The 131,621-nt window shown below is 43.8% G+C and overlaps 2 protein-coding genes across 5 annotated transcripts; both read right to left on the reverse strand.

Annotated features, from left to right (window-relative positions):
* Positions 1–1,251: 1,251 nt before the first annotated feature.
* On the reverse strand, positions 1,252–52,537 carry jakmip2 (janus kinase and microtubule interacting protein 2). 4 transcript variants are annotated; one of them, XM_041893623.2, is made up of 22 exons: positions 52,198–52,537; positions 29,117–29,338; positions 27,818–28,315; positions 26,780–26,989; positions 24,054–24,152; positions 22,678–22,824; positions 22,112–22,258; positions 21,434–21,490; positions 21,198–21,320; positions 20,849–20,977; positions 19,574–19,657; positions 10,886–10,948; positions 10,530–10,628; positions 9,644–9,745; positions 9,295–9,348; positions 9,098–9,163; positions 8,899–8,967; positions 6,565–6,642; positions 6,119–6,322; positions 3,707–3,772; positions 2,569–2,645; positions 2,034–2,120 (listed from the first exon to the last, which is right to left on the reverse strand). In XM_041893623.2, exons 2-21 carry the CDS (start codon positions 29,243–29,245, stop codon positions 2,595–2,597), a joined length of 2,475 nt encoding a protein of 824 aa, XP_041749557.1. In that variant the 5' UTR covers positions 29,246–29,338; positions 52,198–52,537; the 3' UTR covers positions 2,034–2,120; positions 2,569–2,594. The 4 variants fall into 4 exon arrangements, with proteins under 4 accessions (XP_041749556.1, XP_041749554.1, XP_041749557.1 ...); XM_041893621.2 differs by having other exon boundaries at positions 26,744–26,989; positions 52,198–52,536; XM_041893622.2 differs by lacking the exon at positions 2,569–2,645 and having other exon boundaries at positions 1,252–2,120.
* Positions 52,538–60,451: 7,914 nt separating this feature from the next.
* On the reverse strand, positions 60,452–104,695 carry p4ha2 (procollagen-proline, 2-oxoglutarate 4-dioxygenase (proline 4-hydroxylase), alpha polypeptide 2). The gene is made up of 15 exons (XM_041893624.2): positions 104,613–104,695; positions 88,718–88,814; positions 86,828–86,924; positions 86,481–86,632; positions 84,587–84,724; positions 83,599–83,838; positions 79,671–79,870; positions 76,641–76,817; positions 76,388–76,458; positions 76,169–76,268; positions 75,479–75,532; positions 71,297–71,362; positions 67,769–67,837; positions 67,437–67,533; positions 60,452–61,297 (listed from the first exon to the last, which is right to left on the reverse strand). Exons 2-15 carry the CDS (start codon positions 88,794–88,796, stop codon positions 61,227–61,229), a joined length of 1,611 nt encoding a protein of 536 aa, XP_041749558.1. The 5' UTR covers positions 88,797–88,814; positions 104,613–104,695; the 3' UTR covers positions 60,452–61,226.
* Between the last annotated feature and the right edge of the window lie 26,926 nt (positions 104,696–131,621).

Raw genomic sequence — 131,621 nt, forward strand, 5'->3', positions numbered from 1 at the left:
CAATTGATCATCTTGAAAGAGTACAAAAGAGAGGGAATGTGAAAGGAAAAACGGTGGAGGAGAATATCGATATTCCAATTCCTTTAAGTTCAGTACAATTGAGGAAATAAAGTTAATGTGCAGCTGTCACCACAATAAACAGAGCATTTCATACGTTGGGGTATTTAAAAACCGCTGAGTAGTTCTACTGTTCAAGCTGCAAAGGAGAAAGAGGTCATATTCACAGAAAGAAGGAAAGAGACTACAGGAAATCATCAAGACACATGTACATATCAACAAATGTATATATTACACAGCCATATAGAGAGGGTCTTTTTTTTCTCTGTGGAAATCTTGGTACATGGGGATCGACTGGGACGTTTGGTTTATTAAAAAAGGAAAGAAAGTAGAACCAGAGACCTAATTCCATTCTGTCCGCTGGTTTAAAAAAATACAGTTAAAGTGAAGGTCTCCAAACAGAAACCTTGGTCTTCTGTTGAAAATGAGATCTGGTGGGTCAGTGTGTGAGCACATAGTCGATCCTCTCTCTCCCATCCTTCTCTCTCTCTCTCTGCCATCACCTGATCTGTTTCAGCTGGTCTGAGACCAGAGGAGACACATTATCCTGGGTGTCCCATGTCCTGTGTCTCCTGGTCACAGAACAGTCAGTCAGTCACCATCAGATCAGTCAGTCACCATCAGATCAGTCAGTCACCATCAGAACAGTCAGTCACCATCAGAACATTCAGTCAGTCACCATCAGATCAGTCAGTCACCATCAGAACAGTCAGTCAGTCACCATCAGAACAGTCAGTCAGTCACCATCAGATCAGTCAGTCACCATCAGAACAGTCAGTCAATCACCATCAGAACAGTCAGTCAGTCACCATCAGAACAGTCAGTCAGTCACCATCAGATCAGTCAGTCACCATCAGAACAGTCAGTCAATCACCATCAGAACAGTCAGTCAGTCACCATCAGAACAGTCAGTCAGTCACCATCAGAACAGTCAGTCAGTCACCATCAGATCAGTCAGTCAGTCACCATCAGAACAGTCAGTCAGTCACCATCAGAACAGTCAGTCAGTCACCATCAGATCAGTCAGTCAATCACCATCAGAACAGTCAGTCAATCACCATCAGAACAGTCAGTCACCATCAGAACAGTCAGTCAGTCACCATCAGATCAGTCATTCATCTTTTTTTCTTTGTCATTTTAGCAGACGCTCTTATCCAGAGCGACTTACAGTTAGTGAGTGCATACATTTTCATACTGGCCCCCCGTGGGAAACGAACCCACAACCCTGGCGTTGCAAGCGCCATGATCTACCAACTGAGCTACACGGGGCTTCAAAACAGTCAGTCACCATCAGATCAGTCAGTCAGTCACCATCAGATCAGTCAGTCACCATCAGATCAGTCAGTCACCACAGTCACAGGCCCTGATCATTTCTCGTCACTCCTGTGAAGGGGTGCATGCACACATAAGAGCGTCCGTTCAGGTTTATAAGAGAGAGAGGAGAGGGAGAGAGTGAGAAGGACTGTGGTCTGGTGAGGTCTATTGATGAAGCCTACACCAGCCTTTACTGTCATCTCCTGGGGGTAGTCTGGGGGTAGTCTGAGCTAGTCGGAGGGTAGTCGGGGGGTAGTCGGTATGTAGTCGGGGTGTAGTCTTGGAGTAGATGGATGGTGTAGCGTCCCCCTGCATGGCAGAGATAAGATCTCCCAGACTTTGGTTTCCTTTATGTCTTTAAAAGTGGGTTGGTGTGTGTGTGTGTGTGTGTGTGTGTGTGTGTGTGTGTGTGTGCATGTGTGTGTGTGTTTCCAGTATGTTTGTATCAGTGTGTACAGTGTATATGAGTGTTTACACGTGTGTGTGTGTGTTTTCTGACGGAGGGTTCCAGTTATCCCACTGAGTTGAGAAAAGTTCCATGGTCCAAGGATCCGTCCAGTGCAATGCAGCATACATCATGTATATCCCCAGAGTGAGGTCCCAAATCAAACAGGGGTGAATTCCCAGCCATGTCCGACACACAACAGTTCCATTTCCACTCACTGTTACAACATGAGCCACAAAGTCGACTTCTCCCCAAAATAAAAACCACTGCAGTCACAAACACAATCTCCAGGCTGCCAGTCTGTCTGCAAACAGAAAGAGAAAACGAAAGAAGAGTATAAGATCAATCTAACAATGGTTGTGTGTACATTATAGCGTTATCCATAGGGAGAACTAAGAAGCGGCCGAGCAGCCGGCAGACCAAACAAAGCTTGCATGCCAAGAACACAATGTCCCAGTCTGACAAAGGTTAGCACTAAATAATGCTGTTCTTTATAACTGTGAAGGAAAAATGGGTTGGCTACAATGGAAAGGAAAAGTATTAGTTACATATAGCATGATTCCCTAAACAATGGAACTTAATGAATCACAACTGTGGAAAGACACGTTGGCTACACTACAAAGACGACTTCACTCATGATTATCACAGGTCCTGATGGTCACTAGGGAGATGAAGAACAACAGGGGAAACAGATGAGTGCAGAGAGGAAGATGAGAAGATTCTCTTGAGTTTATTTACCAGGCCAGACTCACCTCTGCTGCAGGAGATGTCACAGACATCAAGGCCAAAGGATAAAGGCAAGAGAAAAGAACAAGAACAGAAACAAAAACTACAGAGAGAGAGAGAGAGGAGAGAGAGGAGAGAGAGAGAGGAGAGAGAGAGATAGAGGAGAGATATAGCGGAGAGAGAGAGAGGAGAGAGAGAGGAGAGAGAGAGACAGTGACAGACAGAGAGAGAGAGAGGAGAGAGAGAGAGAGAGAGGAGAGAGAGATAGAGGAGAGAGAGTGAAAGAGAGAGAGCGACAGAGAGAGAGACAGAGAGAGAGGAGAGAGAGAGAAAGAGAGAAAGAGAGAGAGAGAGAGAAAGAGAGAGAGAGGAGAGAGAGAAGAGACAGAGAGAGCGTGAGAGAGAGAGAGAGAGAGAAAGAGAGAGAGAGGAGAGTCAGAAAAACAGAAGACATGTTAGTTACAAGCAGAAACAGAGGACGCTTAAGAAAGTTACAAAGAAACTGTCCTAGCAGGTAGGGGAACTATCAATTAATCAATCAATTGAACTTTATTTAAATAGCAAATTTCTTACAGAGAAAACTAGTCCTGATATGGCTAGCCACTATGGTGTCAAACAGAGCATAGCCATAACAGAACTACAGTAAAATACATTCTGAGTCTCTGAGTCATGTACAACTTGGTTCATATACAACTTTAACTCTGACAGGGCCGAGGTCCTGACTATACGTGCTGACCTGACCAAACTGCACATTCCCCTCTGTATCGTGCAACAATGGAAGCAGAACTACTGGCCACGCCTTATTATGTTTGGTTCATGAACTAGTCAGTGATGTGGGGTTCAGCGGGACATAGGTCTGCCTGATGCTTGACTGTAAGGATACTATAAGGAGAAGGCAGACTGAATGTCAGTCAGGGGGAAAGCCTTAGGGATAACAACACATTATACAGGCCCCTTCAGGTCACAGAAGCATCACAGGGGCTGAGTTCCAAAAATCGTAAACTATTTCCTATATCGTGCACTACTTTTAACTAGGGTCCATAGGACTAGATAGGAAATAGGATGGCATTTGGGACACACTCAGTTATAGCCAGTTTATAGCCGACAGGGGAGAGGAGAGAGCAAAACCTGTGTGACAGTAAATAACTCTGACGGCCATCTTACCTTCTCCTCCAGATCCTTAATTTGTCTCCTCTGAATGTCTGTCTTATCCTCCAGGTCCCGGATTCTCTGAAAATATTGTAAAGTAAATATTGTTGTTCCCTTAGTGAGTATATTACATCTATTCAACAGTAACACTGCATGCTATAGCTGAAATAACTGTATGCCAAGCCAACACAAATATGCTCCATAAATGTATATTTTACATACACTTTTGAATCACTGCTGGAAATATAAATAAACGTTACAACAAACGTTAGGAAAACATATATGTATTGTCCAGTCAGGTACACATGTATTTTCAGTATTACAGTTTTGGTGTATCAGTGAAAATTATTTAGATACATTTGGGGTTTCATTGGAGCATCTGCCTGTGGCATGGTTTATTGAAACAATAAATGCTTTGTGTAAAACCATGAGTGAGACAGGTATGCTGATAGATCTGCCCTTGGAGTAGCCTGGTAAGGGGTTCACCAGCTGGGTGTGTGTGAGAGGCTGGCACATGATTCTGCTACCCCCTGGAGTGACTCAGCCAGTGTAAACTGTAAATCAATGGAACATCGCCCTCTACAGTAGCATTTAGGAACTGTAGCAGCTGCATCATCTTTCTTCCATGTTACAGTAAATTACAATTTAGGGTTGAACAACCTCGTGTTCATTCCAATAAACATATGCTGTATTCTGTTAAATGTTGTAACTGCTTAGAGTAACAATATCAAGTCAATGTCAGGTGTGAGTGTTGCATACTAAGTATTGAACAGATGTTAGGACTGAGGAGCTGTGAAAGTCCTGTCATCCTTCTGTTCTTTATGGACATACTGTACTTTATTGACCTTTCTTTCATCAAAGCGGGTGCAGGTGTGAATCCCTCAAGTTAAGTGTATGCCATATGTTGACTCCTATGCAGGTGCATCAGGGTTCTACTGGTGTGACTGTCTGCCTTGGCCTTGGTGTAACCACCATAGGATTAGGAATGAGAATACCTTGGTGTAACCACCATAGGATTAGGAATGAGAATACCTTGGTGTAACCACCATAGGATTAGGAATGAGAATACCTTGGTGTAACCACCATAGGATTAGGAATGAGAATACCTTGGTGTAACCACCATAGGATTAGGAATGAGAATACCTTGGTGTAACCACCATTGAATTAGAAATTAGAATAGCTTGGTGTAACCACCATAGAATTAGGAATGAGAATACCTTGGTGTAACCACCATAGGATTAGGAATGAGAATACCTTGGTGTAACCACCATAGGATTATGAATGAGAATACCTTGGTGTAACCACCATAGGATTAGGAATGAGAATACCTTGGTGTAACCACCATAGGATTAGGAATGAGAATACCTTGGTGTAACCACCATAGGATTAGGAATGAGAATACCTTGGTGTAACCACCATAGGATTAGAAATGAGAATACCTTGGTGTAACCACCATAGGATTAGGAATGAGAATACCTTGGTGTAACCACCATAGGATTAGGAATGAGAATACCTTGGTGTAACCACCATAGGATTAGGAATGAGAATACCTTGGTATAACCACCATAGGATTAGAAATGAGAATACCTTGGTGTAACCACCATAGGATTAGGAATGAGAATACCTTGGTGTAACCACCATAGGATTAGGAATGAGAATACCTTGGTGTAACCACCATAGGATTAGGAATGAGAATACCTTGGTGTAACCACCATAGGATTAGGAATGAGAATACCTTGGTGTAACCACCATAGGATTAGAAATGAGAATACCTTGGTGTAACCACCATAGGATTAGGAATGAGAATACCTTGGTGTAACCACCATAGGATTAGGAATGAGAATACCTTGGTGTAACCACCATAGGATTAGGAATGAGAATACCTTGGTGTAACCACCATAGGATTAGAAATTAGAATACCTTGGTGTAACCCCCATAGGATTAGGAATGAGAATACCTTGGTGTAACCACCATAGGATTAGGAATGAGAATACCTTGGTGTAACCACCATAGGATTAGGAATGAGAATACCTTGGTGTAACCACCATAGGATTAGGAATGAGAATACCTTGGTGTAACCAACAGGTATCGACCATGGGTTGCCTCTGTGACTAAGAAATGTGTGTCCACTAACACAAAGCTTCAGGTCTAAAGTCTCAGACAAGGCTACTCATAGAGAAAACATAGTTTCAGCTGCAAGTCCAACAGACTGTCCTCATCTGTTGAGTCATGTCTCATGTTGAGTCATCAAAGGGAGTTTACTCGTTGACGCATAATACATTTCTGGTAGTCTGAATGGATAGTGGGTTTGATTCCCACTGGCGCCACCCATATGAAAATGTAACGTTACATGTATGCATACACTATAAGTGGCTTTGGACAAAAACGTCAGCTGAATGGCATATATTGTGTGACTGTATATTGTACCTGATGGGCCTGGTGGAGCAGCTCCATCCTCTCAGCCAGGACCTGACAGTCAAACTCTCTGCTCTTCCTCAGCATCTGTCTGCGTAGCTTCTCCACGGACGTACGTAGCTCGTCCTTCTGCATGTCACTCAGAGGCTCGCCGTACCCGATCACCTTGTCCTGCTGCAGTGCGTTGTACAGAGTAGCCTCCAGCTCCTGGATTTGCTGTTAGGGGAGGTTGAGGGGGTAGTTAACCAAAGTGACGATAATATTATGTATGTAGATAGCCATCATCTACAAGTCGGTACTGGCTAGGGGAGAGGGGTTGTACTGCACACGCACAACAATCTATGTTACACTTACAGTATGTTCAAAGTTCATTTGAAATGTAACATGTTTGCAGCCAACAAAAAAGTAATCCTGTATTTAAAGGCAGGCGGTTGAATGAGGGGGAATGCAACAGTTACCGTGTAGGCCTGATCCAGGGCTGACTTCCTGTAGTCCAGCTCCTCCTCCAGATAGCCTTTCTGCTTGCAGAACATCTCCTGTGGGGGACAGTGCTCTCTGGTCAGTGCTCTGATCTCAATACTGTGACTGAAGAAGACAGTACCATCGTCACCAATCCCTAACATCACATCAACAGGTAGTGTTGTCTATACGCCTTATAGTTCTTTGAGCATCTCTTCCACACAAACATGAAACAATACAGTGGTGTGAAAAAGTGTTTGCCCCCTTCCTGATTTGTTATTTGTTTGCATGTTTGTCACACTTAAATGTTTCAGATCATCAAACAAATTTAAATATTAGTCAAAGATAACACAAGTAAACACAAAATGCAGTTTTGAAATGAAGGTTGTTATTATTAAGGGAAAACAAAATCCAAACCTACATGGCCCTGTGTGAAAAAGTGTTTGCCCCCCCCTGTTATAACACAACTCAACTGTGGTTTATCACACCTGAGTTCAATTCCTCTAGCCACACCCAGGCCTGGTTACTGCCACACCTGTTCTCAATCAAGGAATCACTTAAATAGGACCTGCCTGACAAAGTGAAGTAGACCAAAAGATCCTCAAAAGCTAGACATCATGCCGAGATCCAAAGAAATTCAGGAACAAATGAGAAAGAAAGTAATTGAGATCCATCAGTCTGGAAAAGGTTATAAAGCCATTTCTAAAGCTTTGGGACTCCAGCGAACCATAGTGAGAGCCATTATCCACAAATGGCGAAAACATGGAACAGTGGTGAACCTTCCCAGGAGTGGCCGGGCCGACCAAAATTACCCCAAGAGCGCAGCGACGACTCATCCAAGAGGTCACAAAAGACCCCACAACAACATCCAAAGAGCTGCAGGCCACACTTGCCTCAGTTAAGGTCAGTGTTCATGACTCCACCATAAGAAAGAGACTGGGCAAAAATGGCCTGCATGGCAGAGTTCCAAGACGAAAACCACTGCTGAGCAAAAATAACATTAAGGCTCATCTCATTTTTGCCAGAAAACATCTTGATGATCCCCAAGACCTTTGGGAAAATACTCTGTGGACTGACGAGACAAAAGTTGAACTTTTTGGAAGGTGTGTGTCCCATTACATCTGGCGTAAAAGTAACACCGCATTTCAGAAAAAGAACATCATACCAACAGTAAAATATGGTGGTGGTAGTGTGATGGTCTGGGTCTGTTTTGCTGCTTCAGGACCTGGAAGACTTGCTGTGATAAATGGAACCATGAATTCTGCTGTCTACCAAAAAATCCTGAAGGAGAATGTCCGGCCATCAGTTCGTGACCTCAAGCTGAAGTGAACTTGGGTTCTGCAGCAGGACAATTATCCAAAACACACCAGCAAGTCCACCTCTGAATGGCTGAAGAAAAACAAAATGAAGACTTTGGAGTGGCCTAGTCAAAGTCCTGACCTGAATCCTATTGAGATGCTGTGGCATGACCTTAAAAAGGCAGTTCATGCTCAAACCCTCCAATGTGGCTGAATTACAACAATTCTGCAAAGATGAGTGGGCCAAAATTCCTCCACAGCGCTGTAAAAGACTCATTGCAAGTTATCGCAAACGCTTGATTGCAGTTGTTGCTGCTAAGGGTGGCCCAACCAGTTATTAGGTTGTAGGGGGCAATCACTTGGATTTTGTTTTCCCTTAATAATAACAACCTTCATTTCAAAACTGCATTTTGTGTTTACTTGTGTTATCTTTGACTAATATTTAAATTTGTCTGATGATCTGAAACATTTAAGTGTGACAAACATGCAAACAAATAACAAATCAGGAAGGGGGCAAACACTTTTTCACACCACTGTATATACATATTACACAACATGTGCCAGACTGTATGCAATATTCAGAGACACACTTGTCTGGTTCTGCGAAATTACAACAAACATCCTGCTTGTGTCACAGTTACAAACCTGGAATAGTGGAAACATCTCAGCGATATTGACAAGACTGGGAGGGAACCAGGAACACAGGATAGTAAATATCTTGTGCACATACACTCTACATTTACGTCATTTAGCAGAGGCTCTTATCCAGAGCGACATACAGGAGCAATTAGTGTTAAGTGCCTTGCCCAAGGGCACATCGGCAGATTTTTCACCTAGTCGGCTCAGGGATTCAAACCAGCGACCTTTCAGTTACTGGCCCAACGCTCTTAACCGCTAGGCTACCTGCCGCCCATAAACCACATAAGCAGCAATATGACATTTTAATTTCATGAAACGCAGTAAAAACCTCTCAAGTCAAGCCGAGCTAGTGTGAAGTGACAGTGAGTGAGGGATGTGAATGTTGAAGAGACTCACCATCTCTAGCTCCAGGTCAATCATCTTCTGGTGCAGTGCTGCCTCTGTTCCCTCGATCTGTTGTATCCACTAGGGGGAGACAAAGACACCACAATGCACAACAACGACTTCGATAAGTAACAATGCTATATGAATGGCTATGATACTGCTTACAAGTTACTTTGAACTAAGCAACGATATTTGTTTTGTAATGGCATACCTTTTCAGCAAGAGAGAGGACAGTGCTAGCTTGAATAATGGCCACCTGCTCCTCATTTCGCAAGTTCTGAAAAAAATTAATAAAAATAAGGTTAAAGAATCTTGATTTTCAATCATTTGCGAAAAGGAGGAGTGATTGGAAAACATTAGCAAAACATCAGTAACAACATATTATAGAGCCCTTTCAAACAGACTTACCCCGTTATCACCCAGAATGTCTAGGAGCTTGATCAGGTCAGGTACACAGACATCCTGGGAAAGGATTGAAATAAACAATCAGCATCATATTTCACCTGACATTGTTTTGCAGGAAGACAAAATATCACGTTATAAGAAAAAGACACTTGTCTTTTCCTACAAGCACTGACTTTACTGATAAATACTTTGTTGAGAGAAAATGTACTTGATATGATTGTGATGTGTTGTTGTCTCACCTAGCTATCTTAAGATGAATGCACTAATTGTAAGTCGCTAATAAGAGCGTCTGCTAAATGACTAAAATGTAAAATGTTACAACGCTATTAGATATTATTGAGATGGGTTATACCTTCACTCCTTCCTTCATACAGTAGATCTGTAGGGCGCTGACACCCTCGGAGAACGGATGCATGCGGAGATGATTAAACGGAGGGGACTTCCGCTCACGCTCCTACAGGACGAAAAGGACATTTATTTAATCAGTTAAAAGCATCGGTTAAAAGGATGGAACCGACAAGGTGAAAGATCTGTGGATGTGCCCTTGAGCAAGGCACTTAACCCTAATTTGCTCCAGGGGTGCCTTACTACTATGGCTGACCTTGTAAAGCAACACATTTCACTGCACCTATCCGTTGTATGTGACAATAAAACATATATAATTATTTTTTAATGATTGGACAAAAAAGACTGGAGGGATTCAGTGCAGGGGTATTTTCTGCTGTTCTATTCTTCATCCAGTAGATGGAAGCACCATCCTTTTGGGAGCTTATTGCAGTATCTGCACTGCAGCACAGAATGTACAAAGCCCTGTGTCTGAGCCTGGCCATGAAAAAAACTGCAATTGATTAGCATTTTGGCAGAAGCAGCAAGCAGTGCTGGGCTGTAGGTCTCGGGGCAGGAATTATCATGCTCCACACGGCCAGGGCCTAGATGTGCTCGGGACAGAGAAAATAGCCTACACAGTGTGTGTGTGTGTGTGTGTGTGTGTGTGTGTGTGTCTGTTGGGGCTGAGAAACACTGAGCTGAGCAACTGTAACACTGAATACAGAGGTTCCCCAAACAAGCCTGAAGTAATGTGCATCATGTGTCTCTCTGTTCTATTGATGGGAATATTACAAACTCATTATATATTTACCTAGTCCACCACTGATCTTAAACATTTTTATTTATGTAAACAGCTGTGATTCCATTCAAATGTACAGTATGCTTCATTAACATGTCAAAACCATGCCCACCTCTAGTTCCAGTATTCTGAATTCCAGGAGCTCATTCTGGTCCTTGGAATCTTGCAGCTCCTGTTGCTGTCGACCACATTTTGCATCTAACTTCTCCACCTGCAGAAGACCAGAGGGATAGCATGAAGGTCAGAGCCTGCCAGTAGCATGGACTTCCATACCCTCTGCAATATCAAGTGGTGCATAGTGAATGTTCAGATCCAAAATGGCTACCATGCATCACCCTTCTCGGAAGTGGACGTTAGTGGAGGGCGAGGTGAGTTGACTTTACTGCAGAAAGTAAAGTGCTTCCATGTGATGATGAATGGTGCAATGCAATATTATTATAATATAAATGATATCATAGCAGGACAGACCTTTTCCAGCAGCTCCTGATTCCTCCTGAAGAACAGCTGTTTCTCCCCTACCCACTTGGAGTCCTGCGAGAGGGAACCCAGTTTCAATGAGGGAAACATTGTCTTTTGTTACTTATAACCATGGAATTAGAATGAGTGTACCAATGAGTTTACCAGTCTATTTCTCTGGTTGCACCATACTGATGAGGCTTGTCTTATGAAATATCTAACATCTATATATAATAACAATTTATTATAACATAATATAATATAATAATATATATGCTCCCGTAGATCGATATCATACACTGAGTGTACAAAACATTAGGAACACCTTCCTACTATTGAGTTGCACCCCGTTTTGCCCTCAGAACAGCCTCAATTTGTCGGGGCATGGACTCTACAAGGTGTTGAAAGCGTTCCACAGGGATGCTGGCCAATGTTGACTCCAATGCTTCCCACAGTTGTGTCCAGTTGTCTGGATGTCCTTTGGGTGGTGGACCATCCTTCATACACACAGGAAACTGTTGAGCGTGAAAAACCCAGCAGCGTTGCAGTTCTTGACACAAACCGGTGCGCCTGGGACCTACTACCATACCCCGTTCAAAGGCACTTAAAACTTTTGTCTTGCCCATTTACCCTCGGAATGGCACACACACACAATCCATGTCTCAATTGCCTCAAGGCTTAAAAATGTCTCCTCCCCGTCTCCTCCCCTTCATCTTAAGAGTTAACAAGTGACATCAATAAGGGATCATAGCCTTCACCTGGATTCACCTGGTCAGTCTATGTCATGGAAAAAGCAGGTGTTCTTAATGTTCTGTCCACTCAGTGTAGCTATTCCATTATGGATAGCATTTGAGTTTGTTAACTGATCTGACCCACAGTGTATGAAATACTAGCGTCAATCAGAACCCTATTCAAAATTGTTCTCTGTTGTGGGGCAACCGAATCAATACCATTAATTGACTTTTCCTCTTGGTCACCAAGACGAATCATTATTAACAGTCCAACACTCTTTGGAGTTATAATTACATTTTCACAGCCCTGTTTCATTTGGTACTCCTAGTACGTAAATAATTGCATAATAACTATGGTCACGTACAGTACAAGCCATCCATGCGACTGGGACATGTCGTAGGATCCATCTCAAATGGCACCCCATTCCCTTTATAGTGAACTACTTTCGCCAAACAGAGCCCTGGACCCTGGTCAAAAGTAGTACATTATATACAGTGAGGGAAAAAAGTATTTGATCCCCTGCTGATTTTGTACGTTTGCCCACTGACAAAGACATGATCAGTCTATAATTTTAATGGTAGGTTTATTTGAACAGTGAGAGACAGAATAACAACAAAAAAATCCAGAAAAGCGCATGTCAAAAATGTTATAAATTGATTTGCATTTTAATGAGGGAAATAAGTATTTGACCCCTCTGCAAAACATGACTTAGTACTTGGTGGCAAAACCCTTGTTGGCAATCACAGAGGTCAGACGTTTCTTGTAGTTGGCCACCAGGTTTGCACACATCTCAGGAGGGATTTTGTCCCACTCCTCTTTGCAGATCTTCTCCAAGTCATTAAGGTTTCGAGGCTGACGTTTGGCAACTCAAACCTTCAGCTCCCTCCACAGATTTTCTATGGGATTAAGTTCTGGAGACTGGCTAGGCCACTCCAGGGCCTTAATGTGCTTCTTCTTGAGCCACTCCTTTGTTGCCTTGGCCATGTGTTTTGGGTCATTGTCATGCTGGAATACCCATCCACGACCCATTTTCAATGCCCTGGCTGAGGGAAGGAGGTTCTCACCCAAGATTTGACGGTACATGGCCCTGTCCATCGTCCCTTTGATGCGGTGAAGTTGTCCTGTCCCCTTAGCAGAAAAACACCCCCAAAGCATAATGTTTCCACCTCCATGTTTGACGGTGGGGATGGTGTTCTTGGGGTCATAGGCAGCATTCCTCCTCCTCCAAACACGGCGAGTTGAGTTGATGCCAAAGAGCTCCATTTTGGTCTCATCTGACCACAACACTTTCACCCAGTTCTCCTCTGAATCATTCAGATGTTCATTGGCAAACTTCAGACGGGCCTGTATATGTGCTTTCTTGAGCAGGGGGACTTTGCGGGCGGTGCAGGATTTCAGTCCTTCACGGCGTAGTGTGTTACCAATTGTTTTCTTGGTGACTATGGTCCCAGCTGCCTTGAGATCATTGACAAGATCCTCCCGTGTAGTTCTGGGCTGATTCCTCACTGTTCTCATGATCATTGCAACTCCACGAGGTGAGATCTTGCATGGAGCCCCAGGCCGAGGGAGATTGACAGTTTTTTTGTGTTTCTTCCATTTGCGAATAATCGCACCAACTGTTGTCACCTTCTCACCAAGCTGCTTGGCGATGGTCTTGTAGCCCATTCCAGCCTTGTGTAGGTCTACAATCTTGTCCCTGACATCCTTGGAGAGCTCTTTGGTCTTGGCCATGGTGGAGAGTTTGGAATCTGATTGATTGATTGCTTCTGTGGACAGATGTCTTTTATACAGGTTACAGACTGAGATTAGGAGCACTCCCTTTAAGAGTGTGCTCCTAATCTCAGCTCGTTACCTGTCACGGTTCAGACAGACGACCAGAGGACCACAATTGCGTCACACCAGAAAGTTTATTAAACTTAAGGGAAAAGGGAAGTAGGGAGTGAATGAAGGCTCCAGGGGTAACAGGGATCCCGTCCAATGCGCTGGGTCTGTGCCCCCCCCAGTGGCAGCGATGCGTCCTATGAAGCCGGTGGTGGGTGGTCCAGAAGTCCTGGGGGAGACACAGACACAACAGGGGCGGAATGAAACCAGGCAGCAGTACAGTTCAAGGGAAATCCAAAATACGTAGTAGCAAGGCAGAAGGCTGGTCAGAGTTACCGGGATTGAAGAGTAGTCAGGAGTCGTAATGGCAGAAGCAGGTCTGGATCTCCTGAGGCAGAAGAGTATCCAAAAAACAGGCAGGTCCGGGGTCACAAAACCAGGGTGAGCCAGAAGCGCGAGCAAACAGGTTCCGGGTGTGAGCTTTGCAGACGATCTGACACCGGAGAGCTGAAAGACAGGGCCTTAAATACTGGGAGAGGTTAGTGGGTAATGCAGCGCAGCTGGCAGAGTAATTAGAGCCGAGCAGAGCAGGGACAGGTGGAGCTAGTTAGGCTGAGTAGAGAGAGGGAGGTGAGCAGAGTGGAAGCAAATTAAGGTGGTAACCCGGTGGAGTGAGAGGGCTCATGACAGAACCCCCCAAGGGGACGGCCCCAGAAGTCCCAAGAGCAACACCACGCCGGGCGGGAGGAGGGGAGCCGGAGGAGGGCTAGAACTCCTCCGAACGGTCCGAGTGAACGTCCTCATCCTCGGAGGAAGCCGGAGGGCCGTGGTCGGGAGATGGGACAGGTCCCGAGACAGGATCAGGCACAGGACAGGAAGCCGAGCGGGCCGGACGGTTAGGGACCCCTCTGGGGCGGCCCCTACGGATTGCAGGTTGATCAGGATGCCGTTGGTGGAAAGCGGTGATGAGAGTCCTATCCACAATCCGACTCGCTGGCACCCAGGTCCTTTCCTCAGGTCCATAGCCCTCCCAGTCAATGAGGTACTGGAGACCCCTACCCCTCCGTCTGGACCGAAGCAGGCGGCGGACGGTGTAAACCAGACCACCATCGACGAGCCGTGGAGGAGGAGGACCAGGCGCAGCAGGGACCAGCGGACTCTCATGGATGGGCTTAATCTTAGACACATGGAAAGTGGGGTGCACCCTCAGGGAATTAGGCAGTTGGAGCCGGACAGCAGTTGGGCTAATCACTCTTATGATAGGGAATGGGCCAATGAACCGAGGTGCCAGCTTCTGCGACTCCACCCTGAGTGGCAGGTTCTTCGATGACAACCACACCCTTTGACCAACATGGTAGGTGGGAGCAGGAATTCTCCGACGGTTGGCCCCGGTAGTGTAGCTGGCAACGGACCTGAGGAGTGTGGCTCGGGCTTGTGACCAGGTGCGGCGACATCGACGGGCAAAAGCAAGTGCAGATGGGCAAGTCAACCTCCTCCTCCTGGCTGGCAAATAGAGGAGGCTGGTATCCATAAACACATTGGAAAGGGGACATACCGATGGCAGAGCAGGTCAGAGAATTGTGTGCGTACTCCACCCATGTCAATTGCTGCGACCAGGAGTGGGGGGTTGCGTGAAGTCATGCATCGCAGTGCCTTCTCGAGCTCCTGATTAGCCCGCTCTGACTGCCCATTGGATTGGGGATGGAATCCGGAAGTCAGACTGACTGTGGCTCCCAGCAGGTGACAGAACTCCTTCCAAAAAGCGGAGGAGAATTGTGGACCACGGTCAGAAACAACATCCCTTGGCAGTCCGTGGATCCGGAAGACGTGTTCCAGGACCACCTGGGCGGTCTCCTTGGCGGTTGGGAGCTTGGGGAGGGAATGAAGTGTGCCATCTTGCTGAAACGGTCAACGATGGTGAGAATGACGGTCATGCCACTTGAAGGGGGCAGCCCCGTGACAAAGTCAAGGGCGATGTGAGACCAGGGACGTCTGGGCACAGGCAGGGGCTGCAGCAATCCGGCTGGGGGCTGGCAGGACGACTTGTGTTGGTTGCAGATGGGGCAGGCTTGGACGAATTCCCGTACATCCTTCCTCAGAGAGGGCCACCAGAACCTCTGGGCGAGCAGGTTGTAAGTGCGGGTGGAGCCAGGGTGACAAGCTAGGCGGGAGTCATGTCCCCACTGAATGACCTGGGACCTCAGGTCTTCGGGGGACAAAAAAGGCGGTCAGCTGGGCAAGTGCTGGGACCTGGCTGGTTACGGAGAGCCTCCAGCACCTGTTCCTCAACAGCCCAGGTCAGAGCTGCAACGATGCAGGGACTTGGCAGAATCGACACAGGGTCCTTGGAGGGGGTGTCATCCTTCTGGAATTGACGGGAGAGGGCGTCTGGCTTGGTGTTGCGTGATCCAGGCCGGTATGACAGAGTGAAATTAAACCTGGTGAAGAACAGGCCCAGCGGGACTGCTCTGGAGTTCAACCGTTTGGCCGTGCGGATGTACTCCAAGTTCTTATGATCGGTCCAAACGAGAAATGGAATGGTGGACCCCTCCAGCCAGTGACGCCACTCCTCCAAGGCAAGTTTCACAGCCAGCAGCTCACGGTTCCCTATGTCGTAATTGCACTCAGAGGGGGACAACCGACGTGAGAAAAAGGCACAGGGATGGAGCTTCCTATCCTCCGCAGCCCACTGAGAAATCACAGCACCAACTCCCACATCCGAGGCGTCCACCTCCACAATGAATTGCCGGTCCACATCAGGCATCTGGAGGATGGGAGCGGAGGTGAACCTCACCTTGAGGGTACTGAAGGCTTTGTCGGCTGCTGGGGTCCAGGTGAAGGGGTTGCTTGGTGCTGGTTAGAGCAGTGAGAGGGGCAGCAACGGTACTGTAGTTCCCGGATAAACTTCCTATAGAAGTTAGCAAACCCCAGAAACTGTTGCAGCTTCTTTCTGTTCTCCGGAACTGGCCATGAAGTGACTGCTGATACTTTGGCAGGATCCATTTGGATACTTCCTTCTGCCACTATGTACCCCAGGAAGGCCACTGTCTTGACGTGAAACTCACATTTCTCTGCCTTGGCGTAGAGGGGAATTCTCCAGAAGACGATGAAGGACTTGCTGGACATGGCGGGTGTGTTCAGACAGGTTTCTGGAGTAAATTAAGATGTCATCCAGGTAAACGAAGACAAACTTGTTTAACATGTCCCGCAGTACATCATTCACTAGAGCCTGGAACACAGCAGGAGCATTGGTGAGGCCAAAAGGCATAACCAGATACTCGTAGTGGCCTGTTGGTGTATTGAATGCGGTTTTCCATTCATCTCCCTCCCGGATCCGCACTAGGTGGTAAGCGTTTCTGAGATCCAACTTGGTAAAAACAGTGGCTCCCTGGAGCAACTCAAAAGCAGAGGTGAGCAGAGGCAGAGGGTAACGGTTTTTTCACTGTGATGTCGTTGAGTCCCCTGTAGTCGATGCAGGGGCGAAGAGATCCGTCCTTCTTCCCCACAAAGAAGAAGCCAGCACCAGCAGGAGATGAAGATGAACGGATTAATCCTGTGGACAGAGAGCCATTGATGTAGTCCTCCATGGACTTTCTTTCAGGAGCAGACAACGAATAAAGACGACCCCTTGGAGGAGCTGTTCCAGGGAGGAGGTCGATGGCACAGTCGTGACGGTCGGTGAGGGGGCAGAGATGTGGCTCTTGCTTTGTTAAACACCTCTCTGAGACCATGGTAGCATTCTGGGACATTGGAGAGGTCAGGAGCGGAGTTAGTAGGTACTGGCCGAGGGTAGTGCGGCAGCAAGCAGGCAGGTTCGGTGGCAGTCCTCTCCCCCACTCCCTGATCACCCCGGTCACCCAGTCGAGCTGAGGGTTGTGCCGGCGGAGCCATGGGTAACCCAGGATGAGGGGTTGGCCTGGAGAGGGGAGCAGGTGAAACTGGATAGTTTCTTGATGGTTTCCGGACAGACCCATCGAGACCGGGGCCGTGACATGAGTGACCGATCCGAGTAAGTGTCCGTCCAGTGCCCGGGCAGGAATAGGAGGTGTCAAACGGAGGTTCTCCAGTCCCAGTTGGCGTGCCAGCTTGATGTCCATTATGTTGGCTTCGGCGCCAGAATCCACCAGAGCAGCCAGGGTGTGAGTTGAGTCAGAGAGGCGGAGGTGAACTTGCAGCAGGGGTTTGCGGTCGGAGGACTGGATGGTCATTGAACTCAACCGGACTCCCCCTACGCCCGGTGAGCTTCGGCCCTTTAAAGGGCAGGTTACCACCACGATGTCCATCACCTCCACAATAGAGGCAGAGGTTTGAGGTGGAGCGGCGCTGGCGCTCTGCAGGAGTGAGGAGGCTCGCCCAATCTCCATAGGCTCAGACTGATCAAGCTGACCTGGGTGAGTGGCAGTAGATGACAGGAGCCCAGTCGGATCTCTCCGAATGCCGGTAGTAGGTGGACCTTGGCGCCCCCTCTCACGACGACGGGTCTGTATCCTTCTGTCGATCCTGACAGTCAGTGCGATGGCTTCATCAAGAGTGGAAGGCAGTTCATGGGAGACCAACTGTCGCCCTTGATATAGTCAGCCAAACTATGGAAGAACGCGTCCACCAACGATGGTGTGTTCCAAGAACTTCGTCTAGCCAGGGTTCGGAAGTCGATGGAATGGTCTGCGACTGTATCGTCTGCCTTGTCGAATACTGAACAGTTCACGAGACGCCTCTGCGGTGGGTGAATCCAGGTCAAACACCTTCAGCATCTCCCTCAGCAAACAGGTCGAAGGTTGCACATGCGGGGTTTGACGTTCGAACTCTGCTGTTCCCCAGAGTCGAGCTCGGCCCGTCAGGTGAGTGATGGCATACCCAACTTTAGCCCCCCTCCGTGGCGAAGGTCCTTGGCTGCAAGGAGAACTGAAGTCGGCAGCTAGTCAGGAATGGCCGGACCTGGGTTGAATCGCCGTTGAACCGCTCGGGGTTTCCAATCTTGGGTTCGGAGCAGCGGCTGCAATGACCGGGGCAGGTAACTCGGGGCTGGGCTGGTGGGCAGACTGGCTGGGGTAAGGGTTGGTGAGGAGTTGAATGATCATGGCGAGTTGTTGTTGCTGCTGCTGGAACTGCTGCTCATGCTCATCGGTTTCCATGTCGGGGAAAGTGTGCGCTGAGTCCATAATGGTCAGATCGTACTGTCACGGTTCAGACAGACGACCAGAGGACCACAATTGCGTCACACCAGAAAGTTTATTAAACTTAAGGGAAAAGGGAAGTAGGGAGTGAATGAAGGCTCCAGGGGTAACAGGGATCCCGTCCAATGCGCTGGGTCTGTGCCCCCCAGTGGCAGCGATGCGTCCTATGAAGCCGGTGGTGGGTGGTCCAGAAGTCCTGGGGGGAGACACAGACACAACAGGGCGGAATGAAACCAGGCAGCAGTACAGTTCAAGGGAAATCCAAAATACGTAGTAGCAAGGCAGAAGGCTGGTCAGAGTTACCGGGATTGAAGAGTAGTCAGGAGTCGTAATGGCAGAAGCAGGTCTGGATCTCCTGAGGCAGAAGAGTATCCAAAAAACAGGCAGGTCCGGGGTCACAAAACCAGGGTGCGCCAGAAGCGCGAGCAAACAGGTTCCGGGTGTGAGCTTTGCAGACGATCTGACACCGGAGAGCTGAAAGACAGGGCCTTAAATACTGGGAGAGGTTAGTGGGTAATGCAGCGCAGCTGGCAGAGTAATTAGAGCCGAGCAGAGCAGGGACAGGTGGAGCTAGTTAGGCTGAGTAGAGAGAGGGAGGTGAGCAGAGTGGAAGCAAATTAAGGTGGTAACCCGGTGGAGTGAGAGGGCTCATGACAGTTACCTGTATAAAAGACACTTGGGAGCCAGAAATCTTTCTGATTGAGAGGGGGTCAAATACTTATTTCCCTCATTAAAATGCAAATCAATTTATAACATTTTTTGACATGCGTTTTTCTGGATTTTTTTGTTTTTATTCTGTCTCTCACAGTTCAAATAAACCTACCATTAAAATTATAGACTGATCATTTCTTTGTCAGTGGGAAAACGTACAAAATCAGCAGGGGATCAACTCCTTTTTTCCCTCACGGTGTCATTTGGGATGCAGCCCATGTCTTAGTGTTGGTCTGTCTGTATTGGGGATAATGTCATTTACCTGTCCTTTGTGGGCGAGCTCCTTCTCCAGGTCTTCTATCTTGGCCTTGTACCTGAGAATGTCTGCATGTAGCTGCTCCTGAGCCTGGGACACACAACATTTTCCACATTAACATCAACCACTGGATACAGCTGAATGTGACGGGTGGTGTTGTTTTAGAACGCATGAGCAGTGTTGTAGTTGTAGTGGGGTATATGTACACTCAGTCTAGACTGCTTATGCAGTTGTATCAATATTTTACTGAATACAGAAACCAATCTGGTATGACCCCATCCCTATTGCCCCAGATGATGGCAAAAAACAATCTTATGTGGGTGATATTTCACTGAACATTAAAGCGTATATCAGCATGAGGTGAAACAGTGCCACTGTTTGCCCCAGCGCATGTTTTATTGTCTTTGTTGATGAAACGGAGGAGAGGAGCATCCGCTGTACATACTCTACTGTTCCGTCGCTCGTGCAATTATGTCTGAGGGAAAAAAACAGTGTTTGCTGTTTGAAGTAAATACTTTGTTGTTGTATTGCAAATGGATGAGGCAGTTTCACCAAGTACAGATTCCACCTTTAATGGCAGTGATATTTAACTGAACATTAATGGGAGTGATATTTAACTGAACATTAATGGCAGTGATATTTAACTGAACATTAATGGCAGTGATATTTAACTGAACATTAATGGCAGTGATATTTAAGTTAATATTAATGGCAGTGATATTTAACTGAACATTAATGGCAGTAATATGTAACTGAACATTAATGGCAGTGATATTTAACTGAACATTGATGGCAGTGATATTTAACTGAACATTAATGTCAGTGATATTTAAGTTAATATTAATGGCAGTGATTTTTAACTGAACATGAATGGCAGTAATATGTAACTGAACATTAATGGCAGTGATATTTAACTGAACATTAATGGCAGTGATATTTAACTGAACATTAATGGCAGTGATATTTAACTGAACATTAATGGCAGTGATATTTAACTGAACATTAATGTCAGTGATATTTAAGTTAATATTAATGGCAGTGATTTTTAACTGACAGTTACTGAACATTAATGGCAGTGATATTTAACTGAACATTAATGGCAGGGATATTTAACTGAACATTAATGGCAGTGATATTTAACTGAACATTAATGGCAGAGATATTTAACTGAACATTAATGGCAGTGATATTTACGGTAAGTTAACATTAATGGCAGTGATATTTAAGTTAACATTAATGGCAGTCATATTTAAGTTAACATTAATGGCAGTGGCACTGTACCTTAGCTTCAATCTCAGCGTCTAGAAGGCCCCCTTGATGTTCCTGTAGCAGGGCGTATGCCCTCTGTAAGGCCTGGTACTCTCTGGTCAGCTGCCTGAAGCGCAGCTCCGACTCCTCGTTGGCCAGTCCCTGTGACCATGAACGGACCCCAGGGTTAGAGAGAAGACATTGGGAGGAAAGCCAGGAAGAGGAATTATGGATAGAGAGATTAGAAACTCATTGGTTCAGTGAAAGTAGATGCTGATGTGCTGCTGTTGCTTGTGCAAAGGTTATTGATCACTTATTGTAAATAAAGTTCCTTCCCCACCCAGGGGCTGTGTCTATTTCCTGTGATGTGAACAGGTCTCACCTCATCCAGGTCTTCATCAGGGGTGGCTGGAGTGCGGTCCATGCGAAACGAAGCCACGGAGGATGTCTCTGAGTCCATGGATTCCTCATCGTATCCAAAGAAGGTGTCCACTACAATGTGCCTCTGTGTAGGGAGAGATCACAGGATTGTTGGGAAATCAGATATTTCTCAAGGCAGATACCTGTATTATTGTACAGATATTTTCTTTGTGTTGTCATGGGAAGAAAAAACTCTACCTTTATTGGTCTGTTGCTTCGTTTATGCCTCTTCTTCCGCAAGAGTTTTTCCCTATCCTGAAATATATAGAGCATGTCAGAACGGTTAGTGCTATCCGGCATCCTTGGGACGTTCCTACCATAAACCCTAACTTTAATCCCTACCCTAACCATAACCCTTAACTAACCTTAACCCTAACCTTAACCCTTACCTTAACCTTTTTAAATTTCAACTTCAATGGGGTGATGTCAGAGTTGGGACATCCCAAAGATACCGTTAAGACTTTTCCATTTAAGAACTACCAACAAACAAACATACAACTTCAGCAACCATGGATACATTTCATGAGATCAGCCAATTGTATCTGGCAAAGAGCAAAAGAGTCAGATACTGTGTCCACCAGTTCTCTTGTGTTAAGTTTAGTTAGTAAATCAATTGTCTCTTGTGACAGACTGTTAACATACAGTAAATGCTAGATGGTCAGTGTATGCAAGATTTGGTTGTGGGTTCCACAGAGATTAGTAAGTAAATCAACACCTTGATTCATTTTAGAAGTGAATGCCTATTTGTAAAATGTACTATTTGACAAAATGTATTTGTATGTTCTTTACATTGTAAATAATACCTTGAATATCCCAAAATAAACTTTGTTTAAAAAAAAGAAGTGGGGAATTCAAATTTGTAAAAGAAGAACTCACTCTTGTCAGCTCGTCGATCATGCTTTGTTGCTCCAGCACCTGCAGCTTGAGGAACTCAATCTCCTGGTCATCATGCGCCTGGTCCAGATCATTCAGAGACTTACAGTTGGCTTTCTTCAGCGGCGGGTGGGAGCTGATCTTCTCCTTCTACAGAAACAGAAAAGACGTTTGTGAGTGGAACGAGTTGTAGTGGAGTTAAACAACCCTCTATATCGCTCAGTATGGGCTCATCATTAATAAAGTAGATTTGTGGTGGTTGACAAAGCTGCAAGATCGTGGACTTCTAAATCCACAAGACTGATGCAGACTGTACTTTGATAAGGACTGATGCAGACTGTACTTTGATAAGGACTGTAATTGTAGCCAATGTGTTGCAGACAGTCTTCATAAACACTGAGCTATTGAGGCATGCTTGTATTATTATTATTGTTATTGTACTAAACTATTGGAGCCCTAATTGTGTTGAGATCTGTGCAATGATGCCACTCACCATAGAAATATAATTACTAGAATGGGAATTTTCCATTTAAATCAATGGTCTGTAGTTCTATTTCTATGCCACTCACCATCTCCAGGTTCTCCTTGGCCAGGCCTTTGAGTTTCTCTTCCATGCGCTGCAGGGTCTGGCTGAGGTCATCGTTCCTCTTATTCAGCACCTTGTTCTTTTCCAGCATGGGCTTGCACTGCTTCTCCGACTCCCGCACACGCTTCAGCTGAGAGGGTGAGAGAGAGAGAAAAGAGAGAGAGAAAGAGAGAGAGAGAGTGAAAAAGAGAGAGATAAAAGAGAGAGTGAGAGGGAGAGGGAGAGAGAGAGGAGACAGAGAGACAGACAGACAGACAGACAGAGAGAGAAAAGAGAGCGCGAGAGGGAGAGAGAGGAGAGGGAGAGAGAGGAGAGACATACAGAGAGAGAGACAGAGTGAGATAGCGACATGGAGCGATAGATGGCAATGAAGATAGAATAGAAGGGGGAAAAGGGAGATGGAGGGAGATGGTGAGATGGAGTGAGATGGAGGGAGATGGAGGGAGATGGAGTGAGATGGAGGGAGATGGAAGGAGATGGAGTGAGATGGAGGGAGATGGAGGGTTATGGAGGGAGATGGAGTGAGATGGAGTGAGATGGAGGGAGATGGAGGGATATGGAGGGAGATGGAGTGAGATGGAGGGAGATGGAGGGAGATGGAGTGAGATGGAGGGAGATGGAGGAAGATGGAGGGATATGGAGGGAGGTGGAGGGAGATGGAGTGAGATGGAGGGAGATGGAGTGAGATGGAGTGAGATGGAGGGATATGGAGGGATATGGAGTGAGATGGAGGGAGATGGAGGGAGATGGAGGGATATGGAGGGAGATGGAGGGATATGGAGGGAGATGGAGGGATATGGAGGGAAATGGAGGGATATGGAGGGATATGGAGGGAGATGGAGGGAGATGGAGTGAGATGGAGGGAGATGGAGGGATATGGAGGGAGATGGAGTGAGATGGAGGTAGATGGAGGGATATGGAGGGAGATGGAGGGATATGGAGGGAGATGGAGGGATATGGAGGGAGATGGAGTGAGATGGAGGGATATGGAGTGAGATGGAGGGAGATGGAGGGATATGGAGGGAGATGGAGGGATATGGAGGGAGATGGAGGGATATAGAGTTCAGCTCAGTCCAGTGTGTCAACTTGGCAGGTGTCTAGACTAGGTACTGTAATTGTAAATTGTTTGCAGGTGTTTTGCTGGGTGCATTCATTGGATGTTTAATGAATCCAGATTAAGGAGGATTGTTATCCTTCAGTGATAGAGGATCAAGGTTACATCCCAAATGGAACCCTATTGCCTACAACCTCTGGGCCCTGGTCAGAACTAAATAGGGAGCCATTTGGGACGCACTCAATATGTGATTCATTGGCAGGCTCTCTGCAAGGTAGGGAGAGTTCAGAGTGACCAGATCATACCAGTTCATTCCTCTCGTCCACCAGCAGTGAGTTTCGGTCCTCCAGCTTGCGGATGGTGGAGTTCAGGTCAGCCATGCGCCTCTGGTTCCTGCGCATGTCCTGGGTTGTTCAAACAGAACGCATGGTGTGTTACGACACACTACATTCACTACTATAAGACAAAAATGCATTAGGGTGAATTATATGGATTATTGTGAATTATATACAAATGCATTATGGTGAATAGTTGTATAATATCAATTATTTCAATGACATACATTATCCATACATACATACAAAATCCAGAAAATCACATTGTATGATTTTTAAGTAATTAATTTGCATTTTATTGCATGACATAAGTATTTGATACATCAGAATAGCAGAACTTAATATTTGGTACAGAAACCTTTGTTTGCAATTACAGAGATCATACGTTTCCTGTAGGTCTTGACCAGGTTTGCACACACTGCAGCAGGGATTTTGGCCCACTCCTCCATACAGACCTTCTCCAGATCCTTCAGGTTTTCGGGGGCTGTCGCTGGGCAATACGGACTTTCAGCTCCCTCCAAAGATTTTCTATTGGGTTCAGGTCTGGAGACTGGCTAGGCCACTCCAGGACCTTGAGATGCTTCTTACGGAGCCACTCCTTAGTTGCCCTGGCTGTGTATTTCGGGTCGTTGTCATGCTGGAAGACCCAGCCACGACCCATCTTCAATGCTCTTACTGAGGGAAGGAGGTTGTTGGCCAAGATCTCGCGATACATGGCCCCATCCATCCTCCCCTCAATACGGTGCAGTCATCCTGTCCCCTTTGTAGAAAAGCATCCCCTAAGAATGATGTTTCCACCTCCATGCTTCACGGTTGGGATGGTGTTCTTGGGGTTGTACTCATCCTCTTTCTTCCTCCAAACACGGCGAGTGGAGTTTAGACCAAAAAGCTCTATTTTTGTCAGACCACATGACCTTCTCCCATTCCTCCTCTGGATCATCCAGATGGTCATTGGCAAACTTCAGACGGGCCTGGACATGCGCTGGCTTGAGCGGGGGGACCTTGCGTGCGCTGCAGGATTTTAATCCATGACGGCGTAGTGTGTTACTATTGGTTTTGAGACTGTGGTCCCAGCTCTCTTCAGGTCATTGACCAGGTCCTGCCATGTAGTTCTGGGCTGATCCCTCACCTTCCTCATGATCATTGATGCCCCACGAGGTGAGATCTTGCATGGAGCCCCAGACCGAGGGTGATTGACCGTCATCTTGAACTTCTTCCATTTTCTAATAATTGCGCCAACAGTTATTGCCTTCTCACCAAGCTGCTTGCCTATTGTCCTGTAGCCCATCCCAGCCTTGTGCAGGTCTACAATTTTATCCCTGATGTCCTTACACAGCTCTCTGGTCTTGGCCATTGTGGAGAGGTTGGAGTCTGTTTGATTGAGTGTGTGGACAGGTGTCTTTTATACAGGTAACGAGTTCAAACAGGTGCAGTTAATACAGGTAATGAGTGGAGAACAGGAGGGCTTCTTAAAGAAAAACAAACAGGTCTGTGAGAGCCGGAATTCTTACTGGTTGGTAGGTGATCAAATACTTATGTCATGCAATAAAATGCAAATTAATTACTTAAAAATCATACAATGTGATTTTCTGGATTTTTGTTTTAGATTCCGTCTCTCACAGTTGAAGTGTACCTATGATAACAATTACAGACCTCTACATGCTTTGTAAGTAGGAAAACCTGCAAAATCGGCAGTGTATCAAATACTTGTTCTCCCCACTGTATTTCACTGACACATCTCTTTAGAAAAAGAAGCCAAAGACAAATAGTTTTCTGTCATGAGGTGATTTTCAAGCAGACCATGACTAACCCAGAATGTGAGACTGCATTAAAACCTCACAGACTTCTTGACTGACTAGCAGTCTTGACTGACCAGCAGTCTTCTTGACTGACCAGCCGTCTTCAGATAAAACGCCCTTCAGATCCCTTCAGTTCTCAGTTCAGTACCAGGTAGGAGCTTGTTTTATTGTGTAGTAAAATGACAGGCACATTTTAGCAGGTAGGCGTATTTACCTAAATACTTTTTTTTTTTTTTTTTTCATTTGACCTAATATCTAGTACTACTGTTTTTGTCATGTTTTAAAAAGTAATAGTACCATAATTTCAAGTAATTCATTGAGCATAAAAAGTGATATTTGCATATGAAGATTCTGTATGATGGAATGCATTTGCCCTGTTGATAACGTTTTGTTGGTGAGGCACTATAGAGTGTGGCTTTAAAAACGTTTGGACTTTTTTGGTATTAAAATTGTGGTATTATCTGATTCATAAAACCTTCATACTGTATAGAGAATGGCCAAACCCAAACTGTGTTTGTTTGACACTGTGTGAAAGCAGTTTGATAATTGTCCTGCAATGTGCAAAGAATATGTTTCTGCGTGTGAGGAGAGGAGTTATGGTATTATAATTACAGACTTATTTAATATTTTTTCTGTTTATGTCATTTGTCTCAGGCTTTTTCCGCATAAACTACATAGGCTGTTTCTATACATAGCCTATACAGTAGGCAATAGGTAATTGGAGTGTGGCAATTGGCTATACATAAACTAGTGTAGGCCTATTTTACCTCTCATTATGTGTTAATTGTCCGATTAATTTCAAATGTATTTTGGACTGGCTTCATTATTACATTTCTATAAATCTACAGGCTGCATTTGTACCATTTCCATGTTCCCCTCTGCCTTTCTATGTCGTACCGGGCTGCCACAGTGCTCTGCCCCGTCCCCAGCCCGTCCGGGGATCTCTCTCTTGGGGCTGCCCAGGTTACACTCTGCCTCCTTGACCAGGAACAGCTGGTCGTCCAGGGCATCCTTCTGCATCTGCAGCTTCTGCAGCAAGCCAATGGCATTCTCCAACTCCTTCTCCAGAGAGAAGATGGTGCGCTCCTTAGACTTGATCTCATCCACCTGAAGGAGGGAGTAGGAAACAGGAAACTCAGAGACACAGAGAGACGGACGGGACAGACGGAATGACAGACATGCGCACAGTTCCATTCAAAAATCAAATTAAAAGAGTATCATGTGAAGGTATGATGTACCGTATATATCAAATTGTATCATGTGAAAGTCTGCCTGGAAAGAACGTGACACAGTCTGACTTTTGCCAAAGTAAAAGGGCCACTCCTTGCTAATTGATTGCTTTGGAACAAAGCTTCTAAGTCATACCAACTAGCTTTGATAAGGATCATGACAATTAGCTACAAATGTAGGATCTTCATTTGATCACCCTGTTGCAGGGGAATCTTCATGCAACGCAGAACATTTTAAACTTGTAGTGTAGGTTTAAAAAGGCTTCTGAAGTTTGTAATTTCCACTTTGAAATTTCACACTTGACTTTTCCTTACGAAAAATGTATCAACCCCTACAAAAATGTCCATTAATTATAATGCATATAATAATTCACATTTCCTTTTACTGCAGGATTATTTTCCTGCTGTACCAAACTGTCTCAAATGAAAATCCTAGCAAGAGTCAATGCTCTGCACTATTATGTGCAGACTTGCATAATTCGTATGACGTAATCCATGGAGATGACTCCATCACAGTAGACCTAGTGCTCTTGTTTCAATGCAGAGGACACCTACTAAACTACTCTATATGAAGCTCACAACCTCTCTGACAGATATGTTTCCTGGCCCAACTATCTGTATGGAGCAATGAGAAAGAACAGCTAAGGCCAAATCTAGTGTTTAGCGAGACATGCATTCCGCAATCAGACCCTCAGCTAGTATTCACCAGTCTGCGGATGTCCTTTTCGCTGTCCCACTTGATCTTAGAAATCTGTTCCTGGTGAATCTGGTGCTCGGAGCGCAGGTCCCCAGCCTTCATCTTATCCGCTTGGATCATGGTGCTGAGCGCCTCGTCCGTCTGTTTCTTGGTCTGCTTGAGCTCGGAGATCTCCTGCAGCAGCTTGACCCTCTCCACGTCGAAGAAGCGCCGCGCCTCCTCCTTGGCCTCCAGGGTCAGCGCTGTGCGCACCTTCTCTCCGCTGCCGTCCCGCATGGCGCTCAGCGCCGCCTTGAGCCGCTGGTTCTCCTGGTCCTTGATCTTGGCGGTGCGGGCCTGCTCCTGCTCGTGCTGGCGGACCAGGTTCTCCCTGAGCGCCTGGAGCTCCTTCTGCTTCTCCTCGTGCCATTTGGCCCGCTGCTCTGTCAGCGTGGCCGTGTGCCGGTGCTGCTCCTGCTCCCGGATGCGCTTGCACTCCTGCACCTTCTCACGCTCCAACTTACTCACCTAGCCCCCGGGGGTTGAGGCAGAGGAGACAAAAATAACTGGGTTACACTACAGAGAGAGGACTACATATAGCCCGGAGGCGAATCTCTTGATCTAGCACCTGTTTAGTAGATAAAGTGATTGACCCTAAAATCACCAACAGGGGTCAATTTTGACCCAAGGAGTAAAGAAATGTCATAATTTCAATGAGATCCTTCTGAAATTGTAGGACTTTGTCAATCAACTCATTACCAACATAAAAACACCTGCCATCTGCAGTTAAAGACACTGTTATACACTGAGTGTGCAAAACATTAATACTGATTGCACAAGGTGTCGAAAGCATTCCACAGGGATGCTGGCCCATGCTGACTCTAATGCTTCCCACAGTTGCGTCAAATTGGCTGTATATTCTTTGGATGGTGGACCATTCCTGATATACAGGGGAAACTGTTGAGTGTGAAAAACCCAGCAGCGTTGCAGTTCTTGACACAAACTGGTGCGCCTGGCACCTACTACCATACCCCGTTCAAAGGCACTTAAATATTTTGTCTTGCCCGTTCACCCTCTGAATGGTACACATACACAATCCATGTCTCAATGCTTACAAATCCTTCTTTAACCTGTCTCCTCCCCTTCATCTACACTGATTGAAGTGGATTTAACAAGTGACATCAATAAGGGATCATATCTTTCACCTGGATTCACCTGGTCAGTTTATGTCATGGAAAGAGCAGGTGTTCATAATGTTTTGTACACTCAGTGTAGGTGTATTTGAGAAGGGAAGATTTACATGCAATCTAGTGTTCCAACGTGGCCTACCTTGCATTTCTCTTGATGCAGTTCTATTTGAATGTCAGTCAGTTTGGACCTGAGATCTTCATTAGCTGCCTGTAAAGCAGAGATGAGCGCTTCGGGCTTCTCGCCCTTGGTGCGCCCCTTCTTCGCCATTGAGTCAAATATTACAGCTCCTCCAATGCTTTCATTGAGGTTTCCGTGGTTTCCAGTTCTTCCTCTTCCTCATGATCTTAGTAGACAGAAGAGCTGTGTGTGGGGAGGAATAGTAAACATTTTAGACAACTGTCATTGAAGGATCATGAAGATCATCTCAACTTAAGTGTTTACATACATTGATTATTCAAGTCTGATAGTAAAGCAATTAATTGCATGGTGCTAGCAGAGCCAGTATTGACAGTAGCTACGGTTCAGGAGTGGCTCATTGAGTTAGACAAGTCAGGCAGCTGCATAGTGTGTAAACCTACATGTACAAATTGACCAGTTTTTCAATTGACCAGGTTTTCATCCTCACAGATGCTGACTACAGACAGGACACAGCGTAAGCCAGTGGTTTTCCAAATGCCAAACGTTACAACCCATTTCACAGATGCAGACCAGTGGACACATCATTGAACATCATGATATGAAATATCCATTAAATTCACAATATCAAAGAAGTATACAGTCTTAAGGCCACGATACACAGGCAATTATTTGAGGCAATGTTGCCAGCAATGGTTGCTGCAACTATTTTACATTGAAAATGAGCAACTTTTTATTATCTTGGGGATCTTGAGCAACAACAATTTTTGGGAATCCTCCAATCAGAGCGCCGACATTGGTCATGTGATCAGTCTGCTGTTCCAAAAATATTTAGGAAAACATGGCGACCGTTTTGAGCTGAAGCAAGAGAAAATCGACTCCCATGTTGGAGTTAAATGGGACAAACAGGCTAATTCGCTAGCTAGCAATGTATATTTTACATTCCGTTTTTTTTATTTAGATAGTTTTTTGAATGCTTAATTAGCTGGCTAGCTGGATGAATACCATTTAAACTTCCTAACTTAGAGTTGTGAAGTGAAAAGTTTGCTGAATCTAGTTATCCTTATGTCTGCATTGACTTGACTTGCAGTAAGGTTGAGTGTATGCCCAGGGCAGGGGCAACATCTCTTTGTTGATTGTTTGTTAGCTGATAAATTCTAGTAGTCTACAGATGTGGCAGTCAACAGGCAACAACAAGCTATAAGAGATGAGTAAATCAGTGGGAAAATTGAGTTTTAAGTTGATATATGCTTCATCATTGTTGGGGAAGCTATGAAAACATAGTTTACTAAGCTACCAATAACTTCACATTGGAAGAAGTTAAGCTACACTAAAGCTACCTTTAAGAAAAAAATATTGTTCACTTAACTCAAGTCACTTTGAAAAAGTAGATCAATACATCCTAACTACTTTGTGAAAAATTATCATATGTAAATCTGAAATATCATAGACGACTAATTGCAAGAACAGATCACACTTTGGGGTCATGTATTAACAGAAAGTGTTATTTAGACTATTAAACACAAAAATGATGGTTCAAGTGAGAATTAGGCAGGTCTGATGTCGAAAAAATAATTACATTATTGCCTACTTGTGTAGTTCCAGTAGTTAGCTACACCCCCACATGGCAAAAAAGTAATTAACTACTGAAAACACTACGTAGATTAGAATTTAGATTAACTACGACCAAAAAAGCTACTGCAAAATGTAGTTAAATTACCAGTTCAACTACATGTAACTCAGTACTCCCCCACACTTCGCTTCATATGAAATATATTACTCATGTCCATGTTGCTCATTGCTCCAGTGTCTCAAACCCCACTCTGTTGCCAACAAAATTGCTCAGCAATATTGCGTAAAAAAATGTACAGTGTTTCATCAGCTTTAGAGGGTAATGTTATGAACAATCACTGTTGAAACAAACTGTTTTTGTAACTGTACTAATGTCCTACTCATCCCAATTTGACCAATTTGAAGTATGACACTGTGCACATGTTACTCTATACATGTTGTAGAAGAGAAAGGGTGTTGGTGGTGTGTATTAGAGTAGACATAGCCACGGCATCCCCTGAAAAATCGGACAAAATATAATAAAATAAAGTATAAAGTTGTTGTTTTTTTCTTCACAAAAGTAGTGCAGTGGGCCTTTACTAGTCCTGTATTAGCGGACCGATATAGCTGTCTGTAGCGCGGGCAACAACAAAAGAATCGCAGCACCACCACCCCCAAACATCTTCCCGCAGTTATAGGGGGAGGGGTAGTATACAGTGGGGCACAGCATGGTGCTGCTGTGTGTTTGCATAAGGACATATGACAGTGGTCTGATATGATTGGCTGAGGCTAAAGACCGTGACGGAGGGAGATGTTGGAGTTTGGAGGCAGTCCTGGCGATCCATTGACAGAATGGCCAGGAGTAACCTAGCAACATGTTTGTGAACTACAGCAATCTCCTACGCACATCAAAGCCAAGGAGAGGAGACAGACGAACCTCCCCCACGTCAGGAGAAATATTAAAGACTAGCGTCTGACTCACTAGCAACAGTCTCTCTTTTTTAAGGAAGTGGAGAATCACTCTCATATTTTTTGACACTTTATTGACAGATTAGAAATAGTGGGAGAGAGGTGAAGAGACACAGGGATTGAATTCCACTCTCCAAGGGGGAGTCGCAAGTGTTACCACTAGACCAGGCTCGGCACATAGCAGCAGTCTCTTATGAAGACTGTTGAACCCATGCGCTGTCATTTCAGCCACTGTTCACACACACTGCAATAACCCCCTTGAATAAAATATCCTCATTATCAGAGGCTGGGTGACATATAACGATGATTAAAACATTACACTTTAAGATGAAGATGAAGATTGTAGCGTCATGTTCCTTCCACCTGTGCTTATCAGTCGCTAGGCTTTTTAAGTGCTTTCACTCAGTTAAGTGTTGCTTGTGGACCATGGCTGCTTTGTTGAAATAGGCTACTGTTCATATCATGTTTTCGCAGAGTGTGAATATGCAGACGAAACCGCAAGAGAATATGTCTCATCCACCATTCAAAATCAAAGCAATCTAAACTATTCTCTGGAGTCTTTATGACCTTTTTATAGCAAGTTAATCTGGTATGGCTCTTTCTGGTCTGGACCATTTAAAAGAAAAAGGAAGACATGGCTGGGATAACTGGGGTTCCATGCCACATCAGAATGGCAAAAGGCCTAATGCAACCTAATTACATGACGGAAGTCATCCTAGCTGTTGTGTCTGAAAACATTATGAAATCTTAATTCTGAATACAATGTGGTAGGCTGGGCGATATGGCCTAAAACTCATATCTCGATTTTTTCAAATGTATGGGCGATTCACGATATACAGTGCATTCGGAAAGTATTCAGACCCATTGACTTTTTCCACATTTTGTTACGTTACAGCCTTATTCTAAAATTGATTAAATTATGTTTTTTCCTCATCAATCTACACACAATACCCCATAATGACAAAGCGAAAACAGTTTTGTTTAAATTTTTGCAAAAAAACAGAAATACCTTATTTACATAAGTATTCAGACCCTTTGCTATGAGACTCGAAATTGAGCTCAGGTGCATCCTGTTTCCATTGATCATCCTTGAGATGTATCTACAACTTGATTGGAGTCCACCTGTGGTAAATCTGTCTATATAAGGTCCCACAGTTGACAGTGCATGTCAGAGCAAAAACCAAGCCATGAGGTCGAAGGAATTGTCCGTAGAGCTCCTAGACAGGATTGTGTCGAGGCCCAGATCTGGGGAAGGGTACCAAAAAATTTCTGAAGCACTGAAGGTCCCCAAGAACACAGTGGCCTCCACATTCTTAAATGGAAGAAGTTTGGAACCACCAAGACTCTTCCTAGAGCTGGCCGCCCGGCCAAACTGAGCAATCGGGGCAGAAGGGCCCTGGTCAGGGAGGTGACCAAGAACCCGATGGTCACTCTGACAGAGCTCTAGAGTTCCTCTGTGGAGATGGGAGAACCTTCCAGAAAGACAACCATCTCTGCAGCACTCCTCCAATCAGGCCTTTATGGTAGAGTGGCCAGATGGAAGCCACTCCTCAGTAAAAGGCACATGACAGCACGCTTGGAGTTTGCCAAAAGGCACTTAAAGACTCTCAGACCATGAGAAACAAGATTCTCTGGTCTGATGAAACCTAGATTTAACTCTTTGGCCTGAATGCCAAGCGTCACTTCTGGAGGAAACCTGGCACCATCCCTACAGTGAAGCGTTGTGGTGGCAGCATCATGCTGTGGGGATGTTTTTCAGTGGCAGGGACTGGGAGACTAGTCAGGATTGAGGGAAAGATGAACGGAGCAAAGTACAGAGAGATCCTTGATGAAAGCCTGCTCCATAGTGCTCAGGACCTCAGACTGGGGTGAAGGTTGTTGGGATCTATTCTCTTACAACTAGATGTGATGCCTAGCTTAGAAAGAATACATTAATGATTAAACATAATAGGTTTGTGCTGTACTGATATAGATTGTTTAACATAACAAGCTGTGATTAATGTGAGGAACCGTTAGGGGGTAGGCTGAGATAGACTTGTGTCTCACACACACACACACTGCCTCTTTGTTAAACTGCTCAAGGACATGTGTACTGCTACAATGAAGAATAACAAACTGTGTCTGAGGTTGCTGACTCGAGACAAGTTGTAAAGATAACAACTAATGCCCGGCAACAGTGAAGCGCCAAGGGGCTGGGACCAGCCTGAGCGCCAACGATAGGTTGGGTAAGTTTAAACCAAACCCAGCCTCTATTCTGACAGGCCCAGCAGGGAGCAGGAACTATCTCTGTCAGAGTATTTAAAGAAGAACTTATAACAATGGCTCAGTTCTCTGACTGCCCTGTGTGGTGTTTCAGTGGGCCCGTATATACGAACATCATATTTACCATTCAAGTGTTTGCATTAATTAAAATACTAGTCTATCTTAGAAGACGTGTATTGACCTCTTTTTGTTCCTATACCAGATTTGAATTGATGCAATTTGACAAGGTTCACCTTCCAACAGGACAACAACCCTAAGCACACAACCAAGACAACGCAAAAGTGGCTTCGGGACAAGTCTCTGAATGTCCTTGAGTGGCCCAGCCAGAGCCCGGACTTGAACCCAATCAAACATCTCTGGAGAGACCTGAAAATAGCTGTGCAGCGACGCTCCCCATCCAACCTGACAGAGCTTGAGAGGATCTGCAGAGAAGAATGGGAGAAACTCCCCAAATACAGGTGTGCCAAGCTTGTACTTGTCTTCCACAACAATAAGACTCACTAATAATGTATTATTTTATCAAAATAGTTGTACCTGCTTTTTTTGCAATAATCACTGATCTGGCTTTTAGGTCTGTCTATAAAAATGTCCTTTCTGTAACAAATTTAACCAGAAACAGAAAATTAACACCGGTCTCATAAACAATCTCTCAAGCACAAGGCCATGTGCTGGTGAGTAGCAGCTAATATTTATATTTCAAGTTTAGCCAACTTGGATCTAGGTATAATTTCACAAGCTCTGAATTCAGCTAACGATGCAAAACAGTTGAATTGCTATGAACACAACCTTCTGTCTGTCTACAACTGTTTGAAGAGCATGCTAGCCTGTCCACTTTGTTCAGATGCTGAAATCAAGTGGCCTACCTTATTTCGCAGAATGAGAACGATTTGCCAATTCCTTATATAATTGTTTTATGCTTATTGCACATTTATAAAACACAGACTAAACAGCTAGTATAACAATCTGTATTTGACTAAAATGCTGCTAGCGATACGTGGTACCGTAATGCGCTTGACAAACTGAGCATTAACTTTCCAGAATTGATGTTCATTGGTACATCCGTTTTAGTAGTGTCTGCTCTGCAATAAATTTGAGGAGTTGAAACATAAACAGGGTATGGTTTGAAAGGTTAACTTCTCCTCTATTACAGTAAAATAATGTCTCCATGTGTTTCGATGTCTATATGACCGATTCTGTTAGACCAAACCTCAAATGCAAATAGCGAGTTGAAACCGTTTGTCAGAGAGGAAGACGTGACCTCTCATCTTAGTTGTTGTGAGTGTTAGGTGGAAGGGCTTGGGACAAAGAAGCGAAGCGAGAGGTTTCACTCTCACCAAAATCTATCCAAAATAAGCCCAATGCGTTTCTATGCACTTATTTTGAACCTAAGCTTGTCGCCTGCCTTCCCGCCTTTGGGACAACGACTTCCATTGGTAGAGCGGAGACATGAGCATCTCGTCTTTAAATACAAATCTCTGGTGTAAATGGGAAGGTGCACAGCACAGAAGGAGAGCACGAGACAAGACCAAAAAGACAACATGAGAACCAGCGGACATCAACGCTCATAAAAATGAAAAATACAAAAAACCTTGATTCTGCGATACAGGCATTTGGAATATCGCGCAAAAACATACATTCAAATGAATCTAATTAATTCAATATATCGCCCAGCCCTACAATGTCGTATACATTGTTCATTGTGAGGTAATCTATAATTACAAGCACCAATGCATGTGATAGAGGATGTGTTCGTAAGTTCACTCTGGGTGTTCGTACATTCAGAGCGCTGTCAGATAGTCCGTTCGTAAATTCAGATCGTTTCGCTCTCGGAGTGTTTAGAGCGCACACTGGACACTCTGGCCGACGAGTAGGGTTGATCCGAGCGTTCTGACCTCACAATGGCAGTCAAGCACCCAAGCTAACTGGCTAAAGTTGTCTAGCTTGCTAGCTACTTCCAGACGCACACGAGAGAACACCTCACTCTGACCATTTTACTCGCCCTAGCAGAGCTGGTTAGGCTGTTTTCATGTTGTCTAGAGCGTTGGTGATTGTAACTGTGCTGCTGGCAACGATTTAATTACGTTTTTTTGCCGACGTTTACAGACACCGGTCATATTCAACAGGTGTTGCCCGTTTGTAAATCCATCAGTTATTCTGCGCTCTGGCACACTCAGACGAGAATACTGAAATCGGAGTAGATAGCCAGAGTGAATTTATGAACGCACCCATAGATTCAAGGGAACTGTGTTTCTTCAAAGCACTTCTGGATGAGGGCAGGAAAGCAATGGACATGAGTGATGAGCATTAGTGCTAGGCTACTCACAGAGCGTAGTGACACTGAACGGACCTCTCCTACCTAACAAATTCATGATAGTGGAAAATCACAGAGAACTGGTCTCATTCAGTACTGAAATGCAAAACTAATGCAATGACGCTCAACGAAATGGTATTGAAATGAATGCTGACAGACACTACAAGGTCCACTTGTACTGTGGCTGGATAAATACATACAGACAGTCTGTCTGCAGTGTTGCCAACTTAGCGACTTTGTCACTATATTTAGCGAATATTCAGACCCCTCTAGCAACACATTTTCAAAAAAGCGACTAGCGACAAATCTAGCGACTTTTTCTGGTGTTATTGGAGACTCTGACGTGAAAGCACGTATTGTTACTCTTCTCAACGAGCAGCGGGTGCTGCCCCCACCCCTGGGCCCCACCCACGTCCCAAAGCTTTTAACTCACTTTCTGTCTCTCCCACGACGTTATTCCTCTCTCCTACAGCGTCCATCACAATTACATGCACATGGCCAATTATGCAAATTAGGCGATGACTTCATTTAGCGACTTCTAGCGACTTTTAGGACAGCCAATAGCTACTTTCCTTACTGAGGAGTTGGCAACACTGTTGTGAAGGGCTGTCTGGCTTCAATGCCATCAACGACACTCTTATACAAACTCCAGATTTAAATGAACATTTTTAACATTTGTATTATTAACATTTTGTATAATTAAATAACATGGTTTTGGTCACATTGACTACTGAATTGAAAAACAATTTATATGTTTTCAGGTAATGATGGATATTTTTTAGTGGACTATGAGATAAAACTGGGTTAATCACGAACATCGAGTTAGAATTCTTTGTTGCTGGGCCAGGAACTTATTTAGGTCATTTCACTGTGTGTGTGTGGGTAAAGTGGGAATCTGACCTAGGGTCGAATTGCTCGCTCTTACTTAAATCCATGGCTGTCCTACATTATCAGTGACTGAAAGCAGACTGTGGCCTTTTGCTTCTCTCCTCAAACAGAGTGGAATAAGTGGCCAGGGTTGAGCAGAGTTCAGGCTAAACCTTTGTCTCTCCTTGGCTATCTTCTTGATTGATTACAGCATGATGGGGTGGGGTTTTGTGTATGTTTGAAAGATTTAAGTATGGACCTGTCATGTCCAACAATCAGTCTTCAGGTCAAGCCCAGGAGAGCCGGGGTTGAACAGAGTTTAAACTAAACATTAGTGTTTTTGAAAGATAAGGGACTGATTGATTGTATTACTATTGATTCTGAACTGAAAGTTGAATTTAGCCGCCATCATAGACAAAGGAAGTGGGCGGAGCGATAAAGAGCGGGAAACTGAAGAGGGAGGGATTTTAAGATAGGGTGTGTGTGAAGGAGACTATATAGCTAGGGAAGAGAGAGAGAGAGGGGGCTTAATCTGCAGATTAGCCTGGCTTTGTTGAAATTGTAATAAAGTCATTCTTGATTCTACAAAAACTCTGAAAGAACTTTGATTTTTAATAAAGTATAGTGATTATTTTCCACAACAGTAACAATCAATATCACAACAATGTGTGAAAATATGTTAGCCTAAGGTAATCCACAATCAAACACTAAAAACTAAGGAAAGAGGATATAAATCCTTGAGACAGTATTTTGCGCAATTCAAAGGCCTGCTCAACTCTTGGGACTCGTCGTCTCTGAATCTGACAGATTCCTTCAGTGTAGCAGGTCCTGTGGTGTTATGTGTTGTGATGATGGTGATGGTGGTCATGGTTTGTGTGCTTGTGTTCGCGTGTACGCCTGCACGTGTGTGTGATATGGTGAAGTGGTCATGGGAACAGTGGTGGTGGGAGTAGCATGAGGTTTGATCATGGGTGTTTCTAAATGCTCTAAATCCTGTAATACTCCTCTGGCGCTTGCACAAGTACCCCCTCGTGTCGTCACGCCAATTGAGATGTAAGGGCCAGGCTTTTAAGGCAGTGCCCGGAGGCCATGGAGCATGGCGCAGGCAGACACTCCCCCCTTCACCCCATCCCAATACCCTCCTCCTCGTCCTCCTCGCCCTTCCTCAAATAGCCAAATTAACCCATGCAGGGGGTGGGGGGAGTGCTTTCATGGCAGTCTTTGATAAGGAAAGCTCATTAGGATTGGACGGGAGGGTAGAGGGGCTAAATCCACTCAAAGGACCCTCAGATCACAGTAGCACAGGGCAACCAGGCCTTACTAAAAGATGTTGGGTGTCTGCCGTATCCTCGGTTGGAACCTCTCTAGAAGGATCAACACTAATGTGTTTACTACAAATAGACACATCAAGCACCAATTCAATTTGATAAGCGCTGGTTTGAAGAATAGAATGGAATATCATTTTGTAAGGGCTGTCAGAGTTAATCAGTTAACTCAAGTTAACTTTTTAAAATGTTTGTGCAAAAAATGTTTTATGCGTGATTAATTGCATTGTCTGAAAGCGTTCAAAATAAATAATCTATACAGATAAAAACAACAATGCCATGTGAAAACAAGTTGACATTGAGGTTAAAGAAAGTTTGCTTTACCTGATTTTGCTATCCATTACTTTGGACAAAATCAAGAAGTCAATATTCTTGTTGCTTTTTGTATTAAAAAAAAAATTACAGCTCAATTTGAGCAAATTCTGAATTTGCGATTAATCGTGATTAATCGTGGCAAATCCTGCAATTAACACGTTTTTATCTTTTGACAGACCTAAATGTTATACAGTACAGTGCCAAAGTCTAATTTGTTTAGGCCTACTTGGCAGATTGATGGTAACAAAGTGACATAAATTCCTATTATGTCATTGTGGCGTTGGTAGTGTCACAAATGTTAAAGCATTTTATTTCCATATAAATATAGCTAGAGCTGATAATACCTACTGTGTATTTGCGAAACATCATTCGTTATTACAGTGTTTTGTGTAACATCATTCGTTATTACAGTGTTTTGCGTAACATCATTAGTTATTACAGTGTTTTGTGTAACATCATTCGTTATTACAGTGTTTTGCGTGACATCATTAGTTATTACAGTGTTTTGCGCAACATCATGAGTTATTACAGTGTTTTGTGTAACATCATTCGTTATTACAGTGTTTTGTGTAACATCATTTATTATTTCAGTGATTTGTGTAACATCGTTAGTTATTAAAGTGTATTGAATAACATCATTCGTTATTACAGTGTTTTGTGTAACATCATTAGTTATTAGAGTGTTTTGTTTAGCTGTGTTGTTTTGCTTGGATAACATCCATGCTCTTTGGTAACAATACCGAGCTATGTTTCAACAGGCAGCACTGTGTAATGACAGGTCTACAGAAGGTCAGGGAATACAGAAACCTTCAACAAACCAACTCAAACATAACAGCAAACCATCCCTCATATGTGCCCAAAATCCTGGGTAAAAAATAACCCTTATGTCAAAACACTGAGTTTTTAACTTTTAGTACATACTGTACACTCTGAGCAGGTACAGTATATCTTTCAGCCTGTCTGCTGCTCAAAATGTCCTCTCCTTACCTCCCAGTCCTCCTACCTCTCCCTGCCTCTCAGTCCTTCTCCCTTCCTCCCTGCCTCCCAGTCATACTACCTCTCTCCCTGCCTCTCAGTGCTTCTCCATCCCTCCCTGCCTCCCAGTCCTCCTACCTCCCTCCCTGCCTCTCAGTGCTTCTCCCTCCCTCCTTGCCTCCCAGTCCTCCTACCTCCCTTCTTCCCTGCCTCCCAGTCCTCCTCCCTCCCTCCCTCCCTCCCTCCCTGCCTCCGTCCTCCTACCTCCCTCCCTCCCTCCCTCCCTCCCTGCCTCCGTCCTCCTACCTCCCTCCCTCCCTGCCTCCGTCCTCCTACCTCCCTCCCTCCCTCCCTGCCTGCCTTACAAACCCAGTTGTGTGGAGGATAGCCTTAATAATTAATCTGGAAGGAGGAATTATGGCATCAGAGTTGTCCTGTTCTGCTGCACACCATACATGCATTATTCACCAACACATCAGTGAGCTGTACCACTGTTAAATACGCCACAGTGGCAGCGCTTTTCACTATGGATTAACTGAGGATGAGACAGGTTAATAAGGCCTTCGCCCTACTTTGCCTTAGGTGTCAAAATACAATTGTACTAAGATTTCCTTTATGGTATTGGAAAATGGCTGGCGTGCTGAAGAATATGGGGAAAAATGCACAAAATTATTTTTTAATCTTCAACATACCAAAAAGAACTTAATGAAACTGGTTACAATTGACGGAGTCACCCATGATTCACCAAATTATATTTTGAAGGAGGAAACAAAGTACTTTAAGCATATGTTTTATTTTCAGTCGCCTCCATCTCCTCTAACTGAAGCTAATTGTAGAGATTTTCTTTCTATTGATAATGTAAAATGAACAGCCATACAGAAAGACTCATGTGAAGGTGAAATTCCAGAGGGGGAACTTCTGCATGCAATTAAAGACTTTAAGGCTGGGAAAACTCCATGGTTGGATGGCATACCAGTCGAGGTATACCAAACCTTTTTTGATATACTAAGAGGACCGTCATTAGCATGTTTTAACCACTCCTATGTAAATGGTAGATTATCTGGCACTCAAGAAGAAGGTCTGATCTCATTATTACTGAAACAGGATACAAGTGTGTCATTGTACGCTGATGATTCATTATTCATTCTTTTAAATCCACAACTAGAATCCCTCCACAGCCTCATAGAGGATCTAGATACATTTTCTAACCTCTCTGGATTACAACCAAATTATGACAAATGTACTATATTACGTATTGGATCACTAAAAAATAAAAAATTTACATTACCATGTAGTTTACCAATTAAATGGTCTGATGGTGATGTGGATATACTCGGAATACATATCCCAAAGGAAATAAATGATCTCACTTAAATACATTTTAATAGAAAGTTAGCAAAAATAGATAAGATCTTGCTACCACGGAAAGGTAAATACCTGTCAATTTGTGGAAAAATCACCCTGATTAACTCTTTAGTATTATCCCAGTTTACCTATTTGCTTATGGTCTTGCCTACGCCTAGCGAACAGTTTTTTAAATTATATGAGTAAAAAATATTCAATTTTATTTGGAACGGCAAGCCAGACAAAATTAAAAGGGCCTATTTATATAATGAATATGAATTCGGAGGACAGAAATTATTAAATATTATATATTTATATATTTATGAATTGACACGCAAAACGACACCGGATTCAAAAATTTGAATCTTTCAATTTAAATTATTATATAAAATTCTTGCTACCAATATAATGTTATTTATATGGGGGATACAATCTTCCCAGCTCTGCAGATTTTGCTGTGAAGAGACAGAATCATTAGATCATTTGTTTTGGTTCTGTCCATTTGTAGCTTGTTTTTGGACACAGGTCCAGGAATGGCTAAAGGATTGCAATATTTACCTGGAGTTAACCTTGCAGATAGCATTACTGGGTGATCTGAAAAGTCATAGTCAATCGATCAATAATATAATAATACTTTTAGCAAAAATGTTTATTTTTAATTCACAATCTGTAGAAGCAATGAGAATAGAACGGTTCAGAACTTTTGTAAAACATCACAGTACGGTTGAAATATATATGGCAAATAGAAATCCTATATGGATGGTGTTAAGAGATAGATGGGAGGTATTGAATGGAGTTGAAGGATGGGACTAACAACAAATAACAACAAATAATAACAAGATAACTAATAATGTAAGCATACTGTGTCCATAATAAGTATATACAGTGGGGAGAACAAGTATTTGATACACTGCCGATTTTGCAGGTTTTCCTACTTACAAAGCATGTAGAGGTCTGTAATTTTTATCATAGGTACACTTCAACTGTGAGAGACGGAATCTAAAACAAAAATCCAGAAAATCACATTGTATGATTTTTAAGTAATTAATATGCATTTTATTGCATGACATAAGTATTTGGTACATCAGAAAAGCAGAACTTAATATTTGGTACAGAAACCTTTGTTTGCAATTACAGAGATCATACGTTTCCTGTTGGTCGTGACCAGGTTTGCACACACTGCAGCAGGGATTTTGGCCCACTCCTCCATACAGACCTTCTCCAGATCCTTCAGGTTTCGGGGCTGTCGCTGGGCAATACAGACTTTTAGCTCCCTCCAAAGATTTTCTATTGGGTTCAGGTCTGGAGACTGGCTAGGCCACTCCAGGACCTTGAGATGCTTCTTACGGAGCCACTCCTTAGTTGCCCTGGCTGTGTATTTCGGGTCGTTGTCATGCTGGAAGACCCAGCCACGACCCATCTTCAATGCTCTTACTGAGGGAAGGAGGTTGTTGGCCAAGATCTCGCAATACATGGCCCCATCCATCCTCCCCTCAATACGGTGCAGTCGTCCTGTCCCCTTTGCAGAAAAGCATCACCAAAGAATGATGTTTCCACCTCCATGCTTCACGGTTGGGATGGTGTTCTTGGGGTTGTACTCAACCTTCTTCTTCCTCCAAACACGGCGAGTGGAGTTTAGACCAAAAAGCTCTATTTTTGTCCCATCAGACCACATGACCTTCTCCCATTCCTCCTCTGGATCATCCAGATGGTCATTGGCAAACTTCAGACGGGCCTGGACATGCGCTGGCTTGAGCAGGGGGACCTTGCGTGCGCTGCAGGATTTCAATCCATGACGGCGTAGGGTGTTACTAATGGTTTTCTTTGAGACTGTGGTTCCCAGCTCTCTTCAGGTCATTGACCAGGTCCTGCCGTGTAGTTCTGGGCTGATCCCTCACCTTCCTCATGATCATTGATGCCCCACGAGGTGAGATCTTGCATGGAGCCCCAGACCGAGGGTGATTGACCGTCATCTTGAACTTCTTCCATTTTCTAATAATTGCGCCAACAGTTGTTGCCTTCTCACCAAGCTGCTTGCCTATTGTCCTGTAGCCCATCCCAGCCTTGTGCAGGTCTACAATTTTATCCCTGATGTCCTTACACAGCTCTCTGGTCTTGGCCATTGTGGAGAGGTTGGGGTCTGTTTGATTGAGTGTGTGGACAGGTGTCTATTATACAGGTAATGAGTTCAAACAGGTGCAGTTAATACAGGTAATGAGTGGAGAACAGGAGGGCTTCTTAAAGAAAAAACGAACAGGTCTGTGAGAGCCGGAATTCTTACTGGTTGGTAGGTGATCAAATACTTATGTCATGCAATAAAATGCAAATTAATTACTTAAAAATCATACAATGTGATTTTCTGAAAATTTCTGAAAACAAATAAAATAGAATTATTGTAAAATTGACTGTGTCCATAAGGTGTAGATAGTAAGTATAGGCTGGAAGTAGAGGCCTGGGCATTGTTGTTCACTAATTTACCCCAAGTAGGGAAAGGATGGCGGGGTTGAAAAGTAATAAAGGGGAGTATATATATAGAAAACATGGGGGATTGGAAGTGATGCAGACAATTACATTGATGGAAGTTACAATCTATCTGCAATATTAAGCTGATCTACCCCTCCAAAAAAAAGACAAGAATAATAAAAAGAAAAAAAGAAAACAAAATATACTATAAAAAAAGAAAAATATATTAATAAAAAAAAAACATTTATGCTTGATCGGAAAATGTAGTCGGAGGCTCCATATGGAGGGTGTGACGCAATTGCGGAGCCTCCAGAGGCATGCAGAGGCCAAATCGAGCTCTGTACCGCATCGCCATGCGCCTCCCAAATTTTGTAACAATGCGGAGGGCTCTGTATAACTCTGCATTGACATGACTGGTTGACGGTAGGTGGGGGAGTTACATCCTGTATAAACACAAACTCACTTCCTTGACAACAGCTCTGCATTGCTCCGCGAAGCGCAAGAAGTATGAATGCCCTGACTTCTGCTGAGGCCGTATCACCGTAAATGCTGCATGGCCAATGCAGACGTTGGATTGACCACGCGCCCAGATGCACAATGCACTTCTCTCTCCAGAATGTGCTCTCTTCCGCCAATCTGTGCACATTCATTGTTTCATAACTTCATTTTGTGAATTGTTTGCGTTTGATTTTTAAGGTATATAAATTCCCCATTACATATATCACCAGTAGTACATTTACCATTAATTCCTATAATTTCTAATCTACAATGTTTGTTACTTTGCTTACGGTAACTATTTTATTCCATTCAATATTATTATTCCAGTCTTCCCGTTCTCATTGTCTGAGTGGACACATTGTTTGCAGAGTGCACAACCTATGCTACACTTATTTCATTCCATTTACGAGTTTTGTCAATTTAGTCATTGTCTTTTGTTTGGAGCGCTCCTGTCAATGTTGAGTAAGGACGCGCACGCATAGAAGTAGACCTACAGGCTACCTGAAAAATCTTTCCAGCTCTCTCCCTTTTGATAACCACTCAGCGTGAAAGTGAAAGATGTCATGCTGTGATCCAGTGGAAACGTCATAAAATAGGCCTACCTGATTACTTCTTATCAGTGCTTGACTGAAACAGGTTCCGGTACACATTTTGGGTGCTGGTACTGTTTATATTTAGGTGCAGGAGCTCCACAATATTTTGAGCTAATATTCTTTAAGGGGAACAGGACTTCAAGCAGTAGAACATTTGGTGAGCTCCTTCCCAAGTCAAGTACTGCTTCTTATCCCTTTCGCAAATAGCCTACAGCTGTGTCTGTCCAGAGCTCACTGGCGCAAGCTTCAGGGCTAGACCCAACTTAATAGTTGATACAATGTTTCAAGTTCGTTGCAGACAGGCCATGCGTAGCCAATGTGATTTATAGGATATTTATTTTATCAGGATATTTTCTACCTGCAGGCTGCAATGTTTTTATTTGTTGGCTTTATGTAGGCTATTTTTACATAGTTGGCAATGGCAATAGAAGTCACTTTTTAGGTTTGTATCATTTTCATTTAGATTTGGATAGAATTTTGATTAACCACATGACAATGATTTTGAGATATGAAGACGTTATTACAAATTAAATTAAACTGTTTCACGAAAATGTGCATATAAAAACCATAACTGGCACGAAGATCAGTAGAAATGGTCAGATAAATTGGCATTCAACATGAGAAGGGTTGCCGACTCCTCGTGTAGACTATTACTGGCAACTTCAGGAGAGTAATGGCAGAATCTGCGAAAGTCAGCAGGAGCGGGAGGAGAATAGTTGGGTCAGGTTAAGGTTTTTTCTTCTGGTTATCTAGATCGCTGGCGCCCTCGAGGCATTTGTCTTATTTCATCAAACCGTAAGCTTTAAGCATCAGACAGGCTCAATGCTTATAGTTGATTTTATTCAAACACATCGGGTTTGTCTATATAGGGGAAAATACATGTTTAAAAATTTAGACCAATCGATTGGTCGAAAGAACATACAACTTTTGGTCGACAATATTTTTTTTAGTCAGGGACAGACCTAATATAATTATAATCAGTCATCCCAACATGTGCCAGGTCTTGGTCACAGCATTGAACCAGTCCATGGGGCATATTTATGGATTAACAACTATATAGATTGATTTCTATGAAGTCCACTAAAAATGATGTTGAAAGTCCAATCCCTCCGTACAGTTTGAAGCCAAAGGCCTTGATTCTGACTCTGCTGCAGGGAACAGTTGAATACAACCTTGGCTGACTAAATAATTGGTTGAAGTTATTAACTTGCAATTTCCATTGCCACCTTCTTGCCAGCTAAAGTCCAGAATCAAGGACCTCATAGAAATCAATCTATATAGTTGTTAATCCATAAATATGCCCCATGGACTGGTCCATGCTGTGACCAAGACCTGGCACATGTTGGGATGACTGTGGGTACTACTCCTACCCATGCACTAGCAGACTACAACTGGACACAGCTGTAGCTCCTGTTCCACTACACTACACTAATGCGGTATTAACCCAGAAACTGCCCATGTTAGAGGGATGCTGCGGTAGACTGCAATCGGCCAGAACCAGAGGCGGGGTTCAATTAAGCTGTAGGCTACATATACATCTGATTATTGTCCCGTTCCATATTTGATGCTGGGACATAATCCCATGGCTTTTTTCTAATTTTTCTCATCCTTCCTCCCAAAGTGTACACTTGTTCACGTTCCCTCTCTGACTTAAAATAATTGACAGGTAAAATAAATATGTTGGAAACTCCCAATAGCCCATGCCTCAACCAAACCAAGGTTCTTAGATTTGTGGGAAGAAGTGAATGAGTGCACACTTCAGGAGAAAGGAGAAATTATTGGGACACACCCAGTATAACTCTTATACACTGAGTGTACAGAACATTAGGAACACCTTCCTAATATTGAGTTACATCCATTTTTGCCCTCAGAACAGCCTCCAATGCTCCAATGCTTCCCACAGTTGTGTCAAGTTGCCTGGATGTCCTTTGGATGGTGGACCATTCTTGATACACACGGGAAACTGTTGAGAGTGAAAAACCCAGCAGTGTTGCAGTTCTTGACACACTAACTCCTCCCCTTCATCTACACTGATTGGAGTGGATTTAACAGGTGACATCAAAAGGGATAATAGCTTTCACCTTGGATTCACCTGGTCAGTCTATGTCATGGAAAGAGCAGGTGTTCCTAATGTTTTGTACACTCAGTGTAGACCACAGGCATCAAAATAAATAAATAGGGTGCCAGTACTTAGACCTACTCTCTTACTGCTTGTGTAAGCCTATCTCTCGTCAGCACACACTGGCATTTAAGAGAGTACAGTGGCTACTTCCTAATTTACACAGCTTCCCCCGGATTTAAGTCTGAAGCGGAACTCCAAGACACAAGTCAAGCAAGGCTAATGGACACTGAGAAAGGGGAGAAGGCAGTGAGGTTCCCGCGCCCAGAGTGGCCACTCTGATGCATGGATTCCTATGCTGTTGAAGAAGGGGCACACAAAGCACACTGGCATCATGGCCCACTTTATAGTCTCCACGGAGACATCAAATCTGTGTTGCTACCAGATTCTCCAGACACTGCTTAGTCGCTGCCCGCCACAGTCATAAATAAAGATTGTCTGTGTTCGCATGCCATTCTACCGATTTCCATCTCTAGTGGAAATTGTTGCCAATGTGTTACGTTGTGTTGGTACTAATGCCATGTTTGTTTATGGTTGATTCCTAAGCACCAATGCTACGCCTAGCCCCAAGGACTACCTTTCAGCAAATTGCTACAAATTTATTTCTGTCTATTCGCAAGGCTTTGCCACATGTCCAATTTCATCTTCCGCTCACAACAAATCAAACTACTTTATTGGCATTCTGGCATAAACAACGACAAGTAATAAAAAAGATACATGCTACACAGTCCATACAGTAATACATCATATTGATATAACCAAGCTATTCACATACAATTCATATCACACAACATATTACATTCCAGCTTGTTTTGCAAGGCTCACTGTATTTGCCAATGCATAACTTTTTCAGATTGCATGCTGCTGGAATGTAATGCACTCCTAATGCCAGGCCTAGACAGGTCGGATTTCGGTTTGCTCCAAATTGCCCCTGTCGTGTTATTTCATTTCCAGACAGGGAGGGAATATTACATTTTGGGACACATTTCTTAAGAGAATCAGGATTATACAATCTTTGCAGATGGTGCAGTTGGGCCACTCACTAAGTCCCAAATGTCACTGGCACACTATTTCCCATGAGCCCTGGTCAAAAGTAGTGCACTTTATAGGGAATAGCGGGCCATTTGGGATGCACACTATGACTCGAGTGCTGGCTATGCCAGAGGACCTGAGGTTTAATCACTCTGCATGGCAGTGAACGTTATCCTTCCTGTCTGATTATTTGGGCTGGACAGCACTTGTCATTGGATTACCAAATTTCCCCAATTTATATATATATTTACACTACCGTTCAAAAGTTTGGGGTCACTTAGAACTTTCCTTGTTTTCGAAAGAAAAGCAATTTTTTTGTCCATTAAAATAACATCAAATTGATCAGAAATACAGTGTAGACATTGTTGATGTTGTAAATGGCTATTGTAGCTGGAAACGGCTGATTTATAATGGAATATCTACATAGGCATACAGAGGCCCATTATCAGCAACCATCAGTCCTGTGTTCCATATGCACGTTGTGTTTGCTAATCCAAGTTTATCATTTTAAAAGGCTAATTGATCATTAGAAAACCCTTTTGTAATTATGTTAGCACAGCTGAAAACTGTTGTGCTGATTAAAGAAGCAATAAAACTGGCCTTCTTGAGACTAGTTGAGTATCTGGAGCATCAGCAATTGTGGGTTCGATTATATATATGTATATATATATATTTTTTTTTTACAAATGAGTCACAGTAAGTATAGTTTGTATGCTAGGTAGCCTAGCTAACATAAGCTATAGCGTTAGTCGGCTGTACCTGCGCCAAAACTCCGGTATTTCTCATACTGTAGTTTGTTCTCCATCTTCTTCTTTTTTTTTATTAATGGTGTGCCAACATGTTTTCAGCACTTTTATCTCCAAAACTTGTTTTACATTTACATTACATTTACATTTTAGTCATTTAGCAGACGCTCTTATCCAGAGCGAATTACAGTTAGTGAGTGCATACATTTTCATACTGGCCCCCCGTGGGAAACGAACCCACAACCCTGGCGTTGCAAGCGCCATGCTCTACAAACTGAGCTACAGGAGGCTCTCTCTTGTCTCTCTACAGCAGACATTTAGTGAGCAATATGTTTGGAACGTGAAATTACAATAAAACCGCAGTACCAAATCGCAATACATATAGACTCGTGATACATATATAATTGCAATATATCTCGTATCGGCACTTAAGTATCGTGATAATACCGTATCATGAGGTCCCTGGCAATTCCCAGTCTCCCCTGGATATTATTATTGTTTGTACTCACTGTACTATTTCCATATTAACTATTAGGTCCATATGAACTATTACTGTAAATCATATTAACTATTCCTGTAAGTCCATATTAACTATTAGGTCCATATGAACTATTACTGTAAGTCCATATTAACTATAAGGTCCACATTAAATATTCCTGTAAATCCATATTAACTATTAGGTCCATATTAACTATTACTGTAAATCCATATGAACTATTAGGTCCATATTAACTATTACTGTAAATCCATATTAACTATTAGGTCCATATTAACTATTACTGTAAATCCATATTAACTATTAGGTCCATATTAACTATGACTGTAAATCCATATTAACTATTAGGTTCATATTAACTATTACTGTAAATCCATATTAACTATTAGGTCCATATTAACTATTACTGTAAGTCCATATGAACTATTAGGTCCATATGAACTATTACTGTAAGTCCATATTAACTATTAGGTCCATATTAACTATTACTGTAAGTCCATATGAACTATTAGGTCCATATGAACTATTACTGTAAGTCCATATTAACTATTAGGTCCATATTAACTATTACTGTAAGTCCATATTAACTATTAGGTCCATATTAACTATTACTGTAAGTCCATATTAACTATTAGGTCCATATTAACTATTACTGTAAGTCCATATTAACTATTAGGTCCTCTCTCTGACACAGGATGGATGAGAAGGTAGACCTTTGCTCTTTGTCCTGTCTTAACATCTAATCCCTAAACTATCACCCAGCCACAACAGAATGACCACAAGATCCCAATGACGGTGATCCCAAAACAAACTGCTTTCCAGATTATCAGGCATTAGGCCAGTACTGGTGTGCCCAGTATTGATTAAGATTAAGATTAAGATCATTTTATTGGTCAATTGCACACAAGGTCCAACTGAAATTGTATTGTATTGTACAACCCTTCCGAAAGACACACATACATACACATTCAGGTTTTGGAGAGGTGTGGGGGGCTGCCACACTGGGGGCTGTTGTTGCAAGGGGTTAAGTGGCTTGCTCAAGGGCACAATGGTAGTGTAAAAAAATAGTTTGTAACCTGTTATATGTTATATTGAGTTAACTTAATCTAAAGATTCTTTCAACCTAAGTGAAACTGACACATTTGGTTTGAATAACTTGCTGAGTGAACATGATACTTTTAGTCAAATCAATGTGATTAAACATAGTTTTTTTGTTGCCCTAACAAAGCTACTCTAGTTGTTTTGACAAATTACCAAATGTAGAGGACAAGTATTTGACAGTCAGAAAAACAATTTTTTTCATTGTTTTAACTTCCAAAAGTTTGTAACCTGGCTGCCTTAACATTTTAAGTTCTGTCAACTTCCTATACAGTTGAAACAACGACTTTGACAATTACACATTTCAGAACTGATTATGTCCTTGAAATTATATAATAGAGATGTCATTATGCTCCCCTCTCTCTCTTGCTCATCTGTGAGCTTTTACACCAGTTTCAAAAATGGCAGTGCACTCTGTAACCAACCAACAGACCACTTTAACTACAATGACATTCTCAGTAACGGTTACAGAAACACTTTACTTTTTACTTTTTGCATGTGGTTGTTCATCTATCTTCATTGAATGCACTAACTGAAGTCACTCTGCTTAAAATTGTCTGCTAAATGACCGAAATGTGAATGTAAAAAATGTATGGTTGCAAAGCATGCTGGTTATTATTCCAATTAGTTTCACCCCCAAAAATAAATTGAGGTCATCTTAACATTTTCAGTCAACACTACTGTTATGTTGCTTTAGTTTCTTTGACTTCTTGGTTGTGAATTTCTAAGTTGAGTAAACATGTAGATCTTAGCTGATTCAACTTCATTTCATAAGTTAAGACAATTTGATATGTTGTAGTTATCTTAAGTGAAATCTTTGTCAACACAACTGTTATGTTGCTTCAGCTGATTTGACTTCATGGTTGTGAATTTCTAAGTTGAGAAAACAAATAGTTTTTTTGCTAAATCAACTTGATTTAATACGTTTTGACATTTTGAGTGAGTTGAAGTCAACTCAACTTAACATTTTCTGTCAACTCAACAATTTTAGCAAATTTAGTTGACTTGGCTAGATAAAATGATTCATTTTGACTGAATCCCAATATATGTTTTATAGTGCAGGCAATGGCATCTAGCATTTGATACCAGCAACCCTCTGGTTGCCAGCTCACTTCCCGCCAGATTTTTCCCATCGGACCCGGGATTCGAAATGGCAACCCTCCAGTTGCTGGCTCGCCTCTCTAACCACTAGGCTACCTGCCGATAACCCAGCTGCTGGTTTGTAATGATATATCTAGGCCTCCATGCATGCATAGCAACCCTCTGGTAGGCCTAACTTGTCATATTGTTGTGTTGTGTGTAAATAGTTGACACAGCTATTATAAATGTCTTCAATCAGATTAGAGAAATAAGCAAGAAAAATGTTTGGTTTCAGTTTTGCTGTTAGATGGTGTTTTTTATGGTTACTAATTGTTCATATGGCTATTACACACTATGTTCACACTATGTTGAATATGGGCCTTAACCTATGTGCTGGCGTATGAATATCAAACACAACAATAAGCATACCAGATGGCCCGGAACAGGTAAATGATGGAGACAACAGCACTAGCACTATGCTATTGCTAGTGAAAAAGAGCAATGCACAGCTGGTTTTTCAACAACTGTTGAGGATTTATCCAACATATGTCAGCTACAGTAGCTAACAGAAAGACAGGTGTTGCCAACGCATCGTCTAAATTCATCGTTTAAAATGGCCCTGACCATAACATAACATGCCAGCCAGCAGCAATTTCCTCGTCGTATTTTAAAGGCTGTATCTGTATGCGTCCTAATGCACAGGCCAAGATCGTTACTTCCCGACCATTCAGTTCCATCCAACCGTCACATACCTCAGTGCTTCCGACAGATACGTTTAAATACTTAACAATTATCCAACACATTCATTGTGAAAAGCATAAGATGACATATGCCTAATAATACATTGACGTAATGCAATGTCCTGACACACGCTTGACGATAACGACAGTAATAACACAAATATGACGCTTGCTCTTCCTGAGAATTCCTATCAACCTGCTGTAAAAACATATATATCTCTCCTATCGCTCTCTTATTTATAGCTGGTCCAACATTTAAAATAACAACATACCATTTCAATAGAAACTAAGCGTTCTTACCGTGTAATTAATCTCCACAATGTATTAAGGCCTAAGGTTTTTAAAGCCACCTCCATGGCCCTTGGTTTTTTCTCCGCTACTGCTCAGCATCAGCAGCCGTACAATGAATCGAGAGCGATGATGCTACGAGACCCCGCCCTCCTTCCCGTGCAGCGAGAACGAGCTCACCGACTTCAGCATCCGGAACTGCAGTGTCTGTAACTCCACCATTTCTAAACCGCCGTTCAGTGGGCTATTAGCCATACCCGAAGAGAAGGCTTGTACCCAAGATATACACGGACCTAGTCTCAGTTTCTTTCTTCTTTACCTCCTCTCTATCCCCCGTTCACGGAAATGGTGTCAACCGCTTATAGACAAAGGGATGACAAGCAGCCAGAAGCTCTTTCGTCGCAGTGGAGTCAGCCATCACTGTCGTTTTTAGATAGGGCGTTAGGCAAATAAATAATATAAATGGCAAGACTAGGCCATTTTATCGGATTAAGACGCAGCCTTCCGTTCACTACATAGGTAGCCTAGTAGACCTGATTGGCCATACAATATAAATAGCCTACCTACCTGTAAAAAAAGGAGGAACATTTTTATGAACAGTTTCTTGAGATGTTCTAATTTATTTACCATGAATACAATATGCTAAGAGTGGCTAAAAGTTACTTTAGAAAAATTTAACAACAGAAATCAATCAGTGTCAGAGTGGCATATAGATGCCCACTGGGTACACACTGTTTGAATCAAAGTTGTTTCCACGTCATTGTTGAACTAAGGTGGAACAGACATTGAATTGAAGTCTGTGTCCAGTGGGTGGTATGCTGTTATTCTGCTAGAAACATAATTATGGGAACATGTGAGACTTTTCCCCTACAATGAGAAACTAAATATGACATCGATATAGTAATGATTCACAAGTAATTATGGGTTATGTAGCCTAGTCAAGACACAAAGTAGGCCTACGTGTCAGCAGATGTAGCCTACTGTACAGTACACTCCTCAACATCCCACTGGGCACAGATGTCAATTCAACGTCTATTCCACGTTGATTCAAAGTTATTTCATTGAAATGACGTGTAAACAACGTTGATTCGACCAGTGTGTGCCCAGTGGGATAACACTAGAGGCATTCCAACCGTAACATTCTCTCTGTTACTTAAGCGTATGCGTTTTTCCGTGGGGTCAGAAAAATGTAAACATGTCAGAAAATGTTAAACATAGTAAAGCACTGCCAAAACCACCAATCAGTATCTGTAATAATGAGAATATGGGTTGATTCGTCAGTGACTGTAACACTACAGAGCGAGAGTTCAACAGACCCTCAATGACAACAGACTGCCACCCCATGGCAGCTTTCTGAACAGCTGATTCAGTTAGACTGCAGGATATCTGAAATCTTGCATATTACCAGTGCTTGACTTGGGATGAAAGAGGTGCAGGAGTCTTTTTTCAAGTCGGTCCCATTAGATTATGTTCACAGAAATTCCCAAATGACATTATGCTATAGAGACCTCTGATTATTCACTGTTAAGGGTTCATACACATTTTGACAGATGGAATTTCATGATTTTTCCATGACTTCCCATGACTTTTAAACAAATTTCCATGACCAATAATTTGTGGCGTCTCTATGTAGCCTAGATGAAAAAGTCAAGATAAATGTGGTATTGGCGCGAGAAGGCTGCTGATCTACTATCTCCTGCCATTGTTCCTTTGATCAAGGCACTTAACCCCCTGCAAAGAAAAATAACTGAACTGTTAGGCTACCGTAGAAAACACATGTGGTCAATCCTCCATCTGGAGAGCTACTGGGTGTGCAGGCTTTTGATCCAGCCCTGAAACAAACCCGAGTCTGCCCATCAAGGTCCTGTTGAGCAGCTGATGTTTAGGCCACAGTGTGGTGTGTATGAGCGGGAACCCAATTACAAATATCGGGTTCTAGGTGCATGTATATAGCCTACTATAATGTACAGTCGTGGTCAAAAGTTTTGAGAATGACACAAGTATTGGTCTTCACAAAGTTTGCTGCTTCAGTGTTTTTAGATATTTTTGTCAGATGTTACTATGGTATACTGAAGTATAATTACAAGCATTCCGTAAGTGTCAAAGGCTTTTATTGACAATTACATTAAGTTTATGCAAAGAGTCAATATTTGCAGTGTTGACCCTTCTTTTTCAAGACCTCTGCAATCCGCCCTGGCATGCTGTCAATTAACTTCTGGGCCACATCCTGACTGATGGCAGCCCATTCTTGCATAATCAATGCTTGGAGTTTGTCAGAATTTGTGGGGTTTTGTTTGTCCACCCGCCTCTTGAGGATTGACCACAAGTTCTCAATGGGATAAAGGTCTGGGGAGTTTCCTGGCCATGGACACAAAATTTTGATGTTTTGTTCCCAGAGCCACTTAGTTATCACTTTTGCCTTATGGCAAGGTGCTCCATCATGCTGGAAAAGGCATTGTTCCTCACCAAACTGCTCTTGGATGGTTGGGAGAAGTTGCTCTCGGAGGATGTGTTGGTACCATTCTTTATTCATGGCTGTGTTCTTAGGCAAAATTGTGAGTGAGCCCACTCCCTTGGCTGAGAAGCAACACCACACATGAATGGTCTCAGGATGCTTTACTGTTGGCATGACACAGGACTGATGGTAGCGCTCACCTTGTCTTCTCCGGACAAGCTTTTTTCCGGATGCCCCAAACAATCGGAAAGGGGATTCATCAGAGAAAATGACTTTACCCCAGTCCTCAGCAGTCCAATCCCTGTACCTTTTGCAGAATATCAGTCTGTCCCTGATGTTTTTCCTGGAGAGAAGTGGCTTCCTCGCTGCCCTTCTTGACACCAGGCCATCCTCCAAAAGTCTTTGCCTCACATTGCGTGCAGATGCACTCACACCTGCCTGCTGCCATTCCTGAGCAAGCTCTGCACTGGTGGTGAATCAACTTTAGGAGACGGTCCTGGCGCTTGCTGGACTTTCTTGGGCGCCCTGAAGCCTTCTTCACAACTATTTAATCTCTCTCCTTGAAGTTCTTGATGATTCGATAAATGGTTGATTTAGGTGCAATCTTACTAGCAGCAATATCCTTGCTTGTGAAGCCCTTTTTGTGCAAAGCAATGATGACGGCACGTGTTTCCTTGCAGGTAACCATGGTTAACAGAGGAAGAACAATGATTTCAAGCACCACCCTCCTTTTAAAGCTTCCAGTCTGTTATTCTAACTCAATCAGCATGACAGAGTGATCTCCAGCCTTGTCCTTGTCAACAATCTCACCTGTGTTAACGAGAGAATCACTGACATGATGTCAGCTGGTCCTTTTGTGGCAGGGCTGAAATGCAGTGGAATTTTTTGGGGGGGATTAAGTTCATTTTCATGGCAAAGAGGGACTTTGCAATTAATTGCAATTCATCTGATCACTCTTCATAACATTCTGGAGTATATGCAAATTGCCATTTGTGTCATTCTCAAAACTTTTGACCACGACTGTATATTCCCTGTGTTATAGACAGGATGCCCCCCCACCCCCTTTAAAGTTTTTATTTCCTTAGCCATTTTCTTTTGTTGGGAGGGGGGTTACAGGTACAATTTTCATGTGAGTTTACACACTTAGTTTATACTGTCCACATTTTATTTTGTGTCCTGCATCAAATAATTGTCTCCATTTGCTTTAATTAGTTCTCTATTTTATTATTTACATTGTGGATGTTGCTGCAAGGGCCTTTCAACCCCACCTAGACACAAAACAAAAGCAAAGCATGATAACTGTGTCCGGTCTATGATAAGTGATTAAACAAACCCAACATTAGATGTACAAATGCATATATTATATCAAGCAGACACCAAAAAATAAAAAAAGAGCAAAATAAACACAGAAATGTGATGATGTGAAACAATGTGACTAATAAAACAACTGAACCCACCATGCAAGTGATCCATAAACTGATTCCCACCCTGGTGCAAAGGTTTGTCCTCATTTGTGGGTTACATGGGGTTTGGAGTGGATTTCCGGGACTGTAGCTACATATACAGTGCCTTCAGAAAGTATTCACACCCCTTGACTTTTTCCACATTTTGTTGAGTTAAAGCCTGAATTGTACATTTATTATATTGAGAATTTGTGTCACTGGCCTACACACAATACCTCATAATGTCAAAGTGGAATTATGTTCAAATTAAGAAAAAATGAAAAAATGAAATGTCTTCAGTCAATAAGTATTCAACCCCTTTGTTATGGCAAGCCTGAATATGTTCAGGAGTAAAAATGTGCTTAACAAGTCATATTAAGTTGCATGGACTCACTCTGTGTGCAATAATGGTGTTTAATAACATGATTTTTTAATGACTACCTCATCTCTGTACGCCACACATACAATTATCTGTAAGGTCCCTCAGTTGAGCAGTGAATTTCAAACACAGATTCAACCACAAAGACCAGGGAGGTTTTCCAATGCCTCGCAAAGAAGGGCACCTATTGGTAGATCAGTAAACAATTTTAAAAAGCAGACATTGAATATCCCTCTGCGCATCATGAAGTTATTGATTACACTTTGGATGGTGTATCAATACACCCAGTCACTACAAAGATACAGGCGTCCTTCCTAACTCAGTTGCCGGAGAGGAAGGAAACAGCTCAGGGATTTCACCAATGGTGACTTTAAAACAGTTACAGAGTTCAATGGCTGTGATAGGAGAAAACTGAGGATGGAGCAACAACATTGTAGTTACTCCACAATACTAATGTCACGCCCTGGCTCTGGGGACAGTGTTATGTTGAGCCAGGGTGTGTAATTCTATGTTTGTATTTCTATGTTGGCCTGAGTGACTCCCAATCAGAGGCAACGAGTGTCAGCTGGTTGTCTCTGATTGGGAGCCATATTTAACTGTCTGTCTTTCACTTTGTGTTTGTGGTTTCTTGTTCTTATTTGGTTTGTTTATGTAACCAGAGACATCACGTTTTCGTCTGTTATTTTGATCGTGTGATCATACCCTAATAAATATAAATATGTTCACCTTCAACGCTGCGCATTGGTCTCTCCCTGACGATCGTGACAGAAGAAACCACCAGAACTGGACCAAGCAGCCTAGTGAGGAGCAGAGTGGGTGGACTTGGCAACAGTGGAGGAGGAGCTTCGACTGGGTCAAGCCGAATGAGGAGCTGAATGGCGGAGATTGGAAGCAGAAGAGCGAGAGTTGGGCGAGAATTATCGAGGCCTGGCCCACGGGGAAGAGAGACTCCCAGAAAATTTTTAGGGGGGGGCTCACGACGTCGGACCAGCAGGAGGCCGCGAGTAGAGCGGCCCAGCGGGTTGCCAGAGGAGGCCGCCAGGTTACGGGGGCCACTGGTCGAAGAGGGGGGTGGAAGATGTAGAGGCACGGCGAGAGGTACTGGCGTGTGTTGCCAGTCCGGTCCGGCCTGTTCCTGATCCCCACGTAGGGCCAGTGGTGTGTGTTCCCAGTACGGTCCGGCCTGTTCCTGCCACTCGCACCAAGTCTACGGTGCGCATCGCCAGCTCGGCCCGGCCCATTCCTGCTCCCCGCACCAAGTCAGTAGTGCGTTTCGTCAGCCCTGTCCGGCCCGTTCTTGCTCTCCGCACCAAGTCTGTGGTGCGCGTCGCCAGCCCAGTCCGGTCCATTCCTGCTCCCCGCACCAAGTCTGTGGTGCGTTTCGTCAGCCCTGTCCGGCCCGTTCCTGCTCTCCGCACCAAGTCTGTGGTGCGCGTCGTCAGCCCGGCTCGGCCCGCTCCTGCTCCCCACACCAAGCCAGTGGTGTGCGTCGTCAGTCCGGCACGGCCTGTGCCTGTTCCACCGGTGGCGGGTCCGGCACCGGTCAGGTGCTGCGTCACGCCGGAGCTAGAGCAATCCGCTCCACCAGTGTTCAGTTCAGCTCTGGTCAGCAGGGCCAGACCGGACCAGGGGTACTTTGGGGGGTTAGAGAAGGAGTGGGGATCAGGCCCGGAGCCGGATCCGCCGCCAAGGCGGAGTGCCCACCCGGTCCCTCCCCTGTGGTATTTAGTTGGCGCGGTCGGAGTCCGCGCCTTTAGGGGGGGGGTACTGTCACGCCCTGGCTCTGGGGACACTGTTATGTTGAGCCAGGGTGTGTAATTCTATGTTTGTATTTCTATGTTGGCCTGAGTGACTCCCAATCAGAGGCAACGAGTGTCAGCTGGTTGTCTCTGATTGGGAGCCATATTTAACTGTCTGTCTTTCACTTTGTGTTTGTGGTTTCTTGTTCTTATTTGGTTTGTTTATGTAACCAGAGACATCACGTTTTCATCTGTTATTTTGATCGTGTGATCATACCCTAATAAATATAAATATGTTCACCTTCAACGCTGCGCATTGGTCTCTCCCTGACGATCGTGACAACTAACCTAATTGACAGAGTAAAAAGAAGGAAGCCTGTACAGAATACAAATATTCCAAAACATGCATCATGTTTGCAACAAGGCACTAAAGTAATACTGCAGAAAATGGGGCAAGGCAATTCACTTTTTGTCCTGAATACAAAGTCTTATGTTTGGGGCAAATCCAATACAACACATTACTGAGTACCACTCTCCATATTTCCAAGCATAGTGGTGGCTGCATCATGTTATGGGTATGCTTGTACGTTAAGGACTGGGGAGTTTTTCAGGATTAAAAATAAACGGAATGGAGCTAAGCACAGGCAAAATCCTAGAGGAAAACCTGGTTCAGTCTGCTTTCCATCACACACTGGGAGACAAATTCACCTTTCAGCAGGACAAATCTACACTGGAGTTGCTCACCAAGAAGAGAGTGAACGTTCCAGAAAATCTATGGCAAGACCTGAAAATGGTTGTCTAGCAATGATCAACAACCAATTTGACAGAGCTTGAAGAATTTTGAAAATAATAATGGGCAAATGTTGCACAATCCAGGTGTGGAAGGTTCTTAGACACTTATCGAGAAAGACTCACAGCTGTAATCACTGCCAAAGGTGATTCTAACATGTATTAGCTCAGTGGGTTGAATACTTATCTAATAAAGATATGTTAGTGTTTTATTTTTCATATATATATATATTTTTTTTTACAAATGTTATACTTTTTCTCCCACTTTGACATTACAGAGTATTTTGTGTAGATCATTGATCAAAAATTCAATGAAATCCATTGGTGTAAAGTACTTAAGTAAAACTACTTTAAAGTATAACTTAAGTAGTTTTTTAGGGTTATCTGTACTTTACTATTTATATTTTTGGCAACTTTTACTTTTACTCCACTACATTCCTAAAGAAAATATGTACTTTTTACTCCCATACATTTTCCCTGACGCCCAAATGTTGTACAGCAATATGGTCCAATTCATGCACCTATATGCATTGTATACATCGTCCAACGAAATGCTTACTAGCAGGTTGCTTCTCGACAATGTAACAACAATAACAAATAATAAAATATGTTTTTGCCAGGAAAAACCAGAGGAAATTAAACAAGCGCTTTCTGGTCACTAATTAGGATATGTGTGCCAGCCTTTGCGCGCCAATGCTGATGACAGGTCATTGGTCAACGGTCAAGACGTGCACCTTTTGGTTCTGAAGCACAGATTAAATGACCAAAAGTATGTGTACACCTGCTCATCGAACAGCTCATTCCAAAATCATGGGCATTAATATGGAGTTGGTTTCCCCCATAATGAAAAAGCAAAAACTGGTTTTTAGACATTTCTGCACAATTTAGTGGCCGTTTATTGTTCCCCCAGCACAAACTTCTTGATATGCCACACCTGTCAGGTGGCTGTATTATCTTGGCAAAGGAAAAATGCTCACTAAAATTGAGAAATACGCTTTTGTGCGTGTAGAGAATTTCTGGTATTTTATTTCAGCTCATGAAACATGGGACAACACATTACATGTGTTTATTGACTAAGTAAACTAACAACTTTTAGACCTACCCAAAAAATTAAATGTGCCACACATTGCTCTGTGTAGCCATAGCAACTGCTCCATTTGGCTGCTGCTCAGCGCTAGGAGACTGCCTACACAGTACACACACAGCTGATAAGTACCACAGGAGATTTTGGCTACAAAGGCAGCCCTTCTACTTACCCAGAGTCTGATGAAGTCACGATATGGACATGTGCAATTGTGCATGTCTCCGCATGCACCTTAGGCAAGTGACTGGCTACAACTGGAGTGAGGCACGCCGAGAGTGAGCCGGGGGAGGGGGGAAATTACAATTTATTTGGTTTGAAGTACTATATTAAGCCTACATTTTATTTATTTATTAAATGCTCCACACATTACATATTTCTGGTCCTGCATCTTCTGCTGACCTATTGAAAACAGTACAACAATGATATAGCAAATTAAGATGTGTGATGTATGCCTTTTGTTTTGATGACAAAACAAAGTAGCCTACACAGCTATGGAAGTTTTGTCTTTCAGGGTCCAGCTCCAACTGACAGGTTGAATACCATGTGCCTTTGTTTTTTTGAACGGGTAAGGGGGTGGGCTCTTCACGATTCTATCAGCCAATCAGTCCTGTATGTAAATATATTCAAATTTGTATCCCCATGTACACAGTCGGACTGAGCATTTCAGTGTCCCAAGGAGGCTCACTGAGATTTTTTGACAAAAAAATCATACAAAATACATTTTAAAAGACTGCATTGGGACTTTAATAAAATACAGATTATTGTGCTTGATATTTTCCCCCAAAAAAAAGGTCAATCATACAGTGAAATAATTTAAGCAGTCTATAAATACAAATGTAGTGGACTGAAAGCAGTAAGTTCTCATAGGGTTGTGCCATCATTTTTTTGTAATTTTTTGATAAATCAATGCTAAACAAACAAGTAAACAAAACAAGAAATTAGAGTCTTTAATGCCATATACCTATATTCACATATCCACCTCCCTTTATCTACATAGGTACTGAAGAGTCCCAAGACTCAGCTCATTGTTAAAAGCCAGAATGCATACCACAGTAGGGGTGTGTGTGTCTGTGTGAGAGAGATCAATCAAATGTTCATACACTGTAGGTAGAGTGTACTCCTCCAGTCTGGGGTCAGTGGTGAAAAGTTTGGTTCAGTCCACTTCTGTCAGGCCACATGGCCTCCTGAACTCTTGACCTCGCTCATGGATCCATTTGTTGGACACTGGCAACACAGAGAAATACAAAATGTCAGTGCCAGTCTCAATTCTCTCCGATGTGTGAGACTAAGGGCTCGGTTAAAACCTACTACTAACAGAAAGACTCCAAGTTTCAAGTTTTATTGTCACGTGCACGAGTACAGTGATTCCTTTCTTGCAAACTCTTTTCCCAACAATGCAGTAATCAATATATAGTATTATACAATAAAGTAGAATAAAAACACACAAGAAATTGAAATAATAACAGAGCTAGCTAACCAAGCAAACCAGACGACAAGTTTCAATAGAACCTCGCCAGCTAAAATTCACGCTAGCTCACGTTAGACCGAGAGAATGAAAAACAGCTTCTATCTCAAGGCCATCAGACTGTTAAACAGACATCACTAGCACATTAGAGGCTGCTGCTGCCTATTGAAATCACTGGCCACTTTAAGAAATGGAACACTAGTCACTTTAATAATGTTTACATATCTTGCACTACTCATCTCATATGTATATACTGTATTCTATAATATTCTACTGTATCTTAGTCCATGCCGCTCTGTCATTGCTTGTTCATATGCATATATTCTTAAATTCCATTCCTTACTTAGATTTGTGTGTATTGGGTATATGTTGTGAAATTGTTAGATATTACTTGTTAGATATTACTGCACTGTCGGAGCTAGAAGCACAAGCATTTCACTACACCCGCAATAACATCTGCTAAACACGTGTATGTGACAAATACAATTTGATTTGATTTAGCTTGTTTCAACTCTGATTTGCAAGCTAATGTTAGCTAACGTTAGATAGCTATCATTCGAGGGATGACTGTTCTCAAATCAAATCAAATTTTATTGGCCACATGCGCCGAATACAACAGGTGCAGACATTACAGTGAAATGCTTACTTACAGCCCTTAACCAACAGTGCATTTATTTTTAATAAAAAAGTAAAATAAAACAACAACAAAAAAAGTGTTGAGAAAAAAAGAGCAGAAGTAAAATAAAATAACAGTAGGGAGCCTATACAGTGGGGAAAAAAAGTATTTAGTCAGCCACCAATTGTGCAAGTTCTCCCACTTAAAAAGATGAGAGAGGCCTGTAATTTTCATCATAGGTACACGTCAACTATGACAGACAAAATGAGAAAAAAAATCCAGAATATCACATTGTAGGATTTTTAATGAATTTATTTGCAAATTATGGTGGAAAATAAGTATTTGGTCAATAACAAAAGTTTCTCAATACTTTGTTATATACCCTTTGTTGGCAATGACACAGGTCAAACGTTTTCTGTAAGTCTTCACAAGGTTTTCACACACTGTTGCTGGTATTTTGGCCCATTCCTCCATGCAGATCTCCTCTAGAGCAGTGATGTTTTGGGGCTGTCGCTGGGCAACACGGACTTTCAACTCCCCTCCAAAGATTTTCTATGGGGTTGAGATCTGGGGACTGGCTAGGCCACTCCAGGACCTTGAAATGCTTCTTACGAAGCCACTCCTTCGTTGCCCGGGCGGTGTGTTTGGGATCATTGTCATGCTGAAAGACCCAGCCACGTTTCATCTTCAATGCCCTTGCTGATGGAAGGAGGTTTTCACTCAAAATCTCACGATACATGGCCCCATTCATTCTTTCCTTTATACGGATCAGTCATCCTGGTCCCTTTGCAGAAAAACAGCCCCAAAGCATGATGTTTCCACCCCCATGCTTCACAGTAGGTATGTTGTTCTTTGGATGCAACTCAGCATTCTTTGTCCTCCAAACACGACGAGTTGAGTTTTTACCAAAAAGTTCTATTTTGGTTTCATCTGACCATATGACATTCTCCCAATCCTCTTCTGGATCATCCAAATGCACTCTAGCAAACTTCAGACGGGCCTGGACATGTACTGGCTTAAGCAGGGGGACACGTCTAGCACTGCAGGATTTGAGTCCCTGGCGGCGTAGTGTGTTACTGATGGTAGGCTTTGTTACTTTGGTCCCAGCTCTCTGCAGGTCATTCACTAGGTCCCACTGTGTGGTTCTGGGATTTTTGCTCACCATTCTTGTGATAATTTTGACCCCACGGGGTGAGATCTTGTGTGGAGCCCCAGATCGAGGGAGATTATCAGTGGTCTTGTATGTCTTCCATTTCCTAATAATTGCTCCCACAGTTGATTTCTTCAAACCAAGCTGCTTACCTATTGCAGATTCAGTCTTCCCAGCCTGGTGCAGGTCTACAATTTTTTTCTGGTGTTCTTTGACAGCTCTTTGGTCTTGGCCATAGTGGAGTTTGGAGTGTGACTGTTTGAGGTTGTGGACAGGTGTCTTTTATACTGATAACAAGTTCAAACAGGTGCCATTAATACAGGTAACGAGTGGAGGACAGAGGAGCCTCTTAAAGAAGAAGTTACAGGTCTGTGAGAGCCAGAAATCTTGCTTGTTTGTAGGTGACCAAATACTTATTTTCCACCATAATTTGCAAATAAATTCATTAAAAATCCTACAATGTGATTTTCTGGAATTTCTTTTCTCAATTTGTCTGTCATAGTTGACGTGTACCTATGATGAAAATTACAGGCCTCTCTCATCTTTTTAAGTGGGAGAACATGCACAATTGGTGGCTGACTAAATACTTTTTTTCCCCAGTGTATATACAGGGGGGTACCAGTGCAGAGTCAATGTGCGGGGGCACCGGCTAGTTGAGGTAGTTGAAGTAATATGTACATGTGGGTAGAGTTAAAGTGACTATGCATAAATATTTAACAGAGTAGCAGCAGCGTAAATAGATGGGGTGGGGGGGGCAGTGCAAATAGTCCGGGTAGCCACGATTAGCTGTTCAGGAGTCTTATGGCTTGGGGGTAGAAGCTGTTGAGAAGTCTTTTGGACCTAGACTTGGCACTCCGGTACCGCTTGCCGTGCGGTAGCAAGAGAACAGTCTATGACTAGGGTGGCTGGAGTCTTTGACAATTTTGAGGGCCTTCCTCTGACACCGCCTGGTATAGAGGTCCTGGATGGCAGGAAGCTTGGCCCCAGTGATGTACTGGGCCGTACGCACTACCCTCTGTAGTGCCTTGCGGTCGGAGGCCAAGCAGTTGCCATACCAGGCAGAGATGCAACCAGTCAGGATGCTCTCGATGGTGCAGCTGTATAATTTTTTGAGGATCTGAGGACCCATGCCGAATCTTTTCAGTCTCCTGAGGGGGAATAGGCTTTGTCGTGCCCTCTTCACGACTGTCTTGGTGTGTTTGGACCATGATAGTTCGTTGGTGATGTGGACATCAAGGAACTTGAAGCTCTCAACCTGTTACACTACAGCCCCGTAGATGAGAATGGGGGCGTGCTCAGTCCTATTTTTTTTCCTGTAGTCCACAATCATCTCATTTGTCTTGGTCACGTTGAGGGAGAGGTTGTTATCCTGGCACCACACGGCCAGGTCTCTGACCTCCTCCCTATAGGCTGTCTCATCGTTGTCGGTGATCAGGCCTACCACTGTTGTGTCGTCGGCAAACTTAATGATGGTGTTGGAGTCGTGCCTGGCCATGCAGTCATGGGTGAACAGGGAGTACAGGAGAACACTGAGCACGCACCCCTGAGGGGCCCCCGTGTTGAGGATCAGTGTGGCAGATGTGTTGTTACCTACCCTTACCACCTGGGGGCGGCCCGTCAGGAAGTCCAGGATCCAGTTGCAGAGGGAGGTGTTTAGTCCCAGGATCCTTAGCTTAGTGATGAGCTTTGAGGGCACTATGGTGTTGAATGCTGAGCTGTAGTCAATGAATAGCATTCTAACATAGGTGTTCCTCTTGTCCAGGTGGGAAAGGGCAGTGTGGAGTGCAATAGAGATTGCATCATCTGTGGATCTGTTGGGGCGGTATGCAAATTGGAGTGGGTCTAGGGTTTCTGGGATAATGGTGTTGATGTGAGCCATGACCAGCCTTTCAAAGCACTTCATGGCCACAGACGTCAGTGCTACGGGTCGGTAGTCATTTAGGCAGGTTATCTTAGTGTCCTTGGGCACGGGGACTATGGTGGTCTGCTTGAAACATGTTGGTATTACAGACTCAGTCAGGGACATGTTGAAAATGTCAGTGAAGACACTTGCCAGTTGGTCAGCACATGTTCGGAGTACACGTCCTGGTAATCCGTCTGGCCCTGCGGCCTTGTGAATGTTGACCTGCTTAAAGGTCTTACTCACATCGGCTACGGAGAGCTTGATCACATAGTCATCCAGAACAGCTGGTGGTCTCATGCATGCTTCAGTGTTGCTTGCCTCGAAGCGAGCATAGAAGTGGTTTAGCTCGTCTGGTAGGCTTGTGTCACTGGGAAGCTCGCGGCTGTGCTTCCCTTTGTAGTCTGTAATCGTTTTCAAGCCCTGCCACATCCGACGAGCGTCAGAGCCGGTGTAGTACGATTCAATCTTAGTCCTGTATTGACTCTGGCTGTTTGATGGTTCGTCGGAGGGCATATTGGGATTTCTTATAAGCGTCCGGGTTAGAGTCCCGCTCCTTGAAAGCGGCAGCTCTATCCTTTAGCTCAGTGCGGATGTTTCCTGTAATCCATGGCTTCTGGTTGGGGTATGTACGTACGGTCACTGTGGGGACGACATCATTGATGCACTTATTGATGAAGCCAGTGACTGATGTGGTGTACTCCTCAATGCTATCTGAAGAATCCCGGAACATGTTCCAGTCTGTGCTGGCAAAACAGTCCTGTAGCTTAGCATCTGCGTCATCTGACCACTTTTTTATTAACCGAGTCACTGGTGCTTCCTACTTTAGTTTTTGCTAATAAGCAGGAATCAGGAGGATAGAGTTATGGTCAGATTTGCCAAATGGAGGGCGAGGGAGAGCTTTGTATGCGTCTCTGTCTGTGGAGTAAAGGTGGTCTAGAGTTTTTTTCCTCTGGTTGCACATTTAACATGCTGGTAGACATTAGGTAGAACGGATTTAAGTTTCCCTGCATTAAAGTCCCCGGCCACTAGGAGCGCTGCCTCTGGATGAGCATTTTCCTGTTGACTTATGGCCTTATACAGCTCATTCAGTGCAATCTTAATGCCAGCATTGGTTTGTGGTGGTAAATAGACAGCTATGAAAAATATAGATGAAAACTCTCTTGGTAAATAGTGTGGTCTACAGTTTATCATAAGATACTCTACCTCAGGCGAGCAAAACCTTGAGACTTCCTTAGTATTTGAGTTTGTGCACCAGCTGTTGTTTACAAATATACATAGACCGCTACCCCTTGTCTTACCGGAGTCAGCCGTTCTATCCTGCCGGAGCATATAGCCCGCTAGCTGTATGTTATCCATGTCGTCGTTCAGCCACGACTCGGTGAAACATAAGATATTACAGTTTTTAATGTCCCGTTGGTAGGATAACCGTAATCTTAGGTCATCCAATTTATTTTCCAATGATTGAAGTTTGGCTAATAGGATTGATGGGAGCGGCAGTTTACTCGCTCGCCGTCGGATCCTTACAAGGCACCCCGACCTACGTCCACGATATCTCCGTCTCTTCCTCATGCGAATGACGGGGATTTGGGCCTTGTCGGGTGTCTGTAGGATATTCTTTGTGTAGTGCAAAAATAAATCAAGGATCCAGCTATGGTGGTAATTTGTGTCATGTCTGACTACTGCAGTACTGCTTGCCCATGTGATAGCTAACAGTCCGCAACAAGCCCAGACAACCTAGCTAAACGTGGTGTCAGCATCCAGTGGTGATCAGCTGGCAGTTGCATAGTAAAACTGGGCTGTGAAACTGGTCTATGCTGGCCCGGGTTTCCCGCCATCCTAGGTTCAGAATACAATGTAAAAACCTAACCTCGACCCAGCTCGAATTTGAGAATTCCATTCGAGCTAGCTCGAATTTAGCCCTAATTTGGCCTTAATTCAAAGTGCCAGTGGAAACATGGTTTAGGGCTCTGTTAAAACCTACTACTACCAGCAAGACTCCCCCACAGTTAGAGGCTTCCTATTATCAAAGTAAGTGTATGTGCAAGCAGAAGTTCGTTAACAAAAACACTGCGGCAACATTGCAGCCTACGTGAGAGATACAATAGAGAAACACAATGAAGACTTACTAGGAAGTAGTCAAAGAAACACATCAAATGACTGACACCAATAAACAGATTGAGATTAGAGAGGCTGCTTGTGTGTTTGGATTAAACTCTCCATCCGACTCACCCCATTTACTTCCTACTAACACAGGACAGGCAGCGTGTCTGGTCCTGTAATCTCCCTCTCCGCTCCTAAAGAGGTTGTACCAGAAGACTGCAGTTCCCTGTGGACACACATTGAGGAGACATACCCTGTTCAGTACATGTAAGTCACCACTGCATCGACGTAATGGCTCACTATAAATAAGATAGTTCGGGCCCTCTCAACCAAGGCTAACGTTGTATGATGACTAAGTCTAGGAGATTTCTCTGACCATGTGACTTGACCAATAGTTTTTCCTGGCCCCTAGTGCTGAGGGCTGTGCTTGTGTGAGAGCAGTTAAATGTTTTATCTCTCACCTTTTTGGGATAGATAGCTGCTCCAAAGTCTGGGAACACAGTGGCTCCTCCAGCTTCAACATCACTCATCTGCCAGGGAAAGGACAGCCTTGTGAGCTGGCTTCACTAATACACTAAGTACTTCACCTAATACCATTTACTGTAGCCTACTTCTCTAAGGGATGTGTGCTGTATTTACATGAACAGTTTTATAACAGGCGTAATCATACAAATGATAGTTTCCATGTCATAAACATTTATCTGTAGAAATTTAAAGATTACTGAAGGTCTGAAGAAGGGTCTTGCATGTCTTGAAATGATGACAACATTGTTTAATAACACTAAACATAACAACACCAAATCCATAGGAGCCAGTCATTCAACTAGACATAAGTGCAGTATAAAAATTAGTCGTCCAAAAGCACTGTAGTTCTGCAAAGCATGGCATTCTACCTCTATTCACACACATCATACATACAGTACTAGCATGGACCAATACATGAGATCCAATGTTATGGTTTAGTGGGTACAACACTGAAATTAACTGACAGACTCCAAGGGTGAATTTCCAGTGTTTGACAAACATTTTTTTCCCACCACCATCTACTGTAGCAATGTTAGTGGTCGTGTCTGAATACCAATACTTGCGTCCTAAATAGAAGACCGTTTGAGTATGCGAAAAACGAAAGTTTAATAGTATGCAGCATTTCGAAAATCGAGTATACAATAAATGTCCGGATATCATACTAATTTCAGCTTTGACAACAGCTGATCAATTAGATACTCAACGAATAGTCGGAAACAACACAATTGCTCATGACGCATTCTCAATATGCGAAAATATAATGTTTTATAGTACACGACCTGTCAAAACTTTGGACACACCTACTAATTCAAGGGTTTTTCTTTATTTTGACTATTTCTTACATTGTAGAATAATAGTGAAAACATCAAAATGATGAAATAACACATATGGAATCATGTAGTAGCCAGAAAATATATTTTATATTTGAGATTCTTCAAATAGCCACCCTTTGCCTTGATGACAGCTTTGCACACTCTTGACATTCTCTCAACCAGCTTCACCTGGAACGCTGTTCCAACAGTCTTGAAGGAGTTCCCACAAATGCTGAGCTCTTGTTGGCTGCTTTTCCTTCACTCTGCGGTCCGACTCATCCCAAACCATCTCAATTGGGTTCAGGTTAGGGGATTGTGGAGGCCAGGTTATCTGATGCAGCACTCCATCACTCTCCTTCTTGGTAAAATAGCCCTTACACAGCCTGGAGGTGTGTTGGGTCATTGTCCTGTTGAAAAACAAATGATAGTCCCACTAAGCCCAAACCAGATGGGATGGCGTATCGCTGTAGAATGCTGTCGTAGCCATGCTGGTTAAGTTTGCCTTGAATTCTAAATAAATCACAGACACTTTCACCAGCAAAGCACCCCCACACAATAAAACCTCCTCCTCCATGCTTTACGGTGGGAAATACACATGCAGAGATCATCCGTTCACCCACACCGCGTCTCACAATGACACGGCAGTTGGGACCAAAAATCTCCCATTTGGACTACAGACCAAAGGACAAATTCCCACCGGTCTAATGTCTATTGCTCGTGTTTCTTGGCCCAAGCAGGTCTCTTCTTCTTATTGGTGTCCTTTAGTAGTGGTTCACACAGTCCCCTGTGTGAAAAAGCCATATCTCAGACTGCCCATCTTAATCTTTTCTTTTTATTGGCCAGTCTGAGAAATAGCTTTTTCTTTGCAACTCTGCCTAGAAGGTCAGTATCCCGGAGTCGCTTCTTCACTGTTGACATTGAGACTGGTGTTTTGCGGGTACTATTTAATGAAGCTGCCAGTTGAGGACCTGTGAGGCATCTGTTTCTCAAACTAGACACTCTAATGTATTTGTCCTCTTGCTCAGTTGTGCACCGGGGCCTCCCACTCCTCTTTCTATGCTGGCAATTTCTCGCATGGAATAGCCTTAATTTCTCATTGAACCTACAATTGCTGATGCTCCAGATACTCAACTAGTCTCAAGAAGGACCGTTTTATTGCTTCTTTAATCAGCACAACAGTTTTCAGCTGTGCTAACATAATTGCAAAAGGGTTTTCTATTGATCAATTAGCCTTTTAAAATGATAAACTTGGATTAGCAAACACAACGTACCATTGGAACACAGATGGTTGCTGATAATGGGCCTCTGTACACCTATGTAGATATTCCATAAAAAATCTGCCGTTTCCAGCTACAATAGCCATTTACAACATTAACAATGTCTACACTGTATTTCTGATCAATTTGATGTTATTTTAATGGACAACAAAATTGCTTTTCTTTCGAAAACAAGGACATTTCTAAGTGACCCCAAACTTTTGAACGGTAGTGTATATATGTTACAGCACTTTGGTTTCACTAATACATATGTCCACATCACCAACAAACTATCATGGTCGTGAAGAGGGCACAACAACACCTTTTCCCCCTCAGGAGACTGCAAAGATTTGGCATGGGTCCCCAGATCCTCAAAAAGTTATACAGCTGCACCATTGAGAGCATCCTGAACGGTTGCATCAGCTCCTGGTATGGCAACTGCTCGGCATCTGACCGTAAGGCACTGCAGAGGGTAGTGCGTAAGGCCCAGTACATCACTGGGGCCAAGCTTCCTGCCATCCAGGACCTATATACAACCTTATCCGTCATTATCTTCAACAATTCAACTGAAATAATAAACCGGGCAACAGCCCTTCGAACTGCAAACCACCATCTCTGTGTTTTAATGGACACCACCATGATAGCCCTAACTCAAACCAACAGTTAAAGCAAGATAAAGTATTTTTACAACCACAACTCTGATCAGTTTTTTACACTAAGGTATAGTTTGAATGTGATAGTCTGGCTATAACCAGCCTGTGTAAGCCTATAACTCCATTCCTATTCCTTTCAGAGTTTAGAAAAATTAATCGTATTGGAAATGAAGTATTATCAGGCTGGTTAATGAAATGCATGTCTGTTGAATTTGTAAGAAAATCCACCCGCACTCAGTTCCGCCCCACCTACTCAGCCAGTCAGGAGTCGCTACTGCGTTGCGGCCGTGGCATACTGCATACTTTTTACTAACCGGTACGTGTTAAATAGCATGTGACGATGAGTACATAGCATGCAGTTTAAGTATGTAGCACACTAGTATGGGTATTCGGACATGGCCAGTGATTTTATGAGTATGCGGTAACACTGATTGACATTCCCATGTCCAATATTGAAGTGGCGGTCATGGATCTTCCAAAAACAATCATTACGCAAAACAGAGACACACAAAGAAGAATCTAAAGGCTCTATTCAATCTGTAAAGCTGAAGCATTACAGATTATACAATAGAAATGTAAAGGTGATTCCGAATGAGCCGACATGCAGCGTTCACCGTGAATGCAGTCTCCGCTAAAGCGGGAACATTCCCTTTAAATATCAATCACGCTGTAAAGATGAATAGAGCCCTAAATCAGTAGCTGCTACTGTAAATTGACAGCAGCAACTGGATACGTATACTTACGTAATTTAAAAAAGTAGCCACACGATTTCCAGTGCCTAATGTTTTGAAAGCATCAGGCTCCTCTTTCTATGAAGTAAAACACAAGTTGAATACACACAGACACATGTACTTACGTAGTTCAGGAAGGTAGCAAGTCTATTTCCATCAACCATGATGTCCTGAGGACGCTGCAACAAATGTTTATAACTTTTAACCCAGACTAAAATGGCTCTAGGATCCCGCCACCTAAGTGCACTAAAGAAATCCTCTGTGACCAAATTGATTGTTAATATCTGTTTGACTTAACGTGGTTATTGAAAATCAGTGAGATATAATGACTAATTTCACAAAAAATTAGCAACAATTGAATATTTAGTATATTAAATATAATCTACTATTGAATCCTTTGATTACAGTGAGGGAAAAATGTATTTGATCCCCTGCTGATTTTGTACGTTTGCCCACTGACAAAGACATGATCAGTCTATAATTTTAATGGTAGGTTTATTTGAACAGTGAGAGACAGAATAACAACAACAAAATCCAGAAAAACGCATGTCAAAAATGTTATAAATTGATTTGCATTTTAAATGAGGGAAATAAGTATTTGACCCCTCTGCAAAACATGACTTGATGACAATCACAGAGGTCAGACGTTTCTTGTAGTTGGCCACCAGGTTTGCACACATCTCAGGAGGGATTTTGTCCCACTCCTCTTTGCAGATCTTCTCCAAGTCAATAAGGTTTCGAGGCTGACGTTTGGCAACTCGAACCTTCAACTCCCTCCACAGATTTTCTATGGGATTAAGGTCTGGAGACTGGCTAGGCCACTCCAGGACCTTAATGTGCTTCTTCTTGAGCCACTCCTTTGTTGCCTTGGCCGTGTGTTTTGGGTCATTGTCATGCTGGAATACCCATCCACGACCAATTTTCAATGCCCTGGCTGAGGGAAGGAGGTTCTCACCCAAGATTTGACGGTACATGGCCTTGTCCATCGTCCCTTTGATGCGGTAAAGTTGTCCTGTCCCCTTATCAGAAAAACACCCCCAAAGCATAATGTTTCCACCTCCATGTTTGACGGTGGGGATGGTGTTCTTGGGGTCATAGGCAGCTTTCCTCCTCCTCCAAACACGGCGAGTTGAGTTGATGCCAAAGAGCTCGATTTTGGTCTCATCTGACCACAACACTTTCACCCAGTTCTCCTCTGAATCATTCAGATGTTCATTGGCAAACTTCAGACGGCCCTGTATATGTGCTTTCTTGAGCAGGGGGACCTTGCAGGCGCTGCAGGATTTCAGTCCTTCACGGGCGTAGTGTGTTACCAATTGTTTTCTTGGTGACTATGGTCCCAGCTGCCTTGAGATCATTGACAAGATCTTCCCGTGTAGTTCTGGGCTGATTCCTCACCGTTCTCATGATCATTGCAACTCCACGAGGTGAGATCTTGCATGGAGCCCCAGGCCGAGGGAGATTGACAGTTATTTTGTGTTTCTTCCATTTGCGAATAATCGAACCAACTGTTGTCACCTTCTCACCAAGCTGCTTGGCGATGGTCTTGTAAACCATTCCAGCCTTGTGTATGTCTACAATCTTGTCCCTGACATCCTTGGAGAGCTCTTTGGTCTTGGCCATGGTGGAGAGTTTGGAATCTGATTGATTGATTGCTTCTGTGGACAGGTGTCTTTTATACAGGTAACAAGCTGAGATTAGGAGCACTCACTTTAAGAGTGTGCTCCTAATCTCAGCTTGTTACCTGTATAAAAGACACCTGGGAGCCAGAAATCTTTCTGATTGAGAGGGGGTCAAATACTTATTTCCCTCATTAAAATGCAAATCAATTTATAACATTTTTGACATGCGTTTTTCTGGATATTTTTGTTGTTATTCTGTTTCTTACTGTTCAAATAAACCTACAATTAAAATTATAGACTGATCATTTCTTTGTCAGTGGGCAAATGTACAAAATCAGCAGGGGATCAAATACCTTTTCCCCTCACTGTATATATTAGATTAACTGGATATATGTTAATGTAGTCCAATTGCTACGTTGTGCACTTCCCCTGGGTGCCACTAAGAATCAGTAGAGCTACTGTCTACCACTGCACTAAGAATCAGTAGAGCTACTGTCTACCACTGCACTAAGAATAAGTAGAGCTACTGTCTACCACTGCACTAAGAATCAGTAGAGCTACTGTCTACCACTGTACTAAGAATCAGTAGAGCTACTGTCTACCACTGCACTAATAATCAGTAGAGCTACTGTCTACCACTGCACTAAGAATCAGTAGAGCTACTGTCTACCACTGCACTAAGAATCAGTAGAGCTACTGTCTACCACTGCACTAAGAATCAGTAGAGCTACTGTCTACCACTGCACTAAGAATCAGTAGAGCTACTGTCTACCACTGCACTAAGAATCAGTAGAGCTACTGTATACCACTGCACTAAGAATCAGTAGAATTACTGTCTACCACTGCACTAAGAATCAGTAGAATTACTGTCTACCACTGCACTAAGAATCAGTAGAATTACTGTCTACCACTGGGTTGTGGCCCTGGGCATCTTGCATGCAGCCTGAACTCTTCCAGGCAGAAGAAACATTCTAACTGAATATAAAACCTTAGTGTCCCCAAGGTTCAAAATGCAATCTTCATCATGCTGTGATCTACATGCCAACAACTTCAAAACATGATTCACTATTTATTCTCAAATATGTTGAATTTGAGAACTTTGTGTGCACGTGTATTTGTTTACACGTGTATAAAATCTAAACTGAAATTGAGATTATTCACTTCAAATACAAAAATGGCCTGGACAAAATTTTATAAAATTCAAATTAATTTGGTTAGAGGTAACGTTTCTCGTTTACGGTGTAATTTATCTCACCTGTGGTAAGTTGCAGGTGCCTACAGGGTAAAAATAGCATTCAACCAGTTTTGAAAAGAGAAAACAGAACATTCTGCTCCATTGCACTCCATTGTAAAATGCAAGGATGCCAATATATCTGTACATATTGGTCTTAGAAACTCTTCTTCTAGGAATATGACCTCTGAGTTATTCTCCTTCTAGGAATATACCCTCGGGGTTATGGACATGATTCAACTGTGACTCAACCCGTCATCTAGGTCTCCTTTGGCAATCTGCCATATAGGAATTCAGGGCCCCTCTTGGATACACACCATTCTATCTGCACCACAAATGGCACTGTATTCCCTTTACTGTATAGTGCACTACATAGGGAATAGGTTGCCATTTGGGATGCAGACTCTAGCAGTGGGTGAGAGCCAGAATCCCCCTAACTTTAGAGGTCCACATTGGTCTTAGACACCGTCTTGCCCGTTGACAGCTAAATGTGCAGCGCTCATTTCTTTTTATCACGGGTCAACATACACTACCGGTCAAAAGTTTCTCAACCTAGACACTCTAATGTATTTGTCCTCTTGCTCAGTTGTGCACCGGGCCTCCCACTCCTCTTTCTATTCTGGTTAGAGCCAGTTTGCGCTGTTCTGTGAAGGGAGTAGTACACAGCGTTGTATGAGATCTTCAGTTTCTTGGCAATTTCTCGCATGGAATAGCCTTCATTTCTCAGAACTAGAATAGACTGACGAGTTTCAGAAGAAAGTTATTTGTTTCTGGCCATTTTGAGCCTGTAATCGAACCCACAATTGCTGATGCTCCAGATACTCAACTAGTCTCAAGAAGGCCAGTTGTATTGCTTCTTTAATCAGCACAACAGTTTTCAGCTGTGCTAACATAATTGCAAAAGGGTTTTCTAATGATCAATTAGCCTTTTAAAATGATAAACTTGGATTAGCAAACACAACGTGCCATTGGAACACAGGACTGATGGTTGCTATGCCTATGTAGATATTCCATAAAAAAATCAGATGTTTCCAGCTACAGTAGCCATTTACAACATTAACAATGTCAACATTGTATTTCTGATCAATTTGATGTTATTTTAATGGACCCAAAAATTGCTTTTCTTTCGAAAACAAGGACATTTCTAAGTGACCCCAAACCTTTGAACGGTAGTGTATATTGTAATGGAGGAAAACAACATAAGCAAGTGGCGTGTGGCTACATGTGTGAAAACGTACTTCTCCATAGATCACAGCAGGATAAACGATTGCATGCCTGTTGCATCCCTTCCCAGATGCAACATAGAGCACACTTTAGTCACCGTATCGAGATTACCCTTACCCTGGAGAAATCAAAATGTGGCTCGTATTGTCCTCCGACCCCATAGTTAGCAATCTGTTTAGTGAGACAAAGAGTAGAAGCTAAGTTATTGGACAACCTCTGGGCCTAGTTTTTCAGAAGTTAACTGATCAGATTTCTTCAATCGGATAGGATTAAAGCCATAGAAATAGAATGAACAGAACACGCGTCCCCATTCAAGTCAATGATACGCCCTCTATTCATTCTATTTCTATGCATTTAATCATATCCGATTGCCGTAATGCGATCAGATAACTTTTGAAAAAACGGGACCCTGAAGTTAACAACTACTCACACGAAACGATCAGCTAAATTTCACAAAGTGAAGAGGGGTATTCTAACAGTAAACCATCAGAAAATGATGCCCAATGTTGATATTTACATCTACATTTTAGAAATTTAGCAGACGCTCTTATCCAGAGTGACTTACAGTTAGTGAGTGCAACGAACCCACAACCCTGGCATTGCAAGCGCCATGCTCTACCAACTGAGCTACACGGGACATGGATATGAGTGTAACAGGTACACTACAGTATATAATTGTCTAACAGGAAGACTGTATGTATAGTTATCTATGTCTACCAGGTAGGCTCGTAGCCGCGGGAAGTAGGGGTGCTGAGGGGGCTGCAGCACCGTCTGATAAATTGAAATGAACCTGTATGTGATCTGTACCTGGAGTAATTCGGCAGTCTGCGTTGTCAGACCTGTGATGTCCTCTATCCTTTGGTTGACGCGCTCAATAACAGGGTCCTCCTCCCCCTCCAGCCACGCACTGAAGGACAACACATCCACTGACTCACCACAACAACAAGACTCATTCCCCAGAAATGAGGCATAACTAAACATGATCTACAGAGGGTGCCAAAACCCTGCTTACCCATAATGACTCACCTTTTGGATACCCTGTAGTTTGCTGTGGTCAGAACGCCTGTTTTAGGGTCTCTAACAGTAGCTCTCGCAAGCTATACAAAGATATACAGTATAAATTAATATTGACACCATCTTATGTTCCTGAGACATTCACTCTCTTATGATACAATGTTTTAATACTACCACTGAGACATACAGTATATTATTCCATCTATTAATAGAGATATTCTAAGGTTATAGTGGGCTTGCTGGCCCAGTTTGCTGCTCCTCTCACCCTGGGCTTGGCCAGCTGCTTGATCTTCTCCATCTCCTGGTCTGACAGAGCGTTGAGGTAGCGGACGATGTGCGGGCTGTCCCACTCGTCCTCCTCCTTCATGGGCTGGAGCAGCAGGCGAGGGTTCCTGTTCCCGTCATGGTAGCGGCAGTACAGCCGGCTGCGCCTCTCAGTGGTCTGGATGGGGTGGAGGGTGGAATGGGTTGGGAGTGTGAGTTATACTGGAATTCACATCTCATCTCCAAAACCCTGTTAAGCTACCTCACATCCCCTCTCCAGTGCTTAATTTGTCAATTGGGAGGTGCTGGAACAAAAAGTGAGCTGAGAGGGGGGTTGACCTGGGTGGTTCTGATGTACCGGAACGCATAAATTAAAAAATTGAACATTGCATGCATATCATCGCTCTTGCGTACTGGCATAGAGCAGTAGAGTAGAGGCGCTTGCAAAAGTTGTGCACATGGGGAGAAAAAATGTAAGCCTAGGGTCAGAGAAAAATTGGACCTTTTTATTAACGCATTTCATGCAATTCTACAAATTTTAGATGACTGGAGACTAGCAGAATATTTGTTAATACCTCACAAATGCTGTAAATTACAGCCTACTTTCACACTGACAAACTGAGAATCTCAGATCAATAAAAATGACCTTGTCTTGAATCCATCAGTAGCCTAGACCTAGGTGTGTGGAGACACACATATTGTACAATATGAGGAGGAAATGATAGTCCTAAAAAAGCTTTCCAGTTTCACTGACTCACCTAATGATGCATAGCTCACTCACCAGCGATGGCAGATGCGCTCGTGCCAAAAGCCTATATCTCTCTTGTTTTACTTTCTAAAACAATGCTCTTCGCTCAATAGGCCTATTTGGAAGTTGATAACATATTTGGTAGCCTACAGACAGATTTGTTTTTCCTGCGATTGTATTTCAAATATTGCGAAAGGCCTGTTTTGGCTACATGCTGTTCACTGACAGATTTGCTGCGCATTCCCGACTGTAGGCATGCCTTGTGATTGGGCTACACACAATCCACAGCTAGGCTATTACAATTTTAAAAAGCTATTGTTGATCCTCTGTGGCTAAATTATAGGACTACTCCTGGTGTAGTGTTCTGAATTATTTAATTTATTTCTGAACAGACAGAAAGTAATTTTATAACTTTGGCAAATGTAGTTAAATTGATCAGGGGTGCTGCAGCACCTCCAGCCAGTGGTGTAAAGTACTTTAGTAAAAATACTTGAAAGTACTACTTAAGACGTTTTTGGGGGGTTTCTGTACTTTACTTTACTATTTATATTTTTAACTACTTTTACTTTTACTTCACTACATTCCTACAGACAATAATGTACTTTTTACTCCATACATTTTCCCTGACACCCAAAAGTACTCCTTACATTTTTAATGCTTAGCAGGACAGGAAAATGGTCCAATTCACGCGCTTATCAAGCGAACATCCCTGGTCTTCCCTATTGCCTCTGATCTGGCGGACTCACTAAACACACATGCTTCATTTGTAAATGATGTCTGAGTGTTGGAGTGTGCCCCTGGCTATCCCTAAATAAATAAATAAATTATGCCGTCTGGTTTGCTTAATATAAGACATTTGAAATGATTTATACTTTTACTTTGATACTTAAATATATTTTAGCAATTACATTTACTTTTTAGACTTAAGTATATTTAAAACCAAATACTTTTACTCAAGTAGTATTTTACTGGGTGACTTTCACTTTTACTTGAGTCATTTTCTATTAAGGTATCTTTACTTTTACTCAAGTATGACAATTGGGTACTTTTTCCACCGCTGCCTCCAGCACCCTTCCCACGGCTATGATTCTATAAGGAAATTATTGATGAAGGTGCAAAGCTGGAGAGATGAATGTTGCAGGCTCATGTCTATCAGAAAGCTGGAGAGATGAATGTTGCAGGCTCATGTCTATCAGAAAGCTGGAGAGATGAATGTTGTAGGCTCATGTCTATCAGAAAGCTGGAAAGATGAATGTTGCAGGCTCGTGTCTATCAGAAAGCTGGAGAGATGAATGTTGCAGGCTCGTGTCTATCAGAAAGCTGGAGAGATGAATGTTGCAGGCTCGTGTCTATCAGAAAGCTGGAGAGATTAATGTTGCAGGCTCGTGTCTATCAGAAAGCTGGAGAGATGAATGTTGTAGGCTCGTGTCTATCAGAAAGCTGGAGAGATGAATGTTGTAGGCTTGTGTCTATCAGAAAGCTGGAGAGATGAATGTTGCAGGCTCATGTCTATCAGAAAGCTGGAGAGATGAATGTTGTAGGCTCATGTCTATCAGAAAGCTGGAGAGATGAATGTTGCAGGCTCATGTCTATCAGAAAGCTGGAGAGATGAATGTTGCAGGCTCATGTCTATCAGAAAGCTGGAGAGATGAATGTTGCAGGCTCATGTCTATCAGAAAGCTGGAGAGATGAATGTTGCAGGCTCATGTCTATCAGAAAGCTGGAAAGATTAATGTTGCAGGCTCATGTCTATCAGAGCAGAGAGAGATCATAGAAAGTGAATATCATTCTAGTTCTGTGAGAGATACATGTGCACGCTTCTCTCAGGAACTGTCACGCATTGGTCTATAGGCTACAATGTTGCCCGGGCCGGCCCAACACGAATCAATTCTTAGAATATCAGGCACGTTTTCACATTCGTTTTTTTAGGGGACAGGAGAATTAAAGAGAAGATAACTTGATTTGAACTCTGATTTGTTTTATTCAAATTTTTACATTGCCAACAGTGAAAATAATTTTTCATTCCATGAGAAAATGGGTTCCACAACAAAACAGTCCAAAACTAAGAGGTGCCGGGTCCTGTTCCGGCAGGATCCAGCTCAAATTAAGCACTGCCCCTCTCTAACAGTCCCTCATTCTTGTCACCACTCTGACAGTTTATTCATCATGGCCCTCTCTAGATTGATATTATCAAGGCATAGCCATACAGATTGCAAATCTAACTTTTTGTCCACTACCCCTAACCAACTGTCATTGAAGAATCTCAGACAATCAGTCTCTTACCATTTTGACTCCCTCTCCCCTGCACAGGGCCTCGTATATCTCCCTCTCAGGCAGGTAGTCACTGGGTCTCTTGTAGGTCCCCAGCTGGATGGGCTCCTCTGTGGCTGGCTCCTGGCCCTCCTGGTTCAGCTCCTTCAGCTGCTTGGACAGCAGCTTCTCAAAGTAACGCAGGTTCCCTCCTGCCCTCTGGTGGCTAGAGTCTGTAAGGACACCACGGGTCACGCAGTTACGCAGACTAACAGGACATGGGAATATGAGGGAAATGTATTAGAATCAGCAGTAATTAATTGTGTGATAGCACAATTCGACAAAGTTTAACTCTCATCACTGGTTTGAGTGAATAAGAACTGTCTCTCTTTGATGCTGTTAAATGCTACTAAAACAAAATAAATGTGTTCTGAGTCTCAAGGATAAGAAACACTGACATTGAATGTCTGAAATAAGATGCCTCCTTGTTGTCTTTAGAGTCAGTCAACTGCAGTTATTTCATAATTGCCATTCCGTCTTATGAGATGAGAGGCAGGATTATATGGCAACATCGCATTCAGTTACAGTGCATTCGGAATGTATTCAGACCCCTTGACTTTTTCCACAATTTGTTACATTATAGCCTTATTCTAAAATTGATTAAATTGTTTTTTCCCCCCTCATCAATCTATACACAATAACCCATAATGACAAACCATAAACAGGTTTTTAGAACTTTTTGCACATTTCTTACAAAACTGAAATATGACATTTACATAAGTATTCATACCCTTTACTCAGTACTTTGTTGAAGCACCTTTGGCAGCGATTACAGACTCAAGTCTTCTTGGGTATGAAGCCACAAGCTTGGCACACCTGTATTTGGGAGTTTTTCCCATTCTTCTCTGCAGATCCTCTCAAGCTGTCAGGTTGGATGGGGAGCATCGCTGCACAGCTATTTTCAGGTCTCTCCAGAGATGTTAGATCGGGTTCAAGTCCGGGCTCTGGCTGGGCCACTCAAGGACATTCAGAGACTTGTCCCGAAGCCACTCCTGCGTTATCTTGGCTGTGTGCTTAGGGTCGTTGTCCTGTTGAAAGATGAACCTTCACCCCAGTCTGAGGTCCTGAGCACTGGAGCAGGTTTTCATCAAGGATCTCTCTGTACTTGGCTCTGTTCATCTTTCCTTCGATCCTGACTAGACTCGCAGTCCCTGCCGCTGAAAAACATCCCCACAGCAACCACCATGCTTCACCGTAGGGATGGTGCCAGGTTTCCTCCAGACGTGACGCTTGACATTCAGGCCAAAGAGTTCAATCTTGGTTTCATCAGACCAGAGAATCTGGTTTCTCATGGTCTGAGTCTTTAGGTGCTGTTTGGCAAACTCCAAGCGTGCTGTCATGTGTGTTTTACTGCGGAGTGGCTTCCGTCTGGCCACTCTACCATAAAGGCCTGATTGGTGGAATGCTGCAGAGATGGTTGGCCTCCTTGAAGGTTCTCCAATCTCCACAGAGGAACTCTGGAGCTCTGTCAGAGTGACCATCAGGTTCTTGGTCACCTCCCTAACCAAGGCCCCTCTCCCCCGATTACTCAGTTTGGCCGGGCGGCCAGCTCTAGGAAGAGTCTTGGTGGTTCAAAACTTCTTCCATTTAAGAATGATGGAGGCCACTGTGTTCTTGGGACTTTCAATGCTGCAGAAATGTTTTGGTACACTTCCCCAGATCTGTGCCTCAACACAATCCTGTCTCTGAGCTCTATGGACAGTTCCTTCGACCTCATGGCTTGGTTTTTGCTCTGACATGCACTGTCAACTGTGGGACCTTATATAGACAAGTGTGTGCCTTGCCATATCATGTTCAGTCAATTGAATTTACCACAGGTGGACTCCAATCAAGTTGTAGAAACTTCTCAAGGACGATCAATGGAAACAAGATTCTGTTTTTAATTTTTAATAAATTTGCAAACATTTCTAAAAACCTGTTTTTGCTTTGTCATTATGGGGTATTTTGTGTATATTGATGAGGAAAAACAATTTAATCAATTTCAGAATAAGGCTGTAACGTAACAAAATGTGGAAAAAGTGAAGTGGTCTGAACACTTTCCGAATGCACTGTATTTTAGTTAGGTCAGTTGTCTTTTCAATTGGAATTAGTTATCTCGACAAAAAACTATCTACTGACAACTCCCTAGTACGCTATTTCCCTTTATTTACTTAAAATGCTTTAAAGGTGTAAGGGTTGGTGTGAGGTGTGACCCAGGTGCGGTGCAGGATAGACAGTAGGTAGTAAGCAGAGAAACAAGGATCTTTACTGGTGGTCCCAAAGCCAGGATACAAAATAACAGACTTGTCATTATAAAATAAAGGAGGAGCAAATTGGTCTCCAAAAACAGGCTGACAGCAAAAACACGAAATACTAACTACGACTGAAACAACACTTCTCAAGTACCTGTACATACGTCTCGCGATAAGACACTGATTTGTACTGCTTGGCATCGAGAAACTAGCAAGGGAACACAGGGAAGTGAGGGCATAAATAGACAGGTGGACAGGTAGACACAGGTGACTCCAATAGGATCATGATTAGTCCAGACTGTGAGTGAGGAGGTGCCTAAGGTTGTCGGAGGAGGACACCTAGTGGATCGCTCCGGAACTGCGACCCCCTCCTGTACAAAAGGGTTAGAAGTAGCACTTTTTCAGCCACTTTTCCTGCACATTTCCTGCCACAAACACAAAAAACATACCAAAACTAGGGACAACTACCCAGCAATACGTTATTCTAGATAACTAATGTTACTCTTTTAAATTTGATTCTTTCCTTGGTAAATATACATTTTAGTCATTTAGCAGACGCTCTTATCCAGAGCGACTTACAGGAGCAATTAGGGTTAAGTGCCTTGCTCAAGGGCACATCGACAGATTTTTCACCTAGTCGGCTCGGGGATTAGAACCAGCGACCTTTCGGTTACTGGCACAACGCTCTTAACCACTAAGCTACCTGCCGTCCAATATGACAGTGCTGGCAGATTTTCCTAGTTGTTCGCCTTGGTTTTGGTCCATTTAACTTCACATTCAAACAAAGCAACCAGATCTCCATAATTGCAGCCTTCAACACACAACATCACTGATGCAGTTTAAAATAGTAAACCATGACCACTCTCTGGGTTACACCCTGGAACTCTGGAAGATGTATATGAGAGTTGGAGAATGTGTGAGAATATTAGATTATGTGAGGAATGTGTGTGAGAGACAGAGTGAGAGTATAAGAGATTGAGATAGTGAGAATGTGTTTGAGAGTGAGAGAGAAAGACGTCTCTCCTGTTCTCAAACACCCTTAAAAATAAGCAGTGGTGTAAAGTACTTAAGTAAAAATACTTGAAAGTACTACTTAAGTAGTTTCTTTGGGTATCTGTACTTTACTATTTATATTTTTGACAACTTTTACTTTTACTTCACTACATTCCTAAAGAAAGTAATGTACTTTTTACGCCATACATTTTCCCTGACACACAAATGTACTCGTTACATTTTAAATGCTTAGCAGGACAGGAAAAATGCCTAATTCACACACTTATAAAGAGAACATCCCTGGCCATCCCTACTGCCCCTGATCCGGCAGATTCACTAAACACATGCTTCATTTGTAAATTATGTCTGGCTATCTGTAAATTAAACATGAAAATGATGCCATCTGGTTTGCTATAAAATAAGTAATTTGAAATTATTTATACTTTTACTTTTACTTTTGATACTTAAGTATATTTAAAACCAAATACTTTTAGACTTTTACTGAAGTAGTATTTTACTGGGTGACTTTCACTTTTACTTGAGTCATTTTCTATTAAGGCGTCTTTACTTTTACTGAAGTATGACAATTAGGTTCTTTTTCCACCACTGAAAATAAGCTCCTGGATATTAAACAAGTTCTGAAGATGTTTCAGCGGTATGTCGCGTGTGTGTCCTACCGATGGCCACTAGGCGGCGTGTCAGCTCGATGGCGCGGGACAGGTCTCCCATTTGGTAGACGGAGTAGCTGAGATAGTCCAGGACATCAGCCTTGGACACCACGTGCTCCTCCTCTGCATCCATCTGCCTGAGGGCCTGCTGCATCCACAGCACTGCATGGTAGTAGTCTGCCTCGTTGTACGCTGTCTTCCCCATGTCGTAACAGTCATCCACCGTCAGGATGGCGTTGTGGTGCATACCTGCAGTTATAATATAGTTAGGGTTGCAAAATTCACAGGTTTTCCAGAAATCCCAGTTGGAAGATTCCTGGAATCAAGAGGGAACAAGCAGGAAATCCGTGAATCCTCCAAACAGGATTTCTGTGAAACATTGGAATTTTGGGAAATTTTGTCACCCTTAGTATAGTGTAGTACAGTATATATAAATACACCATTCTGTTCTGTGTGAGGTTTCTCATTAGCACTTCATAGCAACTTCCATTAATACGACTGTCTATGAGCAGTGTATGAACTGTTTATGAGGTTTACTCCATTAAATTGCTCCATAAATCCATAATGGTGTTGTGATACCGTAGATTATGTTTCTACTGCAGCAATAAGAGGGTCATATCAAAACACATTGCTTTTGCAACCTTTTTCTGACAGAGTTGCCTGACTTGGTGGGGTGGAATACTAGGATAGGATGCACATTTGTCATAAAAATATATATACACAGTGAATGTGTGGCCAAAGCATCTGCTCTTGGTGTCAAGACTGTTCTGTTTGAGCTTGCATTTCTGGTGAGGTTAGACATCTGGCTGGAAGAAATAGAAACCACTCTGCAGTAGCACTTAGCTTGCTCAAAGCTTTCTGGAAGGCTGAGATATGCTCAGCTCATACACTGTGATAACACATATGGAGGCTTCTAGAATCTTCCTTGGCAGTGTTCGAGTGATTTTAACTGTGTCTGCATGGAGTCAGGGAGAGAACAACAACACTCCTTCTTTACCTGGCAGTTTGCCCCTGGAGAAACTCTCAGAGTCCAGTTTGTACGTGTCCTGGAGACGCATCAGTGCCTTGGCAGCACCTTTTTCATCCTCCTGGTCAGGGAAGTACTGCCTGTGTACTGTCATGTTAGAGATGAACCCTGAGGAGGGACCACAGTGATACAGACACAGAGTGAAACAGTGAAAAATTATTCAAATCTTGTGAGTCATTGAAGGCTTCGTCCCAAATACCACTCTATTCACTTTATAGTGGACTACTTTTGACCAGGGCCCATTTGAGCGATTTAACCAACATTTCTGTTATTTTTTGGTTTTTAAATAACTAATTGACCGACGTCGGTTCAATTATTTGAATTCCATTTCGTTCCTTTTTTTCTGTGAGCTCGATGCTCAGTTTCTGTAGAGATAAATCAGATCAAGCCCGAACTGTGCGATGTAGTAGGGAGTTGTAGTTTCCAACAGGCCAACATTCTACATAGTTCAGTGCAGAAAATGTGGTAATTAACTACAATGACCATAATCCATTGCGTTTCCACTTACTTGTCCTTTCTGTGTGAAGCAGACACGGAGACAGAGAGAAGAGAGAACGTGCGAGAGGGATAGAAAGCAGTTGCTTCGCGAACCGGAAAATACATGATCGAAGTGATTGATTGTTGGTATTCAGCAGTCCTAAAGTATGCCTTATTTACTTTGAAGAACTACTAAAATAGTAATTTTGTCAGAGAGCATAGGCAGCAGCTTTATAGCGATGAGAGGATGACTTGGAATAAAGTCATCAAATAAAACAAATATTTTATTAATGTAAAGTCATGTGAATTAAATGATGGTTAATAAGTGATAAGCAGTAATGGGCAGTCACTACCATCATAGCACTTTTATTAATTGTTTTATTCTGTGTTGTTACAGCATTCAACCCACATAATGTATAGTGCATTTAATGTCTAAAAAAAGTACAAAAATCTAAAACTGTGATTATTTTCTATACATTCGAACCGAAACCGAACCGACCTCAAAAAGTACTAATCACTCAGCACTAATAGGGTGCCATTTGGGACGCATACAAATAGTAAAAGGCATCAAGCACAGAACATCTGCAGTGGAGTTGCCTGGTGTGCACTGCTATAATGTGTGATCTAGAGCGTGAGGTTAAGATAACTAGAGGATGTAAACTGTGATTCTAGTCACGTATAGCAGTGGTTCTCAAACCTCTCCTCAGGGACCCCCAGACATTTCACAATTTTGTTGTAGCTCTGAACTGGCTCACCTGATTCACCTAATCAAGGGTTTGCTGATTAGTTGACAAGTTGAATCAGGTGTGTTAGCTCTGGAATATATCAAATACATGGAACGGCTGGGGTCCCAGAGGAGAGGTATGAGAACCACTGACGTAAAGGCTAAGAGCTCTACGGGGAAACACAAGGGAGACTAGCTGATATAATAAGGTTATCTCCAGGTCTTTTTGTTGCCTCTGGTGATGGCTAGATAACAAACACACAGAGTGTGTTACGATCCATTCCTAATATCAACAAATACACTGGAACTTCCATTTAGCCTCCTTCCAGACATCTGACAACATAAAGATGTTGGTGGGTCCACATTTACACACAGCTGCATGGCTGTGCATACAGCATGCAAAGACAAACATATAGGCAAGACAACAGACAAACACACACACACACACACCCACACACACTGAAGACGTGACCAATGTAAACAGATGCAGTTACAGCTGGACATGAAAGATGACAGCCAGTGTTCTCTCTCAGCTCCACTCTACTCTGCAGATGTGGGGGTGGAGTATGATGGATCACAATTGGCCCGACACCCCCTTCTCCACAAGCCTCCACACAGAGAAGAAGAAGCTGTAACCTCTCCCTCCCTCCATCCCTATCGTACCGTCTGAGGGGTCCTGCAGCACCAGGCTCTCCAGCTCGGACCACTCCGTGTTGAGTCTCTTCATCAGCTTGTAGGCGTTGACGGGGTGGGCCAGGTAGCCCTCTGGGTCTGAGGTGGAGGCACGCGTCAGCACGTCCAGCTTGTTGGCCCAGCTACAGCACAGCACATGGAGGGAAAGAGTCAGGTTCAGTCCAGTAGAAAATTATCTCTAATCGTGCTACAATGCGATTATTGATAATTTCTCAAACTGGCCTATTCCATCTCTGTCAGTTAGGCTTATTCTGGCAAAGGAACATCATTGAAAAAAAGGCTAAAAGGATTCTATGGTTACAGATTGTAGTGTTCACCTTTTCACAGCATCTAGTTTGGACTCCTCTGCTTTGATGTATTCTTTCAAGGACTGAACCAACTCCTTCTCTGTGTATATCAGGTCTGTCATTTGACCTAATAGAAGGTTTAAGGAAAAAAGCAATTCTGTGAAGTTGAAACTGAAGATGACCCATTCAATATCCTGAAGCTTTTGTGTTAGAACTGTTAGGCAACCAGGTCGAGTCATTTCCCATGATCATCATTTCCTGAGAGAAAGTGGACATGGAAAGTGCTTCGGTTTAATGGTCTGTGAAATATTTTAGCTATATTCTGAACAGTTTCGTACACAGACTTTAGTAAGTGAAAATGCAAAATACCTCTCAACACGTAGCCTCCTCTGCTGAGATTGTATAGTATTATGTGTCCAACCACACAGCATTGTAAATACCCATGGGTCTTTGAGGTAAGGGGGCGGGGATGCCGCTGTATGCAGAAAACAATTCCATGGCAACGCTGGACAGTTAGGAGTGAGCTCGATGCGGTTGCCAGAAGGAGAGTGAAACAGCTTCACAACACATTTGTATCTTAGTCTAATGGCAGCCAAACTAAGCAAAGTAAAGTAAATTACACGGATGACTTCAACTAACATTATACAGTCTGCTGGTGCCAATTAAGCTCAAAATGTTATTTTAGAAATTGGACTGAATAAGAACAACTGCTACTTGCTTAGTTACTAATATGTGCTGTACCGAGAAAATCTGTTAATGAGGCTGCTTTAAATTATATAAAATCTCCTAAGCCTTGTCTGACGCAGGTGTTTCCTTCCTTTGATTGCTTTTATGCTGCTTTTATGCGGGTCAGATGTGAGGAGAGTTCAGAGACTTAGCAAATGTGTTCTCGAGAGATTTTTTAAAAGCTGTTGACCACTCTGGAGGTTGGGTGAGAGAAAGAATGTCTGTCAACTCTAAGACAAAGAGACCTTGTAGGCTGGGGGTGTAAAGCTCTGTCTTCTCAATAGCATACTGTACACAACAAATACAGATGTATCAACATGCTGGGAAAGGCAGCAATTCAATAGCCTGTAGTCAAACTCAACTCTGGACCTTGAAGCCAGTTCCACTACGTTTCTTCATTGGGATCTTTTATGGGATCTTTTATTTAAGCTCATGAAACATGGAACCAACACTTGACATGTTGCATTTATATTTTTGTTCAGTATATGATAGGAATTAGGAACTAAGGATGACTGATGTCCAGGTTTTTTCTGAATCAAAATGGGGCTTAGGTGGTGGGCGGGGGCGTGGCAGTGGGTGTGGCTGACGTTGCACTTTTGAGGCCCTCCTCTTGGCCGCAGAGACAAAATGTGGCTGTTTAAAAGCTAATTTCATGCTATTCAAAAAAAAAAAAAACTCCATGGGGCTGAGAGAAATAAAACTGTTTTACAGCTAATTTCCTGCAATTCTACAAATGTGACATGGCTTATGTCGTGGTCTTATGCCATCTGAGTGACTCAAACATTATAACAAAATCAATGTGGGTCCCATGCCATGACAAAAATACTCCTGAATGCATCATTTTTGTCATTTTAGATTCTCCCTGACTGTCTAGCTTTTATTTTGGTGTTTGTTAGATCTCAAATATGATCTTATTTAAATACTATATAGGTCCATTATCTTTTCTGCATACTCAATATCTGGGTTTAGTCGTTTAAGTTTACACTGAAAAAGTTGTATTATTATTTTATTTTATTGTTTGGACTTTGGTGATCTGAATAAAAAACACTTAGGCAGCCCACCCAATACTTTTCTATGCAGAAAACACCCTGATGTCATACATATAAGAGTAATGGTATACTTATATATTTTGAATGGTAAAGGCCTACACTACAGAGGTGTAATGGTATAGGCATACAGTACATATAGGCTTACCTATAGAGGTGAAGACTTCAGCCTGTACGCTGCAGCAGCAGACCAGAGCCAGGGAGAGGAGGGACAGGTATTTTCTCATTGTACTGGTAGACAAGACCTGCAATGACATCATCCAATCACGTCAGCCAGTCATTCAATTCAATTCAACGTTATGTATCCCCTCAGGGGCAATTAAGAAAGGCAAGTCAGTTAGTCAATCAGGCATATCCTTTTCATTTTCCACACAACAAATTACATTAGGCTACTATACTTTCTGAGATGCAATATGGGAAAAATTGTTTAACTGGCAATGTCTCCATTATTAAAAAGTAGTCTGTGCAATTGTCACGAGAATTTCTATCTCTAATTAATCAAACTTAATGCTCTGAATAATTCCCAGAGGGTGTAAATTCTCTGGTTTAATCATGAATTAAACAAAGGTCCGCAACCAGCAAGAATGATCTGTATTTTTAATCATGGAGAGCTCTGGCGCCAAAAAACATACATACAGCTTTTATATCCCTTGACACACAAAGACACTTTGCTCCGCCCACCTTTCCCATGGTGGAAAAATAAGAAAACCCCCCGTTTAGTAATAATTAAATCCAGAAATGTTTATGATCTGTTTTGTAATTAACCATTTAAATTATCCAATAATCCAATAATGCTGTGTGTTTACAGTTTCCAACAGGCCTTTTCCTATTCTGTGAGCCAATACTGGCCAGTTGTTACTTGGTAGGCCCTGTGCTGTCTGGCGGCTTGTCATCTAAGTCTAAAATGGATGCAAAACCAAGGGCCTTCAATGGGGCTGGCCTGCCACATGCCTGATGAGAAAGGATGACTAATAGGGTGAATCTTGAAAGTATTTTCCTTGACTCATCACATCCGCTCTCCTCGCCTCCTAAAACACATGCGCCGAATACAACAGGTGTAGACCTTACAGTGAAATGCTTACTTACAAGCCCTTAACCAACAATGCAGTTTTAAGAAAAATAGAGTTAAGTAAAAAATATTTAAGTAAATATATATATTTTTTAATAATTATTAAAGAGCAGCAGTAAAATGACAGTAGCGAGGCTATATACAGGGGGTACCGGTACAGAGTCAATGTGCGGGGGCACAGGTTAGTCAAGGTAATTGAGGTAATATGTACAGTGCTGTGAAAAAGTATTTGCCCCCTTTCTAATTTTCTCTACTTTTGCATATTTGTGATACTGAATGTTATCAGATCTTCAACCAAAACCTAATATTAGATAAAGGGAACATAAGTGAACAAATAACACAACAATTACATATTTATTTCATTTATTTTAGCTGCAATGACTCCAACCAAATGCTTCCTGTAGTTGGTGATCAGTCTCTCACGTCGCTGTGTATGAATTTTGGCCCACTCTTCCATGCAGAACTGTTTTTACTCAGTGACGTGTGGGTTTTCAAGCATGAACTGCTCGTTTCAAGTCCTGCCACAACATCTCAATTGGGATTAGGTCTGGACTTTGACTAGGCCATTCCAAAACTTCCAATTTGTTGCTTTTTAGCAATTTTCATGTAGACTTGATTGTGTGTTTTGGATCATTGTCTTGCTGCATGACCCAGCTGCGTTTCAGCTTCAGCTCACAGACGGATGGTCTGACATTCTCCTGTAGAATTATCTGATACAGAGCAGAATTCATGGTTCCTTCTATTAAGGCAAGTCGTCCAGGTCCTGAGGCAGCAAAGCATCCCCAAACCATCACACCACCACCACCATGCTTGACCTTTGGTATGATGTTCTTATTGTGGAATGCAGAGTTTGGTTTTCGCCAGACATTACTGGAACCATGTCGTCCAAAAAGTTATACTTTTGAATCATCTGTCCATAGAACGTTCTTCCAAGAGTCTTGATGATCATCCAGGTGCTTTTTGGCAAACTTGAGTCAACTTTTTGGACGAGATGGGTCCCGTTATGTCTGGCGAAAACCAAACTCTGCATTCCACAGCTTAGTGATGAGCTTTGAGGGCACTATGGTGTTGAACGCTGAGCTGTAGTCAATGAATAGCATTCTCACGCAGGTGTTCCTTTTGTCCAGGTGGGAAAGGGCAGTGTGGAGTGCAATAGAGATTGCATCATCTGTGGATCTGTTGGGGCAGAATGCAAATTGGAGTGGGTCTAGGGTTTCTGGGATAATGGTGTTGATGTGAGCCATGATCAGCCTTTCAAAGCACTTCATGGCTACAGACGTGAGTGCTACGGGTCAGTAATCATTTAGGCAGGTTACCTTAGTGTTCTTGGGCACAGGGACTATGGTGGTCTGCTTGAAACATGTTGGTATTACAGACTCAGTCAGGGACAGGTTGAAAATGCCAGTGAAGACACTTGCCAGTTGGTCAGCGCATGCTCGGAGTACACGTCCTGGTAATCCGTCTGGCTCTGCGGCCTTGTGAATGTTGACCTGTTTAAAGGTCTTACTCACATCCCCTGCGGAGAGCGTGATCACACAGTCATCCGGAACAGCTGATGCTCTCATGCATGCTTCAGTGTTGCTTGCCTCGAAGCGAGCATAGAAGTAATTTAGCTTGTCTGGTAGGCTCGTGTCACTGGGCAGCTTGCGGCTGTGCTTCCCTTTGTATTCTGTAATAGTTTGCAAGCCCTGCCACATCGACAAGCGTCGGAGCAGGTGTAGTACGATTCAATCTCAGTCCTGAATTGATGCTTTGCCTGTTTGATGGTTCATCTGAGGGCATGTCGGGATTTCTTATAAGCGTCCGGGTTAGAGTCCCGCTCCTTGAAAGCGGCAGCTCTACCCTTTAGCTTAGTGCGGATGTTGCCTGTAATCCATGGCTTCTGGTTGGGGTATGTACGTACAGTCACTGTGGGGATGACGTCATCGATGCACTTATTGATAAAGCCAGTGACTGAAGTGGTGTACTCAATGCCATCGGAAGAATCCCGGAACATATTCCAGTCTGTGCAAGCAAAACAGTCCTGTAGCTTAGCATCTGCGTCATCTGACCACTTCTTTATTGACCGAGTCACTGGTGCTTCCTGCTTTAGTTTTTGCTTGTAAGCAGGAATCAGGAGGATAGAGTTATGGTCAGATTTGCCAAATGGAGGGCGAGGGAGAGCTTTGTACGCGTCTCTGTGTGTGGACTAAAGGTGGTCTAGAGTTTTTATTTTCTCTGGTTGCACATTTAACATGCTGGTAGAAATGAGGTAAAACGGATTTAAGTTTCCCTGCATTATAGTCCCCGTCCACTACGACTGCCGCCTCTGGATGAGCATTTTCCTGTTTGCTTATGGCCTTATAACGCTCATTGAGTGCGGTCTTAGTGCCAGCATCAGTTTGTGGTGGTAAATAGACAGCTACGAAAAAAAGGTCTGGTTACCAACTACAGTGTGTCTGGATCATGGGTTCATGGGGTCATGGGGTTAGGGGGTCATGGGGTCATGGGGTTAGGGGACAGGCAATGTGTACTAGACAGCTGCTTCATCTGCTTCCCTAATGGTTAAGAAGCCCAAAAACCTGTCTGGCTCACAAATACAGAGGAATTACTTGGTTGAAAGAAATACTCATTCGACCAAAGACAAAACAACATTTTCCACTTTCTCTCTCCTGTATAAAACCCCAAATACTGTTGACATAGACACACATGACATACTTCAGAGAGAGAGAGAGTTTACAGTGAGGTTATACATGGTGTGAAGCAGCATTGTGCAGAGTGTCTGTTTCTAAACTCTCTCCGGCTGCTTCACCACATCATTCCTCAGGGATGACAGTTTACTGCCAGTTTGTCTAATTAAGCACAGCTCATTCCACACTGTCTGGACCACTATACCCCTTTCTTCTCCTTAATCCAGCTCTAATTTGGGATTACCACCAACAACAACGTCTGGTAAAATACAGTGTGATATCTAATTGTCAAACAGAGCTCATGAATTTGAAGCATGCTAAAGGTGCTCTCTGGAGAGGGATAAAACTAGCTTAATCAATAACTGTTTGTGTCAAGATTATGACAACGGATGTAAAATTCTTAAATATTTGTGACTAGTCCTACATTATGCTTCAAATTGTTTATTACTATGCTATACTTTTGAAAGTGAAACACTGAAAGAGGAGGGCAGAATTGATAGATTTATATGTACAGTATATGCCATCATTTTGCAAACCATAGTTTTTATCAAAATGATGAGTCCAACAACAATTTTGTGATGTTGTGAGCAGAGGGAGAGGAGGAGGAGCAGAGATGGCTTCTAGCTAAAACACTACCTATGTAGCTGACTGTGGCAGTCTTTTTCAAATATAACTGATGATAAATGCATTAATTTTTATGCAAAAAGGCAAATAAATGGTGGAATTTGACTAATTCATGATAAATGCAGATATTTGGTTGGAGAGGAGCATACCATTGCTGTCACGGTTTCGGCCGAGGCTGCCTCTCCTCCTTGTTCGGGCAGGCTTCGGCGCTCGTCGTCTCCGGAATTCTAGCTGCCACCGATAGATGTTTCATGTTTGTTTGCTTTTGTCTGTTTGTGTCACACCTGTTTCTGTTTTACGTAATTAGTGTCCTATAAGTTTCTCGTTGTGTTTGTCATGTGTTGTGTATGATTGTTTTTCGTCAGTGTTGTGTTTTGCTCGGTTGAGCATATTTTCTCCACTGCGCTGGAGCACAGTTGCACTTGTTCGGTGCACCACTTCGTTTGTCGCACCTGTTTGTGCGCATTTGCCTTTTCGCCTTGTGCGTAGTTTAGCTGTTGGGCTTAGTTGTCCCGTTGCCTGTGTTGGGCCAGAAATACAGCATTTGGAACCTACCGTCGGCGTCCTGCATTTGATTTCCTACACTACACCTACACACGCCTTGACAGAATCATACACCAGCCATGGAATCAGCAGGAGCCGAAGCAGCCCAGACAAGACTGGAAGCCCAGGTTCGGGACCAGCAAGATCAACTCCTGCAGATGGGGAACGCCCTGCAGGAGGTGATTACCACACTCCGAGGCTGGGGTTCGCCTCCACCACCGCCCGCCCTGCCAGCACCATCGGCCAGCCCGCCCATTCCAGCGCCGGAACCGCGAGGAGTCCGACTATCTCTCCCGAGGGCTTACGACGGGACAGCGGCTGGGTGTCAGGGATTCCTGCTCCAGGTAGAGCTATACCTGGCCACCGTGCACCCGGCACCTTCAGGGCATGAGAGCGTGTCCGCCCTGATCTCCTGCCTGGCCGGGAAAAGCGTTGGAGTGGGCCAACGCGGAGTGGAGGAAGATCGACGCCACGACCATCACGTACACCGAGTTCTCCCGCCGCTTCAGGGCGGTGTTTGACCATCCCCGGAGGGGAAAGCGGCGGGGAGCGTCTGGTCTTCCTCCGACAGGGGAGGAGAAGTGCCCAGGAATTCGCGCTCGAATTCCGTACTCTGGCGGCAGATGCAGGGTGGAATGATCGGGCCCTCATCGATCTATACCGATGCAGCCTACGGGAGGACGTCCGTCGGGAGCTGGCGTGCAGGGACACCAGCCTCACTTTCGACCAGCTGGTGGATATGTCCATCAGGCTGGATACCCTGCTGGCTACCCGCGGACGTCTTGCGGAGGGTCCGTCCATTCCACCCTCCAGCGCCTCCGAGCCTTGTCCCATGGAGCTCGGGGGCGCTGGCGCTAGAGAGAGGAGGAGTCGGCAGGCTAGGGGGTCCATCCACTGCACCAACTGTGGTCGGGGAGGACACACCGCGGCTAGGTGCTGGGGATGGCCTCCTAGGGGAGATGACGACAGGCCCCGCACTGGGATTCCTTCCAGGTGAGTAGGCGCCCCACTCACCCAGAGCTCTCTGTTGCCCATTTTTGTATGCCTGTATGTTTTCCACAGGTAGCACCTCATGCCCAGCATAAGGCGCTGGTAGATTCAGGCGCAGCTGGGAATTTTATTGATCAAAAGTTTTGTTTAGCGTTAGGGATTCCCCTCATTCCTGTTGATGTTCCTTTTCCCGTTCACGCCCTAGATAGTCGTCCGTTGGGTACGGGCTTGATCAGGGAGGTCACGGCGCCACTTAGGATGTGTGCGCAGGGGGGATCATCAGGAGATGATTCAGCTGTTCCTGATTGACTCTCCTGCGTATCCGGTGGTGCTGGGCATGCCCTGGTTGAGTACCCATAACCCAGTGATTTCGTGGCAGGAGAGGGCTCTGATGGAGTGGTCTGCTCAGTGTGTGGGTAGATGTTTGGGCGTTTCCGTAGGGGCTACCTCGGTGGAGAGTCCAAACCAGGTGCCCGCATTGCACATTCCACCTGAGTATGGGGATTTGGCTATTGCGTTTAGTAAGGCGAGGGCGACGCGGTTGCCACCCCATAGGCAGGGGGATTGTGCGATAAACCTCCAGGCAGGAGCTGCGCTCCCACGGAGCCATGTGTATCCTCTGTCTCAGGAGGAGAAGAAAGCTATGGAGATTTACATAGACGAATCACTGAGACAAGGATACATACGGCCGTCCACTTCCCCGCGTCCTCGAGTTTCTTTTTTCGTGAAGAAAAAGGATGGTGGTTTGCGCCCATGCATCGACTACCGTGGTCTCAATCAGATTACGGTGAAGTATAGTTATCCACTCCCGCTGATTGCGACCATGACTGAGTCGTTGCATGGGGCGCGTTTCTTCACGAAACTAGATCTCAGGAGCGCGTACAACTTGGTGCGCATCAGGGAGAACGATGAATGGAAAACAGCCTTTAGTACCACCTCGGGCCATTACGAGTATCTGGTCATGCCATACGGGTTGATGAACGCTCCATCAGTTTTCCAATCATTTGTGGATGAGATCTTCAGGGACATGCAGGGGCAGTGGGTGGTGGTGTACATTGATGACATTCTCGTGTACTCACCTACCCGTGTCGAGCATGTAGCCCTGGTGCGCAAGGTGTTGCGGAGGCTGGTGGAGCACGACCTGTATGTGAAGGCAGAGAAGTGTCTGTTTTTCCAGGAGTCGGTCTCCTTTTTGGGTTATCAGTTGTCTGCGTCAGGGGTGAGGATGGAGGTAGATCGAGCGTCGGCCGTGCGTAATTGGCAAACACCAACCACTGTGAAGGAGGTGCAGCAGTTCTTGGGGTTTGCAAATTACTACAGGAGGTTTATCCGGGGTTTTGGACAGGTGGCAGCTCCCATCACGTCTCTGTTGAAGGGGGGTCCGGTGCGTCTGCAGTGGTCGGCCGAGGCGGACAGGGCGTTTGGGAGGCTGAAGGACCTGTTTACCTCGGCCCCGGTGCTGGCGCACCCGGATCCCTCTTTGCCGTTCCAAGTAGAGGTGGACGCGTCGGAGGCCGGTTTAGGAGCCGTGCTTTCACAACGATCTGGCGCGCCACCTAAACTCCGCCCCTGTGCTTTTACTCTAAGAAGCTCAGTCCGGCGGAGCGGAACTATGACGTAGGGGACAGGGAGCTGTTAGCCGTGGTACAGGCTCTAAAGGTGTGGAGGCACTGGCTTGAGGGGGCTCAACACCCTTTCCTCATTTTGACGGACCACCGTAACCTGGAGTACATCCGGGCGGCGAGGAGGCTGAACCCTCGCCAGGCAAGATGGAGTATGTTCTTGACCAGGTTTACGTTTAAGATCACGTACATCCCTGGGTCACAGAATGGCAAGGCAGATGCGCTGTCTCGGCGGTATGACGCGGAGGAGAGGTCCGTGGAGCCCACTCCCATACTGCCTGCGTCGTGTCTGGTGGCGCCCGGTAGTGTGGGAGGTCGATGCTGAACTCGAGCGGGCGTTACGCACCGACCCTAGTCCATCACAGTGCCCGGAGGGTCGGAAGTACGTTCCGCTCGAGGTTCGGGATCGATTGATCTATTGGGCTCACACGTCACCCTCCTCTGGACATCCGGGTATCGGCCGGACAGTGCACTGTCTTAGTGCCAAGTACTGGTGGCCCACGTTGGCTAGGGATGTGAGGGTTTATGTTTCCTCCTGCTTGGTGTGCGCCCAGTGTAAGGCGCCTAGACATTTACCTAGGGGTAAGTTGCTACCCCTGCCCGTTCCACAACGGCCATGGTCCCACCTCTCAGTGGACTTTATAACAGACCTTCCCCTCTCCCAAGGGAATACCACCATCCTGGTCGTTGTGGACCGGTTCTCTAAGGCCTGTCGTTTGCTCCCCATGCCGGGTCTTCCCTACGGCCCTGCAAACTGCCGAGGCACTGTTTACCCATGTGTTCCGGCACTACGGGGTGCCCGAGGACATTGTGGCTGATCGGGGTCCCCAATTCACCTCCAGGGTCTGGAGAGCGTTTATGGAGCGGTTGGGGGTCTCGGTGAGCCTCACCTCGGGCTACCACCCGGAGAGTAATGGGCAGGTGGAACGCGTAAACCAGGATGTGGGTAGGTTTCTCAGAACATACTGCCAGGACCGGCCGGAGGAGTGGTCAAGGTACGTTCCCTGGGCCGAGATGGCCCAGAATTCCCTACGCCATTCCTCCACGAACCTAACCCCATTTCAATGTGTGTTAGGTTACCAGCCGGTTCTGGCACCCTGGCAGCAGAGCCAGATCGAGGCTCCTGCGGTGGATGAGTGGGCGCGGCGCTCGGAGGAGACTTGGAACGCTGCACACGTCCACCTGCAGCGGGCCCTCCGACGTCAGAAGGCGAGCGCTGATCTCCACCGCAGTGAGGCACCGGTGTACGCACCTGGTGATCGAGTCTGGCTCTCTACCAGAAACCTGCCCCTCCGCCTGCCCTGTCGGAAACTGGGTCGGCGGTTTGTAGGGCCATTTAAAGTCCTGAGGAGGTTGAACGAGGTTTGTTATAGATTACAGCTTCCTGTGGAGTATAAGTGTATTAACCCCTCGTTCCATGTGTCCCCTTCTCAGGCCGGTGGTAGCGGGCCCACTCCAAGAAGATGAGATCTTGGAGACTCCTCCGCCCCCGTTGGACATCGAGGGGCACCGGCGTACTCCGTGAGATCCATCTTGGATTCGAGACGTCGGATGGGGGTCTCCAGTATCTAGTGGAGTGGGAGGGGTACGGTCCGGAGGAGCGGTGCTGGGTGCCGAGGAGAGACGTGTTGGACCCGTCGCTCCTGACGGAGTTCCATCGGAGGCATCCGACGCGCCCTGCGCCGCGTCCCCCTGGCCGTCCCCGAGGCCGGAGTCGGCGCGCGTCGGGAGCCGCGCGTCAAGGGGGGGGCACTGTCACGGTTTCGGCCGAGGCTGCCTCTCCTCCTTGTTCGGGCAGGCTTCGGCGCTCGTCGTCTCCGGAATTCTAGCTGCCACCGATAGATGTTTCATGTTCGTTTGCTTTTGTCTGTTTGTGTCACACCTGTTTCTGTTTCTGTTTTAGTGTCCTATAAGTTTCTCGTTGTGTTTGTCATGTGTTGTGTATGATTGTTTTTCGTCAGTGTTGTGTTTTGCTCGGTTGAGCATATTTTCTCCACTGCGCTGGAGCACAGTTGCACTTGTTCGTGCACCACTTCGTTTGTCGCACCTGTTTGTGCGCATTTGCCTTTTCGCCTTGTGCGTAGTTTAGCTGTTGGGCTTAGTTGTCCCGTTGCCTGTGTTGGGCCAGAAATACAGCATTTGGAACCTACCGTCGGCGTCCTGCATTTCATTTCCTACACTACACCTACACACGCCTTGACAATTGCTAAATGTTATTTAGCAAAAAACACCCAAACTAGTGGGTAAAGTTCTGTATTACCGAACAGGCACGCAGGGCACGCGCCCCGGGCCCCGACCTCCAGGTTGGGGTCGACCCAGATAGCATATGAACACATCATAAGCAATGGCAATATGTGTAGAATTGTAGGAAATCAGCTTTAAAACTGCAAAATGTTCTCTCACCCTCATGGCAAAATGTGTAGTCCTGCAGTTCTGACCATTGGTATTGCTACTCTTGTAGAAAGGACATAGAGGACAATGTGTGCAGTAGGAGCTTATCCTGGAAAGCATAGTAAAAGTTTCTGACTGAGAAAACAGGAAAAGTTTACTCATCTTACTTAATCTCCTCCATCTGGGGCATGTTCTGCTGCTGGATCTCAGCTGAAATAAGTTCCATGGAAGAGCATCTGGCTTGTACAAGCAATGGTTGTCTAGGGCCAGTCAGATTCCCAATAGGGGAAATCTCTATTTCACAACTCCAATTAGTGAGGAAAGGGGTCCAATATGGAAAACAATACACTATCTTTATCTTTGTGGGTGTACTGATAAAAGTGACAATACTACAGTAAGTTTTGCACTAATACAAACAGGTTTATATTAGAGCCCGACCGATATATCGGTTCACCGGTATTATCAGCTGATATTGGCCTTTTACAGCTATCGGTATCGGAAGATAATTCCAACAATAACTGATATTGGATAAATAGGATAAAGAAGGGAATCTCATGCTTATCTGAACACTTACAGACATTCTCATTATGTGTCATTCATTTCACAATGTAAGAAATCAACATTTGAAGCATTTTTTTTTGACAATTGCTGTTTTGGATGGCAATTTATGAGAATTCAGTGCAGAAAAATTACACTTTTTCATTTCCCCGGCGTAAAACAGTATACAGTGCCTTCGGAGAGTATTCAGACACCTTGACTTTTTCCATATTTTGTTACGTTACAGCCTTATTCTAAAATTTTCTTCAGCAATCTACACACAATACCCCATAATGACAAAGCGAAAACAGGTTTTTAGATTTTTTGCAAATGAATTACAAATATAAAAAACAGAAATACCTTATTTACATACAGTTGAAGTCAGAAGTTTACATACACCTTAGCCAAATACATTTAAACTCAGTTTTTCACAATTCCTGACATTTAATCCTAGTAAAAATTCCCTGTCTTAGGACAGTTAGGATCACCACTTTATTTTAAGAATGTGAAATGTCAGAATAATAGTAGAGAGAATGATTTATTTCAGCTTTTATTTCTTTCATCACATTCCCAGTGGGTCAGACATTTACATACACTCAATTAGTATTTGGTAGCGTTGCCTTGAAATTGTTTAACTCATCCCAAACCATCTCAATTGGGTTGAGGTCGGGGGATTGTGGCGGCCAGGCCATCTGATGCAGCACTCCATCACTCTCCTTCTTGGTCAAATAGCCCTTACACAGCCTGGAGGTGTGTTGGGTCATTGTCCTGTTGAAAAACAAATGATTGTCCCACTAAGCCCAAACCAGATGGGATGGCGTATCACTGCAGAATGCTGTGGTAGCCATGCTGGTTAAGTGTGCCTTGAATTCTAAATAAATCACAGACAGTGTCACCAGCAAAGCACCCCCACACCATAACACCACCTCCTCCATGCTTTACGGTGGGAACTACACATGTAGAGATCATCCGTTCACCCACACCGCTTCTCACAACGACACGGCGGCTTGAACCAAAATTCTCAAATTTGTACTCCAGACCAAAGGACATATTTCTACTGGACTAATGTCCATTGCTCGTGTTTCTTGGCCCAAGCAGGTATCTTCTTATTTTTGGTGTCCTTTAGTAGTGGTTTCTTTGCAGCAATTCGACCATGAAGGCCTGATTCACACAGTCCCCTCTGAACAGTTGATGTTGAGATGTGTCTGTTACTTGAACTCCGTGAAGCATTTATTTGGGCTGCAATTTCTGAGGCTGGTAACTCTAATGAACTTATCCTCATGAGAGCCAGTTTCATCATAACGCTTGATGGTTTTTGCGACTGCACTTGAAGAAACTTTCAAAGTTATTGAAATGTTCCGTGTTGACTGACCTTCATGTCTTAAAGTAATGATGGACTGTCGTTTCTCTTTGCTTATTTGAGCTGTTCTTGCCATAATATGGACTTGGTCTTTTACCAAATAGGGCTATCTTCTGTATACCCCCCCTACCTTGTCACAACACAACTGATTGGCTCAAATGCATTAAGAAGGAAAGAAATTCCACAATTTCCACAAATTAACTTTTAACAAGGCACACCTGTTAATTGAAATGCATTCCAGGTGACTACCTCATGAAGCTGGTTGAGAGAATGCCATGAGTGTGCAATGCTGTCATCAAGGCAAAGGGTGGCTATTTGAAGAATCTCAATTATAAAATATATTTTGATTTGTTGAACACTTTTTTGGTTACTATATGATTCCATATGTGTTATTTCATAGTTTTGATGTCTTCACTATCATTCTACAATGTAAACATTTTTACAAATAAAGAAAAACCCTTGAATGAGTTGGTTTGTCCAAACCTTTGACTGGTAGTGTAAATGTGTTATTTCAGTTTTTTTATAAATTAGCCAAAATTTCTAAAAACCTGTTTTTGTTTTGTCATTATGGGGTATTGTGTGTAGATTGATGAGATTATATATACTTTTGTGGACATTTTAGAATAAGGCTGTAACGTAACAAAATGTGGAAAAAGTCAAGGGGTCTGAATACTTTCTGAAGGCACTGTATATCGGTATGGGTAAGTTTTGTCCCCCCAAAAAATCGGAATCGGTATCGGACCCCAAAAAAACATATCGGTAGGGCTCTAGTTTATATACCAATCTAGCTACTGACTGTATATTTTATTTATTTTTGCTTAACATTGACCAGAGGCTAGGATGAACTCGCAGTGAAACTGTTGTTTTGTAAAAATAGATATTCTCTAATTCTCTTAAACACACACACACCCTCCCCAGGCTGAGAACATGCTGAGACAACCCACCCAAACCTAAGACTTTACCTTTCCAGATATCTGTCATATCCTAATGTTAACTCATTCCTCACAACACACTGCTAGAACATACATCCCACAACACCTTTCACCTCAGGAGCAATGTTCCCTTTAAAACAATTGGGCGCTGAGCAAATTTCAGGTCTGCTGAGCGCAAACTTCAACGTTGTGAAAATTCTGTGCAACTTCCAGCGTGCATTTACTGTGAACACTGAGGCTGTACCCGCTTTAAGTTACAGTTTCAGACAGTGGTCAAGTAGGCTACTGTGTGGGTGATGATAATGTAGACCTACCAGAGTGGCCTACCATCAAAAACAATGGAGAAAATGCATCCCATAACATGGAAATAGCTGTTCTATCATTCAGCCTAAAGCAGCAGCCAACATGTGGTGTTCAATGTAGGTCTACATTCCATGAGACTGAAAAAAACATGCAGGGCTTGACATTAACCTGTTTATCCACTTGTCCTTCAGACAAGGAGGTGACTGAAAATGTTGTTATATTGTTTGATGCAAGAAACCTCTTCACAAAATAAAATGCATTATTATTCTCATGCCATTATTACAGAGAATCAGACAAATTATGCTAGCCTGCCAATTGGCTACTTAGCTTATTCAAGCCTGTCTCAAAATACAACACTGCCCCTTAAAGACAAAAAAGAAAGCTCTTTACCCTACTTGCTTTTCAAAGAAATGTACACTTTTTGTGCTCTTCTAAGAAGCAACCACTCCCCCATTGCTGACCACAAATGATCTATAACTGGGCTAATAACTCACAAACTAGCAAAGGATATGAACAAATGTGCACACATGGCTTCATGCAGCTCTCGCTTTGATCTCAAAACAAGCGCATCTACTCACGACAGCTCAAGCTGTTAACACAGTCCAGTTGAAAGTGAAAGGCACAGATCCATATATGGCAATGGTCTATTTGCATATAGGCCTACTGCAGCTCTAATTGGTTATGGCGCACCGGTCTGTGTTGAGTACAGGCCTGAGTCGTGCCTGTCAATGCAATAGAATCCTACTCCGATGCGTTGTGCCTCTAACAAAATCTCTTGCATAGTTAGTTTTGCATACTAAGTCTCGCATAGTTGTTTTGGTACGTTGCATTGAAAGTGGCTAATATTGCGTTGATTCGATCACAATTCCCCCAGTAAAGGGAAACTTTGATAGTGTTAACTAATGGTGAAAACTTCTGCACTTGACATGAGGAGCCTCGGTCAAGCGGGGCTCGTCTCCTTTGAATATCAGTCTTTTGACATTCGGTTGATCCGCTTGACGGGAGTGGACCCTTTTCCGGCTTACAGACTGGCCGTCACTCTAGAAAGTTGAGTGAAGTTAAATGTTGTGCTTCTCTGCACGGGCTGATAATTATTCTGGGCGGCAGTCCACAGGGACCTGCGCGCCCCCGCGCAGCTTAGAGAGAACATTGCTCAGGAGGCCAGCCCGCTCACTCCCTTCCATCTCTGCAGCACACTGGTCAAAAATGTTTTCTAGGTGTTACTTGAGTTTAAAAGAGGAGATGTGTCCGAGAACAGAGCTCTGAACCATTCCAGAGCAGTGAGCAATGAGCACATTGGCTAGTGAGTGACCTCTCCAGTATGTATGATGAGCTGAGATCCAGTAAGTTTGATAAGGGCCCAGAGTTGACACAAGGTCAGGGCTAAGTGACCAAGATCCTCAATACAGTCCAGGTCTTACTGTAACTGTTGTTTTTTGTCAGCCTGAGCAACCTTTGACGTGAGCTCCACAATGAACTGTAAAGCATCCAATCAAGGACATAGCAACACTGTCCAGCATCCAGCCTCATGATGTCACTGCTAGCTCACCTCTATTTAGGCATTCCTCTGGATATCTGTTTATACAGTTTGACTCAAGCAGTGCAGGCACTCATTACACACATTTGATCTAGCACCAAGCTCCCTCCTGATTGTGTACACATATGGGCTCAAATAATTCATTTCCTTGAAAGACATGTCCAGTGTTGTATTGCAGTCACATTCACAAACAGTTACACCACACACACACACACACACAAGTACGCACGCGCACACACACTCACACACGCACACTCACACGCTCCCACAAGTAATGCTGTTATCTAAACAGAATATTGAGATATAAACCTACATTGTAGTAGAGTAGAGTCTCTGTACACAGATAATGACATTGCAGATGAGAAATGTCCCTCGCAAGTTTCTTCCCTCAATGAAATCGAATTTGTTTCTGGGGAATTATGACTTTGTTCCTTCCTCTTATTTGAGCAGTTTTCTCTGACAGTAGGCCTATATAGGAGTAAATCATGTTAATGATGACTTTACTGAGTCCGATGGATTACAGTGCAGAGAGGGTTCAATTCAGTCTGAAAATGTGTATACAAACTCAAACTGGTTGTTTTGGGATGCTTGCTTCTTAGTTTTCTCAGTTCTGTAACCTGCATGGCTGCTTGCCATACCTGCAGCCAGATTGCACAAAGATGATCAACAAGTGTACTAAAAGTAAGGGGTTCCACTTAGGACAATATCAAATATTCACTGTAGTACTGTTATAACTAGGCTACTTAGACTATTGTGGATCTTTCTATTGTTTCCCTGTTAAACTGATCAATTAGATACGTGTATATGTGATTCACGGATCAAAGTAAAGTATCCAATACCCCACACCAGCATAAGGACAGAAATAACCCAGACCGGCTGTCTCTACGTCTGGAAATCACATCTTCTTGCTACTTCACGCAGTTACAATGCCAGTGACGTCAGCCAAGACACCGACTTTTCTAGAAATCCCCGTCATTGGAACACTTCTGGGTCTCGTGAATGTAAGTTGCTTTGAAATGTATGTATATATATATATATATATATATATATATATATATATATATATGTTTTATGTTGAGAGAAAGGTGAATGCATATGTTGTGTTATAAATACCAATAACCTGAAGTTATAATGGCATTCTGTAATATTGGCTAAAACGTTCAAAACTTTCAAAACTTTCTCTGAAAGTTATGTTACATTGTTGCTGCATAATGCTACAGTTGCCAACAAGGCACGTAAAGCTAACGAATGCGCAAAAACGAGCTGTTCACGATTTCATTAAATAATTAATCTCAGGTTTAGCATCAAGAATGTCCCATAAAACGGGGCAGTTGTTATTGACAACCATACACAGCATGTTAAAGGAATAACATGATGCGCGCCTCTGTGTGCATATTACATATTATATCAAGGAAGATATCATGACAGTATGGATCTGGAACATTAAAATGTATATGAAATCTTACCTTTTCTTTCCCTTGTAATTGTAAGACTATCCTACACCTTTAACGGCATGAGAACATCTATTCAAGACCGCCCGGGGTAAGTGATTAGCACTAGTATTCTGCCAGCAGCACAAACGATGACGTCGCTTTTGTATGGTAATGAGAAAACGTTCAAAAATAAAGGTCGCATTTCAAAACATTGCAATGTGGATAACTAATTCAGATGATATTGAATTATAATCCATTTTAATACATTTTAATTATGGCCACAGTCTATTACAGTGTATTGCATTGGGGGATATGGAGGGGGTGGAGAACGAAGTGCTGCTGGGTTTGTATGACACAGGCCCCCTACCACATTTGGTTAGTAGAGACCCTACTTAGTATTTCCCACCGTACTTTAGCTGAGACAGGTAGAAAGGTTTCTCTTTACAAGCCAATAAACATCCCATAGTGGGTGGAGTAAGGAGTCACCAGTACTCTGTATTAAACCCATTGCCCAGCACAAGAGACCCATTTAAGTTTTGCAGACTCTATTGAGTAATTCAAATAACATATATTTGTATTTTATTACAAGTGTATTTCTTTAAATATAGACTATACAATAGCTTTCAACATACCAGTATTTGTGTAAATGTTGAAAAGAAATGCTGGTATAAATAATACAATATAAAAAATGAAATACGTCAATTTATCCTTTTATTTTTTCAAAGGTGTTTGCATTGCTGTGAAAAACAGTTGTACTACACTAGAGTGCAGTTTTTTATATATATATTCCAAAGTTTAGCATGTCTTTGCAGGGGGACTCTTATTTTGTATTATATTTTTTATAATCCGCGATCGTGCTGCTAGTTTAATATCCTGCTGCCAAGGAGAACGGTAACGTGACTAGCAGAGATTTTTTTCCCTGCCACGTACAGAACCTCCTCTCATCCGCAGTGGTCAAAGACCTCCTACAACATGCGCATTTTATTCTGGGACCCCTTCAGCCCCACCGGTGGTCGTTGCATTAAATCTGCCTCGTATAGTTGGCTACTGATGCCAAACCATAATAGAAGGGCTGTGAATACCATGGCGCACTTAATGGTAGGAAGGTCCTTATTACCAAAGTTATACGTTATAAAAAGATAGCCTACCTAGTGCACAAAATGACACCACCTGTGGAATGGTCCACATTCCTTATTGTAGGCTACTTGCCTGCACATTTCCGAAGCCAGCTAAACTGGAATGTTATGTAAATAATGAGCTGATTCGAGCCGTTGGACACGTCTTGGAAGAGAAAATACATGTTAGGATATAGACTAGGCTACAGATGCAACCAAAATGTATACTGCCGTCTGGACTGAAGGTAATTACGGTAATATAACACATGCCCATCTGCACGTTTACACAGTCCAGTTTTTTGTTCTTCTATGGCAGTAAAGTTCTACATCATTCTGGAAACTCAAACATTCCACCAGAACTCCTGTTTCAACCTACCTAGTTTGCATTGTAGCCCTATAAAGTGGCAGTCTTTTAAGTCATTTGGTTATTCATGATTAATTGCTGACCACTCAGTAATGAACTGATTCCGATTGTGAGGTCAGTTTTGTGCATGCAGCCACAGCCTGTATGCCTACAAGCCACAAGTCTATTGATCAATGTTGAATGAAAACCATAAAGGAAAATGCAACGCTGTTGCATATAATCTGCCTAACTATAAACTGCTTACAAACTAGTAGACTGTTTGCAAACTCACTATATTGACATTAGGCCTTATACATTAGTAAATAGTAGGTCTATATGTTTATATTTATTACAAGAACCTGTAATCATTCACTAATTTGAGCAATAGCCCTACGCATATATGTTTACTTAATTAATTAACTACATTATGTGTGGCACAGCGGTCTAAGGCACTGCATCGCAGTGCTAGAGGCGTCACTACAGACCTGGGTTCGATCCCAGGCTGTGTCACAACCGGCAGTGATCGTGAGTCCCATAGGGCGGTGCACAATTGGCCCAGCGTCGTCCGGGTAAGGGAGGGTTGGCTGGGGGGGATTTACTTGTCTCATCGACTCTAGCGACTAATTGTGGTGGGCCGGGCGCCTGCAGGCTGACCTCGGTCGTCAGTTGAACGGTGTTTCCTCCGACACATTGGTGCGGGTGGGTGTTAAGAAGCGTGGTTTGGTGGGTCATGTTTCGGAAGACGCATGATTCAACCTTCGCCTCCCGAGCCCGTTGGGGAGTTGCAGCGATCGAAAAAGGGGGTAAAATACAACAACAACAACAAAAACATTAACTTTTGACCACGACTGTAGTTTTGAGAATGACACAAGTATTGGTCTTCACAAAGTTTGCTGCTTCAGTGTTATGAGATATTTTTGTCAGATGTTACTATGGTATACTGAAGTATAATTACAAGCATTCCATAAGTGTCAAAGGCTTTTATTGACAATTACATTAAGTTTATGCAAAGAGTCAATATTTGCAGTGTTGATCCTTCTTTTTCAAGACCTCTGCAATCCGCCCTGGCATGCTGTCAATTAACTTCTGGGTCACATCCTGACTGATGGCAGCCCATTCTTGCATAATCAATGCTTGGAGTTTGTCAGAATTTGTGGGTTTTTATTTGTCCACCCGCCTCTTGAGGATTGACCACAAGTTCTCAATGGGATTAAGGTCTGGGGAGTTTCCTGGCCATGGACCCAAGATTTCAATGTTTTGTTCCCCGAGCCACTTAGTTATCACTTTTGCCTTATGGCAAGGTGCTCCATCATGCTGGAAAAGGCATTGGTCGTCACCAAACTGTTCTTGGATGGTTGGGAGAAGTTGCTCTCGGAGGATGTGTTGGTACCATTCTTTATTCATGGCTGTGTTCTTAGGCAAAATTGTGAGTGAGCCCACTCCCTTGGCTGAGAAGCAACCCCACACATTAATGGTCTCAGGATGCTTTACTGTTGGCATGACACAGGACTGATGGTAGTGCTCACACAAGGTGTTTTCCGGATGACCGGGCTGGCGACGCGCACCACTGGCTTGGTGCGGGGAGCAGGAACAGGCCGGACCGGGCTGGCGACGCGCACCACTGGCTTGGTGCGGGGAGCAGGAACAGGCCGGACCGGGCTGACGACGCGCACCACAGGCTTGGTGCGGGGAGCAGGAACAGGTCGGACCGGGCTGACGACGCGCACCACTGGTTTGGTGCGGGGAGCAGGAACAGGCCGGACCGGGCTGACGACGCGCACCACAGGCTTGGTGCGGGGGACAGGAACAGGTCGGGCCGGACTGGGAACACACACCACTGGCCTTGTACGGGAATCAGGAACGGGCCGGACCGGACTGGTGACACACACCACTTGCTTGGTGCGAGGAGCGGGACTGGGTTTCCTCATAAACCTCCGCTCCCTCTGCTGCCTAACCAGTTCCTCTCGCCGTGCCTCTACACTCTCCTTCTCCCTCGTGACCAATAGCCCCCGTAACCTGGTGGCCTCCTCTCCTAGTCCGCCGATTCGCCCTGTAGCTGCCTCCAGCAGCCCCGTCGTCCACGCCGTGTGCCCCCCAAAAAAAATGTCTTGGGGTTGCCTCTCGCGTGTCCGTCGTCGGCACGGTTGGCGCCGTTTCTCCTCTCCTGCCTGGGCATTTACTTTTGCCCATGGCCCTCTGCCCGCGAATATCTCCTCCCATGACCACCATTCGCCCACCTGAGCCATCGCCCTCTTCTCCTCCTGGGCACGCTGCTTGGTCCTCTGGTGGTGAGATCTTCTGTCACGATCGTTGACTGATGAAGAGACGGACCAAGACGCAGCGTGATAAGCGTACATTCTTTATTTAGTACACACACGAACCAAAACAACAAATGAAACGATACGTGAAGTCCTAGGTTATACACAAAACCTTACGGAACAAGATCCCACAACCTAACATGCCAAAAGGCTGCCTAAGTATGGTCCCCAATCAGAGACAACGAGATACAGCTGCCTCTGATTGGGAACCACCCTGGCCAACATAGATCCACACGATCTAGAAACTAAAACATAGAAAATGTAACAGAAACTCCACACCCTGGCTCAACATAAAGAGTCCCCAGAGCCAGGGCGTGACACTGATGCCATTTGCAAATTCTGCAGAGAAAATATATGCCTTTTTTTGTTGTTATTGCATTGGTCCCTAAACGTCTTTCCTCCGCGAAAAAAGCAGAGATCACAGAGAACTTTACCGATGTCAACTAGATTGAAGCATTCATTCTATCGATTTATGACATTATTCTGGTGAGCAAGGGTTTATTTAGTCTTCTGGGGCAACGTATAATGATGGAAGATTAGCTGCATGTATCTAATTATAGACAAGTTGAGTAACAAATATCCTACCAAAATGTCTGACGTTATAAGCAAAAACAAACCCCCCTCAAACATTTTTTTTCCTGCACCCCCTGTCAAAAAATCGTTCCGCCGTCTCTGACTGTAGCCTACAGCGCATTTTCTATATTAGCGGGTTAGGGTTGGGTGCGGGCCTCAGATTTTCTCTTTAACACATATAGTCAGGCGGTTGCGGATGGGTTGTTAGAAACTGTGGGCGGGTGCGGGTGAACAAACTGCTGACCCGCGCACCACTAGTGTGTGTGTGTGTATGTATGTGTGTTGGAGTGTCAGTGTACGTATGTCTAAGTGTGTGGGTAGAGTCCAGTGAGTGTGCACAGAGTCAGTGTAAGAGAGTAAGTACAACAAACGGTCAATGCAATAGTCCGGGTAGCCATTCGATTAACTGTTCAACAGTCTTATGGCTTGGGGGTAGAAGCTGTTCAGATGCCTTTTGGTCCGGACTTGCCATGCAGTAGCAGAGTGAACAGTCTATGGCTTGGGTTGCTGGTATAGAGGTCCTGGATGGCAGGAAGCTCGGCCCAAGTGATGTACTGGGTCGTCCGCATCACCCTCTGTAGGGCCTTGCGATCGAGGGCGGTGCAGTTGCCATACCAAGCGGTGATGCAGCCAGTCAAGATGCTCTCAGTGGTGCAGCTGTAGAACTTTTTGCGTATCTGAGATTCCATGCTAAATCTTTTCAACCTCTTGGAGGTGCTGGACTGTGCTGGGTTGAGAGGACCATGTTATGTCCTTGGTGATGTGGACACCGAGGAACTTGAAGCTCTCGAACCACTCCACTACATCCCTGTTGATGTGGATGGGAGCGTGCTCGCCCCTCCATTTCCTGTAGTCCACGATAAGCTCCTTTGTCATGCTGACGTAGAGGGAGAGGTTCTTGTCCTGGCATCACACTGCCAGGTCTCTGACCTCTTCCCTGTATGCTGTCTCAAACTTGATGATGGTGTTGGAGTCGTGCGTGGCCACACAGTTGTGGGTTAACAGGGAGTACAGGAGGGGACTATGCACACACCCCTGAGGGTCCACCGTGTTGATGGTCAGTGTGGCATATGTGTTGTTATCTACCCTCACCACCTGGAGACGGCCCGTCAGGAAGTCCAGGAAGTCCAGGATCCATTTGCAGAGAGAAGTGTGCAGTCCCAGGGTCCCGAGTTTGGTGATGAGCTTGAAGGGCACTATGGTGTTGAATGATGAGCTACAGTCAATGAACAGCATTCTTACATAGGTATTCCTCTTGTCAAGGTGGGAGAGAGCAGTGTGGAGTGCAATAGAGATTGCGTCATATGTGGATCTGTTGGGGCAGTATGTGAATTGGAGTGGGTCCAGGGTGTCTGGGATGATGGTGTTGATGTGTGCCATGACCAGCCTTTCAAAGCATTTCATTGGTTACAGATGTGTTTAGGCAGGTTACCTTTGAGTTCTTAGGAGCAGGGACAATGGTGGTCTGCTTGAAACATTTGGGATTACAGACTGGTTTATATAAGTACATTTTGTAACAGCCTAAACATTATGAAACTTCTATTCAATCAAATAATCCTCACGTAAATCGACACTCTCATAGACCTCCGCACAAAAAGGGCTTATCTCACATGGACAGATTTTGGGGTGGAGTAAATCTTCTCGCTTTGCCTCTTCCTCTCTGGAGAAATACATTATCTCTGTGAAACTGTGTCCAGTAGATGTCCCTCTGCTTCCTCTGAATGCAGCCTCCTCTGCTGGGTTGTATTCCAGCAGAGGGCATAGTGTGTTCAGCACCGGCTCAACAGGAGAATAGGGGCCTCTATACAGGTATCCTAATAGGCTACTGCCATTGATTATCAGCTTTATCTTATTATTACATATCGTATCATTGTAATAACATTGTAGATACTATGGTCAGCAGATGTCACCCTCTACAGAACTTTCTGAACACCATCATATGGCAATGGAGTAAAGCTTTCCATCATAGAATTGGTTTATGACGTAGGCTATAATATATATAATATACACTACCAGTCAAAAGTTTGGACACACTTACTCATTCAAGGTTTTTTTTTTTTTAACTCTTTTTTACATTGTAGAATAATAGTGAAGACATCAAAACTATGAAATAACACATATGGAATCATGTAGTAACCAAACAATTGTTAAACAAATTAAAATATATTTTATATTTTGAGATTCTTCAAATAGCCAACCTTTGCCTTGATGACAGCTTTGCACACTCTTGGAATTCTCTCAACCAGCTTCAGGAGGTAGTCACCTGGAATGCATTTCAATTAACAGGTGTGCCTTCTTAAAAGTTAATTTGTGGAATTTATTTCCTTTTTAATGCGTTTGAGCCAATCAGTTGTGTTGTGACAAGGTAGGGGGGGTATACAGAAGATAGCCCTATTTGGTAAAAGACCAAGTCCATATTATGGCAAGAACAGCTCAAATAAGCAAAGAGAAATGACAGTCCATCATTACGTTAAGACATGAAGGTCAGTCAATCAATTTCAAGAACTTTTAACGTTTCTTCAAGTGCAGTCGCAAAAACCATCAAGTGCTATGATGAAACTGGCTCTCATGAGCACCGCCACAGGAATGGAAGACCCAGAGTTTCCTCTGCTGCAGAGGATAAGTTCATTAGAGTTACCAGCCTCAGAAATTGCAGCCCAAATAAATGCTTCACAGAGTTCAAGTCACAGACACATCTCAACATCAACTGTTCAGAGGAGACTGTGTGAATCAGCCCTTCATGGTCGAATTGTTGCAAAGAAACCACTACTAAAGGACACCAATAAGAAGAAGATACCTGCTTGGGCCAAGAAACATGAGCAATGGACATTAGACCGGTGGAAATTTGTCCTTTGGTCTGGAGTCCAAATTGGAGATTTTTGGTTCCAACCGCAGTGTCTTTGTGAGACGAGGTGTGGGTGAACGGATGATATTGTTTAGGACTTGTGTGGGGGTGCTTTGCTGTTGACACTGTCTGTGATTCATTTAGAATTCAAGGCACACTTAACCAGCATGGCTACCACAGCATCGTGCTGCGATACGCCATCCCATCTGGTTTGGGCTTAGTGGGACTATCATTTGTTTTTCAACAGGACAATGACCCAACACACCTCCAGGCTGTGTAAGGGCTATTTTACCAAGAAGGAGAGTGATGGAGTGCTGCATCAGATTACCTGGCCTCCACAATCCCTGGACCTCAATTTAATTGAGATGGTTTGGGATGAGTCGAACCGCAGAGTGAAGGAAAAGCAGCCAACAAGTGCTCAGCATATGTGGGAACTCCTTCAAGACTGTTGGAAAAGCATTCCAGGTGAAGCTGGTTGAGAGAATGGCAAGAGTGTGCAAAGCTGTCATTTTGGACTCCAGACCAAAGGACACATTTCCATCGGTCTAATGTCCATTGCTCGGGTTTCTCTTGGCCCAAGCAAGTATCTTCTTCTTATTGGCGTCCTTTAGTAGTGGTTTCTTTGCAGCAATTCGACCATGAAGACCTGATTCACACAGTCTCCTCTGAACAGTTGATGTTGCGATTTGAGACTCTGTGAAGCATTTATTTGGGCTGCAATTTCTGAGGTGCAGTTAACTCTAATGAACTTATCCTCTGCAGCAGAGGTAACTCTGGGTCTTCCATTCCTGTGGCGATGCTCATGAGAGCCAGTTTCATCATAGCGCTTGATGTTTTTTGCGACTGCACTTGAAGAAACTTTCAAAGTTCTTGACATTTTCTTCATGTCTTAAAGTAATGATGGACTGTCATTTTTCTTTGCTTATTTGAGCTGTTCTTGTATTGACTTTGTCTTTTACCAAATAGGGCTATCTTCTGTACCCCAAATTAACTTTTAACAAGGCACACCTGTTAATTGAAATGTATTCCAGGTGACTACCTCATGAAGCTGGTTGAGAGAAATCCAAGACTGCGCAAAGCTGTCATCAAGGCAAAGTGTGGCTTTTTGAAGAATCTGAAATATACAATATATTTTGATTAGTTTAAATTTTTTTGGGTTACTACATGATTCCATGTGTTATTTCATAGTTAGGATGTCTTCACTATTATTCTACAATGTAGAAAATAGTAAAAATAAAGAAAAACCCTTGAATGAGTAGGTGTGTCCAAACTTTTGACTGGTAGTGTGTATATATATATATATATATATATATTACTATAGGAAGATATACAATATGTAGAGATTAGAGATTGTAGAATGTGTATAGTGTGTCCCATCCTCTGACACTGATGACGATGCACTAAATATGTTGGTGGCTTTGTCTACTCGGGCATCAGGTAGCAGAGTATTGTGCATATGGTGACAGAATTGCTTGAAAAAACAACATCCCTTCTACCCATTTACTTAAGTTAACTCTAATCAATTCTTATCAGTCGAACTGAAGGTACTGTACTTGAAGGTGTACCTCTACTACTCCATAACAATTTCTCCAGAGTTGATCGTTCTGCCTGGCTTCCAGAACACAGAACATGACAGAAACAAAAGGCAGGGAACAGGAGATTTAGGCTGGGGGAATTAGTGTGTCCAGCCGCCCAGCCAATGAATGACTCATGTGCGATCTCTTAACGAGAGGGATCAGGTTACAAGCTGTGTCAGTCATTACAGCTCTTTCTCCCACAATAGAACTAATAGTCTTTTTCTTGACGTTGAGCTGGTAGATCCTTTCAATCAATTGGTGACATCACTCTTTGGCAGAGAAATGAAGTAAGATTTTTGTGATTGCGTTTATATAGTGGGCAGGCTTTTATGATCCTGGTGCTATATCTGGAGTACTTAAGCACTATTTGTGTGTGTGTGTGTGTGTGTGTCGCTTGAGTACGCACCCATGCAAATCTGTTTGTGTGTGTGTGTCACTTGAGTAACGGCCCTGTCACTCAAGCATCCCTTACTGTTTAACATATCACTAAGTTATGGCTTCACTAATATTGACTCAGTTCTTTCCTGAAAGGATAAGTAGTTAAACCAGATGGACAAGCAGGTTGCCACCCATTACAGTGGTGAAATACGGGTGAAAACAAGGAAGAGGCTTTTCCTTACACCAAAATAACCACTGAGCACTGACCCAGGTCAGTAGGGAGTAGCTCTCAGAACCAAGCTCCTGATTCAAGGGCCTCTAATGAAAGTGTTCTGTAGATCCTATCTGGTTTATAGTGGCAAAGACAAGAGGCAAGGGACCCAAGAATAAGACAAACATGCGGATTAAAATAACTTAACCTCAAGAGAGTCCATCTCTGGAGTGATATACGTCCACTATACGCTAGTACAGATGTAGCATCTTAGATTGATCATTGTCGCTGAGAATATTCCTGCACAGCAGGAAATGTGAACTTGTAGGGTATTTGAGTTTTAAAAAGGCTTATAAAGTTTGTCATTTCCACTTGGAAAATTCAGACTTGATTTGCCCCAACGAAAGATTTATCCTCCTACAAAAATGTCTATTAATTATAATCCACATAATAATTCATATTTCCTGTTGCTGCAGGATTATTTTCATGCTTTAGCAAACTGGCTCAAATTAAGATCCTACAAATGTACCACACAAGGACTGGAAACCATCCTTCTGGCATTCCCAGAAATTCCCACAGCAATAAAAACAGTGAATGAGAAAGACAGATTGACAGACGCTATAATGCCACAACTCAGCTGGAGGAGCTCTCCGCTCTGAGATCTGAGATCAGGTCAAAACATTTCCTATAACAATGTTAAGCCCAGAGCCCACAAAAATACAGTTTTAAGCATCTCTAGGTTTGGGACAGGCTATTTTACCGTCAAATTACATCTATGGTATATGGCTATTCTCATTTGGAAAGAGTGCTTGACTAGCAACACTCAGGGAGTAACAGAAATACAGTCTATACTTCCTGAGACGTGTGCTGAAGTAATCATCAGCCAAGAGGAGGCATGGGCAGCCTTTCAAATAGCAGCTTAGAGGGAATCCAGACCCCTAAGTCTTCTGTGCATTTCACTCTAAATCGTATTTGACCACTTAAGGCCGTGAAACCATGCATCTCTAACCACGGCCTGTTATAAGTAGCCAATGTAGTTCCTTCCTGAGTGAAAGATTCCACCACTCAGTACAAAATCATTGAGGCCTGCCACTCAAAACAAATATGCAATTGTAATACGTTAATTGACAGGCCAATTCTACGATACCCAAGCCTGCACACCGAACATCGAAGGAAAATAAACATTTCTGAGTTATTGTTTAGGACTTTTGTTTCATTGGCTATCTAATATGAAACACACCAAGACATATTATGTCATGTTATGTTGGTAAAGTGTGTAAAGTAACTGAGAAAATAAGCAGAATGGGCCTCCCGAGTGGTGCAGCCGGCCGTGACCGGGCGCATGTCCTTGTCCCATCACGCTCTAGCGACTCCTGTGGCGGGCCGGGCGCATGCACGCTGACATGGTCGCCAGTTGTACAGTGTTTCCTCCTAACATTGGTGCAGCTGGCTTCCGGGTTAAGCGAGCAGTGTGTCAAGAAGCAGTGTGGCTTGGCAGGGTTGTGTTTTGGAGGACGCATGGCTCTCGACCTTCGCCTCTCCCGAGTCCGTACCGAAGTTACAGCGATGGGACAAGACTGTAACAACCAATTAGGAGTAAAATAATATATACATATTTTTATAAGCAGAATGTAATGTCAAACATTTGTGCACCTATAGTTACATTTCCTTTGCATGGCAGTAGTGGAGATTTCCACAGATATTGGATTTCACCAAAGGGTTAGATGAGGACGGTACAGTGGACGGATTGTTGAAGCTCATATGTTTGAAACTCTGAAGTTGGCCATAAAAGGTTGTTAAGGACGTCTCTCACTGAGGATCAACTGACAAAGTTATTCAGCTTAACGAGAAGGAAACAGCAGATAGTCTGGAAGTAATTATGCAAAGAAGGTAAGGCATTCTCCTGCAAACTCCCCCTAAAGCCACAATTGTTTCCATCCCTTAAGCCTGGAGCCGTAATAAAGGTCACCGCTAGATTCCGTTCCATCACTCAAAATATACACTACATGGCCAAAAGTGTGGACACCTGCTCGTCGAACATAACATTAAAAAAATGATGGGCATTAATATGGAGTTGGTCCCCCCTTTGCTGCTGTAACAGCCTCCACTCTTCTGGGAAGGCTTTCCACTAGTTGTTGGAACATTGCTGCGGGGACTTGCTTCCATTCAGCCACAAGAGCATTAGTGAGGTCAGGCACTGCTGTTGGGCGATTAGGCCTGGCTCACAGTCGGTGTTCCAATTCTTCCCAAAGGTGTTCGATGGGGTTCAGGTCAGGGCTCTGTACAGGCCAGTCAAGTTCTTCCACACCGATCTCGACAAACCATTTCTGTATGGACCTCGCTTTGTGCACGGGACATTGTCATGCTGAAACAGGAAAGGGCCTTCCACAAACTGTAGCCACAAAGTTGGAAGCACAGAATCGTCTAGAATGGTGGTGGTGAAGCGTGATTCATCACCCCCAGAGAATGTGTTTCCACTGCTCCAGAGTCCAATGGCGGCGAGCTTTACACCACTCCAGCTGACGCTTGGCATTGCGCATGGTGATCTTAGGCTTGTGTGTGGCTGCTCGGCCATAAAAAACTATTTCATTAAGCTTCCGTCGATCAGTTCTTGTGCTGACGTTGCTTCCAGAGGCAGTTTGGAACTCGGTAGTGAGTGTTGCAACTGAGGACAGACAATTTTTATCCGCTACGCACTTCAGCACTCGGTGATCCCATTCTGTAAGCTTGTTTTGCCTACCACTTCGCAGCTGAGCCGTTGTTGCTCCTAGACGTTTCCACTTCACAATAACAGCACTTACAGTTGACCGGGGCAGCTCTAGCAGGGCCGGAATTTGACGAACTGACTTGTTGGAAAGGTGGCATCCTGTGACGGTGCCACGTTGAAAGTCACTAAGCTCTTCAGTACGGGCCATTCTACTGTCAATATTTGTCTATGGAGATTGCATGGCGGTGTGCTCGATTTTATACACCTGTCAGCAACTGGTGTGGCTGAAATAGCCGAATCCACTAATTTGAAGGTGTGTCCAGATACTTTTGGCCATGTAGTGTACCTTTAGTCTGTCCCAAATAGCACCCTATTCCCTACATAGTGCGCTACTTTCGACCAGACCCTATGGGTCCTTCCTGGGGAGAGCTAGACCAAAGGCTTGGGTATGGGGAGGAGGAATGCCTCTTCCTGGGAGAGCTAGTGTTGACCGTGCCATTTGGGATGCAATCTTTGAGTAGTTCTACCACCCATACCCAAACACAGGGCAGAAAGGAACCAACTAACAGTAGACAAGCTGAGCGCCAGCAAACAAACAAACCCTTAGGGTCTGGAGAGCATCAGTGAAAGGCTAGTTACTCACAGTGGACAATGTGTGGGGGATAGAAGTGGGGGGGGGGGTTGAATTTGAGGACCCCTGTAGGTATAAAGATTATATATTTTTAAATAATTTGATAAAATATTGAATTTGGCCTTTACTACGATAGCCCATTGAAAGCCATTGAATAAATGGCAAAACAGACTGTCAAAAAATCTATCATAAGGAATAAGGTTTTGAAGTGTCTCCGCTTTCTTTCTCTGTCATCCACTTTTCTCTATTTAGAGATGTACCTTCTTGTGTTAGCCCACAGAACACAACCCACTGGACACAAACTGGTTGAATCAATGTAATTTGTCAACGTACTTTGACGTGGAATCTACGTGGAAAATACATTGGATTTAAAAAAAAAGTCAAAACGTTTGTTTTTAGGGTGAAATTTCAACCAAAGGATTATGTCATCATTGTAACGAATTTTCAAATCTTGACAAATCTTGTATAAAATGTGTTGAATTTGTACCTTTGAAACAATATCAGATCTCCAACATTGTATCCACTATCAGAAAAAAAAGCTATAGGCTGGGAAGCACCTCCTATTGGAGAGTTGATCTACAGCTATTCATTTGGTCTGCCATCCAGGGTTCTAACCAAACCAAACCCTACTTAGCTTCAATATTTGTCACTGACTATTACCAATGTGCTATCGTGAGAATGATTATTGAGAGATCTCTTAATAACTAAATATATTCACTGTTGCTAGTTAAGTCATTCCAAAGGGTAGGTTTAGCAGATCAAATGAAATGTAACCATACTTTATAAGTCATATATCATCAATTATTCTATTTAGACCTATATAGCATTTGCAAAGTCATCAACAGCTATTGTTTCAATTCAACCCAGCGTTGGACTACAAATAGACAATACATACAGGCCTAGTTTCAAGCTTTGGTTGATTTCAAATTTAATCTTCAACTTATATGTTGTATTCACGTCTCAATCTCAACCAAAAATCTAAGTTAAAGATTAGGACTAAATCAAATCAAACTTTATTTAAAGTGAATTTATAGTTTGATTAGATCATATTTAGTCCTATTCTTTAACTTGGATTTTTGGTTGAGATCGAGACGGGAATGCAACATGTCAATTATTAATTTGTAGACAAACTGGAATTAAAGCCAGACTAAGTCAGTGGCACAAAATATACATCTCTTTCAAATGTTGATATTTGGTTGTGTTGTCAACTAAACACAATTCAATAATAATTTTGTAATACAGTAAGTAGCCTAAAGTTAAGGATGTTTTACAAACTCATGTAACAGTATTTATTCAACCTTAAAATGAGTAACACATCCATGGCCACATTTTAAGGTTAGCCTATTGTAACTATAAATGTATTTATGTACTCATAGAAAGCCTACATGTTCAAGATAGCATGCAAAGGTTGCAGGTCTGTGGAGATCTTCACAATTGCTATAATAATCTGTGCAGAATCTTCAACAGCATTGATCACTTGCACTATGAACTTTTAATGTAATCTCAACTGCAATCCAGGTAATTTGATTGTGCTATTAGATGAAGCACAGTGATAACACATTAACTTGTTGTATGATTACAAAATATCTGACATTGTATTCCTATTTGAACTTTGTTGTTCTTTTAAATGGTTGAAAGCATAGTGATAACACATTGGGAATTCAACAAACTTCTGGCTGTCTTTTTGAGTAGGTGAATAAAGGTTGAAATCTCATTGATCAACATCTCAATTAAATATTACCCAAATTTCCACATTAAAATTACACGGTGTGCCAAATGGGAATTAGGCAACTACTGTAGCAACATGTAGGTACAGTTAATTCCTCTGACGCACAGTTGGTCATTAAGGCAGGTACGGGCCGTACGGCCTCCCAAACAATGGATTGGGGAAATAAAAGCCAGACACCAGTCATTTCCTGTAGGTGTGTACCATTTGGCAGACCCTGTATGCCTTTCTCACAAGTGCTGTTTGGCATTCCTGAGGACAGCTAGACCAAAGGCTTGGGTATGGGGAGGAGGAATGCCTCTTCCTGAGGACAGCTAGACCAAAGGCTTGGGTATGGGGAGGAGGAATGCCTCTTCCTGAGGACAGCTAGACCAAAGGCTTGGGTATGGGGAGGAGGAATGCCTCTTCCTGAGGACAGCTAGACCAAAGGCTTGGGTATGGGGAGGAGGAATGCCTCTTCCTGAGGACAGCTAGACCAAAGGCTTGGGTATGGGGAGGAGGAATGCCTCTTCCTGAGGACAGCTAGACCAAAGGCTTGGGTATGGGGAGGAGGAATGCCTCTTCCTGAGGACAGCTAGACCAAAGGCTTGGGTATGGGGAGGAGGAATGCCTCTTCCTGGGGAGAGCTAGACCAAAGGCTTGGGTATGGGGAGGAGGAATGCCTCTTCCTGGGGAGAGCTAGTGTTGACCGTGGATCCTCGGCTGGAGCCCACCCTCTGTGGATAGAGAGGGACACTAGGATAAAAAGACAGATGGCTCTTTTTTCAGCCTCTTCTTCTTTCAAACCCGTGCAAATGCTTTGTGTCTGACAGTAGCCCAGGGATTTCACAGATGGGTTTTAAAAATATATCTGGGAGAAAAACAAACCTTGTTAACTGTGGTTCCTGTGCGTCACAGCTACATTCCCCTCCATCATTCAAAGATACCTTTAGGTGTCCTAAATGGCACCATATTCGGTATATAGTATGCTACTTTTAACCAGACCCCTATGGGTCCTTTTTCAAAAGTAGTGCACTACTTAGGGAATAGAGTGCCATTTGGGATGCAATCTTTGAGTAGTTCTACCACCCATACCCAAACACAGGGCAGAAAGGAACCAACTAACAGTAGACAAGCTGAGCGCCAGCAAACAAACAAACCCTTAGGGTCTGGAGAGCATCAGTGAAAGGCTAGTTACTCACAGTGGACAATGTGTGGGGGATAGAAGTGGGGGGGTTGAATTTGAGGACCCCTGTAGGTATAAAGATTATATATTTTTAAATAATTTGATAAAATATTGAATTTGGGCTTTACTACGATAGCCCATAGAAAGCCATTGAATAAATGGCAAAACAGACTGTCAAAAAATCTATCATAAGGAATAAGGTTTTGAAGTGTCTGTCCTATATCTAGGAGATAAGAAAGCTTAGGAAATATTTTTGTGTTTTGGACACATATTTAACCCCTTTTATTTGTTGGTACAAAACTACCTCCATACTTTCATTCATTTTTAAACCAGTACCGGTTACCTTCAGACAAGTCCTGTGACACCTGTGGGGATCGTAGAGGAAAACATAGAATGGTCATATTCGTTTGTAGGCCAAACCGTTCGGACGCTACAGACGTTCTCGTGAGAAGCCTGATTTTCGGTATGTCTTATGGTCTGACAAACACAGCAGATGTGGCCAACATTTCGACTCTGTCAACCACCGCATTCTTATTGGCAGACTAAATAGCCTTGGTTTCTCAAATGACTGCCTCGCCTGGTTCACCAACTACTTCTCAGATAGAGTTCAATGTGTCAAATCGGAGGGCCTGTTGTCTGGACCTATGGCAGTCTCTATGGGGGTGTCACAGGGTTCAATTCTCGGGCCGACTCTTTTCTCTGTGTATATCAATGATGTCGCTCTTGCTGCTGGTGACTCTCAGATCCACCTCTACGCAGACGACACCATTTTGTATACATCTGGCCCTTCATTGGACACTGTGTTAACAAACCTCCAAACAAGCTTCAATGCCATACAACACTCCTTCCGTAGCCTACAACTGCTCTTAAACACTAGTAAAACTAAATGCATGCTCTTCAACCAAACGCTGCTGGCACCCATACCCTGACCTAGAGTATGTGGACAACTACAAATACCTAGGTGTCTGGTTAGACTGTAAACTATCCTTCCAGACTCACATTAAGCATCTCCAATCCAAAGTTAAATCTAGAATCGGCTTCCTATTTCGCAACAAAGCCTCCTTCACTCATGCTGCCAAACATGCCCTCGTTAAACTGACTATCCTACCGATCCTTGACTTCGGTGATGTCATTTACAAAATAGCCTCCAACACTCTACTCAGCAAATTGGATGTAGTCTATCACAGTCCCATCCTTTTTGTCACCAAAGCCCCATATCTGGCAGTATTTCATCCAGTGGTGTAGACCAGGCTTTTGCTGACTTCCCCTCAGAGGTATGATCTCACACAATGGACAAAGCTATAGCTAATGTACCATAGAGCCATATGTTCATGCACTGCTATACAGGTATCCAGTGGAAAGACATGACCTGAAGAGAAGTCACTACTTTCTCTCCAGCTAGCTAACTAGCTATCTCTGTTATAGCTGGGCCTGGGAGGTAACATGACTCCTATGTGCGGACACTGTCCTACTCTCCTCACATACAGTAGGGGAGGAGCTGTCACTCTGAATGAAAGACTGTGATCCTGCCTGGCCTTCCTGTTAAGTTTACCATGTAATTGCCTGTCTCAAATTCAGGACCAGACTTGTCTAACACACCCTGCTGTCCTGTCCTGCTGTGTGTGGGTGGGTGGGTGGGCACTTCACTTCAGACTGGGTAAGAAGTAGTGTGAGGCTGGCTGACTTGTCTATGACAACTGTTAGCGCACTTCCTCTCTAACTCTGGTTTGTCAGCTGCCACTGTGTAGATTGTTGGGGGGACTTAAAGGGGAGTGGAAGGTGCTGAAGATCAACAGATGTCCCCCCCCCCCACTTCTAAACTGCTCCTGGCTATCTTCTTAGTCATAACTCTGTGTAACCATAGGGTCTACAACCTCAACTTTAACTTTCACATTTTGTTTTCAATCGAACGCTGCTGGCAATCGAACGCTGCTGGCACCCGCCCACCTGACTAGAATCACTACTCTCGGCGGGTCTGACCTAGAGTATGTGGACAACTACAAATACCTAGGTGTCTGGTTAGACTGTAAACTATCCTTCCAGACTCACATTAAGCATCTCCAATCCAAAGTTAAATCTAGAATCGGCTTCCTATTTCGCAACAAAGCCTCCTTCACTCATGCTGCCAAACATGCCCTCGTTAAACTGACTATCCTACCGATCCTTGACTTAGGTGATGTAATTTACAAAATAGCCTCCAACACTCTACTCAGCAAATTGGATGTAGTCTATCACAGTGCCATCCGTTTTGTCACCAAAGCCCCATATACTACCCACCACTGTGACCTGTACGCTCTTGTTGGCTGGTCCTCACTACATATTTGTCACCAAACCCACTGGCTCCAGGTCATCTATAAATCACTGCTAGGCAAATCCCTGCCTTATCTTAGCTCATTGGTCACCATAGCAACACCCACCCGTAGTATGTGCTCCAGCAGGTATATCTCACTGGTCCATCCCCAAAGCCAACACCTCCTTTGGCCGTCATTCCTTCCAGTTCTCTGCTGGCAATGACTGGAACGAACTGCAAAAATCTCTGAAGCTGGAGACTCTTATCTCCCTCACTAACTTTAAGCATCAGTTGTCAGAGCACCTTACCGATCACTGCACCTGTACACAGCCCATCTGAAATTAGCCCACCCAACTACCTCATCCCCATATTGTTATTTATTTTGCTCATTTGCACCCCAGTATCTCTATTTGCACATCTATCATTCCAGTGTTAATACTAAATTGTAATTATTTTGCACTATGGCCTATTTATTGCCTTACCTCCATAATTTGCTACATTTGCACACACTGTATATATATTTGTCTGTTGTATTTTTGACTTTATGTTTTGTTTACCCCATATGTAACTCTGTGTTGTTGTTTTTTATCGCACTGCTTTGCTTTATCTTGGCCAGGTCGCAGTTGTAAATGAGAACTTGTTCTCAACTGGCTTACCTGGTTAAATAAAGGTGAAATCAAATAAATAAAAATAAACATAGGCGGATTTGGATTGAGACACAGCCCAAGCAAAAAACCCAAATATCTCTAGCTTAAACTGATGGATTTTGATGGGGATTTTTTTATTATGTTACTTAGATTGACACACAGGATTTAAAAGGGGGCAGCTGTTGAAGTCTGGCAGTATTTCATCCAGTGGTGTAGACCAGGCTTTTGCTGACTTCCCCTCAGAGGTATGATCTCACACAATGGACAAAGCTATAGCTAATGTACCATAGAGCCATATGTTCATGCACTGCTATACAGGTATCCAGTGGAAAGACATGACCTGAAGAGAAGTCACTACTTTCTCTCCAGCTAGCTAACTAGCTATCTCTGTTATAGCTGGGCCTGGGAGGTAACATGACTCCTATGTGCGGACACTGTCCTGCTCTCCTCACATACAGTAGGGGAAGAGCTGTCACTCTGAATGAAAGACTGTGATCCTGCCTGGCCTTCCTGTTAAGTTTACCATGTAATTGCCTGTCTCAAATTCAGGACCAGACTTGTCTAACACACCCTGCTGTCCTGTCCTGCTGTGTGTGGGTGGGTGGGTGGGCACTTCACTTCAGACTGGGTAAGAAGTAGTGTGAGGCTGGCTGACTTGTCTATGACAACTGTTAGCGCACTTCCTCTCTAACTCTGGTTTGTCAGCTGCCACTGTGTAGATTGTTGGGGGGACTAAAAGGGGAGTGGAAGGTGCTGAAGATCAACAGATGTCCCCCCCACTTCTAAACTGCTCCTGGCTATCTTCTTAGTCATAACTCTGTGTAACCATAGGGTCTACAACCTCAACTTTAACTTTCACACTTTGTTTTCCTGTAATCAGCTACTTTCGTTACATTTATCCAAGAACAACTTCTCTGTAATACTTCAACCTCATTTAAAACCCAAACTGATTTGGTATCAGATACATTCACATCCTTATCAAGCGTTTCCCGTTGGTTTATAGCCTGTGTCATTTACAGTGCTTTCGGAAAGTATTCAGACCCCTTGACCTTTTCCACATTTTGTTATGTTACAGCCTTATTCTAAAATGGATTAAATCGTTTTTTTCCCCCTCATCAATCTACACACAATTTCCCATAAAGACAAACAAAAACAGTTTTTTTAGACATTTTTGCAAATTTAGAAAAAAAAACTTGGGTATGATGCTACAAGCAAAGGCACACTTGTATTTGGAGTTCCTCCCGTTATTCTCTGCAGATCCTCTCAAGCTCTGTCAGGTTGGATGTGGAGCGTTGCTGCAAAGCTATTTTCAGGTCTCTCCAGAGATGTTCGATCGGGTTCAAGTCCAGGCTCTGGCTGGGCCACTCAAGGACATTCAGAGACTTGTCCCGAAGCCAATCCTGCGTTGTCTTGGCTGTGTGCTTAGGGTCGTTGTCCTGTTGGAAGGTGAACCTTCACACCAGTCTGAGGTTTTCATCAAGGAGCTCTCTGTACTTTGCTCCCTTCATCTTTCCCTCGATCCTGACTAGTCTTCCAGTCCCTGCCGCTGAAAAACATCCCCAGAGCATGATGCTGCCACCACCATGCTTCACTGTAGGGATGGTGCCAGGTTTCCTCCAGACGTGAAGCTTGGCATTCAGGCCAAAGAGTTCAATCTTGGTTTCATCAGAACAGAGAATCTCGTTTCTTGTGGTCTGAGAGTTCTTTAGGTGCCTTTTGTCAAACTCCAAGCGGGCTGTCATGTGCTTCCATCTGGCCACTCTACCATAAAGGCCTGATTGGTGGAGTGCTGCAGAGATAGTTGTCCTTCCGGAAGGTTCTTCCATCTCCACAGAGGAACTGGAGCTCTGTCAGAGTGACCATCAGGTTCTTGGTCACCTCCTTGACCAAGGCCCTTCTCCCCCGATTGTTCAGTTTGGCCAGGTAGCCAGCTCTAGGAAGAGTCTTGGTGGTTCCAAACTTCTTCCATTTAAGAATGATGAAGGCCATGTGGCCCTGGGGACCTTCAATGCTGCAGACATTTTTTGGTACCCTTCCCCAGATCTGTGCCTCGACACTATCCTGTCTCGGAGCTCTACGAACAATTCCTTCGACCTCATGGCTTGTTGTAGAAAGTTGTAGAGACCTCTCAAGGATGATCAATGGAAACAGGATGCACCTGAGCTCAATTTCGAGTCTCATTACAAAGGGTCTGAATACTTATGTAAATAAGGTAGTTCAGTTATTTATTTTTTATACATTTGCAAAATGTTCTAAAAACCAGTTTTCGCTTTGTCATTATGGGGAATTGTGTGTAGATTGATGAGGGAAAATTTTATTTAATACATTTTAGAATTTACATTTACATTTACGTCATTTAGCAGACGCTCTTATCCAGAGCGACTTACAAATTGGTGCATTCACCTTATAGCCAGTGGGATAACCACTTTCCACTTTTTTTTTTTTTTTTTAAGTGGGGTGGGGTAGAAGGATTACTTTATCCTATCCCAGGTGTTCCTTAAAGAGGTGGGGTTTCAAATGTCTCCGGAAGGTGGTGAGTGACTCCGCTGTCCTGGCGTCGTGAGGGAGCTTGTTCCACCATTGGGGTGCCAGAGCAGCGAACAGTTTTGACTGGGCTGAGCGGGAACTGTGCTTCAGCAGAGGTAGGGGAGCCAGCAGGCCAGAGGTGGATGAACGCAATGCCCTCGTTTGGGTGTAGGGACTGATCAGAGCCTGAAGGTACGGAGGTGCCGTTCCCCTCACAGCTTCGTAGGCAAGCACCATGGTCTTGTAGCAGATGCGAGCTTCAACTGGAAGCCAGTGTAGTGTGCGGAGGAGCGGGGTGACGTGAGAGAACTTGGGAAGGTTGAACACCAGACGGGCTGCGGCATTCTGGATGAGTTGTAGGGGTTTAATGGCACAGGCAGAGAGCCCAGCCAACAGCGAGTTGCAGTATTCCAGACGGGAGATGACAAGTGCCTGGATTAGGACCTGTGCCGCTTCCTGTGTAAGGCAGGGTCGTACTCTCCGAATGTTGTAACAAAAAAGTTAAGGGGTCTGAAAACTTTCCAAATGCACTGTATAATATGTAGTGCTCCAGAACACCCATTCCTGTACTGCGGCTTGTCAAAGATAATGCTGTTTGGCGTTTTGGAGTCCTTTTTGGAGTCCTTTTTGTGTCTGGCAATTTGAAAGGACTTGTTTGAGATTAATTGTCTGGTTACTGTCCTTCTTTCAGATAATTAACTGTCACATTGGAGAGTACAAAAACATCAATCTGAACTAAAGAGTATTCATGTAATTTGTTTGCTGCTTTATGTCTCACCAGATATATTTAAGCCTTATTCATTTTTAACCACAGATTGTTAATGCTTATTATGATATTTAGGAAGCTTACTGTACTTAATCCCGCTGTCTGCTAATTGCTGTAATTTACAGCAATATACTATACTTAATCCCACTGTCTGCGAATTGCTGTAATTTACAGCAATATACTATACTTACTCCTCATTTTCAGTTTGGTTCGATGAATCATGTATTTGATGTTTCTGTAATGTCAAGTTCACTGAATTGAACATTCCTCATCTAACAAGATTTGTGTAGATGTAATGGAAGCTAAATCAGCATACATACTGTATCTGTTTACTTATGGAAACTACTGTTTGACCTACCTGTAAAACACAGGAGGCTGCTGAGGGGAGGACGGCTCATAATAATGGCCGGAACGGAGCAAATGGAATGGAATCAAACACCTGCAAACCATGTGTTTGATGTATTTGATACCATTCCACTGATTCCGCTCCAGTCATTAACACGAGCCCGTCCTCCCCAATGAAGGTGCCACCAACCTCCTGTGCTGTAAAATGGACCTGATTATTGCTGCTTTGCTCTGTTATCACACAGTAATAATAGGATACCAAAGCTGATCAAGTTGATATCATGTCCCCTCCTTTTCCTCGCCCCTCTATCTGAGATGTCAGTGGACATTATAAAAGGCCCAATCCAGCGGGTGACCTACTGTGGCATTTGTTAAGTAATTTAATTTTTGTCCACCAGCTGCTACACAATCTGTTTGGACCACTCTTCCAAGATGGCCGCCATTGATATGAGAGAGAGAGAGAGAGAGAGAGAGAGAGAGAGAGAGAGAGAGAGAGAATCAGTGGCACTCAACTGTATGGTTTGTGGGAAGAACAAAGCAGTGAGAAGGCTGAGCTCAGCATCGGGGTGGTGTGTGTGTTGGCCAGACCCTGTTAGCCAAGTCTAGTACAGCAGAGTGTCTATCCGGTCCTCCTTCCCATCACTTACAGGGTTTTAGGTCATGGTTTATTGGAAGCATCCACAAGCATTTTGGCGCGCCTTGGGAGTTAATGAGAGGGCTTGGTGTCATTAAAATGTGTTTGACCCCTGGATAGATACAGCTGAAGCCAAGACAGAGGTTATCAGAGCACAGGGTTCAAATTAACTTTTTATTAGGCCATTCTAGAAGCATACATGCATATGTACAGTAATACCCCTTTCATACACAGACAAAGATCCCACTAATGTACCATGCCTGCTTATTTTTACCAGCTTTTTTGTATATCTGAAAGGGGTAGGGGGTAAAAAACATGGCAAATAAAAAGCCACCGGAAGACCTAGTCATGATTCATGCATAACCAAAATACAGGTATCGGGTCTGTATAAATGGTTCTCTGCTTTTTTGCAGGCAAATTCATTAAGACTTCCATTGTTTAACACCTCCCTAATTTGAAATGCAAACTGCCCCCATGGTTTAGCAACACTCCCACCCCTCCCGATTTGCCAGTTACCCACTGATATGTATAAAAGGGGTATACCAGCAAGGTGGTAAATAAGGGGCTGTTTGAAAGAGGGTCATTTACAGGTAATATAACCACATCTTCTGTCTGAAATGGGTATAAGTTGTTTGTGTGTGTGTGTGCGTGTGTGTGTGTGTGTGTGAGAGAGAGCGAGCGAGAGACAGAGAGAGTGTCTGTTTGTGTTTGTGTAGTGTATTTTAAACATTTTAGTAATTTAGCAGACGCTCTTATCCAGAGCAACTTACAGTTAGTGAGTGCATACATTTTCATACTGGCCCCCCGTGGGAAACAAACCCACAACCCTGGCGTTGCAAGTGCCATGCTCTACCAACTGAGCTACAGGGGACTACTGTATTCAGTGTTGCCTGATCCTCCCGTGAAGGGTACTTAACACAAACACATTGACACACACTCAAGAATTTAGGGGTTCAACATGGGTTCTAAGATCCTCAACCTTAGGGTTCTTGGCACTGAAAATGGCCCCCAAAAGGTTCTTCCAAGAACCCCATAGGAGGTGGGGTTCATCGAGGAACCTCCTTAGTTGATGGGGGTTCTTGCAGGAACCTGAATTTGAAAGGACAGCAGGTGCAGGCACTTAACTGGAAAATGTAAAGATCTCCTCAATTTAAGGTAAGGTTTGTCCCTTGTATGATCTAAATTGATATTGTTTTATCTATCTTTTCATATTTGAGCAAATCTTTCTTAAACACAATTCAATGGACACAATTCAATGGATATCAATCAACAAAGAGGTAAGAATATGTAGGCTATAAGAATATGTTGAAGGCTAGCTGTATTGGGTGCAGATGACTGAACTGCTAATTTTTGTGTCTGTGTCTGCAGGTATACAGACGAGGAGGCATACAAAGGTATGTCAATTGGTATTGGTATGTTATGCAGAGCACATTTACCATCTGTAATGAATACTCGGACAGAGTGGTAAGATCCAATCGCAGAATAGCGATGCTTTATTAGAGGACAGACAAGGGAATAGCTTAATCGTGGTCGGGCGGGCTGTGGTCAAAACCGGGCCAGGCATAGACAGGCAGAGGTACCAAGGGAGCGGGCTTAGTCGTAGTCGAGGGCACAGGATCAGAGAACGGTAATCACTGGGATAGACAAGCAGAGGATTAAGCAATACGGGGAGTCAAACAACAAGGCACAGGTCGGATACACGGGTAATCAAAAACAACAAACTCTCTCTCTCTCTCTCTCTCGGAACAAAACGCTTAGCAAGTCACAAAGGAACAATACCTCGCACCGACTGAACTTCTGAGCACACCTTAAATCCTACACTAATTACTGACAGGTGTGCTCAGAACTCAGGTGAACCAGATCGAGTCTGATGACTCCCCCTCTCTGTAGATCGGGGAAGTGTCAGACTCTGTCTAGACCCCGCCAACCCCCGATCCCTTACAGTATCCCCCTCCCCAGGCCGGCTCCTGACGGCCTTCTACCTCTACCGGGTGGTCTTCCTCTGGGTCGGGGTCCTGGATTATCTGGGTGTTCAGCGTGGAAAGCAGCCTTGAGAGCGGAATCCAGTATGTCCTTAGCAGGTACCCATGACCGTTCCTCAGGTCCATATCCCTCCCAGTCCACGAGATATTCGATGCCCCCTCATCTCCGTCTTGACTCCAGTATCTCGTGGACTGTATAGGTGGTGTCCTGTTCCTCCTCCAAAGGTGGTGTAGTAGGTTGTTGAGCGATTGGGGGGTACATCGGGCTATAGTGGACAGGTTTCAATAGGGAGACGTGGAACGTAGGGTTTATCCTGTAGTGTCGAGGGAGTAACAGACGGTAGGTGACAGGGTTAATACGTCTCTGTACCTTGAAAGGACCGATGTACCTGGGTTGGAGCTTCTTGCAGCTCCGTCGGAACCGCAGGTCTCGGGTAGACAGCCACACTCGTTGCCCGGGTTGATAAGTGGGAGTAGGTCTCCCAGGCGTCGGTCGGCGTAGGTCTTTTGCTGTTGTGAGGCTTGACTGAGATGTTGATGGGCCGTCTCCCAGACCTGCGCACTCCGACGGAACCACTCGTCCACAGCCGGTACCATCCCTGATGCGGTATCCCACGGGAACAGGGGTGGTTGATACCCTAGAACACACTGGAAGGGCGTTAGGCGTAGGGAGGTGTGAACGAGTGAGTTCTGAGCATACTCTACCCAAGGAAGGAATCGGCTCCACTCTTGCGGCTGCCGCGAACATTGTTACCGTAGATATTTCCCAATTTCCTGGTTGAGCCGTTCTGTCTGCCCATTGGCCTGGGGATGATATCCGGAGGTTAGGCTAACCGAGATGCCCAAGCGTTCGCAGAAGGCCTTCCATACCTGAGATACAAACTGGGGTCCCCGGTCGGAAACAATATCCTCCGGGACACCAAACTGCCGGAACACCTGGGTAAACATAGTCTCAGCCATCTGAGTGGCGTTAGGCAAACGGGTCATGGGTACTAACCGGCACATCTTGGAGAAACGATCGATGACCACGAGAATTACAGTATGGCCCTCTGATTCTGGTAGGTCGGTAACAAAGTCCATTGCAATGTGCGACCAGGGTCGTTGAGGAGTTGGCAATGGCATCAGCTTACCCTCCGGTAGTGCACGAGGTACCTTGGACTGAGCACATACGGGACAGGATAAGACATAGTCTCTGACGTCATCTGTGAGGGAATCCCACCAGTATTTGCGACTGATGAGTCGTGTAGTTCGAGTGATCCCGGGATGACCAGATCCCAGCGACGTGTGGCACCATTCCATCAGTTGAGGTCGAAGTGGGGCTGGCACAAACACCTTAGACACCGGGGTTTCTGGAGGGGCTGGTTCAGCTTGTAAGCTCTCCTGAATAGTGTCATCAATAGCCCACCTCACAGGACCAGCACGGCAACTCATGGGGAGAATAGGTTCTGGCTCCATGGGTCTTTCCGCGCGCTCGAACCGTCGGGAAAGCGCGTCCGCCTTACCATTCTTGGACCCGGGGATATAAGAAACAGTGAATCGGAAACGGTTGAAGAATAAAGACCACCTTGCCTGTCGGGAGTTCAGTCGTTTGGCACTGTGAAGATACTCCAGGTTGCGGTGGTCCGTGAGCACTTGGAACGGATGCTCTGCTCCCTCCAACCAATGTCTCCACTCCTCCAGTGCTAACTTCACCGCCAGTAATTCCCGATTACCCACGTCATAGTTCTGCTCGGCAGAATTCAGCTTCCTTGAAAAGAAAGCACAGGGTCGTGATTTAGGCGGCTCACCTTGGCGTTGGGATAACACGGCTCCAACTCCAACCTCCGAGGCGTCCACTTCCACGATAAACGGTAAGGTAGGGTCCGGCTGACATAGAATAGGAGCGGTGGTAAAGCGTTGTTTCAACGTCTCAAACGCACGCACTGCCCCCTCCGTCCAGTTCAGACCGCGACCCTTGTAGCTGGTCATCGCCGACAGGGGCGCTGCGGTTGTGCTGAAATTACGCACGAACCGTCTATAGTAATTGGCAAACCCTAAGAATCTCTGGAGCTCTTTCACCGTCTGGGGTTGAGGCCAGTCTTGTACCGCTTGCACCTTGGATTCATCCAGTTTAACCCCTTCGGGAGTGAGTATGGCCCCAAGGAAGGAAATCGTAGTGACATGGAATTCACTCTTTTCTGCCTTCACGAACAGAGAATGTTGTAGGAGCCGATCCAGCACCTGTCGTACATGGGACACATGTTCACTCAGAGAGTTAGAATAG

The sequence above is a fragment of the Coregonus clupeaformis genome, chromosome 13 (genome assembly GCF_020615455.1).
Source record: "Coregonus clupeaformis isolate EN_2021a chromosome 13, ASM2061545v1, whole genome shotgun sequence".
NCBI classification, from domain to species: Eukaryota; Metazoa; Chordata; class Actinopteri; order Salmoniformes; family Salmonidae; genus Coregonus; species Coregonus clupeaformis.

Excerpts from the sequence above, each read along its gene's own strand:
- jakmip2 (XM_041893620.2), bottom strand. The coding sequence starts at position 29,245 with ATGGCGAAGAAGGGGCGCACCAAGGGCGAGAAGCCCGAAGCGCTCATC. Across the intron at positions 22,825-24,053 it reads TGGACGAGAGGAATGAACTG|CTGAAGCGTGTGCGGGAGTC; the intron begins GTATGATCTGGT and ends TCACCCTCTCAG. Across the intron at positions 10,629-10,885 it reads ATCAGGAGCTGCTGGAAAAG|GTGGAGAAGTTAGATGCAAA; the intron begins GTCTGTCCTGCT and ends GGTCTTCTGCAG.
- p4ha2 (XM_041893624.2), bottom strand. The coding sequence starts at position 88,796 with ATGAGAAAATACCTGTCCCTCCTCTCCCTGGCTCTGGTCTGCTGCTGC. Across the intron at positions 76,818-79,670 it reads GGGGAGAGGGAGTCAAAATG|ACCACTGAGAGGCGCAGCCG; the intron begins GTAAGAGACTGA and ends CACCCCATCCAG. Across the intron at positions 67,534-67,768 it reads CAGCTATCTATCCCAAAAAG|GGAACTGCAGTCTTCTGGTA; the intron begins GTGAGAGATAAA and ends GTGTGTCCACAG.